The 143,069-nt window shown below is 32.4% G+C and overlaps 10 protein-coding genes, 1 long non-coding RNA gene and 1 pseudogene across 28 annotated transcripts; 3 read left to right on the forward strand and 9 right to left on the reverse strand.

The window, feature by feature from the left end:
* The first annotated feature begins 7,390 nt into the window (after positions 1-7,390).
* Positions 7,391-11,402, forward strand: LOC129893068 (protein ULTRAPETALA 1). 2 transcript variants are annotated; one of them, XM_055968561.1, is made up of 4 exons: positions 7,391-7,591; positions 7,771-8,002; positions 9,078-9,402; positions 11,113-11,402. In XM_055968561.1, the coding sequence occupies exons 2-4, from the start codon at positions 7,795-7,797 to the stop codon at positions 11,285-11,287; spliced, it is 708 nt and encodes a 235-aa protein (XP_055824536.1). In that variant the 5' UTR covers positions 7,391-7,591; positions 7,771-7,794; the 3' UTR covers positions 11,288-11,402. The 2 variants fall into 2 exon arrangements, with proteins under 2 accessions (XP_055824536.1, XP_055824535.1); XM_055968560.1 differs by having other exon boundaries at positions 7,393-7,591; positions 7,774-8,002.
* Positions 11,403-14,247: 2,845 nt separating this feature from the next.
* LOC129892216 (H/ACA ribonucleoprotein complex non-core subunit NAF1) lies at positions 14,248-18,677 on the reverse strand. Of its 2 annotated transcripts, XM_055967775.1 has the most exons (4): positions 18,590-18,677; positions 17,587-18,370; positions 15,826-15,903; positions 14,248-15,707 (listed from the first exon to the last, which is right to left on the reverse strand). In XM_055967775.1, exons 2-4 carry the CDS (start codon positions 18,346-18,348, stop codon positions 14,418-14,420), a joined length of 2,130 nt encoding a protein of 709 aa, XP_055823750.1. In that variant the 5' UTR covers positions 18,349-18,370; positions 18,590-18,677; the 3' UTR covers positions 14,248-14,417. The 2 variants fall into 2 exon arrangements, with proteins under 2 accessions (XP_055823750.1, XP_055823749.1); XM_055967774.1 differs by having other exon boundaries at positions 17,587-18,649.
* Positions 18,678-29,586: 10,909 nt separating this feature from the next.
* LOC129892320 (uncharacterized) lies at positions 29,587-30,255 on the reverse strand. Its single transcript, XM_055967888.1, has one exon. The coding sequence runs from the start codon at positions 30,241-30,243 to the stop codon at positions 29,866-29,868; it is 378 nt and encodes a 125-aa protein (XP_055823863.1). The 5' UTR covers positions 30,244-30,255; the 3' UTR covers positions 29,587-29,865.
* Positions 30,256-33,320: 3,065 nt separating this feature from the next.
* LOC129891751 (pentatricopeptide repeat-containing protein At1g73710) lies at positions 33,321-39,266 on the reverse strand. 14 transcript variants are annotated; one of them, XM_055967225.1, is made up of 7 exons: positions 35,974-39,266; positions 35,720-35,844; positions 35,058-35,142; positions 34,908-34,964; positions 34,745-34,795; positions 34,089-34,483; positions 33,321-33,857 (listed from the first exon to the last, which is right to left on the reverse strand). In XM_055967225.1, exon 1 carries the CDS (start codon positions 39,074-39,076, stop codon positions 36,032-36,034), a length of 3,045 nt encoding a protein of 1,014 aa, XP_055823200.1. In that variant the 5' UTR covers positions 39,077-39,266; the 3' UTR covers positions 33,321-33,857; positions 34,089-34,483; positions 34,745-34,795; positions 34,908-34,964; positions 35,058-35,142; positions 35,720-35,844; positions 35,974-36,031. The 14 variants fall into 14 exon arrangements, with proteins under 14 accessions (XP_055823200.1, XP_055823201.1, XP_055823196.1 ...); XM_055967226.1 differs by having other exon boundaries at positions 34,089-34,226; positions 34,380-34,483; positions 35,720-39,266; XM_055967221.1 differs by having other exon boundaries at positions 34,089-34,293; positions 34,380-34,483; positions 35,720-39,266.
* A 931-nt stretch (positions 39,267-40,197) lies between these two features.
* LOC129891712 (secretory carrier-associated membrane protein 1-like) lies at positions 40,198-45,519 on the reverse strand. Its single transcript, XM_055967166.1, has 12 exons — positions 45,232-45,519; positions 42,953-43,063; positions 42,770-42,832; positions 42,487-42,520; positions 42,240-42,362; positions 41,601-41,663; positions 41,425-41,518; positions 41,234-41,279; positions 41,082-41,149; positions 40,817-40,865; positions 40,522-40,587; positions 40,198-40,443 (listed from the first exon to the last, which is right to left on the reverse strand). Exons 1-12 carry the CDS (start codon positions 45,289-45,291, stop codon positions 40,357-40,359), a joined length of 864 nt encoding a protein of 287 aa, XP_055823141.1. The 5' UTR covers positions 45,292-45,519; the 3' UTR covers positions 40,198-40,356.
* Positions 45,520-46,110: 591 nt separating this feature from the next.
* Positions 46,111-60,289, reverse strand: LOC129891711 (protein STRUBBELIG-RECEPTOR FAMILY 3-like). Of its 2 annotated transcripts, XM_055967163.1 has the most exons (18): positions 60,205-60,289; positions 59,991-60,063; positions 59,598-59,784; positions 58,399-58,525; positions 58,246-58,317; positions 58,028-58,093; positions 57,845-57,916; positions 57,690-57,761; positions 57,533-57,604; positions 57,390-57,455; positions 57,227-57,292; positions 53,750-54,192; positions 52,967-53,373; positions 51,918-52,189; positions 51,278-51,416; positions 50,094-50,230; positions 49,858-50,014; positions 46,111-46,731 (listed from the first exon to the last, which is right to left on the reverse strand). In XM_055967163.1, exons 3-18 carry the CDS (start codon positions 59,701-59,703, stop codon positions 46,636-46,638), a joined length of 2,370 nt encoding a protein of 789 aa, XP_055823138.1. In that variant the 5' UTR covers positions 59,704-59,784; positions 59,991-60,063; positions 60,205-60,289; the 3' UTR covers positions 46,111-46,635. The 2 variants fall into 2 exon arrangements, with proteins under 2 accessions (XP_055823138.1, XP_055823140.1); XM_055967165.1 differs by lacking the exons at positions 59,991-60,063; positions 60,205-60,289 and having other exon boundaries at positions 58,246-58,291.
* Positions 60,290-66,034: 5,745 nt separating this feature from the next.
* Positions 66,035-67,974, reverse strand: LOC129892414 (uncharacterized). The gene is made up of 3 exons (XR_008767318.1): positions 67,769-67,974; positions 67,308-67,351; positions 66,035-66,297 (listed from the first exon to the last, which is right to left on the reverse strand). It is a non-coding gene; the product is annotated as an uncharacterized LOC129892414 (long non-coding RNA).
* A 1,863-nt stretch (positions 67,975-69,837) lies between these two features.
* Positions 69,838-72,208, reverse strand: LOC129891893 (zinc-finger homeodomain protein 9-like; annotated as a pseudogene).
* An 18,596-nt stretch (positions 72,209-90,804) lies between these two features.
* LOC129891958 (lipoyl synthase 1, mitochondrial) lies at positions 90,805-96,525 on the forward strand. Of its 2 annotated transcripts, XM_055967464.1 has the most exons (5): positions 90,805-91,394; positions 92,162-92,373; positions 93,564-93,943; positions 95,869-95,928; positions 96,129-96,525. In XM_055967464.1, the coding sequence occupies exons 1-5, from the start codon at positions 90,952-90,954 to the stop codon at positions 96,234-96,236; spliced, it is 1,203 nt and encodes a 400-aa protein (XP_055823439.1). In that variant the 5' UTR covers positions 90,805-90,951; the 3' UTR covers positions 96,237-96,525. The 2 variants fall into 2 exon arrangements, with proteins under 2 accessions (XP_055823439.1, XP_055823440.1); XM_055967465.1 differs by lacking the exon at positions 95,869-95,928 and having other exon boundaries at positions 90,812-91,394.
* Positions 96,526-101,413: 4,888 nt separating this feature from the next.
* LOC129892139 (uncharacterized) lies at positions 101,414-102,556 on the forward strand. The gene has a single exon (XM_055967690.1). It carries the CDS (start codon positions 101,508-101,510, stop codon positions 102,354-102,356), a length of 849 nt encoding a protein of 282 aa, XP_055823665.1. The 5' UTR covers positions 101,414-101,507; the 3' UTR covers positions 102,357-102,556.
* Positions 102,557-110,257: 7,701 nt separating this feature from the next.
* LOC129892660 (uncharacterized) lies at positions 110,258-112,468 on the reverse strand. The gene is made up of 2 exons (XM_055968247.1): positions 111,898-112,468; positions 110,258-110,793 (listed from the first exon to the last, which is right to left on the reverse strand). Exons 1-2 carry the CDS (start codon positions 112,466-112,468, stop codon positions 110,258-110,260), a joined length of 1,107 nt encoding a protein of 368 aa, XP_055824222.1.
* Positions 112,469-123,744: 11,276 nt separating this feature from the next.
* On the reverse strand, positions 123,745-128,255 carry LOC129893057 (indole-3-acetic acid-amido synthetase GH3.10-like). The gene is made up of 5 exons (XM_055968552.1): positions 127,901-128,255; positions 126,970-127,071; positions 126,047-126,438; positions 124,718-125,167; positions 123,745-124,377 (listed from the first exon to the last, which is right to left on the reverse strand). The coding sequence occupies exons 1-5, from the start codon at positions 128,218-128,220 to the stop codon at positions 123,836-123,838; spliced, it is 1,806 nt and encodes a 601-aa protein (XP_055824527.1). The 5' UTR covers positions 128,221-128,255; the 3' UTR covers positions 123,745-123,835.
* Between the last annotated feature and the right edge of the window lie 14,814 nt (positions 128,256-143,069).

Consider the following 143,069-nt stretch of genomic DNA (forward strand, 5'->3'; position numbering starts at 1 on the left):
CATTGGTCTATACATAATAATAAAAAATGGAATTATAAATTAAACATTACAAGCTGGCATCAACAAAATCAATAACATATATACTATATAGACTATAGAGTATATATTCTTCGAATCTACAATTGACATATCAGTGGAACAAAGCTTAAACCTATTGGATTCTAATTAAAGGGAAAAATGAAGGTACTGATAGTTATGCTATAATATATTATAAGTTAGGGGGGCACATTATACATATACGAAGTAAAAGAATGGTGTACATTAATTTAAAAAGATTAAAAAGAGTTAGCATTATTAACAGACTAGTAGCCTATTTGATAAGTTTTCGAGAGAAAATGAGTGTTTATGTGGAGTAGTAGAATCAATTTTTCAGAAGTTAAAATTTTTGCCCAAAATTACTTATGAGAAAAATATTTTTATAAGCACTTTTGAAAGTCCGAACAAACTCTATTGTTGCTCATACATACTTTTGATCAAACATAAATTATTTCTTATCAAAAATATTTTTAAAAAAATTAAGATAATTTTAAAAGTTTGGCCAATATCCTCCCCAGACCCCACGTTGTGGAATTTCACTGGGTTGTTGTTGTTGTTAAAAGTTTGGCCAAATAAATTACAGAGCGTGGGAGTCCAAAAATGTAGGCCAACTATATCCAAGCTAGATTTTTTTGGGTAAAGTGGATATATACCTTCATTTCGAAAATTCAAAAGGATGAATTAAAATTCACATGATCATACAAGTCAATTAGTAATAGATACTTTCTCCGTTCTTTTTTTCGTTGTCATGTTGAGTTTTTTAAAAATTAACTTAACTAATTTTTAAAGCTAAATTAAGTTATATTAATTTAATATTTTATAATAAAAAGGCATACATAAATATGATCTTTAATTTGATTTTAGCTGACAACTAAATCTCTAACTTTACTAATGCACAAGTAGACAATTTAACTATCCAAAACTTAAACAAATAAACACATCCGTCCTACATGACATCCTACATGATAATTTTGTGTCCTACATGACGTTTTACGTGTATTATGTCACGTAGGACACGTCACACGTGTGTCTCCTTATTCAATTTTATACAAATTTAAGTGTCTGTTTGTGCACACTCAAAGTTGGAGAGCATAGATGTCAGCTGAACACAAGTTAAAGGGCATATATTATGTATTATGTCTAATAAAAATTTAGACATTCAAAAACTATACGAAAAATACTATAAATTGCAATTTTTTCATATTAATATAATAAAAAAATATATCTTAAAATATTAATCAAAGTTCACATCGTGTGACTTTAAAAAAAATATCATGACAACTAAAAAAAAAAAAAAAGTAGTAATTAGTTTCAATCCCAAATTAGCGTCGTCATATTTAATACAATCTTAAGTATGGATACAAATATTTTATTAATTTCATTAAGCAAAATATTGCATTCCATTAGGTTGTCATATTTATTAATAATTGTGTGTAAGTAGCTAGCTTGCATGTGCAAGACGTCGATGCCTTAGGTCAACCCTTGGATTAGGTTATTGACTTTTAGGAAATTACTACTAATATTGTTAATTAAGTTGCAGAAATGTTGTTATTAGTTAGGTGGCTTTTATTGTTAGACAAATTTTAAAATTTGAATTCATTTCAATTTCATCTAGCTAGCTAGCTAGGTTGCGTTTGAGTTTCGTAGCATGTTTCATAAATATGTCAAAAAATCACTAAATAAACATAAATAACCGTTTCGAACCCATTAAAACAAATCATTTAGTGGTAGAATTTCAAACTCGTAGCCTCTGAGGCTTAGCTTAGTTGATAGATGAACTTGTGTTTTATATATGTTACAAGTTCCAGTGTTGTGTGAAGTAAAAAATATATTGGAGCGGACTCATCATCTCCGAGTTTTGAAGGTTGCGGTTGGCTCGATACAAATTTCTCTACTTCTAGAGTACGGAAATTAAAGCTTGTTAAAGGAACTTGGGTGGTGGTGGTATGCACTTGAGTCAATTTTCCTCCACAAAATGATAATAAGATCCGCCTACATTTTATTCTTCACGGACGAATTTCACTCAATATATTATTGTCATTGAGAGGGGGGAAGGGGGGTAGAGGTGATGAATCTTGAAAATATATCAAGTATCAATGTACTCCAAGCTGCAGCAAAGCTGTGTGAGAGAGCCTGAAACTGGCTTGGAAAAGACAGGCCAGACAATCAGAGATTAAAACAAGAGTATCTTTTGAGAGTAGTACTATACTCTCTATATCCTAATTTACGTGGAATAATTTAGATTTCGAGAGATAAATAGTTTAGTTTTAATCATATATTTGAGTATAGAATATTTAATTTTATAAAATAATTTATATATTTAAAAATTACATAAAAAATAGTATTTCTCCTATCTCTTTTTACTTGCTAAATTTTAACTTGACACATCTATTAAAAAGTCAATGATTGATATATTGTGTTTATCATTTTATCCCTATTAATTGATAAAGTTCTAAACATGTTTGCTCATTATATTTTTTAAAGACATTAACTCAATGTTAATAAATTGAGGGTATAATAAGAAGAAAAATTTGTCCCTTCTTAATTTGTCAAAATTGACAAGTAAAAAGGAAAATCATATTAAAAAATATTTGATAAGTAAATGGAAATGAGAATATTATAAGTTATAATAATTGATAATTTAAAATATATAAAATATGATAAAAAAGTGTTTGAATTTTGAAATTTTGAAATAAATTGAGACGGAGAAAGTAATAAAGTGGGTAATGACTAATTGCTTGGGTTTTAGAACTCTGTTTGCATTAATAATAGTAACGGAGACTTCTTTTTCCAACATCACCATTTAAAGTTGATGTGTTATATACCTGTTAGCTACATGCACATTAATTTTGGGGTCGTTTCGTGGTTGATTAGAGTTATGCATGTATTAATAATATATGAATTAGATATAAGAAAATTTAAATATTATTTTATAAATAGCTTAATTTTTTTATGTATTAGTTATTCAACTTCTGTTTTATATAAAATTATATAGATTTTTTAAATTTATAAATGTATTAGTTATGTGGATTTATAAATTACAAATTAAATGCCGTATTAATTTTATATGTGAATAAGTTACCTCTTAAGCTACCAAACATGATATTATTTGTATAAAATTTTATACCTATATTATTTACGTTCAAACCCACTACCAAACGATCCCTTATAACTTGGGTCTTAAACATGAAACATGAAGTCATGATTTTAAAATAACGTTAATTTTTACATGCGATTTGGGACCCTAATTTGAAAAAAATCCCAAATTCTCCACATATAAAAAGATATTATTTGAAATTTCAAATAGTTGATTTCATTTTTTAAACTTGATCCATAAGTTGTTTTTTTTTTTAAAAAAAAGACTCATCTCATGCTTTGTGAAGACCGGAGAAATTGTATATACCATGTGAAAGAATAATTACTATATTAAAAAATAACTAGTTACCATTATTATTGATCAGTGAATCTTTATAAAATTATGTGTATATGAAACTTTATAATCACAAATATTTATGGAATAAAATGAACATGGAGATATGCAATTTTTCAATGTGGCAATTTAGTATTTTCCGATATCTTGCTTATGAATTATGATTTGATCATTAATTTTGATAATTTTCACAATTTATGAAATTTTCATATTTACGACGAAAAAAATATAACTTAAGAAATTTAAATTACATGTCTAAATAAAATTTTAACTTTAAATCAATATAACTATAAACACAACTGTATCTTCTAATTATAAGCACAATTGTATCTTTATTCAACTCAAAATTCTAAATAAAATCAAATCATATAAAAATATTTAAAATCTATAGTCAAACACCTATTAATTAAGCATTTCATAGTAAAAATAAAGTGATGATGGAATATATTTGTAGGGAAGAAAATAGCGGTCCCCTGCCCCCGCATTTTTGTCTTTAAAGCAAGGACGAGGCTTTGATTAAATTCAATAATTTTAATTTTAATTTGATATTTTTATTAAAAAATTATCAAAAATATAAAAAAAATATTAATATAAAACTTAATAACATAAAAATACATTTAAAATTTTTAAATATTAAATTTTGATTTCGCTTCTGCTACAACGTGTTCTAAAAGTTATGATAGATTTTAAATACTATCTGTGCAAGTTGGCTGATGGAGTAGGGCGTTATAGCTACTAAGTGTTAATGTTGGTAGTTCAAAACAAAAAGGATGCCCTTATTATGAAGAGTAGTAAGTTTCTGGTGAAAAAGAACATTAAATAAAGGAGAAATTAATCATTGTGCAGGTCATTAACAAGTGCCTTGACAATGTAAGCGGATTCAGAATTTGAAAATGCATTATCTAATCAGTTTGAAAAATTGAGGGATAATATACTATTTTATCCTTACTGTTAAGTACAATAATTATCTTCAATTCATTTTCCAACGTATAATAATTAAAGTTGATATAATGGAATCATCAAATTTTATTATTGCTTTTAAATGATGTGCTGTCAAGTTAGACAGGATTAAGTAAATATAAATGAAAGAAATATTTTTTATATATCATGATATTAGAATCAGACTAATCTAATTCTTTATTTTACCTTTATTACCTCTTTTATGCTTTAGTTGCCATGCTAATTAGATGTGTGAGAGTGCTCACTAGCGGAGCCAGATAAACATGAGGATATATATATATATATATTACATATTGACACTTCTTAACTTCTGTATAATTTTACTTTTTTATATTTTGACACTCCTTGATCGAGATTCTGACTTCGCCACTAAAAGTGTTACATTGTCCCGTATTGATTGATGTGTGGGAACTGAGATGTCAATTTATTTTCTTATATGATCTTATGTATTCCTCACTTTTTTGAGCTTTCCATTTAATTCAAAATTGCCATACGTCTCATGCTGCTTATATCTTTCATCTATCGAAGTTTGGCTCTCACTCTGGCTCATTATCTATATGCGGGTTGAGACCCTTGCGCAACATTTTAGCTAATGATTCCATGCAAGACAAGATCAAGGTCGATGAATTGTTTTTGGGGTTAAATTAGTAAGTGTAATGGTACTTTTTTCTTATCATTTGCAATTGCGTAAAAATAGGGACGTTCTATCTTTGGGTGATCATAAAAAAAAGGAGGAAAATATATGGTTTCTTTAATAATGAGAAAAAGTGAAGAGATCACATAAAAACAAGAATACGAAAAAATTCTTCAATAATAAGAGAAGTTTATAGCACCATACTAGAAAAGGGCATCAATACGCAAAAGCCCTTTAAGGGCCAATGGCTTATATACACACTCCACCTACTTGCCTACTTTTGCTATTTTTTTTGTCTGTCTCAAAATAGATGTTACTTTAGTTCATTTCATGTCCATTTTTAAAATAATAAATATAATATATAATTTATTAAACTGCTTCTAATTAATAAAGTAGATTGATTGTTTTTTTTTTAATATTGTGCACTTTTTTATAATGTAACTACTGTATTTTATGATAAACTTTTATTAAGATAACACTTATTTTAGGACGAATAAAGTACTATATTTTTTCGGCTTTATATTACTTATTTTTTTTATATGTTTCTTAAGAAATCATAAATAAGAAATGTATTTTTTCACTAATTTATCCATTATCTTTTTTAATACACTTTATTAATGTGCTTTATTTATTAATACCAAAATTAACAACGGATAAACTCTTTCTTGTAAGTTCTTTAAAAAAGAATTAATTTCTAAAAGAAAAATGAGAATTGTTTTGATTATTTTGATTATTTTGATTTTGATTTTGTAAATTAATAAATAATTTATGACAAATAATATGACACGAAGCAGTAATATGTAGGTGAGTGATCATGATTCATGGCCGGTAAATAAATGAATATGCAATTAGGCTAAGCACTTTACCTAAGCAAATAAATGAATAATATTTTGCTTCAATTCCGTTGGAAAAAGGGAAAAACAGAGTCACATGGGTCATTGAGGACCTTTTCCTATGTAATAATGAAAACTTTTTTCATGTCTCATTTTTATCCAATGGCAAACTATTATGTATACACCCTCATTTGTGGTTGCACAAAATCCTTTTTATGAGAACTTTATTACGTAAAGTAAATTAACAATCCAAGTAAAGTAGTAGTAGTATTACTTGAATTAGGATATATGTAGAAGATACACTTTGCGTTTGAGTAAAACTAACAATTCTACATTGTATTTGTGCCTCTATACATAAGTTAGTAAGTGGATCAAAATTTCGACAAATGAATTAAATCGCACGTAACACTTACTTTTATTTTCAAAGTTAATGCAAAAGAAGAGGGGAAGACAAATGTAAATTTTCGATGCATAAAATTTGGGACAAAAAGGTAAGATGAAGACGTGCAACTCAAAATATATCTTTCCTCATTTTCATCGTTCACACCTTAAAATTCCAACAATTATAAAAGTCTATTTGGATTGACTTATAAGTTGCTCAAAACAACTAAAATAATTTTTTTGAGTGTTTGACAAGCCAAATTAAAGTTATTTTGTATTTAAAATAAGCCTAAAAAAATAATTGAACCTGTTTGATTTAATTTATCTAAAAAAAACTTTTTTTTTGAACTTATAAGCTACTTTGCTCAAGTCTCTAATTGTTTTTTAGGTGATCTAAAAGTCTAAAACAAGTTGTTTAACAGTATATAGCTTAAAATTCACTGTCAAGTAATAAAAGCAATGACTTTAAACTTAAAAAGAGTCGTGAAGGAATCTCTTTTCCTTTGAAAAGAAAAAACTAAAACCAAAAAAGGAGTTTGGTTTATATATAAACTCTTCAATTTTCGTCTCGAATGATAGTTCCAAATAAACAGACCCTTAAGTCACTCCCACTAATAAGTATGCACCAAAATTCACACTGCAATAATTAAACCTTTCAAGTCGCTGTAGCAGCCATCCATGCTATTCCCCATCATCATACTCATACTCATAATAAAAACAAATTCAGAATATAAACTCATTAAAATTCAAATTAATAGAACTCAGACTTGGACAGTTGGGGTAAAAACGTCCTTGCGTTCACTGTTAAATCAGTAAATAAAGCTTACTCTAATAGCCTCCATGAGAACAGTGCCTAAACTAGTAAAAATATTGGCAAAAGTACAGTTCTCCAAAAAACCTCGTCCTTCCCTCTTCCCATGTGAAGGATTTTCGTTTTTCAAACCTTCTTCCTCGGTCTCCTTACAAACACCATTATGAATTATATAGAAATAGGAAGCAGATATTTTCGTTATAAAAATGACTTACATATCTTTTATAGTTATCTGTAGCTCAAATAATCGCTATTCTTTAAATGCCCATTTCTCTCCAAATTTTGCCAACCCCCCCCCCCCCCCGAAACTCATCCACCCGCCACATACTCTCTCTACCCACCCTCTATTGTACCCCCACCCACCTCGTAAAGAGACTACTCTCTCTATAAAAAGCCCTAAAGCTCCTCCTTTTCAACGCTTTTTCCAGCAGATCTCTTGGACTGACGCCTTGGAGATGCGTGCTTGCTGAGGAGGCTATTTCTACCATCTATCTACTCTTTTCTGGGTCCTTCCTTCTCTCTCTATATCTGCAAATGCATTTGCAGTTATAATCTGTATCATATATATATATATATTGTATCGACACACACAAAAGCACACACGGATATATATGGCAAGTGGGTAGTATTCGATTCTTTTTGTTTTTGATTTCGATTTTGATTTTTTTTTTTGGTTTTGCGATAGCAGAGAGAGAGAAGGGATTCATCAATGGAGAATGGTAGTAACGGCGTCGTTACGTTATTGTTCACGGAAGATGAGTTGCGTGAGATAAGTGGGGTCAAGAGATGCGATGATTACGTGGAGGTGATGTGTGGGTGTACAAGCCACCGTTATGGTGATGCTGTTGCTAGACTTAGGGTTTTCTCGTCTGGTGAACTTGAAATCACCTGTGAATGTACTCCTGGATGCACAGAAGGTTCTTATTTTTACCTTTAGATCAAATGGGCTTAGTTTGCGTCAAATGCATGTTGTTCGTCGCTTCTAATTTCTTATCGTCGACTCTGTGTTCTCAGTCGTTTTGATTTCTGTATAACATTTTATGTGTATGTAAATTTGCCTGAGAGATCATGATTTCTGCCAGTTCTAGTGTGTATTTTGATGTTTCTTTGAAATTTTTGTGTGACTGGTAAGCATGTCAACCTCCCAAAGGTAAGGTTAAGGTATTGCGTACATTCTATCGTATCTAGACTCTACTTGTGTGATTACACTCGCTATGTTGTTGTTGTTGTTGATAAAGCATGTCAACAAAGCTAGATATACATTGTGTGTTTAATATGTGAAGATGGTTCTTTGGATGCAGGTTAAGCTGTTAAAGGGTTTGACCTTTGATGCAGAGTTCTGTTTGTTTTGTCTTCAAAGCTTTGTTCTTTCTGGTTGATGACAGTTTTCATTTTTGATGGCATCAACTCATGATGCAATATTGGCTAAACAACTCATTGGATCTATCTACCATTTCTACACAGTACACATTGTCCCAGTGACAATGGCAACTTTCTGAAAACTATCAACTCTTTAATTTAATGTTTATCGTGGGCCTTGTGCACTTGAATATTTAGCTGTGATATCAAAAGAAATCTTATACTATCACTAAGCAGATTCTCTCGACAGCATTTGTTGTCAGAGGATATCTTTCTTTTTAATCATTCACTATGTATCTTCTTGGTTTCCTCCTTTCTTTATTACAATCATACGCCACAAAGAATCGGTTATGTACTTGATAAATATAACACTCCACAGGAGGAAATATCTGATAAAGTACATTAAGTCCTACCACTTGTACTTGTGCTACTTAACAAGAGCCTCTTTTTCTCTTTCTGGAATTTAGATATTCAGCTTCTTAGTTGTTAATACTTCTTGTATGTGCTGTAAAAATGAGTGGAGAGTTAATTGAATGTGTTAGAATTTTATGCATATGCCGTCCTCTCTTTTACATTATTTCATAGTCTTGTTGTGCACTGTGCTTCTATTAAGAGTTGATGTTTTGTGAACAGACAAGCTTACTCCAGCTGCATTTGAGAAGCATTCTGGGAGAGAAACTGCTAGGAAATGGAAAAATAATGTATGGATCATTGTCAATGGTGAAAAAGTTCCTGTGGTAAAGACCCCATTGCTAAAATATTATAACAAGTCCTCAAAGCATGCTAATGGATCAAATAGATCTCAAAATGGAAAAGCTTGTCATCGTGATGAGTTCCTAAGATGCACTGAGTGCAAGAAAGACCGCAGGTTCCGTCTCCGTTCAAAGGAAGAGTGCAGAACTTACCATGATGCTTTGGCGAATGTGCATTGGAACTGCTCTTGTATTCCTTATGACAAGTATGTTCCTCTTATTCAAGTTTGTTAATATTTTTTGGATTGACCACCCTCTTATACACACATGCTGCGGTTGATTTTTCCCTATGAGAATTTATTTAATTGATCAAAGTAATAAAATCTATATCTTGTCCATGGAATGGGTACTGTCAATAGTTGCAGTAGTCATGGAATGGGAAAATAGTTGCATCTTGTTAGTTTGTCTTGGAAGTCTTTAGTTAATTCATGAGTGCTCTTACCTTTGTAAAATCTGTATATGATGCCTTCCAACTTCAATAATTTGAAGTCTTTCAGTCCAGCATGAAAGACCAGGCAATATGAATTTTATTGGTGGATTATATCCATTCTAGTTCTTCTCCTCCTCCTACCCCCGTCCCAAATAAAATAATAGAAAACTTTTATATGATAATGGTGAAATCCCGGCAAAAAGAGGAAAGTCATGAAAGATGAAATAGAAGTACAGGCAGGCAACTTTTGCATGCTGCCCAACTTGCATGTTTGGGAGAAGGATTCAAAGAAATATTTGACCTTCATCCTAGTGAACCGACATTAGCACAGTACTTTATGATCTGACTGAATTTGAACTAAGACCAAGCATTCATGTATGACCGGTAGCATATAAGTACCGAGAAGGTAAATGGTGAAAGAACCTTATTTTAAAAAGTACAGTTCAGAATCTGAGAGGAAAGCTCTTTGATCAGTTTATTTACCTATATATGATGCTCTATATTCTCAATGCATGCTCTAGAGATGGAAAGATATTTTAGGATATTTGTTTTGTAGCAGATATTCAAGTAATATCTTACACTCATACCCCCAAGCAGAAACAGAAAAAGGGAAAAAAAGTGCTTTTTCTGGGGTGGGAAGGGAACTCATATGCCCTTTGCTCCCACATCCAAGTTAAATGGCACTTTGGATTTCATGATGTATGAAGAGTTAAAAGATAAAGGGTGACTGGAAGTAAAGCTTTAATTACAGCTATTGCTGCATTGAAATAGTTATCAACTTCATTTCCAGAAGTAGTGTCTCTCAAAGAATTCTGTTTTCCAGTCGTACGCCCATGGGATCTCTGCTTATGGTCAGAATTTGCTTCTCTAGTTGAGAGCACGTTTTTTCTTTGTTAGATTTTGGAAGTCAACCACTTGTTCTTGAGAGAAATAAGTGTTAATTGTGAGAATTGGAGTTTATAATGCCATCCTATAATTGAGTTGGAATATTAGGCATTAAGAAATCTGTTCTTGATGTCATTTGTATTTGCATCTACTCTTCTGCACATGCCATCTAACTTTCTTGGCTTGTATTAGTGAAGCTCCTTTCACTCTGTTGGATCTGAAATGTTGTTGTTCCAAGTGATGTAAGACAGCTTGTTGATGCATGTCCCACCGTATTAGTTGGTAGAATGGCAAGTGATATAAAGGAGTTTGCTGATGCATATCCATCTTATTAGGTGGTAAAAAGCTTTCTTTGCTACTTGATATGCCGTGTGATGATCTATCCTTTTACAGTTGTTGAACAAACAAAAACGTTTGTTTCCAATGTCACCCCAAATTTGCTAATTTGTTTGTTAGTGTCGGCTTTCTTTTTTCTCTTGGACCCTGTCAAATGTGAAGTGATGATCTTGTCTAAAACTGACCTCCAAGATATCTTAATCCTTGGAAATGTCTTTTTTTTTTTTTTGCGTGTTTTTAATTTATGGACTTACTCGAATATCAGATTTTCATGTGATGATGAAGAAGAACGAGCAAGCCGTAGGGTGTACAGGGGATGTTCTCGTTCTTCGACATGTAAAGGTTGCACCACCTGTGTTTGTTTTGGTTGCCAAATATGCCGATTTTCAGACTGCAGTTGCCAGACGTGCAGTGACTTCACAAAGAATGCAAAGGCTTGAGTTATTCAATAATTTATTTCCAATTCGAATGGGGTATGTTTTCCCCATCATTAATTCATGTGAACCCCTGCTGCTCATGTTTTTACTGACATATTTAAGACCCATTAAACCCAAATTTATCGTTTTACATTCACAATCGAAGGTTTCTTCTATCTATTATAATATATATTGATGCATCTGCATTATGCATACATGCTCAGGTGCTCGACTGTTTCCCTTTTCATTTATTTGGATGCGGAATATAAATTTATTAGTAAAAATTGCATAAAACGCTGTCTGAACCCACAATTTTAAAAATACAATGGGTTTAATGCTATGAATTCATAAAAGTTCAAAATTTTTGGTCCACCAATACATGTAGATGTTACATTTGTGATCTCTACAGCTTATTTGACAAAGAATAAACCTCTTATCTCTGCTAAAAGTGTCATCAAAGTATTTCATATTACCAAAAAGTTGCCTCCCTCTTTTTTGATTTCCTTTTTTGTTAATGCGTTACAAAAGGCACCCAAATAATTAATTATGCAACATCAAATGTAGGATTTATATTTGTGTATGTAACATCAAAATGTAGACTATTTACTGATGGGAAGAAAGAAACAGACCATTTGTTGTAAACGTCTTTATTAATGGAGGATGAATTTGCAAGACTCAATCAATCTTTTCCATGAAATGAAAGCACAAAGACTGAAAAAGCAAAAGCTTAAAAGTTTGGCAAATGAAATGTTACTTTAGTGAATAAGAAGAAGCTAAAAGCTACGACAGAGTTTAAAGGATGTAAATAAACTGATCAAAAAGCTTTCCTCTTTAGACAAAAAAATATTGCATAAGGGTTATCGTCCAGTGGGAAAGTGAAGTTTACTTTCTTTTTTTTTTTTTTTTTTTGTAAATTCTTGTTTTATACGTAACATATTTTTATCCCTTCACCATATATTTTCTTTAGTTTGACTTAAAGCTCAATTTATTTAATTTGGTGCAACCACCAGACACGAAAACGAATATTTTCTAACAAGCATCCAATTATGTGGCCTAGTGATTAGTCACGTGGGTTGAGCACCAAAGTGATTTCTTTTCAGCCTTAGTGGACAGAGTTGCCTGATATTTGTTGTTGATGATAAATGGCATGTGCATTGTGTGGAATTAATAGAGATGCGCATAAGATGGTCTGAAAGGAAAAAAAAATATCTTCTAACAAAATTTGCCTATTATAGCTCCATTTGAGATGGTCTTTTTTGTTTTTTTGTTTTTTTAAAGCTGTTTCTTCCTTCTCTTTATGGGGAGGAGGGGTATTCTCCTGCAAATAAAGTCGAACAAAATTTTAAACAATTCGTGTTTAATTAACATTTTTATTTTTTATGAGAGATTTGTCAACGTAACTCAAAGAAAAGTTAAGCAATACTGAATTATTAAATTACTCAAAGAAAAGCTATTTTGAACATTAACTAAAGTATTGAAATTATTAAATAAAAAGTACAAATCAAACTAGGAAGTAAATGCAAAGAATTGAATTACTAGCAAACACTTGTATTATGAATCAAGAGTGCAAAAGATTTTATATTAAAATTACACACAATATATAGTCGATTTGGTTCGTTATTTCGATTCTTTTTGAACTACTCCCTTCATCTTAAATTAATTATCATGTTTCGTTTTTCTAGAGTTAATTTGACTATTTTAAAGTTAAATTTTGATTAAATCACCTCAATATTTTATAATTAAAATTTAGCTATTAAAAAACTATACGGAAAGTAGTTATAAACTTTTTTTCATATCTTCGATGCTACTTCCACTATTATACATCAACTTTTTCGGTTTTTAAGAAGAGACTTAACGAGCCAAAAGGAGCTACTTTGCCGTGTTCTTTTGTTATCTCTTCCCTTTATTGTCGATGTTGTTCTTATTAGGCATAATACATAAATATCATCATTAACTTGACTTTAGCTTATAATTATGATCTCTAACTTTATAAATGCACAAGTAGGCACTTTAACTATTCAAAACTTGAATAAATAGACATATTCGTTCTACATGACAATTTATTGTCCTACGTGGCGTCCTACGTGTATTGTGTCACGTAGGATATGTGTGTCTATTTGTTCAATTTTATATAAGTTTAAGTGTCTACTTGTGCACACCCAAAGTTGGAGGACATAAATGTGAAATGAGGCCAAGTAAAGAACATATTTATGTATTATGTCTTCTTATTATATTGCAACTATGCTTCAACCCCGAACAAGTTATGATTGGTTGCATATGAACCTTCCTTCACAATTGATTTAAGTTCATATTAGTCAAATATTATACGAAATATAAACAGACATTACGTCATCAAAAGAATAGTCGATTTATTAAGTCTCATCACTTTAAATTCCTCCTTCATTCAACTTTAATCTTTTGTTTTTGTTTTTAATGAGGTGATTTATAACCACATAAATATTAATGACTTGTCATCTAAATAATGAGGTCAACTATATTTGGATATGGAGAAAACCTATAGAGAAGGAACAAAATGAAGATAGAATCCAGGAAAACAAGAAGTTTGTCTCACAAGGAATCAGTAAAAGTCTGTTATCACCAAAGGTTGTGATAGAGTGGGTAAATACTCCTCAGTTCTTCTCTCAAGGACTCCGGTTCAAGTCCTAAAAATGTGGCCACATCTGGTAGAAAGTGTAACACATAACTAAAGCTCAAGAAGTCAATATACATCATTGAACCTAGTCCTAATAGAAGGCGCTTTACTCTCCAAAGTGGAACCTCCCAGTGCAAATCTAGATTAACCGAGCCCCAAAGCAAGTACCAAGTGCTTGGTGGAAAACCAAAGAAAAAAAGAACCCAAGTCTGGTTCTTTGCATCTGAGTACCTAATCCCATCACACTACAGGATCATTCAAGGCAAAAACTGAGAACAAATGTCTACGGCCAATGCTTATGTGCATCGTGTGCATTTTCGAACAACGAGAGCACCAGTGGAAAACAAACATTCAGAATTTGGACAAAATTCATTACATTTGATGAAGCCATAAGGTGGATAGTCCTGCACACACTTGATCCCTAAAGGAGAAGGGAAAGTAAAACCATAAAACTACTATACTACTTTTTCAATGGAAGTTACAAAGTAAAGGTTTCCAACTTCAGTTACGTTGTGACCTGCCTCTCCTACCACCAAAACGGCCACCACCCCTGTGATTCCCTCTCCGACCACCACCAGAATGAGCGCCTCGATTGAAGTTTGGAGAGCCATTAATATTGTTCTGTCCTGATTTTGGTCCATTCTCTGGTACCCGACCTCCCAAATTCATGAGTGTGGGAGTAAATTGGCCTGGTAAGCCCATTGGCAAGGATGATTGACCTTGATTGAAGTTTGGAGAGCCATTAATATAGCCAGGAACCACAGCATTTGGTTGTGTATTACTGTTCTGTCCTGATTGTGGTCCATTTGCTGGTACCTGACCTCCCAAATTCACTGGTGCCTGAGTAAATTGGCCTGGTAAGCCCATCGCCATAGGTGATTGACCAAAAACATTTTGTCCAAAGGCAGGCCAAGGTCCAAATGATGGCCCTGCACCAAAATTTGGTAGTCCACCTGGGAACATAAAGCTAGACGGAAGAGTTGGATTTATTTGCTGCTCAAAAGGTAATGCATTTGGCAAAGGAATTTGCAACATTTGCTGTGGATGTCCTTGTTGGGGCCATGACATACCAATATTCGGCAGTGTGTTAGGAAAGCCCATATTCTGGGGCTGCTGATATGGGATTCCATTAGGCCAAACTCCTGTTGACGGTGCTGCTAAGCCAGGGGAATTTTGCATATGCGGGAATGTAGGGACTGATGGAGGCCTGATACTCTGTCCATGTCCTTGACGAGAGGCGCTTTGATGAATGCCTTGATCCGGAGGAGTAGCACCAGCTGGGATAACACGTCGACTTTGGTCAACTGATGGCTTACACTTTTCATATTGCACGTCTGTTGCCGCACCTTGATCATGTTTCCAGTTCTGGGATCGATTTTTGAGATTCCTTTTGTCCTTGTTTCCTGGTTTCTGGTCATTCGTGATGCCCCTCTTTTTCATTTTTAGCATTCTCCTGTATTCAGCCTCCTTCTCATCATCTGAAAATTCATCCTCAGACGCTTCTTCATCATTTTCACCAGATGCATCATACCCTTTCTTGTAAAGACTTTTGTCATTTAAGATATGACTTGAAAATTCAGGGACGAAAGAGATCAAGGTTCCCGGGTGGATTCCAGAGGGAACTTCGTGGTCAGAATTGTATCTTACAATGTAGTACGGGTTCTTGACAGGCCCAAAAATCTCATCTACTATACCGAGTGGAGATTTGCCTTCTGTCATCCAGAGAATAGAACCATCACAAAGAGGACTATGCTTCTCCACCCCTTCTACTACAACTTGGGCCCCAATAATCTGTCACACCATACATAGATGAAGAAATAAGTACGTTAGATAACAAAGTTGAATTAAATATAACCAAGCACCATTTACATAATCTTTATCTTTGTTGTTTTCAGCTTTTTAGTCTTACCGATGACACAACTCCTACAGGTTGCATCTGGTGATGTGGTTGTAAGGTTGCAGTCACTTCCGGAACTGGGGGTAGAACCTGCAATTAACAAGATGATTGAATGTTTGCGTGTTGACATAAAACGTGAAAAGCAAATCCAAAACATCACTTTCACGTGCTAATCATCCATGCAGGGTGTACAAAACAAATACATGTTCCCAAAATCTTACTGTTACTTCAGGTCAGCACCATAAAATTTCTGGAAAAAGAAGTAAATCTGCTGGTTCCTACTCTTAAGACAAATAACTATGAAGGCCGAGCAAGTCACTTTTTTCATGTCAAGAATATATTTAGTGCAGAAGTGCTTAGAATACAATAGAAGCAAATGATTCTTATGGCAATACCGACTGTTGGAATTGAACTAGTTAACCATATAAGGAAAAGTGTGAAATCCAGATTATCTAATCCACCAAAAGATGCAATTTTTCAGCAATGGACTAAACTGAACCGGAATATAATGGATGGATATCAAGGATTTACATTAGCTGGTTGTCCCGTTCCAACTGATTTTGGAGTGACACAAAATTTCTTGATGGATTGATAGATGGTTCTTTGGCTAAAGTGCTTCTTAGAGATAACACTCTACTCTTACGCATTAGTCTTAATATCATCACTATAATAAATTTAATAAATTTATTAGCAATTACATATGAAAGCAACCCTCTCCCCCATAGATTAATATCAACTGACACTGATTGATCAAGATGGCCTTCGAAAGATAAGCAGACAGATATAAAATAGAGACAACACAATCTTTTTCTTTTTCAAAACTATGTTCTTCCATTCTCTATTTAGTATGCATTTGCAAAGTCTTCCAAAAGCAACATGATGCCCGTGATTCGTGAAGATAGAAGGTGGAGGTTAAAACAGAAAAATCTAACATCACTCAACTTTACCTTTAGGTATGGCCAATAACTGGGATTTTGGATGCATAATCAGGGAAATAGATGAACTCCACTTCGCACAAAGTTCCGTATTACATCCTTTAGACTACTCACACTAAATATACAGAGAATATCAAGCTATCAATCAAATGCTAACAGATTTGCAACATTTAGACATATACATACATAGTGACTGTGGTTCAATTCTACTACAATGATCAACGATTTGTGTTCCAGAGTTGACTATACATAGGCAAGCATTCTTTACTCGAAAATAATCTCCATGATTTGCAGGCATCTATTAGAGTATTATTTCTTGTAGAAGCCTAAAAAGGGTGTCTTAATCTATTTATTATTGATTACAAAGTCATCTATTCATGAAATGCGAAGTAGTACTTGTGTCCTGTAATTAGAGATCAATCTCCTAGGTGTGTATAGGACATCAGTCCTTTCTTGCACTTTAATTTGACTCCGGGTTCCCTTGGAAGACGCCTATTAAACTAGGTACAAATAAATTTTGGTACTTATACTGATGGTTGATTTTGAGCACCCTTCCTGTTCACTACATTCCTCAACCAGTTTCCATGATTGAAACAAATGCAGATTAATAACTCTGAAGCAGCACTGCCACATAAAAGTCGTCTGTAATGGATCAAAAATTGATCAAGCAATAACAGGGGGATTATTAAAATTTAAAAATCAGCTAAGTTAACTTAGCTTAAGTGGTACAAAGACGCGTGGACATCTGATATTTCACTTTTATCAAAAGCTCAAACATAGCAATAATAAGTAATTCAAATGCACTAGCATTTACATATAAAGTGATAGTAATTATTACCTGAACCTCATTCTTAGACCTGATAGGTCCCTTAACACCAGTGTCCTCATCGTCTTCATCCCAACCAACCATCTCATCGGGATCAGATGCTATAATCTCGCCTTCTTCCATAGCCACCTCCCCTTCTGCCTCATCATTTGAACTACTCTCATCTTCATCGCTGTCACTACTAGAGGCCGCTGAGGAAGAGGATTCACTTTCACTCTCAGAGTCCGTATCACTATTATTCACTGTACTTCCACTTCCATTAACACCTGTATCATTCACAATTCTTTCCTCAGCCTTACTACTGATGACAACTTTGTTATCACTCTCCTCATTCTTGCTAATCACCGCCGCCATCACACTGCCACTGACATTGCCAAGATCAACTTGATCAACCACTCTTTCATTCTCAATCCCACTTATACTAACTCTCCCCATCTTCTCCTCAACTATACAATCCAAGTCCTCAACTCTCAACCTATTCTCAGAAACCCCAATTTGACTCTGTTCTTGATTCAAACAACTCAAAGGATCCTTAGTTTGAGTTTCACATTTCTCAGAAACCCTAATTTGACTCTGTTCTTGATTCAAACAACTCAAAGGGTCCTCAGTTTGAGTTTCACATTTCTCAGAAACCCCAATTTGACTCCCTTCTTGATTCAAACAACTCAAAGGGTCCTCAGTTTGCATTTCACATTTCTCAGAAACTCCATCATTACTCCTGAACTTGACTTCTACAGAGCCAAGCTCAGAGGGTTCTTGATTTCTATCAGCCATGGGACTATCCAAGATCAAATCACTGAGGGAATCAAAATCAAGAAGAGAATCAGCAAAAGACAAAGAAAATTCGTCAAAATCAGGGACAGATAGTAGACTTAAAGGGTCTGGAAAAGGTTGATTTTTTTTATCATCTTCAACCTCTTCACCGGTTGAATTGTACAGAAAATCCACCATTTTCAAGTGACAAAATTTGGGTTTTCAAGAACTTTTTCATAGTAACTTCAAAATAGGAGAATACCTGGCTTTATAAACGTATGGAAAGAAGTTTTGGTAAGCGAACTTTTTGGGGCGCTTTCATTGAACAATCAAGCTTCTTAAACCCTACTAGGGTTTAACAGAATAATTCAGAAGACCAAAAATGCCCATGAACTTTGGAAATAGAACAAAATGGTCCTTATTTTGGTTTTCGTTCTTAAAATGCTCTTGAATTATTCAAAATAGGAAGAAAAAAAATGTCTACGTTTTGCTAAAAGAAATATAATTTTGTACTTTGATAATTGTGTAGTGGCAAGTTATGTTGTTTTGCTACTATAAGTTTTTATTTGTAATCTCACTTGATTAAAATGTGTAGTGGTAAGTGGTTGTTAATCTGTTTGCTGACTAATTTATTTTTGTATTTTTTAACTTTATTTTTTGATTTTATTTTTGTGTATGATTAATAATCGAACAATCGAATCGAATCGAATTAAAATCAGTAACAATTAAATCGATAAATGTACATTATATTTGATTTGATTTGCTTTTAATAATTTAATAACCGATTAAATTGACTTGATTTTGACACTTATAATCGATTCAAACCGATCCATGAATGTCCTAAATGGAAAGATGCAAATACTCAAAAAATAATTGAGTTGGACGAAATAAAGAGCATGTGTGTCCCAATTTTAATCATCTTTTTTGAATATTACACTGTATATCACTGTTTTAATTACCTTTTTTATGATAATATTTTTTGATTGAATCGTTTTAATAGATAAATTTCTCTGAATAATAACACACGTTTAAGTTAGAGAAGTTTAACAGGATCTCTAGCTGTTCCTGTCCATTTGTTATGAACAATATGAGACAAATGTTTATAAACTGTATATCAAGTATAGATTCTTTTATTCAACTTTCATTATCAGATGAATATGTCTTTAGTATAAAATTTAACCTCAAGCAAAGCCTAACTTCATATTAGATGATTTGTTCTTCTATGTTTAATATAACATAATTTTATCAAAATTTTGATTAATTTTAAAAATTGACTAAATTTTAAATAATATATACAATCCTACCAATGTTTTAAACGGTTCCCCAGAAATGGACTATTTGTGCACTTCCTTGGCCCATTGCAATTTTTGAAGCAGGTCATTTGACAGGGAGATACAAGAAAAGGAAAAACTACATAATTAGATATACTTTACTATTATATATACTATTATTATCTATATTTTAAAAATATTATGTATCTTATTAGGCCCGTCACAACAAGTTTGAGGCCTAAAGCCAAATTTCATAGAGAGACCTACACAATAATAGATTTTGCATAATATAAAAGGTTTGACTGTTTGAAAGACTTTAGAATATTCAATAATGAGAGAATAAAAATAGTGAAAGGGGAATAAAAAGTAAAATTTACGAATAATAATGCTGGTTCATGATAATCGTCATAATATAAATGAGACAACAAAATAAAAGAATATAATTAACTAAACACTATTTCATTTCCCAATTATTACAACAATCCCTATATTAAATGAGCTAAATATTGTTCTATTTTCTATTCATTTTTTTTCTTCAAATTTATCAATACATGGGTTTTTTAAAAAATAAATAAAAAATAATAATATATATATATATACACACACAAAAAGTTTTCTACAATATATTGAGGAAGATACACTTAGATACATGTATTTTTGCTACCAAATACACTAAAATAGGGAGAGATGCAAGCGAGATTCGTTATGCATCCCAGATACATGTGAATCACACTAGATACACACTAGATACATATATCTGTATGTATTTGGTATGATTCACATATATCTGTATGTATTTGGTGTGATTCACATATATTTGTATGTATTTGGTGTGATTCACATATATCTGTGATACCAGATACATAGGAGAGTGTCGAGCGAGATGGGAGAGAGTCGAGTGAGATTTGTTATGTATCTTAGATAAATGTGAATCTGTTTGGATACAATGTATCTAGAACAAATTACACCTAATTTTGACCTCATATATCCTGAGATACATGTATCTAGACGTATCTTAATCTATCTGAACGCACAAAAATTTGGTAAGATACGTAATAATGCAAACTAGAGTGTATCTATAAGTAATTAACTCCTAAACTAGTCGGATTTATGTATGCCCAACTACCCCAATAATCTGTATCCATGATTTTAGAGAATTTTGCCCTAGGGTTTGGTACAAGGGATAAAGAATAGCTAATCTCGAAATTAATTTTAGAATGAGATTGTCTTATGTTTGCTTGGAATAAGTTATTACATAATTGTAGCATTAATTTTATCCCACAATACAAGGGTGGATAACTAATCCCTGAATAACTAATTCCAAATAACTTGTCCCTCTACCAAACGAGCTCGTCACTTATAAGTTATAACTATGAACAGAAAGAAAAAGAAACAAAGATCACAAGAGTCTTAACTATGGTACCAATCCAATAAATACACAACACTTTATCTTACCTTAATTTGTGACTTAATCATGGTACATATGTAATATGAACATGCGGCGCAAACAGTGAGTACGGGCAAAATTTTACTGATCTAATTAACCAATCTCTAAGGTTATTTAAGTATAGTTAAAATGAAATTTTTGTAGATAGGAACCATTTTAACAAAATTAGGGGTGTTCATTATGGAGGATAATGTTTTACATGAAAAATAGGTGTTTTTTTACTTATTGATTTGTGTTCATTATGCAAATAAAATGATTGTCTTAAAAATATTTGTTAATAATTTAGACAAATAATATAAGAGGTGGTGGGAGGAGGGGAGTAGGGGTAGGGGTGGTGGGGATGGGGTTTTTAAAGGTGTGATGAAGATGAAGTGTATTAGAGGATGGCTAGGGACACAATTCAGATGGAAGGCCACTCGTGGAACTTATTTTTTCTCTACTTCCACTAGGACAATCTTTTTGAATGAATTTATTTTTAAAAGAACTTGACCAACCAAATACGAAAAAATTAAAAATCATCTTTTGAGAAATATCTTAATACAAATGATTGGAGTACAGATTTAGAATGTTTAAGTACATTGATTTTAATTATTTTTCAATTTTCATCTTTTCTTAAAGCCTTTGGAACATACAATTTATGGCATATACAATATTATAAAGGAAAAAGGCTCAAATATGACATCAAACTTTGAGAAAAGGCTTATTTATGCTATTCGTTAAAAGTTTGACTCATCTATGTCATTGCCGTTTGAGAAAAGGCTCATCTATACCTTTATTTTTTAACTTCGATTTTGCAAAACCACCAAACAACTTTTAACATTTTTTATTGGACTTTTGAATCAAATATACTCTTTTTGCTTCTTCTTCTTCAAGAACAAACGAAGAACACTAAGAACTCCAAATTTTCAACTTCTTCAATTTTTCATGAAATCATCTCAAATTTCAATATTAGCATCCCTCCGAGCTAGACATCAAAATCCAATATATTTTGAGCTCGAATCCAACCTAACCAACGAGACACACTTAAAATTTCTTCACAGTTTCAAAACTTTAACCTCCTTTAATGGTGGAATTTTTCCCACAGTTTCAAATTACTTGAAATTTTGAACATAGACTCAAAAAACATTATGTTAAAGTTCACTATGTCTATGTTCAAATTTTCAAGTGATTTGGAGTCATGGAGAAAATTCTACCATTAAAAGAGGTTAAAGATTGTATTAATTAATTTGAAAAGGACTTGTGTGATCAATTATAAACCACTATAGAATGATAGTTATGTTAATTCGTTGAGGAAATAATCCCCACTTTAATTGTTTTTATTTTCGAAGGAAGATAAGTATTTAGACCCCTCATGAGATAGTGATCATTGAAGTCCTTAAAAATAGAATATCATCAATTAGTTATTTTATAAATGTATATTTGATTTTGCACACCATTAATATAACTATGAAGAAAATGTTCACTCTTCGTCAAACACCTGACTCGATCCGCAACTGATTAATACTAGATTTAGCAAGAATAGTTGCTTGTTTGATACCTGACTCGATTCGCAACTAATCAATACTAGATTTAGCAACAGTAGTTGCTTGTTTGAATTGTCAAATACCTGACTCGATTCGCACCTAATCAATACTAGATTTTGCAAGAGTACTTGCTTGTTTGAATTGTCAAGTACATTGTTTTGTAGATTACGTAATATTGGTCTGTAAAGTCAATTAATTAGGGCTCAAATCATATGTCAACATCTTCTGTTAGTTGGGGGTTAGGATGATCACTAGTGAATTTGGAAATGAAGTTTTTTTTAAAAAAAAGTTGATAAAGTTTTTTCTTCTTTTTTTTTTCCAAAGAAGTTTTTGGACGGAAAAGTTCCTTGAAGTTTAGGCAATTAATTTTGAATCATATGATTTATCACAATAGTTATCTAAATATTGATCCTACCTCCCCTTTCAATTTAAATATTTTAGTTTGAAGAGAAGAAATGATCTCTTATGGTTACTTACAAGTTTAATAGAAAAAAATAATATTGTCAGATTTTTTTATATATAAAAACTAATTTATTATAAATTAAAAAATAAAATTAAAAATAAATTTATAAAAACTTATGATACGTATGATTGAGGTTAAAGGAAGAATTTTACAACTAGATGAAAGCTAGCTGAAGGTGCATACAATATCTTGTTAGGAAGAAGCCAATTCGTGACATAAAAAATATTTTCAAACCAACACCACGTCTTTGGAATTAAATATTTGTTCAGATTTTGTTGCTCGCCATGACGTATTAATCGTTTTTTAATATTATTACTATTACTATTATTATTACTATTATTATTATTATTATTATTATTATTATTATTATTATTATTATTATTATTATTATTGTAGTTGAAGATTAATTTGAGAGCGAATTTGTTGACTAAAAGCCTGTTCTTTTTTAATCTCTTTTGGTCCAATAATTATGATGAAACCTTTAAAGAGCCACCGTTTCATTCATGTATTTATTACTCTACTATTCTTTGTCGACATTATACAATATCCATCATATTATATAGTTGACGTAACAATATATATATATATAGTGACAAAGTCAAAAAAACTTTACGTAAATTGCATGTAATAATTGAACAAAAAATATGGCAACCCATCACTCCATAAGCACTCCAATTTGTCGTGGACAATTATTATTTCTTTTGAAATACTAATTAATCAATTATTTTTTTGATATTTCAAGAAGAAGACTTCCAAAATAATTAAATGAAGGACCTAGTCTGATGGGAAAAGTTTATTCGACCTATTTCCTAGTCTCCCGAACCGTTTAAGTATTGTGACTTTACATGAGAACTTCCTTCTCTTCCGTCCAGTCTCCATTCACACTTTTTCAGAGCAAATGAGAAAATGTAGGCAATATTAATAGATACTATGAGCCCTCTATCATCAACATCTATCTAGAAGATTGATATTCCAATATTTGCAAATGAGGTCATGTTCAAGTTCTTCCACAGTGTAAATTAGACAAGCAATTGACCCATTTCTGCAATATATATATATATAATGATCATTTTCTATATGATAAACTTCTATAAATGGAGTTGATAAATTGTCATCCACATATTCGTGTTGTAGAAATAAGGATTTCATTAAGTTGAGAAGGACTTATACAGTTATACTAGTAGTGAGTAATTATAATGATATGATCAACATAGAAAAAAGGACTTAGCTTGCTTCTCATTTATGAAATATTATTTGAATAGTGTACACCACCCACTATATTACTCTTTTCGTCTCATATTAGTTATCTATTTTTTCGTTTACATGTTCTTAAAAAATCATAAATAAGAGAAATAATTTTTCTAATTTACTCCTTAAAAAACTTTTTTTGAAATATTATAAACTTGTTTATACTTTTTTAATAAAAAAATTAATTGCAAAGGTCACATAAGAAAAAATCAATTAATCATATTTTGATTTTATAAATTAATACGTAATTTAAGACAATTAATTATAATAATGGCAACAATTAATATGATGACAAGAGAGAGAGAGAGAAAGAGCCCGTTTGGATTGACTTTAAGATAGTCAAAACCAACTTAAAGTCCCTTTTCAGCTTTTGGACGTGTTTGCCTAATGCTAACTTTAAGCCAGAAAGTTCTTAAAGTCAGTCAAAAATGAAAAGTTAGGATTCCTAACTTTTTTTTTCTAAGTGCTTAAAGTCATTTTCTTTGACCATGGAAATTACTTTTATATCCCTTATATTTTAACTAAATTCTCAAACTACCCTTTTTATTCTTTTAATCCTAAAATTCACATAATTTTCCTCATTTAAGCACTTTTATCCAAATACTCAACTACTTATTTATAAAAATAACTTTCAGCACTTTAAAGTTCTAAAAGCACTTCATACATAAAAGTTACTTTTTTTAAGCCTATTCAAACGGGCTCAAAGTAATTAATTGGTACTGCCCACTTTCCTTTTCTGAAGTGTAATTTATCCCCCACGTGAAAGTGATCTGAAGTACTCCCCCACTCTATCTTATTTTAATTGTCATGATAAAATTTTGTATAAATTTTTTTTAAAAAATTAATTAGAAGCGTTATTTGATTAATATACCCTTTATTAATTTTTAATTTATATTTATCTACGTACTTTTTAATTCTAGAATAATTAATGTTAAGGGCAAAGCTGAAAAATATAATTAATTTTCTTTTGATTATTTAAATTGACAATTATTTTGAGACAAATATTTATAATAAACATTATAACTAATATAAAACGGAGGATGTAATGAACTTCTTGATATAGAAAGTTTTCAACATTAATAATATTGTGTTAAGTTTAGCAATAGACTATATATAGATACATATATTTATATATATACCTTGATGTAAATTATATTAATGTCGTCAAGTGTTGTTTATCTTACACTAGTATACAATGACCCAAAAAGTAAAGACAATTAAACAATGGTTTGGTCTTAGACACAATTATATGTATTAATTGTCATCATCAAACTAAAATCTACCTAGAGTGTTATAGGGGAGTGATAATTATTTATTTATTACTTATTAGTAGTTTCGAATTCAAATTTTACTAAATATAAAATTATTTTAATAGAATGTACTTTACTCTCAATAAGAAATTTTTCAATAAAAATTTGATTTCAATCAAACTTCAATACAAATACAAAATAACAGGTAGAAAAACAAATAAATGAACAAAAATCTTCTCATGTCGGGGAAGTGGGGTTTGGGATCATTAATCAAAATTTACAATACTAAGTATGTAGTAATGCAAAGAACTCGAGTGAGGGGATATGGGCTAACTAAGAAAGGTATTCTATCTTTCTCCTCCAATACGAAAATAATTATGCATCATTTGCATACCGATCTTCTGAAAAAGGGAGGGGAGGATGATCGAAGACGAAGATTTTCTGACGTAGTGTGGGCACTGACCGCGTGCCTGTTGAAGAATGAGCCGGCGTATGATACCGAATCCGTTTCACTTCATTCTTTCAGACTTTCTGCAAAATCAATGTCCGCCTTACCGCCACTTTGACTACAGGATGAAATGAAATTATAACATCTATTCAGAAAAATAAGTGTGATTTTAGTAAATAGATTTTGTCCCAAAATAAATACCTTCTGATTTCATATTAAGTGAATTGTTAGATGACATATTCCTTAAAAAAACATTTAAGGACATAAATTAGAGGCTATTTTCCTATGAACCTTCTAATCCTAGAAAATAAAGTAGTTAAGAACCTTATTAAATGAAGGATAAATATGAAGAAAAGAAAAAGTCTCAATGATTTTTTTGAACTTTAAGTAATTCACTTATTTTGAGTTATGAAAAAAAGTCTCAACTTACTTAATATGAACTAGAGGGAAATTAGTATATTTTTTCAACTTTATTCTTATATTTCACCTTTTTAACAATGTTTAATTTTCAAAAGACATTTATTAAATAGGAGTAATTTAATAAACTATATATTATATTTATTAATTTTTTAATAGACGTAATTTTTACTAAAAGTGATACTTATAAAAGGACGTAGCATTTTAGCGGTGACCGTAATTTGAACCAATCCAAGATTTAATTTAATTTAGTCCCGTAGTACAAAGACTGAGGGAATACTTATAAATGCTCCTATTTTCTATATATTTTTTTCTTATATATTTACTTTTGTTTGGTCCAATTATGATGAAGTCATTAAAGAGAAACCGTGTATCTTCTTTTTTCATAGTATAACTTTATTCATTGTTTTACATTTGAAATCCCATTCTAAAATAGGAAATATTAGATAAAATCCTACTAATCTAAATCAATACTACCCACACCCACTTAACTCATTTTATATTTATATATTTTCTAAAGAGTGAGATATATCAGGTTCAGTCTCTAAATGTATTATTCGATCTATTAATTTATTAAGTGATTTTTTTTTCAATTGTTGCACTAGTCTCTATCTCTTAAAGCCATATCATACTTCCCCTTACACGAAGTTTTTAATAACTAGTAAGTGGGGAAGAGGATCTCTATAGTTTTTACTTAAATATTATTGCCTTAAAAAAAATTAATACACAGCACTAATACTATTTGCAAATATTAGTATTTAATCTGAAAGGACCACTAACAAGAATATTAATGAAAAATGTTTGGCTGGCAGTAATCTCTATCGCATGATGTTGGTATATACTAAGATTATTTATTGTCAAATCTATTGTCTATCGACCCATGGATTGGAGTAAAGTGCAATTATAAACCAAATTGGATTTTATGGGTATTATTTACCAACATGGGGAAGTTCAAATGTAAATATATTTGGTAATTCATTTTTCATTTGTTCAAATTATGGTGAACAAAATTATCTGATCTCTATTCTAATTCATAATAGAAGATAACAAATATCAAATGAAATTAATTGAAATGCATAAAAAGTCGTCCGTAATTTTTGAATATCATGATTATAAAATTAAAGAAAAAAAATATGAATGTTCAAATGTAAGAATACTAGGTTATTTCTTTTCACCTTTTCAAGCCTCATAAAGTTCAAATGTAAGAATAAAGTTCATTTCTTCCTCGCTAGTAAACAAGAGGAGAACTTTTGTGTTTAATTTATATTCCGTCCGTTTCAATTTGTTTATCTTATTTTCTTTTTTAGTCCGTTTAAAAAGAATATTTTTTTGACAATGTTTAATTTTCAATTTTCTACATAACATGTTTAAGATAACAAGATCTGCATATCTTTAATTTAAAATCATAAAATTCAAACGTTTTCTTTATTTTGTTAAACTTTCTCTCAAGTAAACACTAACCAAACAAATAAAAATGAAGGGAGTCTATAGAAACACTTCTTCTATATGTTAAAAAGTTGAGAAGAGGTCCGAAAGGTACATGAATGGAGAAACTATGATGAAAATCTTAATAAACATATATTGACAATAAAAATAATAAGATAACCAAAATAAAAAAATAATAAAATAACAGTTGTAATAAAATTGACTAATGATAATAATGAGAAGAAAGAGCAGGTAAGGTGCTCCACATTAAAACCAATTAAGCTCTTTTGTGGAAAAAAAAAACTCAGACTATCTACTAACATTTTATCATTATCATAATCATCAATCTTTATGCTTTCTATTTAGGGTTATTTTCTTGATGAGATGAGATATATCATAACAAATAATTTGAAGTTTGAAAATATTTTTAGTGTTTTTATTTGGAAGTAAAAATTAATAACATTAGCCAATGAAAATATGAAAACACTCCATCTCGAAAACTTATCAAAATATCCTTCAAATAAAAGTATATACAACTTCATTTAAGAAAACACAAAGATTGAAAGTCTCTCATCAAGATTTGCCAATAGGTCATCGATTTTATTGAGCTGACGAGCTGATTTTGATTTTATATAATTTCACAAATAGACTATAAAAAAATAAAATGTATATAAATATTTGACTTTAGATCATTGATTTTATTGCGCTAACAAGCTGATTTTAATTCTATATAATTTTATAAGTGAAGTATAAAAAGGTTCGGAGATGTTACTCTTACCTTTTGAACAGAAAAGTTGTGTTCAAAGGTAAAAAAAAAAAAGAAAGGGAGGATTGTATATACTAAAGTGCATTTATTATGAGTGCCAACAAAATACAGCTATATTTGTTTAAGTTGCAAGGCACTTGGCATGTGATCTACCTGACTAATTAAGCTAACATCTACCATACATATTCTTTCTACTATTCTGACCCTATCCCTTTCTTCTTTATTACTACTACTACTATTTTTAGTTACACAGTACCAATTTATTATTATTATTATTATTTTGGGGGTTACTTTTTCCTTTGTTTAAGATTAAAAAAAAGAAAGAAAAAAAACTGGGTTATGTTGGTTGTTGGATATTGAATTGTTGGTTTAATTCATATACTTATTTTGGATGTTAGTACTCTGTAGTTTGTACCTTTTTAGTTTAGAGCAGTAAATTACCTTGCTGGAACTAGCTAGCCCAAATATGCAAATTCCCAGCTCATACTTGGCAGTTGAAAGTATTAAACCTTATTCAACAACAATAAAAATAGTCTTGTTTTTCCAAGGGTACTACAGGTAAATATTTATTCCCACCTGAATATTTATACTAAATCAATTCAACTTATCATGAAAGTTTATATATAATCATATGTTATATATTTGTTTGTTCGGTGTAAATACCTAGTAAGAGTAAGTTTTTAAAGAAAAGATTGAAACTTGAAAATTAAAAATTATATCTGAATATGCATTTTACGTGGAAAGAATTTAGAAGTTTTTGAGTGGAAGTTGCAAAAATTCAAGCCAGTTTTTCAGAACTTAAATGTTATTTGAAGATTAGATCAAAGTTTATAGCTAAACATGTATTCGAAGATAAAATTTTAAAATTTAATCAAAATATATAGTTAAACGTTAGCATAGATTGAAAAATGCTTATTCCTTCATCTATTTTCTTTTCTTATGAGAGACAAATCCAAGAATGACACTAAATAAAAAAGGGGAAAAATATACAAAAAGAACAATTTTGTAAGGTAAACAGAGATCCAATATTAATTCCCAAATATATTTACAGTAGCGCCTGTTAGTACATTAATAATAAAAAAAATACTAAAATTAAATCATCATCTAAAATTTATCAATCCCTCAAAGAAAAAAGAATAAGAAGAAAAAAGGAAAGAAAATAATAAAATCCGGTTAAACGAGAGAACACTAACTCAACCCCAAAAATTATTTAGCTAAGAATCTTATTAGAAGATTACGTCTCATTCCTTCAACCAATATGGGACACTAACATGACTTATTCATCGGTAAGAGCGAAGAATTGCACCACAAAACGTACATACAATAGCTCTCCAATTTTTCCAGTAAAAAGGGACATAACAAAACCTTGTAGCAGTCTTCATGTCTGCTACACTAGCACCGCCGCCGCAACGTGAACATGTTCCGGCGGCGGGTTTGCTCTTGCACACCTGTTTTGTTTGATCAACGAGGAAACAAAAACAGACCATTTTTTTTTTGTTGTTGTTGTATTTTTTGCTTATAATGTTTGGAACAAAGAGAGAAAATTGATGTTTTAAGTGGTGAGGTTTGATTGATGAGAGGAAGGATGGAAAGGTATTTATAGGCATGAAATTGGGAAAAGCAAACAGTAAAAGTTGAAGCAGAGACAGTTGGGACATTACTGTGGCATGGCACACTGATGACTTCCAATTTGAATTTAAGGATAAACATTTTTTAAAACTTTGGTCAACATCTACATGATTATATTTATTTTTTGTTTTACTTTTCATGTTATAAAATAATAGAATGAATACAAGCAAATGATATATGGTGCAGTGAATGAGATTGTTTCTCCATTAATTAGAGGTTTCAAAATTGAGCAGTTATGAAAAATTCTTACTAGGTAGCGCTTCCCTCCGAATGGAGCCCTAGAGCGGCGCAAATTTGGAATAGTCGAGTTTCAATGTGGATACCAGACACCAAATGAAAAAAAAAAAAATCAAAAAAAATGAGAGAATTGATTTGTAGGCCAATATCATTTTTTCCTTTTAATTTTATGATAATCATTTTTAAAAAAATCTAAAAAGACTGTTTTCTTCTGTTCATATTATAAGTGGCCAAAAGATCTTAATTCCTCTTAGAAAGAAGGACTGACAATGATCCTAATGAATGAAATTTAGTTTATGATTGTTATCTGTCAAACTCCCGTTTAGTCATAGATTTTGAAAGTAAATTTTTTAAAATAAATAAAAAATATTATTTTTTACATCAATGTTTGAGTGAAATTTTACTTTCACTAAAAAAACTTCAACAAAAAATTCAAATGAAAGGACATGTCCAAGCAAAAACTTCAAATTTCATAAACTATTTTTCAACCCAACTTAAAAAACTTTTTGTTTTCAAGTTTTAACTAAAACCACAGTTAAATCGGCAGCTTTTATTGGCTCCTTTAAGCCGACATAGTTTTCTTTTGACTTAAGATTTCCCCTAAAATTAATGATGTAGGCTTTAGGTAGCCAATATGTTGACGGAAAATATTCATAAAACAAATTCGACAATTTAGAAGAGTTTTGGCTTCCAAGTTAAAATCGAATTTATTTTGTAGTAACTCAGTTGTTTGGATACCTAAATTTTCACTTTGAGGGATTCGATTTTTCATCTTGTAATATTCATAACCATAAAAACAAATTCGATATTTTTGGGCATGCATGTTTTGTTCTTTTCCGTAGAATGAAAAACTTCATTTTTCTCTTGTTTTTCTTATTACTCGATTAATACAAATTTTCATCATAATCGCAGTTCAATGCAATAACTTTTATCATAGAGACAAAACTAATAACATTTAGGTATATTTACAACCCCCCCTATCTCACCCTCCCCAAATCCAACCCAACATCTTTCATTGGGTCACTTTCCAGATATACAGAAAAGTAATTAGGCAATTAAATATCATTTATAAAGTAGGTATGCTAATTTTTAATTCAGATAAGTATTTTCAAGAATGCAACCTAAATTATTATAGACCACGTATAGTGTTTTTCTTTTTATAGTATAAGCACCCTTCTTTACCATTTCAAATAAGGAACAACAAAAACATATTAAATTCCAATATATTTGACCAAGAATTGGTAAGTGAAATTAATACAAGTTGAGGTTTATAGAGATCTTAACCATTGAAGAAACAGGCCAAGAAATCTGGGCCATACAGGTGGACCTTATTGCATTTATGTTGGGCCAGTGTGATCGTATATTGAACTGTTATTGGGTTGGCAACTCAGTGGACGAGGGTCCAATTATTGGGTCTGCATCAACCAATTAATATACGCATGTTGAGTTTTCATGACATTCACAAGCACTATTCAATTTGTTTGTCTCAAATAATTCCATGGCCATTCTTAACTAGGAGCAAGAAAGGAAACATTCTGTCAAGTTGGGATTTTAGTTTATTATTTGTATAACATAAACATATTTCTACTTTTTACATACATTAGGTTTAATTCAAGGGATCCTTCATCAGAAGTTTCTAGTTCGAGTGTTTCTTGACGCGATACAACATACGACTTTTGAGAGTCACTTAGCTCCTTGACCTCTTTTCTAAAAAAAGACGTGCGGACAAGTCGATCAAACTCAGAGCGGGAAGGGAATGTTTATTAACAGTTATTGTTGTACAATTTTTCATTTCCTATTAACTTTTTTAATAAGTAATCAGTTGCAAGCGTAGTTAGACTTAATATTGATTGAAGCAACTATAGAAAAGAAGGCACTAATATGAAACAAATCTTATTAGGGGCATTTCCCCCCTTAATAATCACCATCTAACATTAGGTTCACTTGTATGGCCCAAAGTACAAAATTTTACAACTTCTCTTTCTTTCTCCAATCTCTTCTAACTACTTAATTACACAAACATTCCAATCATAAATACTAATTCAATCTATAATTTGAAATAATTATGTATTGTCTCACTAAATTTTTTTATCAGATTTGAAGTCAGATACATCACTACTTCAGATTTCAAGTCAGATACGTGTATCATTGATACCGGATACATTATGAAATACAAATACAAAGAGAGAGAGCCGAAATAGAGGGTTGGTGTATCCCGAATACATGCGAATTACACTAGATACATTTAGAGTTAGTCTATGTTAGATACATGCGAATCACGTTTGGATACAATGCATTTGGAACAAATTACACCTAATTTGACTCGCATGTATCCAAGATACATGTATTTGAGTGTGTCAGATACATATTTTTGGTTGAGTAAATGTGACAGAAAGTAATTTCAAAAACTAAAGTGAAGACATGTAATTATACCTTAAACTAGTGAAATTTGTGTTGTTTGCTCATTTTCTTAATCTCGAGATTATCTTTTTAATTTATAACTGAACGAACCTATTGAATCATGGAAATATATCGAATAAATTATATTAGTATACGTGAAATATCCATCATATTTTTGTAATAATTGTTATTAATTCCATATGACAGCTAGCGGCAAAGGTGATAGAAAGGGGCAAACCATTTACCTTAGAATTTAAGCAATGTTTCGACACCACCAAATAGTTAGGTAAGTGGCTAGGGGCCATGTTCCTCTTTTTGTTGTACAAGTACCACATTCTTTGGGTTAATTCAAATACAATACAAAAATATTTTTCAAATTGATTAGCCAAACATAAACTAATTATCTAGAAAAAGTACACTTCTAACAACAAAAGTTTGACCAAACATGCTATAAGACGGAGGGGTACTTGCGTTTCAAACTTTTAGTTGTATTTCCGGTCTCACGGAGAACAAAAGGGAACAGTTGTCCGGTTCCTTAATTTCTCAATTGAATGCATAGAAATCATGGCTTGTTCCCTATTCAGTTTACATTTGGGGACTCCTGTGTAGGTAGAGACAAGTAAACAAGTTCATGCTAATCACCCTACCTCTTTTTTCACCTATAACATAGATCCAGACAACATGAATCTTAACTAGCACAGACCTAACATACCCCTTTTCAACTTGGTCATAATTTACAGCTCAACCATGCCAGCTTTCCCAAAATTGGATATGCTCACACGACCCTACAATAATGTTGTCATAGTGCTGCCATCATAGTCGATCTTGCAGCCTCTTTCTTCATCTCCACAGCCTCCCCACTTCCCCTGGAAATACATGTACACTTGCTGCACAAGGTGGAGCAAATTTGATGAGTCAATAGTACACCTTCAGGTTCTCCGCTAGTTCCACTAGTATACATGATTGTACATTATGTCGGTGAAGGCTCTGACGGATTCTCTTTACCCTGGAAAAACAAAAGTTGTAAAATATGCTTCAAAATAAACAGCCCCTGAAAGCAATAGATCACCCCTTAATCCCTTGTTCTTGCTTTGGAAAGTATCAAGTTTTTCTGCGCTCCAATCATTGGTGTTAGGCCATAGGTGCAATAGTGCTAGTGGAGCATTTCAATGGTAACACTGATCAAATAAAGAAGATATAGTAAAAGAATGAGCTAAAGAAACTTTTAGTAAATTACCATGTTGAGAAATTCACTCCAAGAGTATGGTTTAATATTCATAGAAACTGCCTTATCCTTCTCTTCCTGCTGTAGCAAAGTGAAACATATGAGCACAGCAACCACAAACAAACTCGATAACAATTGTCAATCTGGTAGCTGCAACCAATAGAAGGGCAGATTTACATTTCAGGTGTTTAGTATGTATGCACTCTGAATTAAGAAGCTGCAAAGAAAACATGGACCAGAGATCATCATATAGCTCAAATATCCAAATCAAGGAAAGGTCAATAGCAGTGAAACAGAAGAAACATTTAAGGTGCTTTAGATGATCCTCGCTTCTTTCACTTTCTTATCTTGAATAAACACGATATCAATCTCAGCATGTTCAATAATAAAATCTACAGCGCCACGTCCTACATCAGCAGAAAGGAATGGAAGTTAGAGAGAAACAAAATTCTCAGGTGGCAAACACCAAACTTAGCATGAACTGATCTACAAACAGTAGCTCAGCTGCTACTTCTCAATTAATGCCCTCCAGGACATCACAAAATTTGATATTGACCTCATAATTTAGTTGTTTTTATTTAGTGAGTTTAATGACCTTTAAATTGTGAAAACAAGACCAGCATTGCTGCTGTCATTCAAACAAATAATATAAGTGGGAGACTACGAACCATTATTTACCAAGGGTATCATAGAGAGGGACACATATCAAACTGTAGGCACTGCAAGCTTGAAAACAAATTAAATTGCCTTAATTATCAAATGATATGAATGGATAACTCTTTCGACAAAACTAAACACATTATGATTACACAGTCAAAAACATAGACTAACCTCCATTGCCACCATCCACTGAGGACAATTGGCTCTATCAATTCCAATTCGAGCACCCTGATGCACATTCAAATATTATTGTACTTGATGTACATGACATTCTTTAAGAAGCTAAAACTGATACAAATGCTAAGTGAGCCTATTGCTTACATGTTCAATACCGTGAGCCCGTAATGCAGAACCAGTCTACAAAATCTCTTCATAAGCTTCTTTGTAGGTTTTCCAGTTGTAAGGACTGAACTATTTTAAAAAGGGAAAAAAAAGAGAAGGAAGATAGTGAGTAACTACAGAGAAATATTTAATACTCCACTAACACTAAGGATGACAGAAATCCAGACAAGTAGATAACATTGTACTTCATCTTTCCACCCTTAAAACTACACCATCCCCGCATTCTATTCCCTGGATATTTTTCAACAGCTGTTCTGCTGATAAAAAAAATTTTGTTTACTTTTTTCCTTTCAATCTGCGTAACTAAATTGGAAGTAAGGATAAAGAACTATGCTTTACTAACATTGGATACAGAAATAATGGAGAGAGCAAACAAAAAAATCTAATAGGACTTGTCTTTTGTCCCTTTCTTCTTTGAAGAAGTAACTAAGTAAATAAAAGCATGTATGACTCTCTAACAGCTTGGGCTTTCGAGGTCTTTGGATTCAAGTTACGCCACCACCCATAATAAAAATGAAAAAATAAAGAAGAATTTTCATGTTCTTGTATGATGTTCACACAATTCAACAGTTTTCAGTTCAAAAGATGCTAAAAAAATATTCTTTTTCATTGTTTCTAGCTGAAGTTGAAGGGAATGTTACCTAAAGAGTTGCGAAGCAGTACACAAATCAGGATAAGCTGGAGGAAAACCAATTCTAGCTAATGGATTTCGATAAACAAGACCAATAGATGGCTGTCCATTTTTGCCTTCTTTTCCTTCTTTCACCTTCACACCAAACATGGTCATGCTCATTTTTCCAATTCTTCTGACTAAGCCCAAAAAACTCAACTCGAATTATATAACAAACAAGGCTCATATAAGGGCACAAAATCGAAGCTAGACAATTGAAATTACATAAGATATGTCAAGAATGCTACTGAGCACAAGGTCATGCTTAGCCTTGATGGGTTTATCAACCTTCCAAATCTTCTCCTTCACCAACTTCAGAAACTTCATCCACAACACTTTCAGATTCAGAGACTTTAAGCTTCTTCACATCTAAATCGAGTTCCATTTCCTGACTAACCAAATCAGAAAGGTCATATCTGCCTGCATCACTATAGGCCTCAATGATTGCATTGTATAATGACTCGTTGGGCTCAATGTGTCCATATTTTAACTGGCCATATATCCGCTTTATACCTTCAACCATGCCAGCTTTCCCATAGCAACCTACAAGATTAATAAATGTGACAATATCTGGTTTCAGTCCTTCATCTTGCATTCGCATAAATATTTTTAGTGCCTCATCAATTTGAGCTGAAGCTCCATACACATATATTGCAACATTGTAAGCAAAGGGATGGAGTCCCAATTGTGGTTGTGTGATAACGCTGCAGGATTCAATTGCAAATGTGTGCAAGCCTACTGCAGAGTAAACAGCACTTATCACCGCCTGTCTGGCGTAAGGTTTACCTTCTTGGTAAGACAACTCGAGCTGTCTAACTGCCTCCGCCGGAAAACCTCCCTTTTTCAATATTGTGAATAAAACCTTAAATGTGCCTCCATCTGGCAGAAGTTTCCGGTTAATCATTTCATGCAGCAATTCGCCACATTCAACAAGCTGCCCATTTGTGGCATAACATGCCATTACCTTATTGAATGTCATACAATCTCTTAAAAGTCCAGATTGCTTCATCTCCTCTGCTATCTCAATGGCTTCATCGAGCATACCCATATTCTTGTATGCATAAATCAAGGTTGCAAAAGTAACACCATCAGCCTGGCCTTTCTCCCTCAAATGATTAAATATCATTTTTGCTTCCGAGACCATTCCAAAGTCTGCATACAGATTTAGCATACTATTGGATGCAATGATATCAGGACCTCCATGCAAGTTTTTCATCTGCTCATACAATTTTTTCGCTCCCTCTACTGATCCAAGCTTACTATAAGCCTTAATCATTGAAGTCAAGATTATCTGATTAGCTTGAATCCCAGAGTCATTCATGACATGAAAATACTGCATAGCTTCTTCAAATTTACCAGCTTCAGCAAACCCATCAATTAAAGCACCATAAACAACCTCATTTGGTTTTACACCTGCTTTTGACATTTCATCGAAGACATTAACAGCATCAGAAAGCCTGCTCATGCGCACATAACTAGCAATTAGTGCAGAGAAGGTAGAACATGAAGGTTTAAATTTCAATCCTTGCATTTCGGCTAAGAGCTCTTTGGCTTGGTCAACTAAATCACCCCCGGAGAACATTTGGATTAGAGAGTTATAAGTGCACTCATCTGGCCATGTCCCTTGGCTTTTCATTCCCTTGAAGAGCGAGAAAGCTTTATCATATAGCTTTGCGATTCCATATGCTTTGATCATGACATTATATTCTACAATTGCTTTCTTCTGAATAAACTTGTCTCTTCTACCAAAGAACACATCCTCGGCTTCAGCCCAAAGTCCTTTATCAGCATACGCATCGATGATGGCAGCATAAGCTGGCGATGAGAACCCGCCGTTCAGTTGACACTTCTCAAAAATCGTTTTTGCACAATCGATCAACCCTGCATTGATGTACATTCTCATAATAACAGGAAGAGAGTGTTCATCTATATACATACCTAAACTTTCAATTTCACTAATCACATTTTCAACCTCCTGAAGCATATTTTGCTTGCATAGTGTCTGAATAATAGCCCTACAAGTCACAGCATCAGGGAAAAGTCCTGTCCTCCTTATCTTTCTGTACCACTGAATCGCTCTGTCAATCTTACCTGCATTAGCATAAAGAGACAGGAAGATGTTGTATGTTTTAGTGTCCGGAGATATCGATCTTTCCTCCATCTTGTTCAGCAAAGCTTCCGCCTCTTCCAAGTAGCCATGACTTCCACAAATAAAGATCATAGTGTTGAATGTTACAGCGTCCAAAGCCACACCGGATTTCAACATCTCATTAAACACATTTGCAGTGTCCTTCAATCGACCAGCCTTTCCATACAAATCAATCAGAGTATTGTAGGTGGCAGTCATTTGAGGTTTCCTACAAGTTTTCTCAATTTCTGAAACTCTAGATGGATTCCTCCCTCCGGTCCTGAAAAGCTCAGTCAACAAAAACTGCTTCAAACTGAAAGGTTCAGAGTCATCTATAGAATCCAAATCAAAATCATCCAGTTCAATCTTCCCAGTACACCAATCCTTGTAGAACCTATCTGCTCTATCATATTCCCCTGCATCCTTTAAAACCTTAACAACTGTATTCATTGTAACCTCATCAGGGAAAATTCCCCTCAACTTCATATGTTTAATCCATAAAACAGACTCCTTCACCAACCCTGCTTTCCCATACACATCAACAAGCATTCCATAAGTATTGTTCGTCGGAAAAACACCATTCTTCGCCATTTCAATCCAACAAAGTCTCAATTCATCCCATTTCTTAGCTCTACCTAGTGCTCTAAGTATAACATTATAGTGAATTACATTAGGAACATAATCTTTCTGCGATTTCATCCACTCAAAAACCCGAAGAGCTTTTTCCCAATTACTTTGCTCTTTAAGAATCACAGTTTGCTCTTTAGGACTAAGCTTCCCATAATACAAATTAAGGGTTTTCTCAACATCACTTTCTGTGCGTAAAGAACGCAAAATTGAAGGTAAAATACCTCCATATCCCTTCTTTTTACCATTAACAACCGTTCTTGAAGGTAAAGCTTCAGCCTTTGAATGACCCTGAAGCTTAAACCCTACAAAAACCCTATCTTTATCATCTCCTTGAGGTTTTTGCTCGTGGGGTTGCAGAATCTTGATATTTCTGTGTAATGGGTGGTCAGTTTTGGATGAAGGTTGAGATTTACAGATTTGTCTTTGGGTAAAACTGTGTAAGTTAAACCCTAGAAAGACCCTAAAATTGAAATGGGAATTAAGGTTTTGAGCTGAAGAAATAGCTTGAGCTTGAATTGAAGTTTCATAGGATGTTCCAATCAACATGGAAGTGTATGTTTGAAGCACCATTTTTTGCTTGTTTACAGATGAACAAGAAAATAAGTAAATTTATTAACTCATTAACAACTGTAATAGCTGAGGAAAAAGAGAAGCTGCCGGCCAGAAATAAAGAGAGGGAAAGATAATTCCAAAGGAAAAAAGGTGTTTAAATTAAGTTTGTATTTTTGAAGAGTTTTTTTTTTTTTAAGAAATAATTTGAAATAAAGAAGTTGCTGGGTTGAAGATTTTTCGAGTAAAGAGGGACTTCTTGAAGCAAAAATCTTCTTTCACTAAAATAGACTCACAACTTTATTTATTATTTTCAAGAAAAGACAAAACTACGACTTATCTTAGCGTGTTTTGCACCAACTTTTTCTTCAGAAATATTACTTCAAAAAGCCTTTACAAATCAGTGTGCTATTTACATTTAACCATATTGGTTAAAGGACTCTTGAAACTTTGCAAAGATTGGTTAGGAATTTGGATGGACAAATTAGAGAACATATTTACAAAGAGAATGAGAGATCATGGAAAAGAAAATTTTCAAGGATAATTGATTTATGAGAATTTTAAAAATAAATGAATTTGGGAATAGACAAAAAGAAAATAGGTGAGATGATTACAAAATGAAAAATCAAACTCTCACCGATAAAATAAAAATTTTGATAATCAACTAACCGAGTTATTTAAATTTCCACAATTTACGAGAATATGTATAGTGATTTAAGGGGAAGACATTTATGTGCATCTGAATTCTGAGTTGATGGATAATTGTTTTTTAACTTCCTCTTTTCTTTATTGAGGTTTGTATTTTACTTCCTATTTAATACTGGTTCTAAAACATGCGGGTCTTTGTCTTCAATTTGTGCAATGTTAATAAAATGAATTTTTGGTTTGTAATAAGAAAAATGGTTTGTTAGTTTTATATTGTTAAAGATTACACAATGAACAAATTAGAACTACATGGTGTTCCTTATGCATTCAACTCTTGCTCTGCCTTTATTATTTCACTTCTTGCAGAGGAAGTAAAAAAGAAACGTATCTATCCAAAACGTATCTTTCATCTGCTCTAGTCCTGTTTTTCAAAGCATAATGAACAGCATGAAACACACACATAGGAAACTATCAAGCATCTTAAATGAATTTGGCTGTCGAAAAGAAAGGGCAAGTGTTACTCATTGATATCATTATGTACTCCAGAATTACATTTGCATCACTCAGGTATCCAAGTTAGATAAAAGCAATCAAAGAATTTAACAAACCCGAAAAATCAAAACTGCATATGCTCGAATGACCCTACAATAATATCGTCATAGTGCTGCCATCATAGTGGATCTTGCAGCCTCTTTCTTCATCTCCGCAGCTTTTCCACTTCCCCGGAAATACATGTAGACTTGCTGCATAAGGTGGAGCAAAATTGAAAGATGCTTGGGGTGACACAAAACCAACCAAAGTAGAGGCAGATGACTCTATACCTGTATAACCCATATGCTGATCAGTGTTTCAAGACAGAAGAATGCAGCTCCAATGAAGTAGAATATCTGCAAAGGAAAACCATGTTTAAGATATGAAGCGAATTTACAAGCAAAATGTATGATTTCATGGGAAAAGAATTACTCATCAGATTCTTTTAAAAGCAATGGGTCAAGAATACAAAGAAAAGTCAAGATTTGTTGATATAGCAGATAGCACGAATATGAACTCAGATGAAATATACGACTCAGTAGTGCTTTTAAAGGTAAACTTTGAGACAAATATATGAAAGCTTACCCCAACCAAAGCATGCCAGCCTAAAAGATCAATTGCAGGCAAGATACCACTGTTAAACAAGGAAAGGAAACAAGAATGAATCATTTTGTTAGATAAGGATAGATAAAATTATCAATGAAAATGTAGATTAGCTAAAAGAACTAAATATAACTCAACAGCCCCAAACATGGTCTTCTCGAACAGGAATGTAATGCAACTGGTTCCATATCCAAGAAACATATTATACCAGCAACCATTTGCCATTCTAACATAAAAAAGAACTTACGTCAAAGATTTTCCCTTGAAGAAAATTGGAGGTGCCACAGCAGCAACGATGCAGAATCCAATGTGAAACTACAAGATAAAAAAGGCACTCAGAGTCCTCAATAAATAACTCAGCAGTTTAAAGAAAATCTGAAAAGGAAATGTAGTATTTACCACGTAACTTAAGAAAAACCACCCAAACTTCAGCGCACTGTCAGTCCTGCAAACAAAATGGATATCAGAATATAGACTCTTTTGGAAGGGACAATCATACTACAGACATAAAAAGAAAAATAATATAATCAATTCCCTCCCATAGGTGAGCACACAACTATTTCTTCACCTAAGGAAGCACAAATATGTACCTCATTGCACGATAGAGAGGTCGATACCACAATACATAGGCTCCTGGGACACCTGATATTAAGTAGATAACAGCAAGCAACCAGATAGTTGGACCTACAACAACAAAATGTAAACCCTAGATGGTTAATTTTCACAAAAGAATAAGAAGGGTTAGTAAATGAAGTTCCAGCGCAACCTTGTCCTCTGATCCAAGCTAAGGTGACAGCGACAAGGTTCCATACAAGGCAGGCTGCCAGACCTGCAATTTACCATGTCCAATGTCAGTCAACCACCATATGAGCATTAACTAAAGAAACCAGTTACAAAAAAGTAGTCTGATTCAACAATAAAAGGAAAATGACTCTCCTGAATCATTCTAACAAAAACCATCTAGAAAATTTCCTTCCTTCTCTTTTATCTCAATTTGAACTGGTAGATTTGAGATGTACAACTACAGTGATATGAACTAGTATAACTTCCAAATCTTTACCCCAAATTTCAAAGACAATTGCAGGCACTTAGAGGAAATCGTAGACCCTCTTAATCCAAGTGTCACTAAAACCATCTGCACAAAATGCTTCTCTAAAAGATGGAGTTTATGTTGATGGAGTTTATGTTTTAAAGTCCTTGGAAGAATAAATGCTACTATATGCAAATAGGTAGCTTGGAATACCATAGAGAACACGTTTAAAGTAGTGAATAATATTAATATGCATCAAAATCTTCCAGGTCAGGTTAACCTATAAGGTAGAAGATTACTTACTGGAAAGATCAAGTGAAAAGCATTAATAGCATCCATAGAGAAGATATTTATAGGGAAGACATATGGACATACCCAACAATGTAGTGAATGCAACATATTGCAGCTTCTGTAGATGAATTGGAATTTCATTTGCAATATCATGATGAATGATGGGGAAGAAGGGTGGCCAATTCTTGTCGTCAATCACTACACCAGCTGAAAAGGAAAATGAGAGATTGGAAATAAAGTCAGTTAGCACTTAGCGGAGAAAAAAGCAAAACCCCTGAGTTAGTTCAAAGACTGTAAAGACAAGCACGCATACAGAACAGTAGAAAACTACCTCTTGCCATTGCATCCTCCTTCCTTTTAAGTTCCTATACGAAACCAATAAAATTGACAATTAATAATGTATAAAATGCCTAAAAGAAAAAGACAGCCCGCAGCACCTTGAACCAAATAAGAGATAATATCATCTAGAGCTAGACAACAATAATTATCTGGTAGTAGATAATCTTACACGACTTTCATAATTAACAAGCAATAGAATAGAAAAAAGAACTTTGACGAAAGATTGTGTTTTCTATTGTGGAAGATACACAAGACAATGTAGAGTAACAACCCACCTGTTCTCTTTTTCTCAATTCAGCCTCTTTAGCTTGGAGTTCCTTCTCTTTCTTCTTCATGTCCTGATTAGTTATATGAGTAAAAGACATGATCACTCAAACCTATACTCCAAATGAACACAGGTACAATAGTCACAGGGAAGAAAAAGGTACAAACTCAATTTATTAAATCATTTTATTTACCTTTGAACCATCAAGAGGAATATCAACTGTTGCACCACGATCGTAGCCAGCGGGTTCATGAGGAAGAGGAGAAGGCCTCAAGTTTGTAGCAGCGGGAACTCTTCCATTGTTCTGCAGAATTTAGTAAGTACTAAGTGCCATAATGCACAAGTGAGGTACCATGTATCATTACTACGACTAAAAAGAACATGCAAATGGATATTCTCACTATTCAACAATGAAGATGAAGCTTTGCATAGTATGTACATAAGAAACAAATCAACAGCTTTTACGAGATTGAAAATTTCCTGCTCCAATTATTTCAGAATACAAATCAAACTAGACTGATAATCACAATGTCAATGAAGTCCTTAAGTTACATCGTGGACAGAGGACAAGGTGATAAATAAAACACAAATGCATAAACATCAGCCCTTAGTTGTACATTTCGCTAGTTTTGTGTGAAGACAAAATTAATTTTGATATAGCAAAGGAGACAAATTATTTCCTCATTTTGCTGACCACACTAGTTGCAAATGCACTTACATCTTGTTAATGCATTTACAGGTCATCAGAAGGCCTTAGAAGCTAGGATTAAGATACTTGGGTGGAGACACTAGTATCAATAATAAAATCCCAATATCTCTTTGGCGGTAAACTGTTACACTGGCTAACTAGGATGATCCAGACTCGAGCAGGTATTGCTTCCTTTTCCCGAGAGATGAAGCTTGATGTTAGAAGAATTTCACACCTTTATTACATAAGATTATTTAGAATTCAAGCAAAATGTAAGAATTGCTTTTTCCATTTCTTCAGCAACTCAGTTTTCAAATGCGAAAACTCTTGAGAACTTTGAAGAAAATCTTATCACATTCATATAAAATGGACCAGTTCTATTGACCCTTTCATAGAGGTACTCGGTCCTAAAACGAAGAAAAATACAAAGCACATAAAAAACTATTTTAAAAAAATGGAAGTATGATTCAAGTAATAATTTGTGGGAAAGAGCAAAATACAAATGAAAACATCTAAGGTTTTTTTCTGTCAAAGTTAAATCAGCAATGGGCAAAATATCCATATATACCAAGGTCAACAACCAACTATCCCAAAGATGTTATACAGAATACTATTATCCCAAATATTTTTTTTTCTGAGACTGCAGTCTCATTGTATTATTCTGGCACTTGCGACGCACAAAGACAACAAAATTGCCATCCTCCTCCTCCTCTGCTTGAAAAACTGATACTTTTTCTTCTAGGGTGTGTTCAGTAATGGGGGAAAATGATTTTCTCATGTTAGGTTGGTCTAAATTTTTGGAATTTTTTTTTTCTAGGAAAACAAGTTCCTTAAGAATGCCTAATGGAAGTTGGGAAAACAAGTAGCATTCCACATTGAGTGTCCTCTCCACCCTCCAACACACCTCATCTTCACCCCAAACCACGTAGACCCCATCCACCTCTCATATTATTTGTCTAGATTATACACAAATGTTTTTCGAATAATACTCCCCTCATATTATTTGTCTAGATTATACACAAATGTTTTTCGAATAATACTCCTCTCATATTATTTGTCTAGATTATACACAAATGTTTTTCGAATAATACTTTTTGTTGGTGTACCGGACACAAGAAAATAAGTATAAATCCACTTATTTTCCTAGAAAATATTTTCCTTCATACCGAACACACCCTTAATCTGCTATCACTCTACACAGAAAAATTTCAATTCTATTGCAGAAACTACTTTATTCACCTTATCTAACAATCCCACCCATAAATTGTCATCTTGCATAGTTCTCATTTTAAAAATCAAGTCACAGCTCAACTCTCCAATAGCTCAACTACTACAAGCTCATTCAGTGAAATTCAAATAGCTCTCAAATCCAAAAGAAGCAGAACTATTCTAACAATCCCACCCATAAATTGTCATCTTGCATAGTTCTCATTTTAAAAATCAAGTCACAGCTCAATTCTCCAATAGCTCAACTACTACAAGCTCATTCAGTGAAATTCAAATAGCTCTCAAATCCAAAAGAAGCAGAACTATTCTAGCTCATACAGAACATTTCAAAACACGATCCAAAATGCAAGTAACAGATCTAGAAATCTTTACCAACGAAACAAAACTCCACACCCAGTATTCACTTTCTGCAAAAAAATTGTCTTTAACACAAGAAATTCACCCCCTCAAAACCCCATTTCGTTAAAACCCAAAAAATTCAAAAAAAATTCACAAAAGATAGTACTAGTACTTAGTAGCAGTAAAGAAGAGTAAAAAGTGAATTTATGGGTATATACCGAAAATGGGTTCACTTCATCTTCTTCAGCAAAAGGATTGTCATTGTAACGCCCAGCCATCAGCTATTCCACAGATCTGGAAATGTGCAAAAAACCTGAAAATCTGAATCTTGAACAAGTTGGGTTTAGATTTCCAATATGTATGCACTTTTTTTTTAAGAAATTTGCTTCAGCTTAAATATTCTTGTTCTTTTTGGCAGTAGAAATTGCACTGCACGTTACAAGGTAAGCTAGCTATTCATTCACTGGATGACAGCAGAGACAAAGGCTTTATACAGCTTATCACTCTATTTTTTCATTTTCATACAGAGATAAAAATGTTGGATAATATTTTATCCCGCATATGAAGATTAATTACTTTTTGGAATTATTTTACTAATTTTACGGGATGCAATCTATCACATTCAACCAACAAAATAACCCCTTACTGTTCACTTTTTAGTAAAAATCTTAACTTAGTAAATATATACTCCATATATCAGAAACAAAATGTTATTTATTACTAAAAAAAATTTCCTTCCAAATCTATCACTATTTTTATTTTGATTATTGAGTGTTCATTAAGTGAGACGTTAAGAAAAAAACTTAAATAACTCTTAATAGTAAATGCCACAAAAGAAGAAAAGATAAAGACACCATTCAACCACAAGGTGGGGAAAAGGTAAAAAGTGATGCGACTAATAATGCCCAATTTTAGCTCCCAATTTAAGGAAAAGTATTCTACCTGTAATTACGGGAGAACAGTTTTTTCATAAAGAATTCTATACTAAACACTTTTTTAATAATTCTGGCCGCTAATTGATAATCTCATGTGCTTTTGGTAGTTTTAACCAACTAGAAAAAGTAAATAAAAAAGAAACATAATGTTTGGAGGAACTATAACATTACAACCTTCAAGTGATTATTCATTGAGCATATCCATCATTGCACAATTGAGTACTTGGGGCCCCATGATGATACTGAAGGCTGAAAAATGTGCTACAGAAAGTCCATGTTCAAAGAATTCTTGTACAAACAAATGAAAATGTACAGCAGAACAAATAAAGATTTACAACTTTAGATATACCAATAAACCACCATAAATAAGCTCTCAAAACAATGGGGTTAGTGCACTTTATGCATTGTGGTTTCTGTTTGGCCTAAAAATGAACATTAGAATGATTGCAAAAAATTGTACTAAGAATCAGGATAAACCGAGCTGGTGTTGGTTTGAAATCATGCAGTTCTAGCCTGCCCTTTGTCTCGGAGATATGAAGCTTTGCTGGCAGGGCACTGCATCTACAGCCTCGAAATCTTGGTTCCAAGTATTTCTGCTCGAGTTAAGTTCTTCTCAAAAGTAAAAAGAGCTTGAAGTCTTAGTTACTCCATGGCTGAATCTGCTATAGAATGCATGGCTGGTTTAAGTCATTCTTCATCGGATCTACTGGGAGATTCTCTTCTTATCATCTGTATGAGGTCTTGAACCACTTCTGACATTTGTGGCCTGTATTCTCGCTCAGGCTGCAAGGAAATATTAAAGATAGTTACAGCAAAATGTGAAGGCAAATCCTATACAACAGCTAAATCTAAGTCATGCTTGGAAGAGATATGAGACGGCTTCATAAAATATCCACACGAAAACTAATTCACTCTTTCCTTGATTAACAGTAATATATTACTCTGTACTAGTTGCTCTGCACAAATTGTGAGTGCGATCAATCTATAAGATAGCCGGAATAGGATATGGAAGGTGGAGCCAAATGGAAATAATCCTTAATAAATCATATGATGCTTTTAATCTCCTCTGTCATTGCTAGAAGGGTAACTAAAAGATGATAATGGGGAGGACACTGCGAACAAGCTTCACATTTGAGTTACGCCAACCACTTGGCTCCTCTTATCTTATCGCTATAGATTTTTGCTCATCGAAACATTGAAAATTTGACCATTATATAAATTCAATGGATGTAGCAGTTGCAGTGAAATATCCACCCAATATAGTGTGCCTCATTCTTCTTCTCCCCCTCACATACACAAGCATTTGGTTGAACAAAAATTAGCATATTACCTTAAGAGAAATCCCCCACCCACCCAAATAAACAAAAAGAAAGGAAAAACAATAAGCAGAAGAAGGAAAGTAAATGTAATATATTTGTTGCTTCTACAAGCTTTGTGTCTCGGATTCTGGCAGATCCAAATTGTGACCCAACCCAGAAAAGCTTCAAACCACTATTATTTGTTTATATTGCAAGGCCAGGCCAGTTGGATTGGGGAAACACTTGGGGTATTTAAAAGGGCTGTAATTTGGGGATCTCTTGTACCTGTTTTCTTCTCTTTTATAGTGGAAAATTTTCTCCCCTTCTTCCTCGAGAACATAGGTTTGGCCAAACCTCGTAAAATCCTTGTGTTATTTATTATTTATTTGTTTTGTATGTGATTGTGTGCTAGTTAGTTAACCATGCGTATTCTGCCACAAGCTTTAATTTGGTGAACAGGGTATTATTGGTAATTTGTTAGTCGATCCAACCTTTCCTAGTGTTGTTTGCTTCAACTACAGTCGACAACATACACAGAGTCTTCACTGGGTCATGAAAAGTGTTAATTATGTCTTGAATTTTTTCCTCACATATTTTAGGAAACTCATAATCCCTATTGGTTTAGGAGACCCTTGTCCTAATAGATTTGTGAAAGGGATATATTGTCCTCCTAGGATTGGGAAAACTTTTTCCTTATAGGTTTGGGATTACTTGGGATCTATATATACGGTATGTAGTTGGAGATTTGTTGTACTGGATCTACAATGTAGTTCTAAGGGCTTGAGAACATTGTAAACTTCTCCTTTTTCTTTTATAGTGGAAAACTTCTTCTTCTTTTGCTTGGAGGATTAGGCCTAGCCGAACCTCGTTAAATTCTCGTGTTATTTTTCTTTTCTATTTTCTTTGTTTGTGATGTGTGCGAGTTAATCCACCATATTTCCACAACAATTGGTATCAGAGCTTGGTTAGGGTTTCTAGACATAATTAAGGGCTAAGATGTCCCCATCATTTTCAACAAAGTATGAAATAGAGAAATTCGATGGGGAGTCTAATTTCAGTCTATGGAAGATTAGAATGAGATCGTCGTTGATGTTACAGGGGTTAAAGAAGGCAGTTGAGGAGGCTATTTCAGAAGGGTTGAAAGAATTTGAAAAAATAGACTTGAAAAAGAGTTTGTACAATCTTCGAGTGTCTAGTGTTCCATATTCGAGTGTAGTTGGTAGCATTATGTATGCTATGGTTTGCACTCGTCCTGACATTACACATGCTGCTAGTGTTGTGAGTCTACATGACATGTTAAAGAACATTGTCAGGCAGTGAAGTGGATCTTGAGATACTTGAAAGATACTGCAGATGCGGGCTTGACTTTTTCCAAAGCCAAGCTAAGTGAATCCGCGGTAGATTATATGGATTCGGACTATGCATGGGACTTGGATAAGAGAAGATCTCCTACATGTTATGTTTTTACTCTTTCTGGTAGTGTCATCAGTTAGAAGGCATCTGCGCAATGTGGAGTTGCCCTGTCCACCACAAAGGCCGAGTATATAGAAATTACTGAGGCAGTAAAAAAGAAGCTATATGGCTCAAGGCTTGGAGCGGACAAAACATATGGTAGTCAGACATCATTTTATTCGAGATATTGTATCTAAAGGGGTTGTTGATGTGAAGAAAGTGTCTACACATGATAATCCAGGAGATATGATTCCGGACCAATAAGTTTAGGCATTGCCTAGGCTTGATTGGTATGAGTTGTACTCAATAAGCCCTTTGGAGGGCTGAGAGCAAGGTAGGAGACGTTATTTCAGTTGATGAACGGAATTCAAGCCAAGGGGAAGATTTGTTAATTATATCTCAATTTTTTCCCTTGCATATTTTAGGAAACTCATAATCCCAATTGGTTTAGGAGGCCCCTGTCCCCATAGATATGGGAAAAGAATATATTGTCCTTCTAGGATTGGGAAAACTTTTTCCTTGTAGGTTTGGAATTACTTGGGATCCATATATAGGGTATGTAGTTGGGGATTCTAGAGTGTTGTACATGATCTACAATGTCCTAAGGGCTTGAGAACATTGTAAACTTCTTTTTCTTTCATAGTGGAAAACTCAAGGCTTTTGCTTTGAGGATTAGGCCTAGCCGAACCTTGTTAAATTCTTGTGTTATTTTTCTTCTCTATTTTCTTTGTTTGTGATGTGTGGTAGTTAATCCATGATATTTCCGCAACAAAAAGGCATTCAGACACCTGAGCAGAAAACGATTTGGGAACATCGACATGGGATGTTTCTGCTCCTTGTAACTTTTAACTATGCCTATAAACCTGGTATATTTCATACTACAGATTCACAGATGTTCTTAACTGGTAAATAATTCAAAATCTAGAGACTACGAAAAACAAAAGACACCCTGTGAAGAGTTCCTATTTTGACAACTCATATTTTGGCATAAGTACAGTTCCTTCCTTCACTTTTTATTTTAATTTCTGTGACAAGACATAAATCATTTTCCATGTCACCTTTTTCCTCATCTGTACCTAAAGTTTGATGAAGGAATTAAAAAAATGGAGATTTGGAAAAATTAACCGCTTGTAATAAAAGAAAGGATTAAAAAACTCACCAGAACGCAACGGGAAATTATGTCAGCAAAATGTGATAATGACTTAAGTGGGTACTTTCCTTTGAGAGAAGGATCAACCATTCTTGTCAAGGCATCAATATCATGTAGCTGGGGGATTGCCCATCTAACCAAGAATTGCTCTCCTCGACTTCGAGTTCTGAATATGATATATAGGTAATGATAAAGCTGGGAGAAACACAACAAAAATTTATTCAATGAGATGCAAATGGCTTTACCGGTCATATGACATTCTGCCCGTTAAGAGTTCCAGCATCACCACACCAAAGCTGTAAACATCACTTTGAGAAGTGTAAACCCCTGACTCAAATTCTGGGGCACCATAACCATAGGTTGTAAGCAGTTGTCCTGACAACTGAAAATGAAGTACAACTTCACTTAATTTCAAATTCTTCAGCACAGTGCATAAGAAAAATAAAAAAGGTAAGGTTTCAGCAAAGATTGATGATCCACATGCTCCTAGAATAGCAGATCTATTACCATATGAAGTACAAGTAAAAAGAGCAGCCTATCCAAGATAATTTTTTGTTCAATCTTGTGTTTTACTGTTTCTTATAAATGAGAGGAGACAATGCGGACTTCCATAAAAACAAAATATAGAATTTAAGTTTCTGAAAACCCATTTAACAAAAGCACCTGTAGAGTGTCTTTATGTATGACTAGGTCAAACTCACATAGTGATACTGTTCTCCCCACATCTTCAGAAGTCAAAATTCTCCAACAGGGAAAAAAAATACAGGAGCTTGTCACCCTCATATTAAATGTGCAGAGGCAAAACTACTTCTGAAGAATGTTGAGAACAGTTTCAAGGATCACTAAATTTCAGCTCTTTGGCAAGGGGCAAAGATGAGAAGGCAAGTCCAGCATCAAAACCAGAAGCGTGGTGTGTTGGGAAGGATTCCTCTATTCTCATGCTTACAAATTGCCACTAGTGTCTACTTAGATCTCGTGAAGCATTGAAATGTTGCAAAAGGCTAAAACTTGACAAACACTTCAGGCTAGCTGGGCAACCAGGTAGTCTTAGACTAGCTAGCTTTGTTTCCTGATTTCCAGATTTACAGGGAAAAGAAGACTTAACCCTTCTGAGACTGACCGTATAACTTCTGGCACTACTACAAAATCAACTATTTCTAAACAATAAGTTATTCGTACAAGAAACTACATTTGTAGTTCTTACTGCTCTACTCCGGTATGTTACTTGGAAGCATTTTGATCATCATTACACTCCTTTCTTAACACCTACTATTTAGCTCACATTTTCACTTCCATCATATACCTGGAACTTGCGTTTCTTTCAACTGGAAATGCAAGTAGAAAATGACCACCCCAACCCACCCACCCCAAGAGGTAAATGTCAACTTGTTCCACACTTCTAATCCAGAATATTTGGATGGCGAGTTACCTGGCTCACGGCACCTGATGATATCAGTGAAGCTAAACCACAATCAGAGATATGCACAGCCAACTCTTCATCAAGGAGAAGATTGACAGATTTGAAGTTTCTGTGGATAATAGGTGGCTCGCAGACCTCATGAAGATACCTTCATTGCATAAAAGAACAAATAGTTAATACTTGAGATTTAAAATTTGCTTTAACTCGCTTGTCATGCAAATCTAAGAATTAGATCAATCCCACGAATAAACATTCACAGGTGAGGAGATTATGAGGATATTTTCTTTCAACTATCGTGTTCAACTTCCCTTGCATGAACTCATGCAGAGGAGGAACGAAAATAGTATAAACCAAAATACAGCACCAAATATAATGTTAACATATACTTATAAAGACCATCTCCCACCAGTATTTTTATCATTTTATCTCATGTAGTATGTACATGGCATGAAAGTTCAGGACTACATTAGTTTGTGATTTGAATTCTTTGCTACATTCCAGTGCTAAATTATTATTAGCACTGCTTACAGAAATTTCTTATAGATCACTGCCAAAAAACTCTTCAACATCAGATTTTTCCATAGCTCATATGTATATACTTGTATATTTGCATGTGGTTTCTATGTATGTGTCTGGCTATTTTACTTACTCCAAGCCTCTTGCAGCTCCAAGAGCCATCCGGATCCGGGTATCCCATGAAAGTTGTTTCTTGGACTCATCATCAGAGTGCAGCGCATCATGTAGTGTCCCACTACTGCAATACTCATAAACCAGAAGCCTTTGACCATGCTCTGCACAATAGCCCATCAACTCAACAACATTAGCATGACGAATTCCGTCAATATTGTTTACTAGGTCAAGAAATTCATCATCCTTCTGTTGATTGGAAACTCTTCTGTCCAGCTTCTTGACAGCAAGTAACTGCATAAGCATTCAAAGGGTCGAGTGTCAGAACTAAAACAACGCAACCACCAAATGATTCAAATAATGTTAGCAATGGGATGAGAGTTAAGATTGCATGTCAGCTAAATAAATGTACACTGAGAATAACTTGAGTAGAGAATCAACAGAAACATCATATATTATGATTATAAAATAGTTTCTCATTATAAAAAAGATGCATCAGTATTTGGTAGATCCTGCTATACAGCAAATGACAAAACTAGGGTACAAATCAGAATGATAAGCTCATGCAACTAGGATGTTGATTTTCACTTTAAACACTTTAAGCTAGAGTTCTTTGACAACAATTGATCAATTGTGTTGGCTACTTGTAAGAACATGCCACTTATAGATTATATAGGATAAGAACCAAAAAAATGTCCTAAAGAAAATTTAAGTTACAAGAAAAATCTAATGAAGCAATTGGAAGTCATTTTGCTTTTATAAATACAGTTTACCCTAATATACATGGATTTCCACCAACAAAACCATATTTACAGACGATTCGATCAGTCCGCGAATCATTCTTAAAAAATTAAGCACAGAAATGCAAGACCAAGCCATGTAATCCAACAACAGATAAGAGAGGCTTCTTTAGTCCTCGCAGAACACCAGTTAAAAGACCCTCAAAAAAGCAAATTATAAGCAAGAAGAGAAAAGCTGACAATCTAGGTTCTAGAGAACACAGCAGGTAGGAAAACACAGTAGGTAATTTCGAGTATCAAAATTACAATTTATTTCATTCATAACTTATACCTTCCCATTTGGAAGCTCTGCCCTGTACACAGTTCCCAGCATTCCTGATCCTATCTGGTTATCTTGAGAAAAACTGTTGGTGTATTGCTGAAGAGATGCGATTGTGTAATATTTCACAGAAGTTAGTGGAAGTGGCCTGTGGGGAAACTTCATTGCGGTATTGTCGGCAGGTGGAATTGGCTTCACAATTACTCTCTCTTGAGGAGGGGGTGGTGGCGGTGGCGGAGGAGGTGGGGGTGGGGGCACCATCAAATCAATATCAATTCTGCTTAGATTTATCTCACTAGTATCCTTCTTTGGCACTGCCCTCATGTTTTGCACATTAACCTCCTGCTCCTGTTGTGGCATGGGAGTGCGGGCCGGTCTCCTTGGTTGTTGCTCTTCCTTCGGCCTCACCAGAGGAGGAGCTGTTCAAAACATAAAAAGTCCACTTATCATCAAAGAGTAGAATGTGAGGTTAAGAGTCATAGCTTTTTAGTTCTGAATGTTGCAAAAACAGATATCAAATTCAGGAATGTTTTGGAGGGCGTTTATAATGGTAATAGAGAATTTGACAATACTGAGGTATTTCACTAGGATCAGAATAGACATAATTTGAAGGCACATGGATAACCACTGTATATTTAGATGCATACTTAGATGTCAAGACCGTAGATCCAAATAGAACTTAAATTAAAGAGTAGTAGTTTTCCCAGTAAGAACTGAGGAAAAAAGGTCAGACTAAGGAATACTAGCAACAATACACACGATAAAATAGTTGAGAGGTTTAATAATTTGCTGTACCTTTCTCTACATCATGTCCAGTTTGGACCAATAAACCATTATCTCTTCGATTCTCCCGGGAGCCCACATAAGGAGCTATTTCGTGCCGTCTGGACCAATTATTCGCTTGCCTTTCCCTAAAGCATCTTGGCAGAAAGAGAAGGATTGCTAGAACCAATATTATAAATGACAAAATTGATGCAATGGATATCCAGACTACCCTTTTTACAGACTTTTTGCTTCCTTTGGAACTAGATTCTGCAGTTGCTGATGGTCCATCAGCCTTTTGTCCAGGTTTTCTTTCTGAAGTCGGTGGTGTCTGTGCTGAAGTTGGAGGCTTAAAAAAGGGTGGTCCTGGTGGTGCTGGAGGGGGTCTCGTAAATGAAGTAGGTGGAGACAAAGGAGCGATACTACTGTTGGGTGGAGACAAAGGAGAGACACTGTTGAAAGGATTTCCAGTGTTTCTGCACGTCAAGAACAAAATTAGCAAGTACATGAAAACATTAGTCATCACTGCTCATAATTAAAGTCAATCAAGAGTCAAAACATATATAAGACACTTGAAAAAAAGGATGAAACAATTGATACATCTTCATTGCATGGATCAATATGTATCTTTACCAATATTGTTCAATAAATCAAATTTCCTGGCAAACAAATCTTAATTAACAATATGATATGAAATTCAAGCCTGTGTTCAAAACTTGGGTAAATTTTAGCCCGCGATCATGTGAACTTAAATATGACCAAAATGCAGTCCATGATCCAGCTTAGCAGTCCACGGTCCAGCTTGACAGACCCATCATATATGGGTGTCATATGGCTTTTGTGCTACAATACTCCTTTAGCCTGTATACGTCATATTTTTTCCAATTTATTGTGTAGGCTAGATGCTTTTTTATCCAATTGTTAAAAATTTAAGCAGCATAGAGTTAGGATTATTTATTTTTTAGGTGATTGTGCTAATGACGTCAAAAATTGACTACTTAATCTCATGTAATTTGAAATTATTCTAACGTTTAGGACTCAAGCTGTCGTTATGCAGTGTGCACACAAGCAATTCTAATCTAAGTCAGCACCATAAAACTTTAATCATAATCTAGTTTTACAACATAAATATACTCTTCAACATATCAGATCTCCGATAATTTTTGAATTCTGTTGTGCATTTGCTAAGCGAATTTAAGTTAGAAGCCTATAACTCCTAGTATATACTGTCATAGCAAGTTAAATCCAAAAGCTAGTTATGAAAAAAAAAAGTTTCATGAACTGAGATATTGGTAATGTCATTTTCCATAAATTTGCATCCCTCAATGACAATAGTCCTCTTCATCTATCAACAAAATGAAAACCTAAAACGTTCATAATATCAGACATATAGGGACGGCAATGGGCCGGGGCGGGTTACAAAGTGCGGGTTAGAGCTTTTGCACAGGGGGATTCAATTTTCTTATAAAAAAATGTGGGGCGGGGATTTAAGAGCTTGAGACAAGATACACATAGAAGAAGCATAGCAGAGTAAATGCATGTGGATAATTTGTACCATATATAAGCTACGGCAATCAAACTAAGGAAGAAATATTTCAGGATCAATAAAAAAAAATATTGCAGGATCAAAATAGAGTTAAGTGACAGAAATATATGAGCTACCTCACTAACGCTTTCTGTAAGTTTTTTATAAACTTGTTGAGTATAATAAAAAATTGGCAAACAATAATATAGCTTCATGTAAGCCTTCAGAAATAAAAGAAGTGTAGCATTAAAAATGACAATAAATTGACAACTTTTCTGTAAGTTCTTTTTAATAATAATAATTTTTAAAAAGCAAATTATGCAGGGCGGGGCGGGTTGAAAACAACAAATTAAGCTATGCAGGACAGGTTGACGTCTTTGTGGTTTTACGCGGGTTTGCTCTGCAACCGCCCCGCCTATTTGCTATCCCTACAGACATATCCACCATAAGTACTTCAGTCTTCATCATCAACATGCTCTCAAATACCAAGTGACTAGTGAGACTTAAAGAACACGGGACTTCAAGCCGCTGACGTTCTCTCTCCTTTTTTAACTTTTTTTGGGGAGGTGATAAAGTTCAAGCCACTGACGTATTAGGAACACATTGATTGTCAACAGACTTAAAGACATTGCTATATTAGAAAATTACTGTTTGATAATGAGAGATCAATAAAAAGAAGGAGAAAGCAGATATGCAGCAAGCATCAAGGCAAGCTTAAAGAATACAGACCACTGAAGACACTTTTATCCCATGATGGAACACTCTCATTTAATGCAACTTTATGTGTCAAAACCAGAACAGTTCTGAAACGCTGATCTTCAAATTGATTAGCTTCACTTTTGATAAAGAAGACCTTGGACCTAACTCAACCCAAAAGCTAGCTCAAGAGGGGATGGTCCGAGTCCAATTTCCTCACCCCACCCAGTGTGGAACCCAACATCACCGCATGCCCAGGACTAAACATCTGGAGCATGGACAATATAAGATGGGGGCCAAACATCAGGTTAACAATGAATTGGGATGTGTGTGGCTCTGATGTCACGATAAAGAAGACATTGGGTCTAACTCAACCCCAAAAGCTAGCTCAAGTGATGAGGATTACCCAAGACCATATAAAGGAGTCCAATTTCCTCATCCCACACGATGTGGGACTCAACAATTTTTTAAACTACTATTTTTGAATAAGGTGCAGCTAACATACAGGCTAGCACGACACACCTTTCATAATATTTTTCTTGCTTATGAAGAAGAGTATTGTAGTTCAGAACAAGGTTTTTCTAGCTTATAGGCATTTAACAAGGTCTTGCATTCACAAACTTACACAAAGACAGACACACACACACACTCACACACAAATAAACAAGTTTCTACGCATATAAAATGTTTAAACGGATAAGTTCAGAAAATTGAGAAGTTTGCCAATAGAAATTGCGTTTGATATTGCCAACCAACAAACTTAGGGTATTATAAAGAAGGCACTCTGAACTCTTCCGCTTATCTAAACTTAATGAGATGATGAAGCCTATTCATTTTGCACAGGAAATGCTCTCCCCTTATGTGAAGTTTGATATTCACCAGTATGTTAATGAAAAGTTTAGTATGGTCTGAAGTGGGTAGGGAGTATGAAGCTGAGTACAGATGATACATATGCTGCAGCTTTAGGAGTGCTGAGTATAATTGTTTATGTTAACGATTGTAGCCCATCAGATCTTATCTGTGTTAATTGTCCATGAATAACAAGCTGATCAAGGTTGTCACTCAGATTTAAGAAAGGGGGTATTAAATATAAACAAAAAGTAAAGAGCAGTTTGACATGTAATAATTGAACTTCAACAAGGAATCTGTCTCCAAATTTCTGAATATGTGTCTAGCAGATTGTGTCGAACAAAGAGCACAAGAATTTAATAGGTGGCCAAGAATATATTGTAGATTACAAGCTGGAAGATAAACAACAGTATTAGTAGCAGAAAGTGAAATGTACTGACTTGAAATTGGGAATAGATAACAGCTTCTGAGGTATGGGCCCAGAAAACAGGTTATTTTCCACATTCCTGGAGGGATACAAAAAATGGGAGATATTAGTATGATATTACATCATTCTATGGACCTGGAACTAATATTTGAGTTAAATATAGTGAGGAAGAGTACAAATCTGCGAGGGGAAGATCTTGTAAAACATCAAGAGTTCCAGAAAGCTGGTTATTCTGCAAATGTCTGGAGATCAAGAAATAAGCTGCTTTTCTATGGGTCATAAATTACAAACCAATTCAACAATATGTAGAATCACTCACAGCGTGGTCAGGGAGGACAAGTTTCCTACTGATGACGGCAAAGCTCCACTGAAACTGTTACTTGACAAATCACTGCAGGAATATAAATAATCCATCAGTTATGCACAATTGAAAACCTCTATGGAAATAGAGAAATGCTTTTGTTTTGGTGTCATACAGATTAACCAATGCTGTAAGGCCTTGAAAGGAATCGGGAAGTTCTCCAGTCAGTTGGTTTCCATTGAGAGACCTGAAACAAAAGAGAAGTATAGCTGACTGGAACCATGATTACGGTAACGGGAAATCTCCAATCTAAAATAAGCTGAAACTCACATTGCTGACAGTTGACTTAGGGAAGATAAAGAACTGGGGATACTTCCGGTTAAATCATTATCTGAAAGAAAACTGCCAAAAGGTAAAGACTATCAAATGGTTTGCTCAAACGGTAAAGCTGTAATAGACTAATAGTTCAAGCTTCATTCTCTGTTTCTCCTTCCAGGAAATGATAATACATACATATTCTGCAATGTAACTGGTAGACTGGATGGGATGGTTCCGCCGATGTGATTATTACTCAGATCTCTGCCACAAGAAGTTTCCATAATTATTGTTCACATGTCACACAATAAAAGACACCTCTAGAAAAGGAAACATTCACATAATATATGCAGCACATGCACAGAAAACACAACCAAATATATGTCAAAGGAGACATATCTGTGGGGTACACGTACATTGTTTTGAGAGAAGAAAATGACGCTAAGTTATCCCCTAGTTCACCTGCCAAGTTAGCGGCATTTAATTGACTGCAAAGAAGATGATTAGAATGATCAACATTACGACTTCCAAATATCCATGAAATGCGGCAACAAATAAGAGGTAGTTACATGGATAATATATTTGTCTCATTGCATACGACCCCTTGCCATTGTCCATCACATGGATCTGCACTGACACCCCAACCAGGAAGGGAAGGTGATCCCAGGGAAGCATGTAAGGCATTAATTGCAGCAACTAGACAAGCAGAAAGGAAAATGCCGGTAGTTAGAAGTTTCAAACCACATAAGAATATTGCTGATATTGATTCATGAATGAATTAGAAATTTCGATTCCAAACATTTAAAGCATGCTAACTTCAAACCAAGCAAAGTTTATACGATCAACATGGCAATTTAGTAGATATTTAGGAAAATAATAACATGTGTTGAATTCACATATCACTTGAGGTGGCCATAGCCCCCTACATTTGACTAGCAACCTAGGAGTCAGTACTTCATTTCCTCTTCTTCCCCCTTCAATTTCCTGAGACTGTCTCTTTCTTTCTCCTTTTTTTCTGAAATAATGATAGCTTGTCCATTGTAGTAGAATAGGTAACTGCGGCGTGCAAGCTTTTGAGAATCGAAGTGAAACAATTAGGTTATTTTTAAGTTTTTTCTTTGTGCATGATGGAGTTGTTCCTAAATTAATTCAAACAACAACAAGATACCTAGTGTAATACAAGTACAAGTGGGGTCTAGGGGAGGGTAGAGTGTACGCAAATCTTACCCCTACCTTGGGAGGTAGAGATTTTTTCCAATAGACCCTTGGTTCAAGGAAAAGCATATCAAAGAAGATCGAAAAAGAAATAACGAGAGTGAAAAAATCATGGCAAAATACTATAGAAAGCATGACATAGTGTTTCTGGAAAGGAAAGAAAAAAGGAACAATAAATTCAACAAAATAGTGCGATAATAGTATCAAAAATAGAAGGACAAGAAACTACAAGGGAAATACTAGGACTACCGGCATGAAAGGATATCTTCTACTCTAATTTGTTTCCTCTACAACCTCCTATCTAAAGTCATGTCCCGGATTAATTCCTAAAATGGATTAAAGAGTACTCATTTAACTGACCGATTTCAATAACTCTAGCTCCTCCCCTGATTTAAGAACGTTTACCCAAAATAAACTTCAAGTTAACAACTAGCTTAGCTCAGCTCATAATTCAGTCCTCCATAACCAGCATTGCCCAAAACACGAAAAAATTAGCATTCCTCTCCTTCTACACAAAACAACTCGAAATATAATAATTTTAGTCGTTCCTTACCATCTCCGGGGTCAGTTTCATCTGAAAGTTGAACAGCAAAAATTAACAGAACACCCACCAAGATCTCCAAATTCAAGCAGCGTAAGACAGATCTCCTCCCACCCATTGACCCAAACTATGACCCTTTTCTTCAATCTATTCTTTCTTTGGAAAAACACTCTGCATAACCAATACATCAACTTCCAATCTGAAATACCAAAAAAAAAACTCAGTGCTTTAATCAAACCCAAAAATTATCATGACACACCAAAAAGAAGCAAATCAATGACATCCAACTGATACCAAAATGGGTACTTCAAAAGAGAGGACAAATCTCCAAAAGAAGCAAACTCTGGACCTTTGACGAAGGAAAAGTAAATAAAAATAGTACAATAAGAAGAAGGAAAAACCCACCAAATATGAAGTGAATTATCAAGAAATAATGATGATGAAGCTGGGAAAAACATCATGATTTCATATAATTGAGCTGAAAAACAAAAGAGCAAAAGATAAAAATGCAAGCAAGCATCGTTTAACAGAACCCAATAAACAAGAGAGTAATAATGGCTGTAAATCTGGAGAGAGAGAGAGAGAGAGAGAGAGAGAGAGAGAGAAGTAAAGTCTTTACCTTTCGGAAATAGCTGGAAAAAAAGAAAAAAACTAAATGTGGAAAGTTGCAGAAATTAACAGACTATGAAGAAGACTTCTTCGTCTTCTTCTTTTTTCTCTCTATCTACTTTCTCTCTCTAAAATAAATATAAAAATGAGACTAAGTAGACACCCATATTTTATGTGCTAATTCATTTGAAATATTACGTAAATTATGTGTACGCCTGACTAACTTTATATAAGTTAAAGAGTTGTACATATTTAAAATTGTTGAAATACAAATATGATTAAGTTGACGTACATATTTTACATAATGTTTACATGACAAATTGTATAAAATATGTATTTTATCTGACAATTTATATGAAATATTATATAAAATATGTGTATTTACTTCTTCAATTATATAAGTTAAGTGATGTATACATCCAAAACTATTGACATATTTATGTGTTGTTGTTAAATACTAACAATATGTGTAGCTTTTCCTCCTCTATACCGTACGAATTTAACATAATCGAATTTTAACGTAAATATCGAATTCAAAATGATTTGAAGAAAAAAAAAACAATGTGTGTGACATGGAGGAGTGGAATTGTCATACATGCATATCTGCTTTGAGTCCACTTCGAGGAAGTGAATGTCTAATCTCACTCGTGCATGCTACGCGTGATTTTCTTCGTTTCTTAACATTGACAGGTGGAGTGAAATCATTGGCTATTATGAGATTAACGATCGATTAAACCGGTCGGTGATTTTCCCTACGTGAATGGCGCGTGTGATAATATGGGCTTTTTTATTATTATTATTTTTTATTTAGTGTTAGTTAAAACTAAAAATGGAAATTTTTACGGTGAATTATGAGTAGTAAATTATAGCCGCCATATTTGGAAAGTGGACACTGAAAACAAAAGGGAAATTGCAATAGGACAGCCCCATCCTATTATTTTCTGTGTTTCCAGCCTACGTTATTTTTATTGGGTAAAATATTAGTAATTGTTTTTTTTTCCTGTTTTATTAGACCTAAATATAGGACCCAAACTTTCACGGTTTTATTAGTAAACAATAGATACGAGTATATTTAATTTATCTTAATTTTTTTCACTTATAGTAAAAATGAGTGGAGGGAGTAATAAATATAAAATGATTCTCTAATAAGTTTGGATATATAAAAAGAAAAAATATGATTAATGTGGATGTCTCAATGAAAATATATAATAGATGGTAGGTTTAAGAAGAGTTATAGATAAATCGAATAAGAATTAAAAAAATAATTAAACAACTAATAATAATTTACTTTCATCTTAACATCATCGAGAATTAAAGTAGAATGATAGGAAGCACTAATTAGAGAGTTTTCTTTATTCTTTGAGTGGAGAGCATAGTACCTTGGTTGCTCTCTCTTTTCTTTCTAATGAGTAGTATTATTGTTGTTCTCACTTCTTCTCTTTTTTATTGTCCATATTTTTTGTTTGATAGGTATTTAATTTTTTTTACTCTCGTATTCTTTTTAAATTTATTTTGTAACATAAATTTCTTAAGCCAATAATTTATTGAAAATAATCTTCATACTCCTCAAATACAAGAATATAATATGTATATATTTTATCCTTTTCATATTTCACTTATAACTTCACACTGATATGATATATATAATCTGTCTTCACTGATACTATACATATAATCTGCCCTCACTGATATGATATGTATATATTTTATTCTTTACAGATTTCACTTATAAAATTATATTGATATCATATCGTAAACTTTGTTTTGGTAGGTGCAAGTGGTCCTAATTAAGTTGTGCAATTTGTTTAGTGTATCATGTGTGCTGTGTTATTTAGTTTAGTTATTAAGTAGGCGAATGTTAAATGTTGAAAAGGTATGTCGGTAGAACGTTAAAAAGCTCACATGGCTGCCAGTGCCTGCCACCATAGTTTAGGCAGCTGTATTTTGACATTTTACAATTTTTGCGAAGAATGCTCCCAAAAGGGAAAAAAAGTAGAATTATTATTTATAAAATATACCATTAATAGAGTTCTTAATTATCTTATTAATTAAATAAAGGTCTTCATTTCTTCTTTTCTTCTTTTCTTCTTTCTCTAATTATTCATGGTCTAAAAAAACAGGTAAATATTTATTTGAATGAGATGTTTATAGTATCTTATTAAGTAAAAAAATAAGATAACAATTTCTCTATTTTTTATTTAATTATTATTATCCACACCTATCTTTCTTTTTCTTTTTTTGTCATAGCACTTTAGAATTGCATTTCCTAATTTTTGGCCTCCACTTCACTTTATTTTAACTTTAGACCTAAGAATAATCCTTTATTCCATCCAAAACTCAGTTCAAGTAATTAACAATTTGGTAGGCTCTCTAGTTAATGTAGAGAAATAACAGAAGAAAGGTATAATTTGGGAGATCTTCTGCTAGTCCAAGAACGCTAATTAAGATTGGAAGATTCAACTAAAGAAGAAGAAGGAAGAAGGAAGATTTTGAAAAAAAAAGAACGTGGTTATGAAAAAGACTCTTTGATTTAGGTTTATTTTTAATTGTTTTTGGTTGGGTTGATTACAAATATATAATGCCATCTCTATTTATATTTGTGTGGATGGTTTTAGATATTATAAATTCTAGACTATTCTATAACTTACTACAAATATATAACTCTCTAGAATATCTACACATTTCTTAGATATATCTACAAGAATATTCTAGTAACTTTATCTTCTACTCTAGAACATCTAGACATTTCTTTAAGATAATTATTCTAGATATTAACCCAGACTATTCTAGAAACTATACTAGAAAAATCTATGATATTCCAAAAAATCAACTTTATCTTTTTTTTCACAGTTAATTCATTTCTTGAAGGTATTAGAATTGTGAATTAAGTCAGTGTGTAAATACTTTTGCAAATTTGTAAATTAATGCTCACTTTTGTGATTTTCATCTATTATAATTAAAAATATTGTTTTGTACATAGCTCAACTATTTTATGAGTACTTATTCTTCAAACACAAATCATCTTTTTTATCTTTGTTGAGATTTTAATTTAAGTTATCGATGATTTTCCATCCCACTAAAAGGAATAACAATTGCGTCTCACATATATAATTTAATTAACTTTCTATGTAGAAAAAACACGGAAGCAAAAACTGTACAATTTTTTCACGTGATAAAATTTCAGACAAAGTACAACAATAATTCCATTCACGTGTGTCCAAACACAAACAAATATACGGTTTATTGCAGTATAATTAATGTCCTCAAACTTGTTTGTTTTTAAGTTCTTTTAAATAATTTTTTTTAGTATAATCTCAAAATGATAAGGTTTGGCATCATATCGTGAAGACTGTGTGTTACTTGTGGCACTTGAATACTTTGACTAGTAGATCTTTTTTTTTTGAAAGACTGAATAAACAAATTAAAGTTGAAAAGATAAGTCTTTTTTTTATTTTGTTAAAAACAATATTATAATGAAGCATTGTAATTTGCTGAGTAAGAGTCCGTTTAGATTGACTTATAAGTTGCTTATAAGTTATTTTAAGCTTTTTTAAGTGTTTGACTGACTAACTTAAAGTCATTTTATACTTAAAATAAGCCTCAATAAATAATTGAGTTTGTTTGGATAGACTTATTTTAATCAGCTTCTAAATTGAAAACAGCTTATAAGTCAAATAAAATAAGTTGGACTACACCAACTTATATTTTTTAGCTTATAAGCAGTTTTCAGCTTATAAACTGCCTAAAATAAGTTCAATCAAACATGCACTAAGCTGAAAACCTGTTTGGCTGAACTTATTTTAAATAGTTTATAAGTTGAAAACTGTTTATTAGCTAGTTCATCTTATAAACTGCTTAAAATAAGTTCAGTCAAACAAGCACTAAGCTGAAAACTACTTATTAGCTAAAAAAATATATAAATTGGTACAACCCAACTTATTTTATTTGGCTTATAAGTTGTTTTCAGCTTATAATCTGTTTTAGATAAGCTAAGTTAAACAGACCCAATTATTTTTTTGGACTTATTTTAAGCACAAAATAATTTTAAGTTGGCTAGCCAAACACTCAAAAAAGCAAAAACAATTTATAAGCGGCTTATAAACCAATCCAAACGGACTCTAAACTACATAACAAACAATTTTAAATAAAATTTTAAAGTAATTAAAGATGAACTCGTAACTTCGGTGTTCGTGGACAGTTAGTTGGGAATCTCTCAATAAAGAGTCATGGATTTCATATCACCTAAATACATTTTTCGATCAAAATCATCATACGGACTTATTTAATACGATTCACAATTTCGATCTAATTTGCGAGGTTTATCAGAACATACTCGAAAAATAGAGATTGTGAATTTCTTTATTTAAATTAGAAGAAAAAAAGAACTTGTTATAGTCTTTCTATATAGTTTATTTTTCCAATCTAATCAAAGCTTTTTTTTGACTAAAAGGAATACCATTTATATGATACCGTGTTAGTTTAGCATATCTATGTCTGAATAGAGTTAAATTAATTAACGCCCTTAATTCCCTCTCTTTTTTCCTTTTCCCTTTTTCCTTTTCCTTTTTATCTGTGGAAAGTAATTAGTAAAGGGATTCTTTTTCTTAGCCTTTAAGTCATTAGTCAACATAATTCATATATTCTAACGAGAAATGAAAAGGTTAAAGGAGAAGAAAAAAGGAAAGATATAAATGGTGTGTTTGGTAATATTGAAAGGAGAAAATATTTTTCTCAAAAATAAATAATTTTCTTGTTTAATTTATAACTTTCTAAGTAAAAAAGAAATATTATTTCAAATATAAGAAATTAAATAAGAAAATTATTTATTTTTAATTTGAATAAATAATATGTTAGTGGAGAGGAAAGTGTTAGTGTGTGTAGTTGAGTTTAAGGGGTTAGTGATGGAGCCATAATTTTTGATTGAAAAATGTCAAAAAAAAAATAATTAAAAATCGCATGAAAATCAATATAATTGTTATAAACATATTTGTATTATAGAGAATGTCTATTATGTGGATTCCTTGAGAGAAAAATTAGGATTCTATTTAGGATGCAAGTCAGTTTTTCCCTATGAATAAAGAGATTTTCCTTCATTTAATTAACTCTAAAATATCCCTCAAGAGGAATAAGAAGTCTCGTATCTTTTCACTATTTTATTTTTCTTATTATTTTATATAATTTCATAACACGTTATCAACATGATTGTTCTATCCTTAAAGAATTGTGGTAGAAGATATGCCAATCACGAAAAAAGTGCAAAAGAAATCTTGTACATGTTATGCAATAAGGTACTCATAAGTCATACCAGGTAAAATTAAATACGGAAAAAGGCATAAATTTCCTTCTGAACTTATTCCGAAAAGTCAGTACACATTTAAATTATCATGGCGATCTATTACACGTCTAATCTTATTCAAAGAGATATTAATGTCCCCTTCGTAAGACAATCTCAATTTTTGTGTGAAATGGTGTTATGCACGCATTTTGATATGTAAATAAATATTATCTTGATAACTTTAAGCCTTTTTTTCTTAATATTCTCTTACACTTTTGCAACACCTACTCCTTGGGTGTTCTTCCTGCTATCACCATACATATCTCTCTTTTATAAAACTCATTTTTTCGTCCTTCTTCATTATTCATAAATTGAAGGGAAAAAGAGAAATTAGAAGAGAAAAAAGAGAACAGTAAGACGATTATTGTCACGATCCAACCCCGTAGGCCGCGACTGGTGTCCGAATTGAGCACACAAACGTACCCTTATCCCAAATTAGCCTTTTAACCGAATACACATAGGTAGTGATTAGGAAAGATTGCTAAATAGATCACAAAAATAGATGTAGGCACGAGGGCCAATAGGCCGTCACGAAACACACTCAACCCAAAACATATATACAAAACCCACAACATAACTCTGTCTACAGACCTCTACAGATGATAGCATAGTCATATGACGGGACAGGGCCTCGTTGTACCCCTGACCAAAATATCTAAATATACAGAGATAAAGGCAGTACCAAAATACAAGCTCCGAACAAGGGAGCACTGTCAACGACGCAGCAAATATCCTAAACAGGTGGATCAGCAAATCGAACTTCGGTACCTGCGGGCATGTAACGCAGCCCCCGAAGAAAGGGGGTCAGTACGAAAAATATACCGAATATGTAAAGCATGAATTGTAATAAATTAAAATCATAATCTGAATAGTATGTGCAGAAAACGAAATAAATGTTCAGAATTTCAAAATATTTATCATAATTCCAAATCATATATACAAATACATATGCCGTATCCGGCCCCATTTCATGGAACTCGGTGAATAAAACGTGGTCGCCCTCCTATCATTGGCGCCACAGCACATCATAACACCAGAGTAGGAAATATCTCCGTAATAGATCATATCATATCAGATGGCCATATCAAATCATATCAAATCAAATCATATCATATTATATATGTACATGGCACAGCATAACTCCGTGGCATAGCATACACCACAACCCATGTACATGTCATACCTGCCCCCTCACGTCGGGGCATGGCAAAAAAAATGTAGAGAAGTACGCTTGATAACATATCCTGGCCCAGGCTCAGTGAAAGAATGGTTACAGTATGCACGAGTAGAGTAGTGAGAAACTAAATGCAATTTAAAATATAAAAATATTTATAGAGACTCAATAGCTTAATCCTGATGACAAGTCATATAAAAGAAACTGAGCTATAATCACAGTGTACTTCTTTCCGATGTCACAATGGTCTAGGTCAAAACAGTCTTTCAGAAATCATTTTCCATATTTCGATACATAATATGGGGATCAATTGAATAATTGAAATAACTATCATTTAAAAATCAAGATAATAGTTATTTCAAGTAACCTTCGATTGCCATTATGAATTATACTAAAGCATGAATTATATCAAAAGATGAATTATACCAAAATAGGATGGCTGGAATCAAACTTATGTATCAAAATATAATGATATAATTTCTAGGAATTTACGAACATTAGCCATCCTAGTGTCTCTAAGAATAGGAGCTTCTTTGGAATTTATACCTTCGTCCGTTTGTTTCATATAAATCATGCCAAAAGAAAGAAGGTTAGCTTTACATACCTTTAGTGTTTATCCACACACAACATGTATATGCTGCCTCATACCTATATTAATACGTTAAGCGTTATGGTTAAGATATGGAAAGGCATAAAACGTTTTTATCGTTAGTAGATTATTTCGAACAAAAACAAAAAAAACTGGACAGCACCTCCCCTTAACTTCATCACTCATTTAAATTCAAGAAAGCCATGTTAATATCACCACAAGTCCTACCATAGCCCACAAACGAATTTCAACCTCAACTTTAACCATTTAATTCCTTCATTCTCATCCCAAAATCCATAACAATAACAATCAAATACTAAGCAAAATCAATTCATTATTTTCCACACCAAAACAGCCCCAAACGTCTCCTACCATGCCTCAACATCAACACCCATAATTTCATACATTTATCAACTCACACAAGCTTCAATTACCTTCAAGATGAGGGAAAAACGAAAAAGGAGATAAAATCTTACCTTAGGCTTTTATGACACAATTTGCTTGAAAATTTTAGGGCTTGGTCAAAAACGTTTTTGCTTCTTTAATGGACCCATCCTTGCTGCCATAAACTTGAATAATCACCAACCTTGACCCTTTAATCTCTCCCTCAATTTCTTTCTCGTTACTTCCTCTATCTTCATTTGTTGAAAATAAGAGTTCTTCCTTCTTGGAGAACTCTCTAGAGTTGGAAAAAGAAGTGGATGCAGATTTTTGTCAATAAGGGGGACCAAGTGGCTGCCCAAGAGGCCTAATTGTCCCTTACAAAAATGTGGGCCAATAGGAATTGGCCATGTGGCAGTGGGGACCACTTTTCATCCACTATTAACTTAATTCATCTCAATTAATCTCAAATTCCCACTTAATAATTCAACAATGGTTAATTAATCCCTAATCTCGATTAATATTTCTATATCAGTAGAAATTTGAAAATCGGTCGAGCCATTTTTAAAATTCGCAGCCAGCACCTTTGTTCAGTAAAACAGTCATATCTCTTGATACCGATATCGAATAAATTACCACAACCTATGGTTGGAAAGATAATCCAATTATCTACAACTTTTATTTTATAAGGTTTCCCAAATTCCTGAGACATGATGGCGTTATGGTCTCCCCAAGTCAGATTGCCCAAAAACATAACTTAAAAACATCTTTTTGGAGGGCTCACACTTGGATTTGGCTCAAGGGTCCTCCCTGAGTTGTGTTTAACTTCACATACATTATCCATATAATTTATCATATGTCCTTTTTATAAAAATCTATTAAGTGGGCTCCACCTCAGTTCACGGTTAAGCCACTATAGCCATAGTAAGACAAAACATTTCTGGGGTGTAACAATTATGAAGTATAGAGATGTTGGCTGCGGCAATAGGCGGTGGGCAACATCATTGTTGCAGGTGAAACAAATAAAAACTTTCAGATCTGCAAAATTCTTTAAACATATTGATAATTATGGATGAAAATCAAGCATTTCATTTATATTCTTTGTGTGTAATGAATAATCAAATATGCTAAATTGATGGTAGCTTGAAACAAAAATGACATAGTGATGGTTGTAGGTGGTGCTCCGACAATTTTCTTCGATAATTTTTTGATAAATTTAGGCAATATAATCATGAATTTTATACATAAATGTCATAGAATTTTCAAGAGAAGCCATTCTCTTTCTCATATTTTTTTTTTGGTTTTTTTTGGTGATCTTCTCCAGTGGATCCTCCGATGAATTTGAGCAAAAAGGTCATGAACTCTGAGTTGAAAAATTATTAACTTTTCGATGAAAGTCATCATCTTTCCCACTCCTTTTTTTTAGAGTTCCTCTTTAAGGGTAGAGTGTTGGATATACTTCTATCGGGATAAAGTGAAGAAATAATCAATGGTGACAAATAACAATGAATTGTTGTTGAAGAAAAGAAGAATTTCAAAAAAAGAAAAATATAAAAGCTTTAAAGAATGGGGGCCACCAGTAAAAAAAAAAAAAAAATTGACATAATTAATATATTAGAAATTATAATACTTACTTATACAATGACCAATAAAATAGTGCCACGTGTTTAAATTTATTATTTTAACAGTTTTTTCTTTCTTCTTACGCATCTTAAGGAAGGTGGAGACACTTTCTTTGCCATGTCACCTTCTAAATTAATTATTAATATCATTTTAGACAAGATTAGGTGTGTAATAGATCGTCATGATAGTTTGAGCGTGTAACTGATTTTTTGGGATAAGTTCAGAAAGAAATTTATGCCTTTTCCTAATTAAATACCAGGTACAAAATAATATATAGAGAAAAGACATAAAGTGGTGACCATTGATGTTATTCCATTTTTTCAAAAAGACACCTTAATTTTATGGTCATCCTATGACCTACCTAACCAATTTAAAAGTAATATTATTACCTCATTTTTCAATCAATCCCACTTTTTAAAAAAGTGTAATCTTCAAGCACCAATGACTAATTGCCACATGTTAAAATATCATAAACCAATTTAAAAAATGAGAAAAAGATTTTTTTTATAAATAAAAGAAAAAACTTTATAAAATAACTAAATCATGATGAAGAAGAAGACCCATTAGAGAAAATATGAAGATGAAGACCACAATTATTAGTAGTACTATTATCATTGTTGTTGCAATGATGATTATCTTCATTGCTGCTTCTTGTGCCATTGATATTGAACTCATTGTGGATAACAACAACAACAACACCCTAGTGAAATTCCATAACGTGGGGTCTGGGGAGGGTAAAGTATATGCAGACCTTACTCCTACCAAGGTCTACCAAGGTAGGACGGCTGTTTTCGAGAGACCCTCGGCTCAAAAAAGCATAAAAAGAGGTCAGATACGGCTAAGAAGTTCAAAGTGATATGGGCAAGCAAATAACGAATAACGCAAATAATGAAAGCGATACAGATAAAATAGAGTAATTAAAGTACAGAAAGTAATAGAGAGATAATAACAGAAGTCAAAGCACAAGAAATTATAGTGCACTAATGAGCCTACTAATATGGAAGAATAACGAGACTATGTACTAGAATTCTACCCTAATATGGGTCCTCCACACCCTTCTATCTAAGGTCATGTCCTCGTTAAGCTGTAACTGTGCCATGTCCTGTCTAATCACCTCTCCCCAATATTTCTTCGGGCTACCCCTACCTCTTTTGAAACCATCCATGACCAACCTCTCACACCTCCGCACTGGGCATCTGTATCTCTCCTCTTCACATGCCCAAACCATCGCAGTCGCATTTCCTACATCTTGTCTTCCACCGAGGCCATTTCTATCTTGTCTCGAATAGCCTCATTTCTAATCCTGTCGCTCCTGGTATGTCCACACATCCATCTCAACATTCTCATCTCGGCTACTTTCATATTTTGAACGTGAGAGACCTTAACTGGCCAACACTCCGCCCCATATAACATAGCCGGTCTAACCACCACTTTGTAAAACTTGCCCTTAAGTTGTGGTGGCACCTTCTTGTCACATAGCACACCGGAAGTGAGTCTTCATTTCATTCACCCTATCCCAATACGATGTGTGACATCATCGTCAATCTCCTCGCTGCCTTGTGGATATCTCTACTATTATTATTGGAAATTTGGTACTCTTTTTTCCCAATAGTGTTCTTGTTATTATGCATCCAAACTCTAAGAACCCCTTTTCCAACTCCAATTTCATGACAAAATTCATCAATAACAACTTCATCACATTTCTGCAATTTCCAACCTAACTTCTCAGAAAATGAATGTGTTTTCTCTTTCTGTTCTTGAGTAAATTTGGTCCTAAATCACTTTCTCCCATTTGGGCTCTCTGATTTTAAAGTTGTAGGGGTAACGGGTTGGGGTTCCGACAGTGATGACAGCGGGGGCAGAGATAGAGACGGAGACGGTGACAGAGATGAAGATGGAAATGGAGAGTATCGCTTGATTGGAAAAAAATCAAAAAATTTAAAATTCACTCAAAGATTGTTGATTGAAATATGTAAAGAACTTGATTTTATATCCTTTATTTAAAACTTCATTTTCTTTTTCTTCAAGAACACAGGAGAAAGAAAATAAGGAATGGAAAATAAAAACAGGAGAAAAACAAATAGAAAATTAAAAAAACAAATAGAAAATTAAAAAATAAAGTGAAATAAAATGAAAAAAAAGGTTAAAATACTTTTAATAAGTAAAAATTGTTCTTTTAAAAAAAATATTGGTCTCTCACTCTCTCCTCTAAGAGAGTGAGTTACACTCACTATATCAGGTGGCTATAAATGTTATATTAATATCAATAAAGAATTATTCAGGAGGGTCACGTCCACAAAGTTAAGGTGTCTTTTTAAAAAAATGAAATAACTTCAATGATGATTTTATGTCTTTTCTCTAGTATATATTATATGTTAATATGCCACAAAGTCTTGTAAATATGTAAGTGTAGTATTATTCCGATTTTTTTTTAATGTTTTTAACCACTAATATTGATTGAGTTATACTAATGATTTCACACCAGAAAGATTTTCTCTTTTCTGTTAGTTTGAGTATGATCAAAACTTGGTTGACCCATTTTATAAAGATATTTATGATCTATGTAATTAATATGAATTGATCCAGAATGTTGATTCATCGGCAAATATTGAACATATGTGTTCTTATTGGTGATGAAGATTTAGTATGTGAATAATGATTTATCAATGATTCGGAATATTTGTTTTACATTTATGATTCATTACCAGTTATTTATTATAAATTTGTGATTTATTATATTGTTTATTGAAGTAAGACGATTTATTCAAGTCCAATCGCACCAAAAAAGTAAGACATTAGGTTTAAATCCTGATGCACCATGATGAAAGATATGTTCAATTGCACCAAAAGGACAAGAAATCAGGTTTAAGCCCTGGTGCACCTTGATGAAAGATGTTGGATTCAATTCCCATCGATTTATGGCTTAAGACGCTTTTATATGGATAAGACATTGGGTTTGAGTCTCAATGCACCATAGTGATGATATAATGATGACTAAAGCAAAATTATGTGTTTTTGTGAAAAGTCATGAAACCTATTCCACTGAATTTGCTCAATTCCTTGATGTGAATGTGGTAGCAGTGCATAATATATCTGAAAGAAGATTAGTGGTTGAACAATGCACATGAACGTGGAATGAGGTACGAAGTTATCATTATTTGATATACTTAGATGATTGTGTTTCATTCATGAAGAATGAGAACTTTTGATAATGATGAGAAGAATTATAGAAAATTCAAATGGACATCCATTAAAGAATGTAAAGATTCTTTTAAATAGTGAATTTTCTTGTATTGCTTATTATCAAGGCAAGTTAATCATGACTAGATCATCACCAACGAAAGTTGAGATTGAGTCCCTTGTGTTCTTGGAATGTATACATGGGTATATTTGTGGACCTTTTCACCCACATAGCGGGTTGTTTAGATACTTTATGGTCATAACAGATGTTTCTTCTAGATGGTCTCATGTATGCGTAAAGTTATCTCCCAACTTAGCGTTTGCAAAATTGTTGACACAAATAATATGATTACGGACACAGTTTTCTGATAATCAGATTAAGTCCATTTATCTTGATAATGCTATAGAGTTTTCATTTCAATCATTTTATAACTATTGTCTATCGATTGGAATTGAATAAACTCAATATTGAAGTGAATGTGATAGTGCAAAAATGAAGCTTACTAATATGGATGTGTATTTTATCGTGATGAGATCACGACTCACTTTCAGAAGAGGTAGAGTAATTGAGAAGAAATACATCTGAAATTTACTTATGAAGTAGTAAATAAAAAATTTACTCAAGAAAATAGCACATGTCATTCTAAACTTGGAGTTTACTAGTACAGATAATTTATCAGTTGGCATGAACGATTTGCTATCCCAAAGATGTGCATATTAGAACTAGAAGATTCTTCAAGAATTCTTTATGTTGCTTGTTCTTGTGATAAGTTGATTGAATCAACTAATGTTGGGATTAGAGTGTTTAATCTTGGGATAATTTTTAAGTGCCCTTAAATTTGTTGTTTGGTTGCAAAGGATGTGATAGCTTATTCGAGGATTAACAATTAGTACTAGGATAAGTTACCCCTCACGGAAGGTGGATTAGTAATTCTAGGATAACATATCCTAGGATAAAGTAGATAAAATAACAAAAATACTCCCCTAAACTCTCTTTTATACACAACTTTTTATATTCATGTATATGAACATAATTTTTAACAATATTTATAATAACATTCACAATTTTAATTAATCATTATTTTTATGATAATATATTTTTCTATTAAAAATTATATTTTATAAATACAATTTCTATTTATTAATATATTATAAGTTGAATTTATTTATCTAATTATTATGTTTATTTATATTTTTATTTCTCTTAAAATGTTCAGTTCAAAACTAAATTACATATTTTTAATTAAATAGTTTATTATTCACTTAAAAATTATATTTTATATATCAATTAAAATATAAATAACTTTAAAATGTAGATAATTTTAATGATAAAATTTATTTTACTTTAATAAACTTAAAATGAAAGTTTTATTTTTAAGCTAAATAAGATGAAAGTTTTATTTTTAAGTTAAATAAGATGAAAGTTTTATTTTTAAGTTAAATAAAATGAAAGTTTTATTTTAAAGTTAAATAAGATGGAGATTTTATTTAAAATGAAATAAGATGGAAGTTTTATTTTTAAGTTAAATAATATGAAAGTTTTATTTTAAAAACACACGGTACAATCATGAAAATACATACACAAAAATATTTAAGTTGAATAAGATGAAATTTTTATTTTAAAGAATGAATAATTAAAGATTGCAAAGAAAATGTAAGAAAAAATAAACTAAATAAGGTGGAGGGTATTTTTGTAAACACACAACTTATTCTTAGAAATTATGCAATGAATATAATTTTGAATATGATAAACCAAACAAGCAACAAAAACTACTCTCAGCATAACTAATCTCAGCATAACTTATCCAACATAACTAATCTCATCATAACTTGTATCCAAACCAAATGATCCCTAAATTCTGAAAGTATAAGAGGTGAATGTGTGCCCCTTCGACTGTCATGTGATATGTTAAAGAGATCCATCTATAAGATAATCACATGTGCGTTTATTGTCAACTTGCAATTTGACATTCGCAAAATTGTTTGTGCAAAATAATTGAATTTAAGATCACAACTTTCAGAAAATGTAATCAAGACAATTTATTTTGATAACATTGACAAATAACCAAGCTGATGTGACGTTAAATACCTCGGATAAATAGTCAATCATTGCTTATGAGAACAAAATTTCATAGTCTGAAATATGATAAATTGCATAGCAAAATAGTTGTGTGCATTAGACTAATAAATTATGATCAATTTTTCCTCTCAATCGATTCATGGTCAAGGACCATGTAATTTCCATCTAATAATTTTGATGTGCGGTATATGATAATGAATATACCATGATGCACAAAGATAAATTATCTACAGTAGATTGAGATATATATGTTGGTTTGTCTAAAATAAAGGGGAGATAATAAGCAATCAATAGTTGAAAATGCTCCTATTGAATGTCCCTAAAGGACAGAGTCTATGACATGTATGAAGCATGATAGACTAATCTGTTCCAACTAAAATAATTCTTGAAAAAAGGGGAGGAGTAATTATTAAAACGATTATAATGATGAGGTAATGTGCTCTTGAAGAGCCTACGGTATAGCACTTCATGAAATCTCATGAGAGGGATACGTACCTCAAAATAATGAAGCGATGAGATCTCAAAAAGTTATGTTCGCATTGCGAATCGAAACAAAATGATATATCGTTGACGATATCTTTGATACAATATAGCAATATTGTAAAAAGATTATGAGAATCTAAATTCTACGGTCTATTAAAGCATGCTAATGTAGAAATATTTATCAAATGAAAAGTGGAATGATGCATCTTGGTAAGCATGAAGCTTATAACTTGCAATCTAGACACTAAAAAATGTCATGCATTTACTATTGAATATTGTCATTTGACAAAATTGATATAAAAATATCTGAAAAATTCAATATGCATGAAAAGCATATACAAATTCTTGAAAAAGTTATTTATAATCCTTATATGGATTAAATCGATCAAGAATATTTTCATATTGTTATGCAAGTTGATAACTTGAATTGAACTCTTGAAGAGTTTTCAAAAAGCAATAGATTATCTGCTTAAAGAAGTTGAAATGAGGAACTTAGAGAATTCTTTGGTCCTGAAGGGATGATTCATAAAAGGAGCGAGAACAAAACACATTTCGCAAAGCTTTTCTACTCATATGAGCTCCTAAGAATGGTGATATCAACATGCAACAGATTTGTTCAAATAATAATATGATTGATTTATTCACCAAGTCTCTACCAACAACAACGTTCGAGAAGATGGTGCACAAGCTTGGAATGCAAAGATTTAAGTCTTTGGATTGATGTTCTCATTAGGTGGAGTTAATACGCGATGTACTCTTTTTCTCTCACAAGATTTTGTCCCATTGGATTTTCCTTGTAAGGTTTTTTAACGAGGCATCCAAAATGCTTATTATTAGGTATGTGTACTATTTTTCCTTCACTAGAATTTTTTTTCACTGATTTTATCTAGTAAGGTTTTAACGAGGCATATAATCTATCAAATAGACATTCAAGGAGGAGTGTTATAAATATATTCGTATTATAGTGAATATTTATTATGTGAAATCCTTAAGAGAAAAGTTAGGAATCCTACTTAGGGTCCAAGTCATTTCCCCCCTATAAATAAAGGGATTTTTCTTCATTGTAATTAGAATATTTTACTTAAATCCAATAGTGAAAAAGTCCAATTACAATTTATCCTGACTTTTTAGGTAATTATCCGAATTTTTTCTTTTTTCTAGATTTCTGATACATACGAATGACACTGATATATCGCGATTTGATACATAAGTCTTTTTCATAATACATCGCTAATTGATACAAATCAAACATTGTAATATCTGTAAAACTTATGAATCAGCTTATAACACCTAATATACCATGAATACAATAAAAATAGCAGTAAAACTTATATTTTACTGATACATTTTGTGTTTGGTTTGTATTAACTAGCGATGTATCATGAAAGAGACTTATTTATCAAATCGCGATGTATCAGCATCATTCCTATGTATCAGAAGAGGAATTTTTGAAATTTTTACAAATGGCGGGGAATAATTGAAAATATAGGAATATAAGATATGTAATTTGATAATTTTTCCTTGTAATTAACTCTAAAATATCCCTCAAAAGAAATAAAAAGTCTTTTCTCTGCTCCCTATTTTATTCTTCTTATTGTTTTATATAATTTCATAACAATAATATATACATAAAAGAAAGTATTACTTAACTACACTGTAGTTTTTCTACGAATATGTCTCAGCGTATATATGGGGGTTTTGGGGTGGGGGGAATATTGGACTTTAGGAGGTTGAGGAGTGGGGAAATGTAGGCGGGGTTTAGGGTTGTTCGATCATGATGGTTAAAAAAATAAATCAAATCGCAATTTAAATTAAATCGATTAAAAAATTGATATTTTGTTTGATTTGATTAGGTTTGATTTTAAATTTTAAAAATTGATACTATTTAATTTGATTTTGATTTACATAAAAACAACAAAAATAACCAAACCGAACTGAGAAATTATATATATAAATTTTATAATTATTTATACATTATTCATAAATAAAATATAAATATTTTGTTAAATTTTAATTAACATAAGTCTTTATGTTTATCATTTTCTCAAGTCCCATACTTAAATTTTTGTATATATAATTTTTTTTGTACCCACTCCCCTAGGTAGTTCCTCAATTATTGAGTTTGAGATTATTATTTTTGATATAAATATTTGATCTTTTGATATTTTGTGTATAAGGAATTTAGTATTGCTTAACTAAATCACTTTGTTTGTGTAATAATAATTCTAGTATTGCTTAATTGCTTAATTGAATCCACAATACCTTTTTTTGTGTATTGTTCATGTATTAGGTGTATGTGTCTATCGAGATACATTTATCCTCGACAAACTTATTATTTTCAAACAAAGAAAAACAAAAAACAAAACACTAAATCGAAGTTGACAATAACCAAACCGGTGGTTATTTTTAATTTTTATTTGATTTGATTTTAGAATTTTAAAAACTGACTAAATTAATTTGATTTTAGTTTTAATTAATAATCGATCCAAATCGAACCATGAAACCTCTAACGGGGATGACGGGATTGAACTTTTTTTCTATTTATATCAGAAAAGTCATTTTTCTCATTGTTTTTTTAAAAAGCATTTCGGGACATATTCTACAATTTCTAATTGAAATTGAACCTGTTTTACATTAAAAAACGACTTCTTAAAAAGTAATTGTACTTTTATTTTTGCTCCACTTTTTAACGCAGATAATTAAAGAATTGTTTTTATGTGAATTGACAAAACATAACGTATTGCGCCTTTAATCTTCCTTTTTTGGGGAATCTACTTCCTACACTCTTTTTTTTGGTTGTTGTTGTCAAAGCATACTAGAATATAATCCTTTGGCAGAATATATTGATATTTTAAAATTTATCAGTAAATTTTATTAAGACATGTTAATAGCACTATATTTCAGTTGAATTATCTGAACACGTGTAATTTGTTTCCATTAGACATTCCCTACTCAAAATTTTGGATAAGTTTTTGTGCATCCTCTCAAACGCCTATTAGACATATGAATGCATATTTTATTAAATACAGTACATAAAATATGCTACCTTTGTTAATTATATATACCAACCTTTATTGGAATATGTCTGAGGATTTATGACTTATTTAGACTATAATACATAAAATAACATAATTTAAGTGATTAATTTATCTACGTAGTTGTCACGACCCAAATTCGGGTGTGATGACACTCATCTCAACCCACCGAGACAAGTCAGCCTAAAACTCAACGAAAAGTAAATGCGGAAGTACTTGAGATAAAATAAGGTTTAAATTAGTCAAAAACAAATAAATAATCTCCAAAATCCCCCAAGACTGGTTGTCACGTATACAAGCCACTAATAAATTACCGAAGTACGAAAGAAAATACAGTCACAATGTCTTTGTCACTAGAGTAGGACTAAAACATAATAAAAGAGTAAGAGGTGTCCGCTAGATGGATGTAACAGCTACCTCAACACTCGAAATGATAGCCTCAGATGTGGTGGAAACACTAGGAGATCAAACAAGTCCGGCCTCACAACCTACACAAGTGTGGAAGCAAGGGGTGAGTACCAAACAACACGGTACTCAGCAAGTGGATAACTAAAACTAAGCAAAGCTTAATAGATACAAGTACTCCTGTCCTCCCAACCGAACCTCCTTAACTACAACCTGCATAAAATCAGTCCAACTCTACACTTGTGCGATAACAACAGTAATACAGTCCACAAATTCTCATCAATGAATCATACCAAGTCAAGTTCAACATACACAGAGCAATATAGGGGTAAACACAAATTCACAAATGTCAGAAAGGTGCAATGCAATGCAATGAAATGATGCATGTCTGTCCTATCGGTACACATCCGCTGAATCACAGTCCGGAATCCATGGGGGACATTTCTGTCCATGTAACCTGCCACGGAACGTGTGGCCCGTCCCCTCAACATATATATCATGCCACGGAGCGTGTGGCCCGACCCCTTTATTTCATAATACTTGCCACGGAGCGTGTGGCCCGACCCCTTTGTTTCATATACCTGCCACGGAGCGTGTGGCCCGACCCCTTTTATTTCATATCATTTTCAATCTCAACACAATATGTCAGAACCAATGCAATCAATTCATGTTCATATAATTCACGATAATAATATGACAACAACCATAATTTTTCCTATCTCACATCAACATAGTCACTTCACATGCCCAAAATAAATCCATAATCACAACATATCAATTCCACCAATACATGTCATTAGATCACAATTTTCTACCCCTCATCTCCATTTTTAAGGTCAATCATATAGTCAATAACCCAGTCTAATTCTCATTACTCCCTAGTACACATAACACGGAAATACAAGCATCTACAAGCTTAAACTGAGGTTTAGAAATTCACTTGCCTTAATTAATCAAGCAATTACACCGGTACTTGAGCCTTCCCTTTTCGTTGGGTCTCCAAATCAATGTAATCTAGTCAAATAAATAACCACAATAAGATTTCGAATCTAACAACACCCATATTATTATATGTCTAGCCTAGATCCAAAACCTACCCAAATCTATAATCAAGTTCTTAATGTTGACGTCAAATAACATGTCAACTCTCATATTTCCAAATTTTAAGCCTAGGGTTAGGTTCTAATTTCCCCAATATCATAAATTTAATAGAATTCATAAAATATAATATACCTAATATTTAACTATCTATCTCAACATATCAAAATTCGGAAACTAACTTATTCTATGTCATTGAAGTCAAATCTGAAATTTTCTTTTCGATTATATTCACTCATGATAAAATAAACTCACATGTCAAATTTCAGCTGAAACGGATCGTTATTCGACCCCCAAATCAAGATTTTATGTGAAGAACCCTAGGGTCATATTTTCTTATTTCAACATTGTTTCTCCACCAATATACCCTAAAAATATATTCATAATCACATGAAAATTTAATGGAAAGGATGAGAATAATTACCTTGATGCTTTGGAATGAAAATTCCTATTTTTCTCTTCTCCTTTATTTTTCTTTTCCCCTTTCTTTTCTTTCTTCCTCCGTATTGTTTTTTTTTGTTTCTGCGCGTTTTTGTTTTTCTTGTTTGCCGCCGCACATCTGATGGCTTAATGCCATCAGATTGTGTATATATATATAATTTATTATTATTATTATTATTATTATTATTATTATTATTATTATTTATTTCCTTCTTTTTTTTTCTAAATTAATTATGTACTAAAATGACAAACCCTGCTAACCTAATTTATTAAATATAAGAAAAGTGGTATAAGTATTAAATAAATTAACACTTTAGCCCATCAATTAAATTAATTATTTAAAATCACCCATCAATTAATTAAATGAAGTTATCGAATAGTCTAAAATTTACAATTTAAATGTACGGAATGAGTCTTTTATGAAGGAAAGAAGACTCGTTCTCAAAATGACCTAACGGGTTATTACAGTAGTAGTGTGCACTTTAGAATACCCTCAAAACTTGTAAACTGTATAAATCAGCTTTAATACCTAAAAGTATTTTTAAACACCTGATTCTTAATTATTAATTACTTCTAAACAGCTAGCGTAAACGAGCTCTGATTCAAAAGAAAAGGGTGTATTTAAAGTCACAATCAATCCAAATGAAGCATGGTTGGTTTAAGTGGTTGTTGGGTTTTTCTTTGCTAACCAATAAGGAAATCTTAAAATACATTTATAGTCTTTGCGTTAAATTGTATATTTTTTTTTAATTTTCATTCAGTTTCACTTACTCGTATTGAGATTAGACTAAATCTAAAGTTAAGTTAGAATATCTCACATTAAGAAGTAAAACGCTCTATAATAAAAGTGATATCTTATTCAGTATGGCTCAAACTCGATAGCTTTTATTAAAGATGATTGAATATATAAATATTCTCAGAATAATATTTTGCATTTAGTAAAACACTCTCTAATAAAAATGATATTTTATTCAGTATGGCTCAAACTCAATAGCTCTTATTAAAGATAATGAAGTATATAAATTTTATCAGAATAATATATATTTTGTATTTACTTATTAAATGTAAAAAGATGACTTATTTTTCAGGAAAAATAAAAAACTTAACCTAGCAAAATATTTTGGCAAACTCACCCCAGGTCTTTTTCATTGTTGGCAAACTCACCCCAGGTCTTAATCTATAAAAGTTTTTGTTTTTTTCTTTTGCCATTTGAAAAAAGACTTGTCAAATAGTTTTCTTTTTTCCCTAATTGGTTTTGTCATTAAAAAAAATTCATCATTTCATGTAAATTGGTTCAAACTTTTAGTCCTATCGTAGTCATTTTGAGTACGAAATCCACTAATCTCTACTACTACAAACAAAGCTAAATCCAATTAATGTGCCAAAATATTTATATAGTACACATTATTCTCATTTATTATTTTTTTAAATACGGAGGTGGTTGTTACATATCATTTCATAATAGATTATATCATATTATATGATGTTGCCTTGATGAATATAATGTTTGCATAGATTGTGGTATTTTTCGTCGTTACATTTTGTGACATATGAGCAATTTAAAGGACAAATCTATAAAAAAAAAGCAGGATACAAGGTAGAGCTATTATAAAAAGTAGAGTAAGATTATTAAATAATAAGTAAAGATAAAATGTGAGAAAATAAAATAATTAAGATAATGACGTGATCAAACTAAATCAATCGTCATTATATAAAATAAAAAGTTTTGTCATTACGCAACAAACACCATATTTAAACTAACAATATAATATAAATGAAGAGGTCAAATGAAAATTGAATCTTATCATCCTACAATTTAAATATTTTTATTTAGATATTTTTATCTATATCTACCCATCCATAATAACTAAGAGACTCTTAAAACATGACATTTACATATGTAGTAGTGAGTTTTGGTATGGAGGAAACTCAGGAAAGTATACATTAAGTTGTTTTAAGAAGAGAAATTATTAATTGGATTGTTTTCTCCTGTTTGAGTATACATTAATTAGTGGTATTTGATGAAATTCATATCAGGCGAACATATTTGTCGATTAGTCGATTCTCAAAGACAGAAATTGAACACCAAAGGAAAGTATAAAAATAAAAATAATAGAGTATACTTGCGAGTTATTAAAATAGTGTTTTTCTATTTCAGTGCTACTTTTATATAGATATTAACATCCATATATTATTTCTAACTGTTAATTGAAATAAATTAATTTGATCATCTCCACGGAAAAAATAATTTTTTATTCTCATTTAACTAAACACATAAGTTGTCAGAGGAAAGATACTTTTTGAATAAATTTATTGACTTAGGTATATTAGATTTGTGTCGGATAAGCTCAATAATAGGGATAAATATTGTCATAAATCATGATCTGACTTGAAGTAAAAGATACATCTCATCTTACCAAAAGATGCATAATAATAAGAGTTATAATTATATAAAGTACAACTAATTTAGATATTACAAATAGTGCAACTAATCTCTTTATGATATTCTCTCCAAGCTTATTTAAACATTTGTCTTTCTGTTTTTGCTCTAAGCGGACCGGGTCAGCACTTCGGCCCACATGATGAGTGTGATAAAAGGCAAATTATTTGGGCTTCTTGCTTCAGCCTCCCTCCATTTGTCCTAATATCTCTTTGTATTGTGGATATTATATAGGGCAAATTATGCAAAATAGTCATTCGGCATTTTTGTTATCAAAAATTTAGTCAAAATTTTAAGATTACTAAGATTGGCAAAAATCTTCTTCTTCCTTTCCATTTCGACATTAATAGATTCTAACCTCCTTCTTCTTCCTTCCTATTTCGCCATATTAATGGCTTCTTTTCCTCCTTCCTCCTCCTCGTCCTTCTTCTTCTTCTTTTTCTGCGTCTTCATCTTCTTTTTTGTTATTTTTTAAAAAAAATTGACGTACCGCAAATATGAATCATTTCAAGAAAATTATATATCAAAAGACTCAAAACATTAAAAGAATTTCATATTTAAAATTTGGGACTGCTTAGAGGTGATTTTGAGTTGACCGGGATTGAATAGTTAATGTATATTTCATGTATAGTCAGTGTGTAGTTCATATATAGTTAAAGTATATTTAGCTTTTTGAATGTATCATAATGTATAGTTAGTGTATACCTAATTGGTAAGCTATATTATATAATCTGTGTACACTTTCTATGACTTTTGACCTTTTTTTATGTAAATAAAATTTGAGTATATTTATTGTAAACTAATTACTTTATTGTATATATTTAAAATTAGGTGACCAAACTGTTCTTTGTTATAAAATAAACTAACTTAGCAAAATAAGAAGAAAAGAGTACGAGGAAGAAAAAGGAGCAGAAGAGTAATGTTTCGTATCTGTGTTTTTTTATCTCTCACATTGCACAAGAAAGAAGCTATATTTATAGCCATAAAATGAGTAAAATACAACTGGGCAACTTACCCACTTTTAAGTGGGGCCCACTTGAAAAATAACATCCATAATATAAAACTCCTTCTTGGATGTCTATATAAAAGAAAAATTTTAGTGAAAGAATAAATATATATATATATATATATATATATATATATATAGTTATTTTCAATATACATAGATGTTGTACCTCGTTAAAACCTTACTAGGAAAAACCCTAGTGAAGAAAAAAAAAGTACACATATCTGATAATACACCTTGAGTGTTGCCTCATTAAAAACCTTACCAAGAAAACCCAGTGGGACAAAACCTTGGTTAAGGAAAAAAAGGAATGCAGCGCGTATTTTACTCTCTCTGATGAAAACTTCATTTGATATTTTGGAGACGATGCATTCCCATCTTATATCTTTAGTTTCTCAAAAGTTTATATTGGTAATGTCTTTGTGAATAAATCTACAAGATTATCACTTAAACGAACTTGTTGTACATCAATATCATCATTCTTCTGAAGATCATGTGTGAAGAATAATTTTGATGAAATATGTTTCGTTCTGTCTCCTTTTATAAAACCACCTTTCAATTGAGCTATAAACGTAGCATTGTCTTCGAATATAACCGTGGTACTTTGACATCATTTTCCAGGCCTCAACTTTCTTTGAAGAATTGTATCATCGATTTCAATCACACGCATTCTCTACTTGCTTCATGACTTAGCATGATTTGAAAAAGTAGCAACAATAGACTACTTTGTAGATCGCCAAGATACAACAGTTCCTCCGTGTGTAAGTAGATAACCTGTTTGAGATCGAAATTTATGTGGGTCTGATAAATAACCTGCATTTGCATAACCAATAAGGTCTCACAACCTTTGTTAGTATAAAACAAACTCATATCAATAGTACCTTTTAGGTATTGTAAAATATGTTTGATACCGTTCCAATGCCTTCGCATTAGAGATGAACTATACCTTGCCAGCAAATTAACAAAAAATATTATATCAGGCCTGGTTGCATTAGCAAGCTACATAAGTGCACCAATAGCACTGAGATATGGTACTTCAGGTTCCATCCTCTTCTGGAGGTCGAAATAGATCTTTTTCCACTTTAAGTGATCGAACAACCATTAAAGTACTTAATGGATGTGCTTTGTCCATATAAAATTGTTTTAAAATTTTCTTAGTGTAGACAAATTGGTCGATAAAGACCTCGTCTACTAAATGTTTAATTTGCAAACCTAGATAAATTTTTGTCTTTCCAAAATCTTTCATCTCAAATTTTTTCTTTAGATATTCAATCAACTTTTGGACCTCTTCAGAGATTCCAATAAGATTTATGTCATCAACATAAATGGTGAGTATAACAAACTCTGATTCCATTTTCTTAATAAAAATACATAGACAAATGACATCATTTATATAACCTTCATTTATCAAATACTCACAAAGGTGATTATACCACATACGCCCTGATTGTTTCAGACCATATAATGATCTTTGCAATTTCATTGAGTACATCTCCCGATGTTTAGTACATGATTTAGGCAATTTTAATCCTTATAGGTTTTTCATGTAAATTTCATTATCAAATAAACCATAAGGGTAAGTTGTAACTATATCCATTAAATATATTTTAAGATTTTTATTTACAGCTATAATGATGAAATATCGAAATGTTATTCCATCCATAATAGGTGAATATATTTCTTCATAGTTGACCCCGGGTCTTTGAGAGAATCTTTGTGCAACAAGGCGTGCCTTGTATCTTACAATTTCATTTCTCTCATTTCGTGTTCACATCAAAATCCAATTATAGCCAACTGGTTTTATACCTTTAGGGGTTTGAACTACAGGTCCAAAAACCTCACGTTTAGCAAGTGAGTCTTATTCTGATTGAATTGTCTTTTGCCATTCTGGCCAATCACATCTACGTCGACATTCTTTGACGGATTTAGGCTTAAAAATTTCACTATCTTGCATGAGGATAAGTGCAATATTATATGCAAAAATATTATCCACCGTAATTTTTGATTGATCTAAATTTATCTCATCACCGTTAGAACTTATTGAAAGTTCTTCATTCACTTGAGTCTCGGGTTTACTGATTTCTTTAGGAATATCAGGATTACTCAAATATTGACCTTCTTCGGGGGGTTCTTTTGTAGTATCATTTTTGTTATTTCTTACGCTTCTCTTTCAAGGATTTTTATTCTTTGAACCCAATGGTCTACCACGCTTCAGAAGCTATGATACTAGTAGATGGTCCTTTTGGGACATCAATCTGGATAGGCACATTCACTACAGGGATATGTAACTTAGTTATCCGTTTCAAATCAGTAAATGCATATGGCATTTGATTTGTTATGTTCTGTAAGTGGATAATCTTCTGCACCTCCTACTCACATATGCGGGTACATGGATCAAAATAAAATAGTGATGAAATCTTCCATGCAATTTCTCTTGCGGGGTTCTTTTTCTCTCCCCTTAATGGCGAAAAAATTATTTCATCAAACTGACAATCTACAAATCGAGCAATAAATAAGTCTCCTGTCAACGATTCAAGGTAGCGAATTATAGAGGGTTAGTCAAACCCAACATATATGCCCAACCTTCATTGAGGGCTTTTTGTACGTTGTGGTGGTGTTACAAGCACGTATATCGCACAATCAAAAATTTATAGATGAGCTATATTTGGCTCATGACTAAATACTAATTGTGATAAAGAGTATTTATTATAATGTGTCGGTCTGAGACGTATAAGTGCTGCTGCATTAAGATTGCATGACCCCAAATAGTAATTGACAATTTTATTTTAATTAGTAGAGGTCTGTCTATCGATTGTAGGCGCTTAATAAATGACTTTGCAAGTTTATTTTGAGTATGAACATAAGCAATAGGATGTTCAGTTTTTATCCCAATTGATAAGCAATAATCATCAAAAGCTTGGGATATACATTCTCCAGCATTATCAAGGCGAATGACCTTAATTGGATAATCTGGGAATGGCGAGATGATAAAAGGCACCAATGAGACCATCTAGATGATCCATCTATTAGTACCATAAAATATCTAAACAATTGTTATGTCGAAAAATGGACAAAATGTAAAAATAATTTCATCTTTATAAAAAAAAATCAATTTTAGTAAAAGAGGAGTCGCCACTTAATTTTTTAAAGAAATTAAGAAAACTTAATTTAAAAGACTCTAACAGATTTAAGTCTTAAAAATTTAGAGAAAGAGGGTACGAGGTTCATATTACTATTTTAAGAAGGTTTTAGCACTTAAAATAGCCGCTAACATGCGGTTATCCAACGATTTGAAATTTATTTGATTAACTTTGGGAAATATTAATTTTAAAAAAAAACGAAGACTTTGAAATTAATTTTTAGAAAAAAAATTGATAAAACTTAAACATTTGATTATAATATACATGTATATATATATAAAAAAAAGTAAAAGTTTATCAGTGACTAAGTAAATGTAGAAAATTATTTTAAGAATAAATTAACATGAATTGGTTTATCTTTAGGAAAATCTAATTAGGTTAAAACAGATTAAAATTAATATCTAAGAAAGCATAACTGACATAAGTAACTAAATTATTACAACCCGAATCAAAACAACAATAATAAGAACAACAATAAATAATAAGAACAACAATAATAATAAGAAGAACAACAGTAATAATAATAAGAACAACAATAATAATAATAACAACAACAATAATAAAAACAACAACAATAATAAGAATAACAATAATACTAACAAGAACAACAACAATAATAAGAACAACGATAATAACAACAACAACAACAACAATAATAATAAGAACAATAATAATAATAATAATAATAATAATAATAATAATAATAATAATAATAACAACAACAAAAATAAGAAGAAGAAGAAGAAGAAGAAGAAGAAGAAGAAGAAGAACAACAACAACAACAACAATAATAATAATAATAATAATAATAATAATAATAATAATAATAATAGTAGTAATAATAGTAATCAACAACAACAATAATAAGAACAACAACAACAACAACAACAACAATAATAATAATAATAATATTAATAATATTAATAATAGTAATCAACAACAACAACAACAACAACAATAATAATAATAATAATAATAATAATAATAATAATAATAATAATAATAATAATATTAATAATATTAATATTAATAATAGTAATCAACAACAACAACAATAAGAACAATAATAATAATAATAATAATAATAATAATCAACAACAACAATAACAACAACAACAACAACAACAACAACAACAACAACAATAATAATAATAATAATAATAATAATAATAAAAGTGTCAAACTATTTGGAAAAATAATGAATAAAACTAAGTGCTTTCATGAAATAATCCTAACATATTCTAGCTAATTAATCCTAACACATGCTAACTATAACAAATTTATATCATTAATCTAATTATTCTTATATACATACTAACTAAAAAAAACAAGACTACGAATCAACTAAATATAAAACATGAAATAATTAAATAGAATAAAGCCGAGAAATATTTTACCTCTTTTCGGGCAACAAGACTGAAGATGATGAGCGGAAGACAACTTCACCACCCCCCAAGAGCTTGATGAAACTCCAATCTACAAAAAAAAAAGATTAAAAATTTAGACTCGAACCTTCGTGGGTTCGACGTTATAAGAACACTGTTCTTAGCCTAAATTTTGACTTCAATCTCCTATTTTCCTTGAAGAAAAATATAGATTGAAAGCTAGAAATTTTCATAACTTTTAGGCCGGGGACAAGAGTACAAAATCCTAGCCAAGTTAAGAAAATTTCTAACTTTGGGGTGGCTAAAAAAAATCTCCCCCTTCTTTCTCTTCCTAATGAGAATATGTGTCTTTATATAGGCTCCAAAACCCCCATATTTTCCATGTATTTTCGATGTGGGAGAAGTGCATTTTTAGTTTTTTTTTTTTAGAAAAAACTAAAAATCTCAAAAATACAAACCGTAATTAAACTAACCTAACTAAAATTGTATTTAGTAAAAAATAAAATCTTTTGAGATAATTTTCGAATAATCACATAAATAGTAATCAAAGATATAATTATATAGAAATATGTATATTATACTAAAATTTATATAAAGATAAAAATAGTTAAGAATAATATGAATATATATATATATATATATATATATATATATATATTTATTTATAAAAGCTAATTATTTCAAAATGTTCAGTATTCATTTCATTTAGTGTCTCAACATGATATCAATTTCTGCGGATATCTTTAAAACTTAACAAGTTTCTTGGGAATTTAGAAGAAAATAATGCATTTTTTATAATAATTTTTGTCCCCTTAGGCAGAAATATAGTAGCTCTTCCGGAGCCTTCAATCATTTTTGAATTACCTGAAATTGTAGTAACATTTGTTTTTCTTGTAAGTAAGTTGGAAAAATATTTCTCTTCTTTAAAAATAGCATGAGTTGTTCCACTATCAATTACACAAATATCTTCGTGATTGATCATTGATTCAAATAAAATTTAAGGCATATCCATATTTTTCTCCAAAAAAAATAAAGTAAATATTATAATTAATATATGACTCACAAATTTTATTTTTTTACATGGACTAGAAATATCATTTAGTTAGTACCATAAATAAAAAAGAAATTATTTAAATATTATTAGGCTTATCAATATTCATATTGCTTTCTGAAAAATTAAAGAAATCAGCTATATTTAGATGCATAAGTTCAATATTATCTTCATAGATAAAGTTTATCTCTGGATTATTTTCTGCCATTTTCAAGGATGCCTGATATAGTTGAACCAGACGTTTTGATGACCGGCAAGTCCGCGAGCAGTTGTCCATACCTCCACATCTATGACATATACTTTCTGAATTTTTCTTTGGTATAACTTCTTGCTTTTCACTCTTCTTTTTGTACTGCTGATCATTTCTCGGTGTCAGCCGAACATCATGATTATAATTTCTTTTTTTGACAATGACCACGACTACGACTGGGGCCATGACCACTTTCTCATTGATTATAATTTGTCCGATTCACTCCAGGGAGTGGCAAAAAACCAACGGACCGACTATCATGATTTTTCATTAATAGTTCATTGTGATGTTCAACAATCAGAAGGTGAGAAAGTAATTCAGAATATTTCCTAAAATTCTTTTCGCGATATTGCTGCTATAGGAGCATATTCGTGGGTGGGAATGTGGAGTATGTTTTTTCAAGTTTATCTTGCTCAGTGATTTCTTCTCCGCATAAATTTAAATGAGCTATAATTCTAAACAAGACAGAATTATATTTTTAAAATCCATTAATCTCAAATTTAGCCAATCATGACTTACCTATGGAAGGATGACCAACTTTAGGTGGTAATATTTTTATTTAAGATTCTTCCACAGTTTAAGGGGATCCTTTAATGTAAGGTACTATATTTTTAATCTCTCATCAAGATGGTGACGAAAAAATATCATGGCTTTGGCACAGTCTTAACTATATGCCGTATTGTCATCTTTGATGGTGTCTGCCAGATCTATCGATTCTAGATATATTTTGGCATCTATTGCCCTGATGGGTAGCCTTTTCCAGATATGTCAAGAGCAATAAATTCAAGTTTAGAAATATTAGATATTTTAAAAAAATAAAATTCTTACCCCCTTTTGTTACCTTCTTAAAAATATAGTTCAAAGCGATGGAGGCTCGTGCTGATAACATGTTATAAAATAAACTTAGTAAAATAAGAATGAAAGAGTAGGAGGAAGAAAGAGGAGTAGAAGAGTAATGTTTAGTATCTACATTTTTTTTCCTCTCACATTGCACAAGGGAGAGGCTATATTTATAGCCATAAAATGAGTATAAACTAAGTGGACAACTTGCCCACTTTTAAGTGGGGCTCACTTGAAAAATAACATCCATAATATAAATTTTTTGAAATGATGTTCTTTGAGTTTTAATTTTACTATTCAAAATCTAGCTATTGTGTTTTTAAATTTGAACTCTATAATTTAAATTCAGGATATTGTGTTCTTAAATAGTTCAAACTTTAGGATTGTGTGTCCTTAAGCTTTAACTGGAAATATTAAATATCTGGACACAATATCCTAAGGGCTCGTTTGATCGAAAAATAAGTTATTTTGAAATTAATTATTTCACAATTAGAATTATCTCAGAAAAGATATTTCATCCTCAATACGATATAAGAATAATACTACAATCTTGAAATAATCAAACTCATAATAAGTTATTTTATGATATTACTCCAACCATATATACGAGAAACTTATCCTAAAATTAATCTCGAGATTAGTTCTCCATAGTCACCCATCCTGGGCCCTACTCCTTTTTCAACCACCCAATGTCAACCAGCCAAACTGGAAACTGAGTAAAGAGGGGAAAAATTGAGAAATTCCAAATCCTTTCCTACGGAAAATTAAAAAATTCTATTTTTCCTCCTCCTCGTCAATTGAACATCCAAATCCGCCGGAAAATGAATTCCCGTTTCACATCCCTCGTTTCTCGATCACTCAAATCCAATCGCCACCACTATCTCTTACCTCAATTATTCTCATCTTCCACCGCCACACCAGCATCTGCACCTCAATTCCCCCAAACCCTCGAGGGTCTACGACACCGTTTAGCGGCGGAGTCACCTACGCTATCCGACTTCAGTAGGCTCCAATCAGATAAGGAGTACTCGGTTGAGGTAGGGACGAAGAAGAAGCCGCTTCCCAAACCGAAATGGATGAAGGAAGCCATACCTGGAGGAGAGAAGTACACACAGATCAAGAAGAAATTGAGGGAATTGAAGCTTCACACTGTATGTGAAGAGGCGAAATGCCCTAATTTGGGAGAGTGCTGGTCCGGTGGTGAAACGGGTACCGCTACGGCTACCATCATGATTCTAGGTGATACTTGTACCAGAGGCTGCAGGTCATGCACATTTCTTGAATTCTGTCTATACATTTTGATTTATCGCTGATTCTAATTAGTTTGGGATTGAGTTCTAGTTGGTTGATTGATTGATATTAATTTTGATTTTTTTGTTCATGATCGCATTGCTGTGTTAAGGTAAAAGATTATTTTTTTCCTTATTTTACAATAGAAAGTTCATTTAAAAAGTTTCTTGGTTGGGGGAGATGAGGTGAGGGGAAGGAAATGTTAAATGAAGACATAAGCATGAATGGATTTATCTCTTTGCTTCTTCGTTTATGTTTCTGTTTGTCGAGAAAGGAACTGAACTGGATATATTTGTTAATATGTTCAACATAGTAGATAACATGGGAACACTTACCCTGGCGTCCTGGACACTTCCGTCTATAAGACAAATGCATAATGAGCTGAATGATGGAAATAAATTGACATGACAAAATAATATGGTAGTAGATTGTCGTTAGAAACTGAAGGTATAACAATAATAACAGTGAAAACTAATTTGGACTTCCATGGCCATATTGCTAGAATTGTTGTGGATTCTGCAAAAAGGGGATGAGAATCAAGAAGTTCTTTTTCTCTTGGCTTATCTCTCTTTTACTCTCTGGGCCCACCCGTTTTTGGTGTTATGTCCATTGTGGTTATTAAAAAGGTTAGAGGAGATCTTTTTAAGTAGATTCGGGTTAAATTTTTTTTAGGCATGGATAAACAAGACTTATGATCCCTCTGAATAATCATTTTACTAAATCTACCCTTTGAAATTTCAGATTCTGCAATGTGAAGACATCACGCACTCCACCTCCTCCCGACCCAAATGAACCTGCCAATGTGGCTGAGGCCATAGCCTCATGGGGATTAGATTACATTGTGATCACTAGTGTTGACCGTGATGATTTACCTGATCAAGGAAGTGGTCATTTCACTGAGACAGTGCAGAAGTTGAAGGCATTGAAGCCACATATACTCATAGAAGCACTGAGTAAGCACACCTTTTTTAAATACCTTGTTAACTTTCTACCTAGACCAGAATCCCAAAAAACTGTGAACATTTATATGGCTCTAGACTTTGTTTACTCTTTTACCTTTGTGCTTGATCTGATATGTAAGACAGTCTACAAAAGTTCAATAAAGTTGCTGCAATTAGGTTGATAAATAGCAACAATCTGCCTTGTGAAAATAAGTGGTGTTCCTTATTTTATAGTTACATCGACTGAACAATCATTGCACAATCTAGCGTCATAATAAGAAGTCCAACTTCTTGTCATCCATACACGTGCTTCTGTTCTTGTACTTCATCCTCTTTGGCTCTTTCTCCTTCCCCCCCCCTCCTTGTGCCATCAGTTTGATGTGCTTTAATTTGATTTGATTATCTTCGAGGTGGTTAGTGGACCTATTGGCTGTATGAGTGGCTGAATCTCATCTGGTAGCATTTTATCCTTTCTCATAGCCATGACAAATTAATACCAACAGAGCTCAACAGGTTGACAAAATGACTTTATGGAGTACGAAATTCACATATTTATTTTGGTCTGATTCTTTTGAGAATCTAGATATTCTGTTTTTTAAAACATGATTAAAGGTATTATTTCCTAGTTTTGACCTTTAAATACTGTTACAAAAGCATTATATACCTTGTTGTATCTTTCCCGAAATTCTAGAAAGGGGGGGGGGGGTATCACCTGTTTTATTTGAGTGGATTTTTCTTTTTTTTGAAATGAGAGGAACTTGTGGTCACAAGATCTTTTTGAAGTTCTATAGACAAAGGATCTGGTCTATAGATACCATTTGTGCTTTCCTGCCATTATCTAACTAACTAAATACATACAAATTATAGAAGTTTAACTTTTGTCTCTTTATTTTCCCTTTTCTCCATCAGTTAAGAATATGTAAATAGGTGGTTTGGAGCCTTCATTAAGTTGGCATTCTAGTTTGCTCAAACAGGGATTTTGGCAAGTGTGATGGTTACCTTTGTCCAAGTGCTATTCTCAGTGATATTTACCTTCTTTCTGAAAGTTTTAATCAAAGTGAATAACATATTGACATTTGGATCTTCCTCAAAAAATAATATTGACATTTGAATTTGTATCACATCAGCCTATTTGTGCATCTGTTTGTCCGATCACCTAGTCAAACAAAAAGGTTGTGATATTATCTGATTTTGTTCTGCAGCTCCAGATTTTCGAGGAGATCCTGGGTGTGTAGAAAAAGTTGCAAAATCTGGATTAGATGTTTTTGCTCATAACATTGAAACCGTTGAAGAGCTTCAGAGTGTAGTACGAGATCGTCGTGCTAACTTCAAGCAGTCCATGGACGTTCTGAAGATGGCGAAGGACTATGCCCCTGCTGGGACATTGACAAAGACTTCAATAATGTTGGGCTGTGGGGAAACCCCTGAACAAGTTGTTAAAACAATGGAAAAAGTACGTGCGACGGGTGTTGATGTGATGACATTTGGCCAGTACATGAGACCATCAAAGCGTCACATGCCTGTTTCTGAATACATAACCCCCGAAGCCTTTGAGAATTATCAGGTTCTCGGCACACAAATGGTTTGTTTACTGCTCCCTTTTTATTATTTAATATCTTCCTGCACATTATGTTCCTGAGTGGGTAATATAGTATATTGCTGATGATGGAGATACTATATCACGTCTAAAGAATATATATCTCAATGTTTAATCTGTTTTAAGGTTTGGAGATTGTAAGTTTGCTACTATGGGGAAGGTTCAACTTTGATTAAAAAGTGGAACAAATAAATTAGGTGAAGGCCAAAGGAGCATCATCGTAATTGATTTGTCAGCCATTGGTTACAATAATGAGTAGTGGCAAATCATCGAAGTCCTTAATTTTTTCCCTTACATCTGTTATTTTTCAATGTTTGACAACTTATTTGAGATTGTGCAAAGGGATGAATCTGGAGTTGTTGTGGTTTTCTTTATGAGGAAGGGGCAGGTTTTTTTAGTTATTCATAGAAAGTAAAGAAAAGAAGAGGGGAGCTATAAGCAACTAGGTTAATTTTAAGAACTTCTTTCAATTTAGAGCCCTCATACTGGTCAAAGCAACAATGAAACCTTTTCTTCAAACATCACCGCATGAGATATCTCGGTAATTCTCTAATGTCAATTTTACCTTTAGATGTTCAGCTCCAACTTTGTTTAGTTGTCATCTTCCAAGTTAGGGAAGAGGGATATTCTGATTTTCTTGATTATTAAATTATCAGAAGGGATGGGGTGTATTTGAAAGTTCTCTTTAGGTTAAAAGTTTTGGTGGATTAGTTGGTCTTCTACAAGTTTGCATGTAAGGCAAAACCACATGTGACCTGCTGGTAGACATCATAGTTTCTGTGGAGCTGGGATGCAAAGGAAGGAAGAAAGAACATTTTATGCCTTTTAAGACCAGACAATTGGGATTGGGTGGACTCATATGGGTTGTGAAAAATCTGGGGATCATACTGTGACTTCCCCCTCCTCTTAAGAGGCACATTGTGGTCACTCAGTACTTGCACCAGTGAGGGGTCAACGGCTTTGCTTGTCAGTGGAATTCTCTATTCATTGATTGAGGAATTAAGTTGCCTCCAAAATTGGAAGATTTTTATGAGTCAAAAGGTCTGATCTTGCCAGATTATTGCCCATTTTTTGATGTGTGAAGTCCTAATTATTTTAGCTAGTAGTATGAGACATCAAACCAATGTGATTATAATAACTCGAGTAGAGCCCACGGACCAGTGCCCAGCTGTGGGATTACACTGGGTAAGTTGTTGTTGAGTAGAGCCCATGGTAAACTATATGGTTATGTTGGGTTCCTCTCTTGTTTTTAGTTTTCTTTTTCTGATAAACATCGTTATCTTGGTGTTTCTATGGGAACATTATCCCACTAAAACGCTGTGGCAATCAGGGTTGAAGGAGAATTTCTCGGGATTTGTTTAGAAGATATATTTTAATTTTGTGTAAATCCTGTGTTATTTTGCGCTTTACGGTGTCTGTTTGGAGTAGTTCTGCTTTCTGGAAAGATTCTTCATTTTTCAAGTATTTGGAGGATAGTTACTTATTTGTATGGACTTGGTGAAATGTATGTTGGTAAGTATTTGTTTCTCACAAGGAAGAATGGTGGATGTAGCAGTGTTTGTGAGGAACCTTGATTTTCGGGACGAGGTAGGAGTGGCCTCCGTAATGGACAAGATTAGGGAAGCGAGGTTGAGATGGTTCGGTCATGTGAAGAGGAGATGCACAGATGCCCTAGTGATCTACAATCTGGGACAACACAAAATTATGTGGACTTTTACATTCTGTTGCAATTCATCTTTATTTATGTGCAAGTATGAATTTTAATATCTCATTTAGATTATTTAAAATATTATCATAGGTATTATTTCGAAGAAAAATTAGAAAGAATTTTGAGTGTTCCACTTTCTGATTTATAACAACTCATTAATCGAGTCAATTCCAAGTTTCAAGTATTTAAACTAGTCTTACAGGTAACAAATAATCCGAGAATTACGTCTCTGGCCTTCTTGCTCAAAATATATCATGGATTGGTTAGTTTTTCTTGTTTCTGCATTTTACTTTACCCAACTTCACTCAGGATCATCTAGCAAGGTGTAGTTGGAAATACTTTATTGTTGCACGACATGGTTGAACTCGAAGCTCGAAATGTTGCTTCGTTACTATATTTTAATATCAAATACAACACCTAGTTATTTGAGTACTGTTAATTAACTACTTGTTTTTTCTGCAGGGCTTTCGATATGTGGCTTCTGGCCCCATGGTTAGGTCGTCATACAAGGCAGGGGAATTCTATATTAAATCCATGATAGAATCTGATCGTGCAGCATCCTCTTTGTAGATTCTGGTTATATTGCATTTTGCATCACAAACTTGATGTTCACACAACATTTTTTGAGATTGAAAAGCCATCCGACTCTTGTTTCCTGTTGGCCATGTTCCTCTAAGAGAAAAGAGAGCTTGAAAAAAAAAGATGTAGGTATTCAAAGTCTGATGGGCTATAATATTTGCCTCGTGTAAGCTGCTGTTATATCTAATAATCTCACGCAGTTGTATATTAACTTGATGTAATTATATTCTTTAAATGCTGATTTTAGTTTATTAAACATAAGCATCAGAAAGCTTGATTACAGTTCTACTTTGTTGAGATTTGTCGGTGCTCAACTTTTTCATGCAAGGAGGAGTTCTTAGGCCTTGGATGGCATATGGATGCCATTTCGTAGCTTGTGTCCAACAACCAACGGGATATTTTTTATATTTAGAGGCTTGAACTCGAAAATCTCTGCATCTGAGTTTTTGTGTGGGAAATAGTTGATGTGAATGTTTGTAATTGCTAGTAACATATACGTATTTTTTGCATTCCACACTCTTCTTTCTTTTTTTTTCATTTTGCCAATTCAATCTTTATTGGCGCTTCTATGAAACGGTTTTACATTTTCATTTCAATTTGTAAATGGAAACCCATTTGAATTGAGCAGTTGTCAAATGGAATGTTGGAGTTGCCATTCAAAAAAGCAAAACTGTTTTTGTGTAGTGGGGGATTGTGGACCCTTGTAATAGTAGTAAATATATCCCAAAAGAGGGACAGAAAATCCTCCTGGAATAATGCTTGGAAAACAACTCTTGTACTTCTCTTCTTCAATTTATATGACTTATTTTTCTTAGTTAATTTTTAAAAAAGATATATTTTAATATTAACTAACAATTTAATTTTAAAATTTTAATGTTATCAATGATATATAATCACACAAATATTTAGCACTTATTTTAAATCATAAATTTTAAAGATCAAACTACGTTACATAAAATGGGAAAGGAGAAAATATTACTTTTGAAGTCATCAAATTGTATGTTACCGTGTAAGCAAACCACCGCTATATTAGGCTCTAAATTATCACCCACAATCATATACTTGAAACAATTATTAAGGGACCCCTCACAATCTAGCATTCAATGCAATTAGTCCAAAAGTTTAATTATTTAATTTCTTAGTAATAAACAATGTTCATATATTTGCCATAATGGAGCTTTGTTTCTCATATTTCCCTACAATGATTGCCTACTTTTCCACCTTTTAAATTAAACCTTGGAGTACTTTTTAAATTAAGCCTTAATGGACTTTTTAATCTTTGTTGCTTTAACTAGCAATCAATGAATGAAAGCTGGAAAACATGTGGTAGGTGGTCGGTAATAGCTTCACGAATACCATAAGAGATCTTTAACTAGCCAAGAATCCAACGGTGAAAGAAACACTAAAGTCTATTCAAATCAAAAAATCGAATTAAATTAATTAAGAAAATTAATTTTTTAATTTAGTTTTAAATTTTTACAAATCGATAATATTTATTTGATTTTGTTCAAAAAAATCCAATCAACAAATTATATACACATAATATAATACTTTTTATGAATATTTTTTATGAGAAAAATATAGCACTCGAGTAAAAAAAAAAGTAAGATATGGTGGTTCTTTTATTTGTACATCAATTTTGATAGTTTATGTATTATTTAAGGTTTAATAATGCTACAGTGAACATCAATCAACTATCTAGCTCAAAATTAGCCTCATGAACTACTAACACTATTATTTGCATATCCCTTTTTTGTTTTGTGCTATTTCATCATAGGTTGTGAAATTCATTTATTGCTCTAAGGGGTGAATTATTTTAATTTTGGTGCATTTCATGTGACATGCTTGTTATTTGTTATTGAATAGTGTGGATTTACATAGGCATAAATGAGTAGTTCACGCTTTAGAAGCTATAGTTTCAGTGACTCTAATATTCACAGGCTTTCAAGGAATGAAATATTATCAAGCACCCTTCACTATTTTAGATAGTATCTATGGTTCTACATTTTTCTTAGAAACGGACATTCGTGATTTTTATGTGATTATGGGTACTATTTTCTCGACCATATATGGTATTACCAATATCTTGGTTATCTAACCAAAGAGCATCACGTTGGCTATGAAGCAAGCTGGTAGCGTAGGTTGTATCTTAGCCTAAATTCGTTCTTCTCATGTTGAATGATCGAGTAGCTCTTCACCTTTAATTGAGATTTAGAAAGAGGTATGCGTACCCCATATAGAATAGAAAATAGAAATGAATGCTTTTCATTTTTTCTTCCAGACTTTCTATTGGTTAACAATACCGTACCTGAAGAATGTCAAATCAACACCCTAAGCGACCATTTCTATAAAAGTAGAAACGACGAGTAGACAGATAGAGTGTGTTGGATTAGCTAACAATATAATAAGTAGGAAGTTAAACATAATTAGAATTCTGGTATAAGAATTATAAAATCCAAAATGACACGAAGACAATTCATTTTTTTATTGAATTGTCGTCTTTTTGATCTCTCTCTCTCTTGAATGCATCATTTTTTTAAATTTTCGTGCATGATTAATAACCAAACAATCAATCAAACTTGATAATAATCAAAACGACTCCACGTGTCCGATGAACAGTTACGAAGTAGCAAAATGAGTGAATGAAAGCGTTGTACCACGATAAATGTATATTATACTATATTTGATTTGATTTTAATAATTTAAAAACCAACTAAATTAATTTAATTTTAATTTTTATCAATAACCGACCTAAATCGACCCCTTAACACTCCTTCAACGGGTGATAACTCTTTTAACTTTAAGCTTAGACACACTCGAACATATACACTCATCGTGTTGTAGACTTTCATTGTATCAATCACTAAAATGTAAGTCTTAATAAATAAAATTTAGTGTGTTCAAACACTTTTGAGACTGTATTTACTAAAAACATATAAATCCTAACAAAATGTTAAACCAAGAAGCATTTCAATTATTCAAAGTCATGCCACAAAATCTCTTGTCCCCATTTACAATAACGACGGAGTCAGTATTTTTCTTACAGGGACTTAAAATATAAAAACGTAAACTTAAAAAGAAGCTGAAAAAGTTTAACATCTATTTTATGTGTACATAAAAAATAATATAAACCATGTATATATATAATATTTTTCGTCAAAGGAATTCAAATGAACCCTCGATCTTACCTTGACTCCGCCATAATTTGAAACACAACAAACTTCTCCTGCACATTCAAAAGTCTTCATTCAAACCGAGCCCCACATACATACCATCAAAATAAAGCACAAAGCATGAGCCAAAAGTATTTCCAGGCCCCTGCCTGCCTCGATCGACAAAATTCAAGGGATCAAAAGTAAATAATTTTATTTATAATTCAAATATTTTTGTTCATAATTACATTTATAACTTATATAAGAACAGTGAAGTGTTATTCATAATTATATTATAAGACCAAATGGCCGATTAGAGTTATAGTGAAGTAATAAATACTCCTTCATTTTAAATTAGAACAGGTTTTAGCCTTTTGGATAAAGAATTGCCTTTACTAGGGGCATTTTACCCCTAATATGACACTTTCTAATGCGAATCTAAATTCACTCAAATATAAATATCAAACATCGAATAGAAAATCAAGAAGGTATTAACGGGATGAGAATTTCTCTAAGTATCTTAATCATAACATTCTGAAACATATAAAATCATACTTAGTATTATTTGTAATAGTTTAACAACTGATTAACTTTAATTATCATGTTCTTTCAATTTAAGTGTCTTACTTTTTGTTTTTTCATTTATTTCAAAAGAATTCCCCCCCCCCCCCATATTTATTAAGTTTTTAAAATTCTAATATTCTATATGGCAAATTTAGACTACAAATAAAGAAATATATACAAACATTTTTTTCAGATCACAAAATTTAAACATTTTTTTTATTTTTAAAATTTCGTTCCCATTTAAATTAAGAAACTTAAGTTAGGAGGGAGGGATCATTAACCTTCTAACGTGAATGATAACATGAATGAAGTCACTCAAAATAATGACTTCATTAAAATTTAACGTGCTTATAAGCTAAAATCAGTCAAAAATTATAAGTTGATCATTTCTAATTTATGACTTTTCGATTTATAAATTTTTATATGATAATGTTTTTTTACTATTTTATTCTTAATAATTTTTAAAATTTTGAAATATTTTTCCCAAAATAAAACATTTAACTCCGTATCTATTCTATTTCCACCCTCTCTTTTCCTTACAATATACTATTAAAATTGTTTTTTTCGTAAAATTTTTAAAGGTATTTTAGTTAGTTAACATAAAAAGTAGCTTATCCAAACTGATTGTTTATTTATTGAATCTGTTTCAACACTTAGAACCCGTTTGGATTGGCTTTAAGTTGGTCAAAACCAACTTAAAGCCCCTTTTTAGCTTTTGGACGTGTTTGTCTAATGCTGACTTTAAGCCATAAAGTTCTTAAAGTCAGTCAAAAATAAAAAGTTAGGAAAAGTTAGAATTCCTAACTTTTTTTTCCAAAGTGCTTAAAGTCATTTTCTTTGACCATGGAAATTACTTTTATATCCCTTATATTATAACTAAATTCCCAAACTAACTTTTTTTATTCTTTTAACCCTAAAATTCACATCATAAGCACTTTTATCCAAACACTCAACTGCTTATTTATAAAAATAACTTTCAGCACTTCAAAGTTCTAAAAGCACTTCATACATAAAAGTTACTTTTTTTAAGCCCATCCAAACGGGCTCTTAAAAACATTTTTCAAGCACTCAATCCTTATACCTATTTATTACTCTCTCCTTTTCTTTTTAGTTGTCATATTATGTTTTAAAAAAATTAATTTAACTAATTTTTAAAATTAAATTATATTATATTAATTCGATATTTTAAAATAAAAATTTATATATATGTTTCTCTCAAAAGAGAAATTGTGACAAACAAAAAAAGGAGTCGAGTACAGTATAAACTGATCTAAACCGGCTCTTAGTCAACTTCTTTGTTTCCTAATCTATGGAGTAGAACAATTTTCATTTAATTTAATAATGATAATATTATACACACAACTTTTGCTAATTTCAAGAAATTGCAAGAAAAACTCAAAAGAAAATTTAAAAAGTATGAAAAGTAAAAAACTGAAAAAAGTAAAATAATAGGACCATTTTTTGGCCTCTATATTTGGCCTTTCCTGTCCAATGTCTACAATGCCTTTATTCAATTTCTTTCACTGAAGTCTCTTTTCTGCCCAAAATGGGTTGCTGTTTAAGCTCCTCCAAGAAACGCCACCGCAGGTCGCCGCCGTGTTCCGCCACAAACGGCCGAGATCCACCGCCATTAGAGGAAGAAACGGTCAAAGAAGTTCTTTCTGAAACACCCATTCCCAAACCCCACCACCCACCACCACCACCTAAAGTCATAATCGACGACAAAGAAGCTGACTTTCCTCAAGTCAAAATTGAATCAACAGCTGTCGTTAAACCCAGAGATGAAATCAAGTTTGAATCAACGGTTGTTGTTAAACCCAGAGATGAAATGAAGTTTGAATCGGCGGTTGTGGTGAAACCTGAAGTGTCTGAAGAGCCTTCGGAGATGTGTAGCTTCACTGAGAGCTATTCCACGACGGCGACGGCGACGGAGAAGAGAGAGGAAGATGGGGAAGTAACACAGAGGTCACCCATTAGAGTATATAGGAAGAGGCAAAACACCGGAGATCTCAACGGAGTTAGAGAGAGAAGCTTTCGTTCTCAGTCGGGAAGATCGGCGCCTTCGCCTGAGAAAAGAAGATCGCCGGCTTCGTCAAGGGGAGTTCAGAGGAGGGGAATGCCGCAACAGAGACGCAATGTAGGACCCCCAAATGGGACCCGCAGAGGTCCCACTGACAATGGGGTTCGGCGGTCAAATTCTCCGGCGACTCGGAATGTGAGAAACAGAAGTCCGGCGGCACGTGAAGCAGAAAAACCTGGTAGTCAATCGCCGGCGAGAAACGTCAAGAATGAGGGAAGTAGTCAACCGGAAAAATCCAAAGAAGAAGTTTCACCGGAGACCGGCGAGTCTCTTGAAAATCCTCTTGTTTCTATGGAATGCTTCATTTTCCTGTAGATTAAAGGAAGAAGAAGAAGACAAGTAAAACGCCGTCGTATAGGCTGTTACATGTTGAAGGAGTATTTTGCTAAACTATGGGGGTGGAAAATTCAAATTTCGTAAATATAAGGTAGTATAATGTAGTAGTACTAACTTTATCTCACTCTCAAGTGTGACATATTTGATTTTGTTCAACTTCAACTCATTATTTGTCATGATTTTTACTTGTATCATTAAGTCTTTATATCATGATATCACTAGTAACTTGAAGACAAAATAAGGACAAAAATTTATGTTAATTTGGGATGTTATAATAGGTTGTTAAATTGAACTTATCATTATACTTTTCAAATAATGAATATAACATTAATATTTATAAAAGCTTTACTTAATTTTTTTCATCATATATTTATGTTAAGAGTATAAAAATATTGAGTTTGATTGAATTCATATATACACACTCCATGATTGTAATACCAAGTACTATAATCTCAGGGTCATTTGATACATGAAATTAAGTGAGATATTCAAGGATTAAATTTGAGATTAAATTTATGTTGTATTTGGTTGGCGGTCACTATAAATTTAATTCTGTTTTATCTTATCCCATCAAACTTGAGATTATTTTATTTCAATTTCTAGACAGAACAAATAATCCAAGAATTATAATCTTGGAATAATTTAGTTTGTGTATCATTGATCCCTTAGAGTAGCAACAGAGTTAAACTAACATGTATTAAGAAACTTACTGAATATATATAAATATTAAATTTAAAATTCAATTACTAAATGTGATATCGTTATGTTATTTGAATTTGAACCACAACTAATAGGCTAAGGGTATGCATGACCTTTTCCGTAGAATCTATGAAGTTTAAATTGTAGCTCCGTCCTTAAAGAAGGCTAAGGGCATGCATGTGATGTTAAAAAGAAAAAGTGAATTTTGGTGTTAGTGAAAGGTTATTGAGATTGTCATCCAAATGGAGATTTGTGAATGTGTAGCTTCTGTTCCCTCCTTGGGAAGAACTTTTTTCTTTTTTTCTATTCAAGCTTGTTTGGTAGAAGTTTAGAAGAACATGCGTGTTGTAATTTTATTGTACTAATTAATTTGTTTTTTTACAATAATTTGTAAATTAATTTGCATTTATAATTTTTGGAGTAATAAAATATGTTTTGAAGATTGCATTTTTGCATGCCCATGCATAAATCTTGTGAGATGTGGACATGGGAAGAAAACTTTAACTTGTGTTGCAAGAAGGACAAGAAAATGATAGGCCAACAATAGATTGCCCTCATTTGATGCAAGGGTATCTGTTTTAGAATCCCAACTAATTCAAATACAAATCGTGTAAGTTCATTAAAGAAGAAAACACTCTTTATCTGAATTCTTTATATCCAAAACTTCAAACTCGATTTTTTTTTATTAAGACCGAATGAGTTCTATTCCCTCCTCTTAAATTCTTCTAGGATTCTTAGTGGTTAACAATTCAGAAGAAAAATGAAATTGTAAAAGGAAAAAGAATATTATGAAAAGAAAAAAGGAAGATGTTTTCTGAGAAGAAAAACATCGTATCTTGCTTTACGAAACAAAATTTATAAATTTAAAAGCTCCTGTCTTTATAAATTAAAATTCTACCAAAAGATTCATAAATTTCATCATATGAAAAGTATCGGAGACTTCTCTTACCGAAATAGAAGAGATGAAACTATAGCTGAAAGAATCAAAGGAAACAATTATTTCCACTACTAGAAATACTGTCTACACACGCTTCACAAAACCCAATGGAATAGTACTCCTGAGTGAAATTTGAAATGGACTAGACGGGAAAATTTGAAATGAAACGGTGTCTGGAGCCTCGCATTGAAAAATAGATTAAATAGTTAAGAATAAAACAGTTTCACTGCTCAGAACTTATTTTAATATCTTAGTTAATGTATAGTATTTAATGAACTTGAGAAATAATTTAGAATAAATAGTTAATGTTAAAAGTAAAAAAATAAATAAATTAACTTTCTCTTGATAGGCTAATAACGAGGTCCAAAAAATGGCATACTATAGCCATAATTAAATTAAAACTAATAAATAGTTGATGACGTATTCAATTAAAACTAATTTGTCAAAAATATTTACTGGTCAAACACTAGCTTCATAGCTGAGTATTACCCATGTAAGCATATACAAATATTACTTTAGGAAAAATTAAATTGACTAATTCAGTTCTATATATCAAAATATACTATGTAAATGGATGTTCCTTTAGTGAAGTTTTTTTCTACGTAGGCCCCATCTTAAGTGGGCAAGTTGCCCACTAGTTATCTTTTTTTCTTTTTAGCTTGTTCTCCTGTCTATAAATGCCAATTTTTGGCTTTGAGAATGGATATACGGAGATACTACATTTTTCTCTCCTGTTTTCCCTTCTTCCTTGTTTTCTAATTCTTAAATTTGTTGTGTTAGTTATATTTCATAACACGTTATCAGCACGAAACTCTGTTATTTATTCAACGTAACAAAAGTGGTAAAAGTTTTATTTAATTTTATTTTTATAAAATGACAAATATTTCAAAACTTGAATTTACTACTCTTGATATCTCTGGAAAATGCTACTCATCATGGGCACTTGATGTCGAAATTCATCTAGAATCGATGGGTTTGGCAGACACCATCAAAGATGATAACACTGCATCAAGTCAAGACCGTGAAAAGCTATGATTTTTTTCCACCACCATCTAGAGAGGGGCTAAAATTATAATATCTTACATTAAAGTATCCCCTCAAAATTATGAAAAAATTTAAAAGAAAGATATGACCACTTGAAGTTGGTCATGCTTCCACAAGCACGTCATGACTGGTTAAATCTGAGACTAATGAACTTTAAAAATATAACTGAATATAATTCTGCCTTATTTAGAATTATAGCTCAGTTAAATTTATGCGGAGACAAAATCACTGAGCAAGATAAACTGGAAAAAACATACTCCACATTTCCACCCGCGAATATGCTCCTGCAGCAGCAATATCGCGAAAAAAGTTTATAAAATATTCTGAATTATTATCGCACCTTCTTATTGCTGAAAGACATAATGAATTATTAATGAAAAATCATGATAGTCGGCCCGTTGTTTTTTTGCCACTCCGTGAAGTGAATCAGACAAATTATAACTAACGAGAAAGAGGACATGGCCCCAGTCGTGGTCGTGGTCAAAAAAGAAATTTTAATCATGATACTCAGCTGACACCGAGAAATGACCAGCAATATAAAAGGCATGATAAAAAGCCAAAAGTTTTACCGAAGAATAATTCAGAAAGTGTATGTCATAGATGTGGAGGTGTGGGGCACTGGTCGCGGACTTGCCGGTCGTCAAAACGTCTGGTTCAGCTATATCTGGCATCATTAAAGAGGGCAGAAAATAATCCAGAGACAAATTTTATCTCTGAAAATAATATTGAGCCATGCATTTGGATGTAGCTGATTTCTTTAATTTTCCAAACGAAAATATGAATATAAATAGGACTAATAATATGTAAATATTTTTCTTTTTATCTGTATTAAATATTATGTTTGTATTTTCCTAATCCATGTAAATAAATAAAAATTGTGTAATGTACCATGTGTTAATACTTATTTTATTTCTTATTGAAGAAAATATGAAAATGCCTCAAAACTTATTTGGATCAATGATAAATCAAGAGGATATTTGTGTAATTGATAGTGGAACAACTCATGCTATATTTAAAGACGAGAAATATTTTTCTAACTTGCTAAAAAAAAAAGCAAATGTTACTATAATTTCTGGTAATTAAAAAATGATAAAAGGCTCCGAAAGAGCTATTATAATTCTGCCTAAGGGGACAAAAATTATTATAGAAGATGCACTATTCTCTTTTAAATCTCCAAGGAACTTGTTAAGTTTTAAAGATATCCGCAGAAATGAATATCATGTTGAGATACTAAATGAAATGAATATTGAATATCTTGGTATAACCAAGAGTGTCTCAGGCCAGAAATATATTTTGAAAAAATTACCAACTTTGTCGTCTAGCCTATATTATGCAAAAATTAGTGCAATTGAAATACATATGATCGTAAACCAGGAGTTTACTGATCCAAATACATTTGTGCTATGACATGATCAAATAGGCCATCCTGAATCAATAATGATGAGATAAATTCTTGAAAATTTAACTGGACATCCGCTAAAGAACCAGAAGATTCTTACAAATGATGAATTTTCATGTGCTACTTGTTATCAAGACAAATTAATTGACAGACCATCGACCGTGAAGGTTGGTATTGAATCTCCTAGCTTTTTAGAGCATATACATGAAAATATATGTGGACCTATTCATCCACCTAGTGAATTGTTTAGATATTTTATGGTCCTAATAGATGCATCATCTAGATGGTCTCATGTGTGCTTATTATCATTTCGGAACCTGGCGTTTGCGAAGTTGTTAACACAAATAATAAGTTTGAGAGCGCAATTTCCAGATTATCTAATTAAGGCCATTCGCCTTGATAATGCTGGAGAATTTACATCCTAAACTTTTAATGATTATTGCTTATCAATTGGGATAAAAATTGAACAACCTATTACTCATGTTCATACTCAAAATGGCCTTGCAGAGTCATTTATAAAGCGCCTACAATTGATAGCAAGACCTCTACTAATGAAAATAAAATTGTCAATTACTGTTTGGGGTCATGCTATCTTACATGCAGCAACACTTGTACGTCTCAGACCGACACATTATAATAAATATTCTCCATCACAATTAGTATTTGGTCATGAGCTAAATATAGTCCATCTATGAATTTTTGATTGTGCGGTATATGTGCTTGTAGCACCACCACAACGTACAAAGATGGGCCCTCAACGAAGGTTGTGCATATATGTTGGGTTTGACTCACCCTCCATAATTCGATACCTTGAGCCGTTGACTAGAGACTTATTCACTGCTCGATTTACAGATTGTCGGTTTGATAAAACAATTTTCTCGCCATTAGGGGGAGAGAAAAAAGAACTCGAAAAAGAAAAAAAAATTGCGTGGAAAATTTCATCACTATCGCATTTTGATCCACGTACCCGCATATGTGAGCAGGAGGTCCAGAAGATCTTCCACTTACAGAAAATAGCAAATCAAATGCTAGATGCATTTACTGATTTGCCACGAGTAACTAAGTCACATATCCCTGCAGTGAATGTGCCTATCCTAATTGATGTCCCCAAAGGACCATCTGCTAGTATCATAGCTTCTGAATCACAAACACGCCTGAAGTATGGTAGACCGTTGGGTTCAAAGGATAAAAATCCTAGAAAGAGAAGCGTAAAAAACAATAAAAATAATACTACACAAGAACCTCTTGAAGAAGGTCAAGATTTGAGTACTCCTGACATTCTTGAAGAAATCAGTGATCCCGAGACTCAAGTGAATGAAGAAATTTTAATAAGTTCTGCTGGTGATGAGATAAATCTAGATCGATCGAAAATTACGGTGGATAATATTTTTGCATATAATGTTGCAATTAACCTCATGCAAAATAGTGAAAATCTTGAGCCTAAATCCGTCGAAGAATGTCGACGGAGATGTGATTGGCGAGAATGGCAAAAGGCAATTCAATCAAAATTAGACTCGCTTGCTAAACGTGAGGTTTTTGGACCTGTAGTCCAAACTCCAGAAGGTGTAAAACCAGTTGGCTATAAATGGGTTTTTGTACAAAAATAAAATGATAGAAATAAAATTGTAAGATACAAGGCTCGCCTTGTTACACAAGGATTCTCTCAAAAATCCGGAGTCAACTATGAAGAAACACATTCACCGGTTATGAATGGAATAACTTTTCGATATTTCATTAATTTAGTTGTACATAAAAATCTTGAAATACATCTAATAAATGTAGTTACAACTTACCTTTATGGTTCACTTGATAATGAAATTTCAATGAAAATCCTAGAAGAACTAAAATTGCCTGAATCATGTAAGAAATCTCGGGAGATGTACTCAATAAAACTGCAAAGATCATTATATGGTATGAAACAATCAGGACGCATGTGGTATAATCGCCTAAGTGAGTAGTGAATAAATGAAGGCTATATTAATGATGCTATTTGTCCATGTGTTTTTATTAAGAAAACAAAATCAGAGTTTGTTATACTCGCCATTTATGTTGATGACATAAATCTCGTTGAAACCCCTGAAGAGGTCCAAAAGGCAATTGAATATCTAAAGAAAGAATTTAAAATGAAAGACCTTAGGAAGACAAAACTTTGTCTAGGTCTGCAAATTGAACATTTAGCATACGGGGTTTTTGTCCATCAATCTGTCTACACTGAGAAAATCTTAAAAAGATTTTACATGGATAAAGCACATCCATTAAGTACTCCAATGGTTGTTCGATCACTTGAAGTGGAAAAAGATCAATTTCGACCTCCAGAAGAGGATGAAGAAATTCTTGGTCCTGAAGTACCATATCTCAGTGCTATTGGTGCACTTATGTATCTTGCTAATTCAACGAGACCTGATATAACATTTTCTGTTAATTTGCTAGCAAGGTATAATTCATCCACAACGCGAAGACATTGAAACGGTATCAAACATATTTTGCGATACCTGAAGGGTACTATTGATATGGATTAGTTTTATACTAAAAAGGTTGCGTAGACCTTATTGGTTATGCAGATGCAGGTTATTTATCAGACCCACATAAAGCTCGATCTTAGACAGGCTGCGATCTACAAAGCAGTACATTGTTGCTACTTCTTCAAATCATGCTGAAATAATAGCTATTGATGAAGTAAGTAGAGAATGTGTGTGGTTGAGATTGATGATACAATTCATCAAAGAAAGATGCGGTCTGGAAAAGGATGTTAAAGTATCCATAGTTATATTCGAAGACAATGCCGCGTGCATAGCTCAATAGAAAGATGACTTCATAAAAGAAGACCGAACGAAATATATTTCACCAAAATTATTCTTCACACATGATCTACAGAAGAATGATGATATTGATGTACAACAAGTTCGTTCGAGTGATAATCTTGTAGATTTATTCACAAAGGCATTACCAACATCAACTTTTAAGAAATTAAGATATAAGATTGGAATGCGTCGTTTCCAAAATATCAAATGAAGTTTTCATCATGGGGAGTAGAATACGCGTTGTACTCTTTTTCCCTTAACCATGGTTTTGTCCCACTGGGTTTTCCTGGTAAGGTTTTTAATGAGCCAGCAATCAAGGCGTATTATCAGTTGTGTGTACTCTTTTTTCTTCATTAGGCTTTTTCCCACTAGGTCTTTCCTAGTAAGGTTTTAACGAGGCACAATATCTATGAATATTGAAAATAACTATGTCTATTATTTCTTGTAAAATTTTTTTTCACGTGGACATCCAAGGGGGAGTATTATGTAAATGAATGTCCCTTTAATGGAGTTTTTTTCTACATGGGCCCCACCTTAAGTGGGCAAGTTGCCCACTAGTTATCTTTTTCTTCTTTCTAGCTTGTTCTCCTGTCTATAAATGCCAATCTTTGGCTTTGAGAATAGATATACGGAAATACTACATTTTTCTCTCCTGTTTTCCGTTCTTTCTTGTTTTTTAATTCTTAAATATTGTTGTGTTAGTTATATTTCATAACAAAATACACATTTTTCTTTCTATATTTATTTATTCAAACAATCCTGACATTTTGTCCGCTGACAAAAATTGATTTAGTGATCCACTGTACGTACTATAATTATTTAGTTTCACAAAAATGAACAATATATATCATGATTTACATCCGATTTTATCAAATCAGTATATCAGTTGATGCTCAATATATTAGACCTTAGATAAGTTCTTATTATTCTATTAGTAGTAGTACTATATATGATAATATAACTATATTTCCTCAAATTCTTCTCCAAAAAAGCATGTGAATTAATCCATTTTAAGAACACAACAATGACTACAAAGTTCTTTTTCTCCTTCTTCCTCTATTGGTTCAAAAGCTCTCCAACCATTAGCAATTGCTGACGTGTCGAACACGTGGACTTCAGTCCTCGTTATCGATATCTCACCAGCTGGCATCCTGTATCCAGCTAAGAAGTAGAGCTGAGTCCCTATAGGTGCCATGGTGCAAAATATTCTTTGCATAGGTGGCAACTTTGCCAACGTGGCATCTGACGTGGATATTGGTGAATTTGAGCCATCCACTATATTCCATATATTTAAGTTTTCATCATAGGCTTCAATATGTCCTTTCCATGCATTTAAACAATCACCTGAGCTGAATAATTTGCCATCAACATTTACTATTTGATTAGGTGGAACATCTAGGTCCCACATTCTTGCCACGTACTCCCAATTTTGTCTACGTGGATCGTACAGCTCAGCAGAGCTTCGTTCCATCATATATGGTCCTTGGCTGTCTCTATTTCCCCTTTTAGCGAATCCTCCCACCACATAAATTTTACCTATTTAAGAAAAATAGAAAGATAATTAGCCGTGTGTCTATCGGAAATAATTTTTTACCTCATATAAAGGTAAAAATAAGGTCGCATAAACTCCTCTCTTTCTAGACACTTCTTATTATTAGATCATATTGGATATGTTATTGTTGCAGTAAGAAAAAGACAAAATTAAGGAAAAGTTTTGAAGCTTAAAAATATTGCTACTGTTTTTTAAAAAATACTACGCGTATAAGAACTATTCAGGAAAATTCATACAAGTTTCTTTAGAATATAATAAAATAAAACATATATTGCACGCATATTAACTTAGTCACTTCTGAACACCAAGTTTTAAACGTATTAATAATTTCAAGAATAATGAAAAACACATTCAATAATTTAACGTGTATTTTAAGGTCCAACTCCATCTACGCCATAGTTTAAAAGCCTTTAGAAAGGTACTATGCTACCTATGTGGGCCTTTCTTCATCAATACTATAAGGATCTAAGTTATACATTGATAACGTAATTTTTTTAATAATTAATTAGTGTATGTTAATCTACTATTAACCGATTAATTGTAATTTTATTATGTTGCCAAGTGAGTAATACTTTGATGGAAATTTGAAGGAAAAATAAAGAAGTTAAGAGGGCAGTCAACGTGGGCCGATTGGAAGTGGGTCAAAATTGGTCCATTAGTCCATACGTGGGCCGGGTTCAGCAGACAGCCCAGCAAACCTCTCCGACACACATGATACCTACCCCTTTCCCTTTAAGGTCATTTGCACTTTTTCCCTATTTTGTGTTGATGCTCAAGTTACGCCACTCATAATAAATAACTTTTTTTGAGGGATATAAGTTTTTATTTTCGTATTATAATATTCCACATGTTAAGTGTGGATATGACTTCAATTTCTAAAGAATTTATGCCCTACTAAACACAAGTTCAACTACTTAATTGAAGGACATGACATGCAATTGTATGTTCCGTTCAGGCCTAGCCCCTTATGATCGAGCATAAGAGGGAAAGTCAATCATTCGACGAGTATGTGTAAATATTCTTATATAATAAGTTTACATAACTCAAAACTTAGGTAATAATGTAACAAAAGTACTAGTCAACATTACCTTGCCATGGCACGGCAACAGATTTATACCTCAAGGTGCTCATATTTGGTAACAATTCCCATTCATCTTTAGCAGGATCATAAATCTCAGCAAACGAGGTACCTTCAGCGCAATCCAACGTTGTTTGTCCACCTGCAACATAAATTTTACCATCTTTACAAGTACACGCAAAATTATACCTTGGCGTAGTTAAAGGAGCACAAGTTGACCAAGTATCCACACGCGTATCATATTTAAGCACCGAAGAGCGCACACGTCCTAGCCTCATTTCTTGAACATAATTATCGTCACCAACAATAGCCTTGTAATAATGTATCCCTCCTATTACATAAATTGTTTCGCCAATTGAAACCATGGCGAAACTTTTTATGACTTGGTTTTCGACAAGGCCTGGAATTGTAGTGAGTCGATGCCATGAATTTGTTGAAGGGTGATAACACGATAGCCAATTCGACATGTTAATGTTAGGAGTATAGTCTTTTCCACAAAAAGAGGCGTAAATACGATAATATTGATCATCATTTTCTTGAGATCGAGTAGGATTTCGTGAAGGAGATGAAATAGAACCCATGTTAATACTATTTGGTTATTTTTCTTGGAAGAGGAGGAGCCTTTTTTAGTGTGACATTGGGTGAAATATATAGGTATTAGCGGCCAACGCAAAATACCAAAGAGTTGTTGCCTTGTTGGAGTTTATCCCTATGGACTTCTTGTTGATATGCATGGTAATTAACGTACGTATATATCATGTCATATATATATATATATATGGAAACTAGTTCCCTTGTTAATTTCGTTGAACGCTGACAATATAAAGAATATTATAATTCTGTCATTTAATAAATATTAATTGGTAAATCTAAATTAAAGGAAAAATTACATAATTTGAACCCATTCGTCAAACTATTTATCAAAATTGGACCCAATTCAAACTATTTATCCTTAATGGATCCATGACCCAAATTATTTACGCGCCTACCCACATTCTCTTTTTTATTTCGCGCATGACGTCAGCATCACAATTATGAATTAATCCTCTGTGATATTTCATCGGTATATTAATGTCATATCGGTATCATATAGGACTGAGCTTAATACTCTGTGATACTCCGTCGGTATATTAATACCGTATCTTATTTATTAAGAATTATATAAGAAACAATTAAGAAAAAATTATGACAGTCACAATCTTATTTATTAAACACTGAATTAGTAGAAATATATTTTTATAATATTTTTTCTCTTTTTGCAAATTGTATCTAAATTATGTCTGTTTTAAATATTTTTAAATTAAAATATTGAAGAATTGAAACATATAACAATGATACCATGACAATATGTAGATATACCGTAATGGTATTATGGATGATTGAGTAATTTCATTGAAGAATTGAAGCAAATCTCAATGAAAACACTGTTCAATTACTCTTTGATACCACCAGAGTATATTATAATTTGATGGTATATATCAAGGAGGGAAGAAATAGTCTTTCAATGAAGACACTGCTCAGTTACTCTTTGATACCAGCAAAGTATATTCATATACTGTAATATACTGTGATGGTATCACAGAGGAAAAAAAGGTGGATGCTGATGTCAGCATGACGTCAACACACTAATTTAAAATAAAAATGAGGTATGAAAGTAATGGAACATTTAAGGGCAAACATTTTACTTTTTTGGGACATAAATGTTCTTTTCCCTAAATTAAATGCTTAGCAATGGAAATACTTTCTCCGTTCAACAATACTTGTATAATATATTGAATTCAAAATGTATTACAATTATTGTTTATATTTATTTCCTTTATTGTGTCAAAAATACATTATATATGTATTTACATTAAAAATGTATTACAATTAATGTTTATATTTATTTCCTTTATTGTGTCAGAAATACATTATATATGTATTTACATTAAAAAATCATCTTATTTAAAAAAGCAGTAAAATCATCATTTTTATAATTAGTGATGTGGCACCTCTCAAAAGCTAGGATTCTTATATATCTTTTTTTTCAATTTTTTGAGCTTTTTCTTATTTTTAATTTATGTAATAAGGTTAAAAAAATAATAATATAACAATGGGTTACAATAAAATTTAATGTTTATCTATAACTGTAAATTAGTTGCAATGAAAACAATAAAGAGTAGTAAATACAATAAAGAATAATGGTAAATGGAGATAGTGAAGAGTCATAGAGGCCGTTTGGATTGACTTTTCAGCTTTTTTTGAGTGTTTCACTGGTTAACTTAAAGTTATTTTTTGCTTAAAATAAGCCCTAATAAATAGTTGAGTTTATTTGGATAAGCTTATTTTAAGGAGTTTCTAAATTGAAAACAGGTTATAAGTCAAAAAAAAAGGTTGACCTGCACTTACTTTTTTAAAAAAACTTATAAGCAGTTTTCAACTTATAAACTGTCTAAAAATAAGTCAATCCAAACAGGCTAATAGGCTCATTGCATAAGTAGACCTTTCTAAAACTTTTGAGTCACCGGATAGTCAATTGCTTCAAAAGAGTCCTTTCTTCAAAGGATTTGTTTTCCCTGGGTAAGAAGTCTATCCATGACTATTGAGTTTCCTTTTTTCCTTTTCCATGATTATTGAATTTGCAACTCCTCATTTTATGGTGTAAAATATTGTTAGAGGTATGCAGGAAAATAATATTATTTAATCACTCTAAAAAGAGATTGATACAGTTTAGATCTTTCGTAATTTATCGAGCTGCTTTGACAACTTAGTATCACGACCTCGACCCGTCGTAACTGGCACCTACTCTAACTTTTCGGTGGAAGAACCATCCTAAACAACCCAACAACAATAATCGCAAAATATACACAATTTTAAAGATACGGAAGCAGGTTTAAATCACGAATAAATATTGAGTTCTCATAAACTCAGAAAACGCCTAGTTATCAACCTAAAATATGCGAAAGTAAATATATCCTAGGAACTGAAAGTCGTCCATACTAAAATTCTAACAAATATCAATGTAAGAAAAGGGGAACACTTCCAAAAGAAGTAAAAATACTACACAAAGTCTGAACATCTGAGTTCCGAAAGAAGGATTGAGACTAATGAGGAAGTCCATGGCAGCATGACAAAATAACTCACTCTTGAACTTCGAACAAGATTTTACTCTTCTAACCGAGGTCTCTCTGCAGCCGACTGAATATGTCTTGTACTAAATAAAATGGCAAAGCAAGAGTAGTATTAGTATACTAAAATAACGGTGTATTGGTAGAATCATGCGGTTAGTCAGTAAGAGGATCATAGATAAGTAAATTCAACACAATAGGCATATACATATACAAAATAAGTCAACTAATCTCAAGTTCAACCATATTCAGTAACATCACAACTCAATACCTTTCACATGCTATAACTTCACACAAGGATCCTCTCAAGGAACGTACAAATAATTAACTTTGTGTCGGAATATGACACTCGATCCAAACATATCACAATTACAATTACATTTAGTATTTACAATACTTATATCACCAAGAACAGGTTCATCACAAATACAGGCCATCAAGTGATTATTTCATACATAATCTAGCATGTTTCCCTATTATATACATACATGTATATCGTGAAGCAATTTAGCAAGTATATAAAATATATACGGAGAACTAGACCATCACCTACCTCATATTCAAGCTTCAACAACTTTACAATGCATGAGTCTTCCCTTTTCAGGTTCGTTCTTCTCGTTCTTGATTTAATTGAATGCGATTCAGCAAAGTCATAAATATTCCGTATCATCCTGGCTATCAGCCTATCCAATTAAATGAGAGATTCGCTCTTCCACCATTCAAATGGTCACCCTAGACTTCACCTGACTTAGAATTCGTCCAAGTCTGGCATAGGCTAAATCTTTTCGAAGTTACTATCCGAAGTTTTCTGCCCCAATATTCTTCCCCATTAGCCTATTCTTAACGATGAGTTTAGGTCATTACAATAGATCTTGTGATAATTGGGTTAGATGCCTCTGCCTCGATCTTGCATGGAAATGCATAAAATTAGGCTCGATCATTTAAAGGGGCAACCTCTCTGCCCGACTAGACAACTCCTCGACCCCCACGGCCTCTCATATTTCCTTTTTGTCTACCCTGTGGATGTCCTCTACATTATTTTGTCCAGCTATTGGGACCATTATTCTGTCCTACTTGGGTGCTGAAACTGTCTCGCATGGGTGAGGACACTCCCTCCATATATGGTCTGACTCTCAATAGTTAAAACAACCATGATCAAAAGATGGACGACTACCTGGGAATTATGCTTCCTGCCCTCATGGGCCTGATGCTGCTATGGAGTACCTGAAAAACTGCCAGTAAAAGCGAGCAGTGCCGATTGAATTGGTCGGGCAGCAATCACCGGCCTGCCTGACCTTTTAGAATAGGATCCTTGGAAGTTTCCTGCACTCTTGCGCTTCTTAGCCAAAGCTTTGGCTTCTCCATCTTTTCTCACACCTTCAACTTTCTTAATAAAGTCTGTGCCTTCATTGAAACTTTTTTCAGATAAAGTCATATGGACAGAAAGTACCTGCAACTCGGGGTTCAACCCCTTCATGAACAACCAGATCCTCTTTTCCTCTATAATGACCACCTGAATAGCGTACCTAGATAATTTATGAAACTTGGCTTCATAAGCAACCTATGATAATCCTTCTTGCTCAAAGGCCATAAATTCATCCTTCTTTCTTTTCCTCATAGCACGAGGCACATACTTTTCTAGGAATAAAGCATGAAACTAAACCCAAGTGAGTAGGGACAACACAGGCAAACGACACTCCATAGAAGCCCTCCACCATTGCTTGGCCTCACCCTACAGCTGAAAAGTCACAAACTCCACTTCATGCTAATGCACTATACCCAGCCTGCGCAACATCTCATAGCAATCAAGAATAAATTCATTGGCATCTTCATTTTCTGTACCTTGGAAGACTGGGGGTTTGAGTTTGAGGAACTTGGTGAGCATATCATGCTCAGTACTAGTCATCATAGGACCCATTAATGGCCTAAAAAATGCATCTGTGCCTACCACCTTATCTGATAGCTGAGTTGCAGCAGCAAACATACGAGTAATAGGATCAGGTATTGCAAGCATGGTGGGGATGGAGCTAGTGTCAGCCAGCCCACTTAAAAAGACCATGATCTGCTGACCTTATATTGGATCCAGTGGGGGAATACCAGTAGCCCCATTTTGGGTTTCCTCCTCCTATTCAGCCTGTTCTTACTCTTCTCCAAGTTCTACTTCTCCGTCGAACTCATTTTGGAGAGCAGAAGGGGCCTCATCTACCAACACCTCCTTAATGGGGACCTCCACTATGACAGGTGATGTTCTCCCTTTGCCCCTACCTCACTTCCCTTTTCTGTCGCTTCCTCTGCCACGCTCTGAATGACTGGCTTTTCTTCTGGTTCCACTGGAGCTACGGGCCTGACATCATTATAGAGAGTGTTGACCATTTGCGGACAAGAAAGTGAAAGATGTTAGATACCAATTTGGATCGCAAATACCAATTGAAATCAAGTCATAGCACTAACCAAAGAAGACAATAAAACTTTTCTTAAAATCGTGTAGCCTCTTGAAGAAAAGTACAGACGTCTCCATACTGTTCCGCAAGAATCAACTAGACTCATTTTGATACGATGAGATCAACGAACCTAGGCTCTGATATCAAATTTTTCATGACCCCAGCCCGCCCTGACTATTACCCACTCTAACTCTCCGATGGGAGAACCATCCTAAACAACCCAACAATAATAATCACAAAGTATACACAATCATAAAGATGCAGAATTAGATTTAAATCAAGAATAAATGCTGAGTTTTCATAAACTCAGAAAACGCCTAGTTATCAATCCAAAATATGCGAAAGTAAATATATCCTAGAAACTGAAAGTCGTCCGTACCAAAACTCTAACAAATGTCAATGTAAGAAAAGAGGAACACTTCCAAAAGAAGTCAGAATACTAAACAAAGTCTGAACATCTGAGTTCCGAAAGAAGGATTGAGACTTACGAGAAAGTCCACGGCAGCATGACAAAATAGCTCACCCTTGAACTTTGAACAAGCTTTTACTCTTCTAATCGAGGTCTCTTCGCAGCCGACTGAATATGCTCTGTACTCAACAAAATGGCAGAGCAAGAGTAATATCAGTACACAAAAATAATGGTGTACTGATAGGATCACATGGTTAGCCAATAAACGGATCATAGACAAGTAAATTCAACACAATAGACATATACATATACAAAATAAGTCAACTAATCTCAAGTTCAACCATATTCAGCAACATCACAACTCAATATCTTTCACATGCTATAAGTTCACACAAGGGTCCTCTCAGGGGACCTACAAATAATTAACTTTGTATCGGAACATGACATCCAATCTAATTATGTGTCAGAACGTGACACCCGATCCAATTATGTGTCAGAACGTGACACCCGATCCAAACATACAACAATCACAATTATATTCAGTATTTACAACACTTATATCATCAATAATAGGTTCATTACAAATATAGGCCAACAAGTGATCATTTCACACATTATCTAGCATGTTTCCCTATTATATACACACATGTATATCGTGAAGTAATTTAACAAGTATATAAAACACATACGGAGAACTAGACTATCACCTACCTCAAATTCAAGTTTCAACAACTTTATAATGCAAGAATTTTCCCTTTTCGGGTTCGTTCTTCTCGTTCTTGATCTAGAAAATAGTAAATACATGTAAAGGATCAACACAATGGCCTAACTATCATGAAATATAACACAATTTACACCCTAGGCCAAACCCTTGATCCAAACCCCACCCTAGGGCTATTTTCCCACCTTTAGTTTTCAGTTCAAACCCTCACCTAATGATTAACAACGATAATTTCTAAGAATCAAATGATGAATTTAGGAAGTAAAATCCTTACCTTAAGCGTGAAAATCCATGGAAAATTGATAGAATTCGCCCTAGGTCGCCTCCTGAAGCTTTACGAACAATTTTTTTTGTAGAAAAAGACTGTTCTAGATTTTCCCCGACTTAAGTCACTCCTGCCCTACTCTAGTGGGACCCATACCGCTCTGACGGTTTTCATGGAAACAGAGAGCTTGGAGTTTGAGTTCCAAGCCCCCATTTCACAACACCCCCTTTCCCAAGTCATATTAAAATATACCTTCGCGCCAAATCTAATTTTGAGATTTTTACTCATCCGAAAGCGAATCCCCAAAGCCGTAAATGCTCCGTATCGTCCTACCTATCAGCCTATCCAATTAAATTAGAGATTCTCTCTCCCACCATTCACATGGTCACCCTAGACTTCACCTGACTCAGAATTCGTTCAAGTCTGGCCGAGGCTAAATCTTTTCGAAGTTACTACCCGAAGTTTTCTGGTCCAAAATCCTTCCCCATTGGCCTATTCCTAACGACGGGGCTAGATCGTTACACTTAGGCATCTTTCTAACAGACAGATGAATTTTATTTTAATGTAGTGTTTATGCTACTTCTATTTTTCCTTAATCGCTAAAATTGTGTATATTTTGATCTTCTAATGTTGAAAATTTCTTTTTAAGATTTAGTGTGAAAAGGCGATATGTATTTTTTTTAAAGATTAGTAAAACTTATTGTGTTAACGAAAAAAAAACTAATTAAAAGGGCAAAAGAGACGAAGGCCAAAGCATTGACTGAAGAGGGGGGCAAAGAGATATTCGCCTTTGACTTTTCTTTCTTTTTGTGAGAAATGGTTAACGTCAATATCTAATTTGAAGATGTTATTGCAAGCTATTTCAGAGGATGCGGTTCCTACAAAGTGATGAAAAATTCGTTGATAAATACGGAGACAGGTTTAGGATTTAAAGTTTGTGGATTTATACTCATATCAAATATATCTCTCTCTATATATATAAATCACATTTCAAATTTATACAAATGTAGAGAAATCATACTAAAAAATATAATTAAGAAAAAAGATCTTAGAGGAAAAAGGAAAATACGATCACATCTCAAGTTTGCATTCATATTTATTTTTCCAACAATTTTATTTTAAATATTTAACTTTTGCAATTTTACATATTTTGATTTCTTATATAAGTTTCATATTTAACCTAAATATTTTTAATAGCTTCACTTTTATGAAATTTGTGAGATTAATAAAAAACAGTTCCTTTTTATTAAAGTAATTTATGATATTAGTAGAACTTTATTTTAGTTTTTTTTATAACCGCGAAAAGCTCGGCCAAGTACACTAGTTAAGTTTAAATTAGGATAATTAATTATTATTATTAAAAGAGGGAGAAAGAGAAAGATAAAAAGAGAGAGAGAAAACGGACAAAAAAAAGAAGGAGAGATGGGGGGAGGAGAAAGAGAAAGGGAAAAACGGACAAAAGAAGAAAAAAGGAGAGAGAGGAGGGAAGAAAAAAAAAAAGGGCAGCCCGGTGCATTAAAGCTCCCGCTAAGCGCAGGGTCCGGGGAAGGGCCTGACCACAAGGGTCTATTGTACGCAGCCTTGCCTTGCATTTCTGCCAGAGGCTGTTTCCAAGGCTTGAACCCGTGACCTCCTGGTCACATGGCAGCAACTAAAAGCTAAAACATGTACTAAAAGCTCATAGTTAATGTTATATGCTATATTATTTAAGTAACCCTAATATAAATGGCGTGTTAGAAATTTTTATATTTACACATTCCGTGTAAATCAATCGATTATGCAAATTGGGCCTGAAATATCACATTCTGTTGGACACAGGCCTATTTTAGCCTTCTCACATAAAAATACCCAAATCAAACATATATAACCTGAACTTTATCTGTCCTATAGTTGTGACAACTTTTTTATGGAATGAAATTTTTCTCTACATATCAATATTTTTTGGTGTTGTTTTGATACCATGTAAAATTAAGTAATGGCTAAATATACACCCTAAAAGCTAGCTAAAAAATAGAAGGATTGGTCAAGTCTTATAATGAGACTATCCATCTCATTAATTAGATATGTGAAACTTTTCTATTCCTCAACCCCCACCTCAATTGCCATTTTTCAAATGCGCACATGATAAATTCTGTTTCAGTGTAATAACTTTCAAATCACATTGAAGAGATAAATCGTACTAGACAAGCTATGTGCGAGGAATTCTACCGAAAAAACATTCAGGAGTTTTTGAACCTACGTACTCCCATTTGAAAAATCACCTTCTCAATTCAACTCTGATACCCTTATGTGTCCATTCAATGTTTTTCAAAAATAAATTATCTCCAATTTTGGGTCGATTTCGCTAGAATCTTATATAATTTCAATTTTTACCTTAGTAAATATATTGCACCTAAACAGTAAACCTACTATATAACCCAACACCTACTTACCTTTATTTGCTGATTACAACAATAATATATTCAGTATAATTTTATAAAATGAATTCGAAGAGAATAAAGTATAGACACATTATATATTTTTCTACCTCAAAGGTAAAAGAAATTGTTTTCAATAAAAGTTGTTTCCACAAACTAGAGAATCGTTTGCTGGTCTCTAGTTTTAATAGATCATGTTTTTTGAAATCCATCTCAGCTAATATTTGTAACAATTTTGAAAATTTTAGACTTAAGATCAGATCCTGGTATGATATTGTAAGAACTTCTATTTTGCTATATTATATAATATTTCACCTTTATTGTTAAAAATAAAATGAAATAATATTGCATCTTTTATACAACAACATATTCGTTATAATTTTATAATACTACACCCAAAAAGAATTTTAGCGGCAATTAATTAACGGCAATAACTTAATTGCCACTAAAAATATCTTTTTAGATCTTTGTAAATGTCGCTAAAGCTTATAGAGACATTGGATCTAATGACAATTAATTTATGCCGTTAAAAGTTTTAGCATTCTTTATTAATGTGCATAGTGTAAGTAAAATTAAAAAATAAATAATATATACACAAATTTTATTTTTATCTTCTGAAAATAGAGAAACTGTTTCTAATAAATCTTGAAAGAAGGTGATATATTTTAAAAGCCAATTATGAATGTCATCAAGTACCCTCAACGTGCCCGTTAGAGTTTATGAGTTTGTAAATTTCAAGTCGATATGTTATTAAATGGGGTGCAAGCTTTTCCTCCCCGACCAATCATAGGTCACAATTACAATTACTTTCATCTTTATTAAAATTCTTAAGTTTAAAAATTTCAACAAACTTTATTTGCGTGGACGCACTAGGTAAAGTGGGTTCATTTTACTTTTCAAATAATCCAGCAAAAGAAAGAAAATGCAAATGATACAAATAGTCAACTGACAATATAATATTGGGAATAACTTCATTATAGTGGCCCTTAGTCGTTTTCGCAATTTGTTATCACATACATAGAACTTTATTCGACAATGATAATTATTTGTCCGATCCTTTCAATTTACAAGATATTATTTGATTCAACACATATTAATTTAAGAAAAATTCTTTTTTTTCTTTGTAAAATTTAATCTAAAAAAAATCTTAGATATTTATATCATTTAATTCGTCAGAATAGATTGAATATAACATATAGATAAATTGAGATACGAGAAATAAATTTTAACAACCAAAAGTTAAGTTGTTAGTCTGGTAAACAGTAACCAGTGTAGAGAAGTATTCATACTCCCTCGTTGCTATTTTATATTAAAGTATTTGATTGGACATCAAATCTAAATAAATACAAACAATTTCTTTTGAAATTATATATGGTCTAAAGCATATTGTAGTTAAATATTTTGTGACTGTAAAATTATTTTATTAAGTGTAAAATATGAAGTTTAATAATGTAACCTTTGACAAGTTAAGCTGATTTACAGGAAAGGCATTATAAGGTACCTTAATTATTTTGGACCTGTAATTCAGTCTTAATCTTTCTCCATCGTCCATAAAGAGAGTTGTTTAATTCATTTATAAATAATTGACATGTTGCACTATAGTGTTACACATTTGAAACAAATAGTTATAGCATAACGTCCGAGACAAATATTATATCACTATGACAAAACATGAAATTAGCAACAAATAAAATTTTATAGTTAAATAACAAAAATCTCTCACGCTAATTTTTTTAGCTATGAATTGGCAATGGTTACACAAAAATCCAATGAGTTAGAAGCTATTTAACAATAAATTAACTAAGAATTATTAAGAAATTTAACAGCTAATTTCATTTATTTTTTTTAAGTGGCGTAACTTTTTTGTCAGATTGGAAAATCCAAGTGGAGAGGAAACTAGTGGGGGAGAAAAAATCCCAAAAATTACACACAAACGACAAGTATATATTAGGTCTATGGGTACTTTGTGGCCATACAATTTCATTTTCTTGGGGACCATTATATATCACTCTAACATGATTTGGAAGTCAAGTATTATTATATATTTATAAATATGGGGCACTTGTCATGTCGAAAGTATTTTGTCTTCATTTACGTTATTTTTCTCTCTTTTATTTTGAAGAGTTTTTTTTCTTGAGTCGATGGTCTATTGAAAACAGTTTCTCTATCTGTAAGATAGTGATAAGATCTGCTTATATTTTTTCCTCTTCAAATCTTACTTTGTGAGATTATACTCAATTTTTTATTATTTTTATTACATTATTTTCTCTCAAGATCTTATTTGTGAGATTATACTCAATTTTTTATTATTTTTATTATATCTATGGCGCACTTGCCCTAGTAAAAAGAAGAATTAAAAAGGAAAAAAAAAAGATGTACCTGTATTTATGTACTTTAAGCGGTTGGTGGCAACTATTTATAAGGTTAATTCTTCAATGTTCTATAAAGTTAAAGTTATTTTTTGACTATACACTTATAATCTTATTATTTTCCAAAATAAAGCAAAAGTAAAAATATGTTACATAAATTAAGATATCATGAATCGCGAATATAGTCAATATAATTAATCACCACATTATTCTAATTTATCACCCATAAGCTGTGCTATAAAACCTCTTAATGGTGCAAACATTAAGGATTTTTAGTAACACTTGGTTGCTAGTGCATCTAGGAGTCTTGAATTGACTCAAAGCAGCCCCATTTCCTATGTAATATTCCAATATCTTCTTAAAAGTGCCTTTCTCCACAATGCAAAGCTCTAATGGTCCAATGGATTTTGTTCTTCTTGACACGACATAACCATGATCCATAAACGAAGCATCCATATCTCTGCAACATTCATCGAGTATCTTTTCTTCGATTTCCCCTTTGATTTCCCAATAAATCACATAGTGACCCGGTTGCTTTGTCATGTTCGCGTGGCTCGTGAAATCTACTAGCTCAGCTCGTCTTGTGCCCTTGCTTAGTATTTTTGAGCCTCTTTCTACTACGAATTGGAGGTCTTTTTCAGTATTTTTATCGATGTTCACTGTTAATATCAGATTTCTCCTGCATATGAAGTTGAGTTTGGGGGTTTTCTTGTAAAAACCGACTACTTCTACTACATCCCCTAATCTAAATCTATATAGACCTGCAAATAGCGGTTCAGATGGTTAAAATTTCAATAAATATTTATTTCAAACCATAATTTTATAAGTATACAAGAATCTGAAATGTTGAACCCATAAGTTTAAATTCTGAATCTGATATGTATGGAGCTATTTACATGCATACAACAACAACAACAACCATCCAGTGAAATCCCACAACGTGGGGTCTGGGGAGGGTAAAGTGTACGCAGATCTGACTCTTACCAAGGTAGGACGACTGTTTCCGAAGATATTTACATGCATATAATATCAAATTAAAGGGGTGAGATGGAGCACTACATAACCAAAATTTTGACAAAATGAATATATACATTTACATACCTGTGAAAGTTGTTAGGACGATTTCATATTGTTGTCCAATCTTAACTTGACACAAGGGCACCGGATTACCTTCTATGTAATCATCATTTGTTGAATTAATATTGCCATTTTTGTAATTATGATTTGACTTGTGTCTAAAAAGGGGTATAAACTCAAAGTAAGAAAAAGTAGGTATAACTGCAAAAGTAACTTTTTCTGGTGGTTTAGATGGATCCACATTAACTCCAATCCAACTCTCAGTGGATCCATAATCAGCACTCACTAGAGGCAAATCCCCTGCATAATGTCTTAATTTTGTTAAATATGGCTGCATTGACCCTGTCATTATTGAGTAAACATACTTAGCATTTGGCCATAATTTTGGGATTGTGCTAAACCAGTCTTCCCTTTCTAGATCCTCACAAACTGATTCAATACGTGAAGCTAACTCTGGATTAGGCTGAGTGATACCTGTTGAAGACATAATGAAATAATTAAAAATGTATTTTTTTTAAGCTTATTGATGAAATATGTAATAACATATATACTTCAACATTATATGAGAATAGGCTATTGATCATATGTTTAAATCTCACCGTGACTCATTATTTTTTTTCCCTTCATTTTCTAGGCAAAAGAAGAAAAAAGTAGGGCACGTGAGCGGGCGTCTTGAATAGATAATTAAGTAATTAAATTGTACTCTTTCAAATAGTTGAAACTTTTAGCCAGATGAAATGGTAACATACTTCAACATTGATATTAGAGCAGGCTAAGGATCTTATGTTCATCAAGTTTCACTATCGCTCATTAGTTTTAAAAAAGTCACATTTTAGGCCAATGAAGAAAGAATAGGGCACAAAAGGGGGCGTGTTGAAAATATAATCAATTAATTAAAAAAGTACTCTTTCAAACAGTTTAAGATTTTAGATGAAATTGCAACATATATACTCAACAATATTGATATGAGAGCAGATTAAAGATCTTCCGTTCAAATTTCACTATCACACATTATTAAAAAGAAAATGTGCTAAGCCAAAGAAGAAAGAGTGTGACACGTGAAGAGGAGTGTTGAAGACATAATAAAGTAATTAAAATATATATTTTATCTAACAATTCAATCTTTTTAGATAAGATGTCAATAACATACTTCAACATTGCAGACTAATGATCTTTTGTTTCAAATCTTACTGTTACTCATTATTAAAAATAAATAAATTACGTGCTAGGACAAATTAGAAGAAAGAGTGGAGCACGTGAGGGTCGGGGTGTGTGTTAAAGACATAATGAGTAATTAAAAATGTATTTTCTTTAGCTGTTTAAACTTTTAGATGAGATGGTAATTAGCAATACCTGACACGGATTTTTGGACTTTAGATATGTTGATTCTTGAGCTAATACTACCATCCCTAATGTCATGGCACAATTCCTTCCACATTTCTTCAAATGACCTGAATGCTTCAACTATGCTATATGCAAAAGTTGAGGTAACAAATTCAACTTCATGTGAAAAATATAAGCCAAGAAGGAGGTGACAATATGTGGATTGTTTATAATCTCCACATGAAATAACTTCTTCAGGGCTACAAGTGAAGGACTTTGTTTGTTGCTGTTTAATCTTGAATTCATCACTTGCATAATAGTGTGTTGTGGCTGTTCCTACTATTACTCCTCCTTTTGTTTTACATTGTTTGCTGCTGTATATGAATTCAAGAATTCTTCCTCCTCTTCTTATTGGATAAATTCTTTACATCCCACCATGCAAATTAAGACAAAAATCAGTAAGATTTAAGAATAATTAACTCAATTCGAACTAATAATGTATACAATACTTGAATTAGCTTCATAATTAATTGAAATATTTTATTTGGTCAAAATTTCAAAATATGATTTTTTTGAGTAGAGCTTTTCAGACAAAAGTAATTTTGGGGGATAGTATTTTGTATTTAGCCAATTATTTAAAAAAAAATACTTTTGCAATATGGTCAACAATAATTTGTGTTTGACCATGATTTCAACAGTTCTTCCGGAGAAAAACTATTTTTTTAATGTTCTAAAGAACAAACTTTTGCTATTTTTCTCTAAAAATTTAACCAAACACCTTAATTTTCTAAAATAAGCACTTTTGCCAGTATTAAAACAACAATTTAAACTTCGTCAATATTTTTTTCTGCTTCCAAGAAATAGTTTCTGTTTTGACAACACTTAATTTTTTTATTTCCATAAAAACTTGATCAAACACCTCAAATCTCCAAAATTTTGTACATGCATCATACCTTGATCTATATGCTGCTGCCAACTTGAAAATCTGAAGAGTAGTTTGGGAGCTATGGTGTGTAAAGGGTACAAATTTTTGTCTTCCTTCAGTGGTTCCAGAACTAAACATAGTTTCCACAAGCAATATTAAATATCATTAATATACGTCTACAAAATCTTTTATTGGAAAAAATAATAATTTCATTACATTATTACTTACTAGTGAAAGAAACAAAATAACACATACTTTTTGTCGGACAACGGAATTTTATGATAATCCGTTACTAAATAGGTACAAACTATGGTAATTTGATTGCCAAATATGTATAAACAAAGGAGAATAATTCCATTTTAATTGCTCATGATCCTTTATTTGTGTAGACATACTTTGTGTGATAAGGGAGGAATTAAGTACTTTGTTTCGAATATTTCACAATTCACCAAAAATTGACCAAAAAATAGAAACAAAATAAAATAATAATCAATGTATACCCGTATCAATAACTCTACGCAATCAGAATTGAGGGCTAGCTCCTACCTTCCACAGTTAAAATAGAGAACTCAAAACTCCATCAGTAGCATCTCTTCCCACCCCCTAGTGTAATAAAACATAATCTAAATTGTAGCAAATATGTCCCGTAGATGAGTTTGAGCAACATAAATTAGAGCTAGCTGGGTGTAAAAGAAAAAAAATTAGCTACAAATTTTGTCACTAAGATATTCCATCTGTGAATAGGATTATTGATGAATTTTATTTTTTGTCTTAACTACAAATTATGTCCATCACTAAACTCCTATTTTCCTTTTTCTTTTGAAGGGGGAGAAGGATATAGTGGGATTGGAAGCCCAACCAGTAGAATAAATTAAAGGTGTAGACAATTCTCCAACTAAGCTACACGCCCCCACGCTCCGATTTCAAAGGAAAGGTGGAAAAAAATCAAAAACCCTCACCTCAAGGATAGATTTGTAATTGGTTGTTGAGTGAGGAGAGGAGTTGTATCTCCATCAGCAACTCTCTTTGTAAAAGGCTCTATATCTACATGAGAAGCAAGAGGGACTAAAGAAGCATAAATTGATTCCAATTCATTTTCATCCATTTCTTCATGAATTCTAATATCTCCAATCCATTTCTTGAGATACTCCACACCATGGTTCAGTTCGAGAATTCGCCGAAGTGTTCGCCGCTGCACAGCAGCGGAATTTTCGGCAACTTCGTCGAACCAACCTATCATGTCTGTTTCTATTTTATCCTTATAATTAATATTGGACATATTTTTTGCTAATGTAGCCGGCAGGAAGGAATTATATAGAATCTTGTTGAAAAAATAATAAATAAGATAATGTTGTTGGGACACGATTTGCATTATTCGATTTCTTTTTAAAAAATTGACTAGACATGATTTGAAAACTGTTTATATTGGAATTATTTAAAAGTTAGCTAGCTGTCAACATCAAAACTTTTTAAGCCTCACTTACATTGGAACTAATTACTTCATCTATAATAATGATATCTCCTCGGGTTTCACTTTGTTTTGGTTATAGTTTGATTGGACCCTAAATTCAATAAAGAATTGAAGATTTGTATATGACCACTATAAAAACTTCTTATTAATAAAATATAATAATATGTTTGTTATAAAACAAATTTTAATTTAGTAAATTAATAAGAAGAAAAAAACAGAAAAAGAAATCATAAGAGAAATTGAGAAAATTAAGTGATTTTAGTGTGTCTATATTATACACCGGAGAAGACTATTTATAGCCTGAAAAAGAAAGAAGATAAGGGAGTGGGTACATTTTTTTCTTTAAAGTGGGTTCCACAAAGAAAATGGAACATCCACAACATTTCATAACACTCCCCGTTAAATGTCTACGTGTAAAAGAAAAATTCTAGTGAAAGAACAAATATATATATATTTATCCTAAACATCTATAAATGTTGTGCCTCGTTAAAATCTTACAAAGAAAAACCCAGTGAAAAAAAGCCTTGTGAAGAAAAAAGAGTATACACATCTGGTAATACGCCTTGAGTGCTGCCTCATTAAAAACCTTACCAGAATAACCAGTGGGACAAAATCTTGATTAAGAAAAAAAGAGTACAACGCGTATTTTACTCTCCTTGATGAAAACTTCATTTGATATTTTGGAGACAACGCATTCCAATCTTATATCTTAGCTTCTCAAAAGTTGATGTTGGTAATGCATTTGTGAATAAATCCGTAAGATTATCACTCGAATGAACTTCTTGTACATCAATATCATGATTCTTCTGGATATCATATGTGAAGAATAATTTTGGTGAAATATGTTTCGTTTTGTCTACTTTTATGAAGCCACATTTCAATTAAATTATGCACGCGACATTGTCTTCAAATATAATTATGGGTACTTTGACATAAATTTTCTAGGCCGCATCTTTCTTTGATGAATTGTATCATCGATCTCAACTACACACATTCTCTATTTGCTTCATGAATTGCTATTATTTCAGCATGATTTGAAGAAGTAGCAACAATAGACTGCTTTGTAAATCACCATGATATAGCAGTTCCTTTGTATGTAAATAGATAGCTTGTTTGAGATCGAGCTAGTATAAGGTCTGCAAAGCCTTTGTTAGTATAAAACAAACCCATATCAGGTACCCTTTAGGTATCGCAAAATATTCTTGACACCGTTTCAATGCCTTCGCGTTGGGGATGAACTACACCTTGTCAGCAATTTAACAAAAAATATTATATCAGGTCTGGTTGCGTTAGCAAGATACATAAGTGCACCAATAGCACTAAGATATGGTACTTCAGGACCAAGAAGTTCTTCATTCTCTTCTAGAGGTCGAAATGGATCTTTGTCCACTTCAAGTGATCGAACAACCATTAGAGTACTTAATAGATATGCTTTATCCATGTAAAATCATTATAATATTTTCTCAGTGTAGGCAGATTGGTCGACAAAGACCCTATCTGCTAAATGTTCAATTTGCAGACCTAGACATAGTTTTATCTTTCCAAGGTCTTTCATCTCAAATTCTTTGTTTAGATATTCAATAGTCTTGTAGACATCTTCAGGGGTTCCAATGAGATTTATGTCATCAACATAAACGGTGAGTATACCAAACTGTAATTCTGTTTTCTTAATAAAAACACATGGACAAATGACATCATTTATCAAGTACTCACAAGGCGATTATATCACATACGCATTGATTGTTTTAGACCATATAATGATCTTTGTAATTTGATTGAGAACATTTTTTGAGACTTAGTACATGCTTCCGACAATTTTAATCCTTCCGGATTTTAATGTAAATTTCATTATCAAGTGAACCATAAAGGTAAGCTGTAACTGCATCCATTAGACGTATTTCAAGATTTTTATGTACAGCTATACTAATGAGCTATCAAAAAGTTATTCCATTCATAACAGGTAAATATGTTTCTTCTTGGTTGGCCTCGGTCTTTGAGAGAATCCTTGTACAACAAGGCGTACCTTGTATCTTACAATTTCATTTCTCTTATTTTGTTTTTGCACAAAAACCCATTTATAGCCAACTGGTTTACTCCTTCAGGGGTTTGGACTACAGGTCCAAAAACCTCATGTTTACAATTTCATTTCTCTAATTCTGATTGAATTGTCTTTTGTCATTCTGGTCAATCACAACTATGTCGATATTTTTCGATGGATTTAGGCTCAAGATTTTAACTAGCTTGCATGAGGTTAAGTACAACATTATATACAAAAATATTATCAATCGTAATTTTCAATCGATCTAAATTTGTCTCCTCACTGGTAGAACTTATTGAAAGTTCTTCATTTACTTGAGTCTCAGGTTCACTGATTTCTTCAGGAATATCAGGATTGCTCAAATCTTGATCTTCTTTAAGAGGTTCTTTTGTAGCATCATCTTTATTATTCCTCATGCTTCTCTTTCTAGGATTTTTATCTTTTGAACCCAATGGTCTATTACGTTTCAGGCGTATTTGGGATTCAGAAACTATGATACTAGTAGATGGTTCTTTTGGGACATCAATCCGTATAGGCACATTCACTGCAGAAATATGTGACTTAGTTATCCGTTTCAAATCAGTAAATGCATCTGGCATTTGATTTGCTATTATCTGTAAGTGGATGATCTTCTGGACCTCTTACTCATATGTGCGGGTACATGGATCAAAATGAGATAGTGATAAAATTTTCCATGCAATTTCTCTTTTGGGTTCCTTTTTCTCTCTTCCAATGGTTGGAAAATTATTTCATCAAACCGACAATCTGCAAATCGAACAGTAAATAAGTCTCCGATAAACGGTTCAAGGTAGCGAATTAAGGAGGGTGAGTCAAACTCAACATATATGCCCAACCTTCGTTAAGGGCCATCTTTGTACATTGTGGTGGTGCTACAAGCATGTATACCGCACAATCAAATATTTGTAGATGGACTATATTTGGCTCATGACCAAATACTAATTGTAACGGATAATATTTATTATAATTTATCGGTTTAAGATGTATGAGTGTTGTTGCATGTAAGATAGCATGACCCTAAACAATAATCGACGATTATATTTTCATAAGTAGATGTCTAGCCATCAGTTATATGCTCTTAATAAATGACTCTGCAAGGTCATTTTGAGTATGAACATGAGCAACAGAATGTTCAATTTTTATCAAAATTGATAAGCAATAATCATCAATATTTTGAGATGTAAATTCTCCAGTATTATCAAGGCGGATAGCTTTAATTGGATAATCTGAGAATTGCGCCCTTAATCTTATAATTTGTGCTAATAACTTCACAAACGCCAAGTTACGAAATGATAACTGGAACACATGAGACCATCTAGATGATTCATCTATTAGGACCATAAAATATCTAAACAATCCACTAGGTGGATGAATTGCTCCACATATATCTCCATGTATATGTCTTAAAAAGCCAGGAGATTCGATGCCAACCTTTAGGGTCTATGGTCTGACAATTAATTTGCCTTGATAACAAGCAGCACATGAAAATTCATGATTTGTAGGAATCTTCTAGTTCTTTAACGGATGTCCAGTTGAATTTTCAAGGATTCGTCTCATTATTATTAATCCAAGATGACCTATTCGATCATGCAATAGCACAAATATATTTAGATCAGTAAACTTCTGGTTTACGATCATATGTGCTTCAATTGCACTAATTTTTATATAATATAGGCCAGACGACAAAGGTGGTAATTTTTTTAAAATATATTTTTGGCCTGAGACACTCTTGGTTATACCAAGATATCAGTATTCATTTTATTTAGTGTTTCAACATGATATCCATTTCTGCGGATATCTTTAAAACTTATCAAGTTTCTTAGGAATTTAGAAGAGAACAATGCATTTTCTATAACAATCTTTGTCTCCTTAAGCAGAAATATAGTAGCTCTTTTGGAGCCTTCAATAATTTTTGAATTACCAGAAATTGTACTAACATTTACTTTTTTTCTAAGCAAGTAGAAAAAATGTTTCTCATCTTTATAAATAGCATTAGTTGTAAATTTAAAAAATATAAACATATTATTCAATACAGACAAATAAAAAAACTATTTAATTATTATCAGGGTTATCAATATTCATATTTTCTTCTGAAAAATTGATGAAATCAGCTACATCCAGATGCGTAGGCTCAATATTATCTTCAGAGATAATGTTTGTCTCTAGATTATCTTCTCCCTCTTCAAGGATGCCTGATAAAGGTGAACCAGATATTTTGATGACCGACAGGTCCGTGACCAGTGTCCCATTCCTCCACATCTATGACATATACTTTCTGAATTTTTCTTTGGTATAACATCTTACTTTTCATTTTTCTTTTTATATTGCTGATTATTTTGTCAGTGCAAGTCGAGGATCATAATTATAATTTCTTCTTCGACCACGATCACGACCACGACTGGGTCATGACCTTTTTCTTGTTGGTTATAGTTTGTCTGATTCACTTTAGGGAGTGGCAAAGAATCAACAGGCCGACTATGATGATTTTTAATTAACAATTCATTATGACGTTCACCAATAAGAAGGTGAGAAAATAATTTAAAATATTTTTTAAAACTCTTTTCGCGATAATGCTGCTATAGTAGCATATTCGTGGGTGGAAATGTGGAATATATTTTTTCAAGTTTGTCTTGTTCAGTGATTTCTTCTCCGCATAAATTTAACTGTGCTATAATTCTAAATAAGTCAGACTTATATTCAGTTATATTTTTGAAATACATTAATATCAAATTTAGTCAATCATGACGTGCATGTGGAAGGATGATCAACTTCTGGTGGTCATATTTTTATTTTAGATTCTTCCACAGTTTAAGGGGAATTTTAATGTGAAGTACTATATTTTTAACTCTTCGTCAAGATGGTGGCAAAAAAATATTATGATTTTGGCACGGTCTTGACTATATGCCTTATTGTCATCTTTGATGGTGTCTTTCAGATCCATCGATTCTAAGTGTATTTTGGGATCTAGTGCCATGATGAGTAGTCTTTTTTAAATATATTAAGAGCAACAAATTCAAGTTTTGAGATATTCTTACCCTTTTGTTACCTTTTTAAAATAGCTCAAAGTGATGAACGCTCGTATTGATAATGTGTTATAAAACAAACTTAACTTAGCAAATTAATAAGAAGGAAAGACCGAAAAAACTCGTAAGAGAAAAAGAGAATTGAGTGATTTTAGTGTGTATGTATTACACACTGAAGAAGGCTATTTATAGCTTGAAAGAGCAAGAAGATAAGGAGAGGGTACATTTTTTTCTTTAAAGTGGGTTCCACAGAGAAAATGGAATATCCACTACATTTCATAAAAATGTTATTATTTTCTAAATGAACTAATAATTAGATAAGTTGGGGGTTGGGTTGGGGGAGGGAAGGAAATGGTTTTTGTTTTTGTATTCCTAACGAAGTTAGGGCATGGGTAAAATTAGTAGGGTTGTTCAAAATTGAATCGTAATTAATAAGTCAATTGTAAAATTGATTTATTGACTTATTAGTATTGGGTTATCAGTAACGATTGGTGAATGGATTAAAATTTTATAGTTAATAATTTATTGGTGTGGAGATTACTCAATTTTCTTATTGGGTAAATCGTTAACCTGTTAAGAACTATTGTAGTTACATTTTACTGTACGTAAGTATATTTGTTAAATAAATATTTATGTGAATAAGCCCTCAAAATTTAGACTTTCATATATTTCTCACTATATTTTATATTTATAGAATTACCAATTTAAGTAGAGCAAAAAAAATATTTTATTTGATTGGAGATTAATATATTCGTAAGTGAAATCGAAAAAAGAGAGCATAAAATGATTGAGCCAATACACCATCTGATAATCGCCTGTTAATTACTAATCTGATACTGAACCAATCAATAACTTATTGGTTGACCAGTGGATTAGTATATTTAAAAGTCGATCCCCAGTAAGCCAAGTATAATTATTTGTTCGATCCGTCCAATAAGCAACCCTAAAAGCTAGACCTCGAAAGGGAGTTTGGATGAACTCTCTTTATTGAAATTATATTGTATATAAAAAATTGCAGTAATATTTTTTTATCTATATATATAGTAGATATTGAATTTTCACTCTATTTTTGTAAGCGTGATCTTTGAAGCAATGCACAGATCAGGGTCATGCGTAAACCCCTCTATCAATGATGATTTGAAAAAAAAATATTCCTTGACTTCAGCTTATGTTTGCTTTTTTATTTTCTGAGTCACCTTAGTTGAAATATTGGTTCCGCCAATGATTAAGGGCATAAGTGCTATAGTTTTACCTACAAGTTAGTCAGAACTCGATAACTTTGACTTCAATCTTATTTCTGCATATGTTAATAAATAGGGTAAATTACTCTTTTACACATATTAAGATGCTATATTTACTTTTATTCCCTATTACACCAAAAAAATTCCAAAATCCCTCTTTTTCCTTCAACTCTTTCTCCCTCACTGATACATCACGCCTCCTCCTACATCCTCGCCCTAATTTGCTCTACTTAATTCGCTCCTCTTCAACCGTTAATCAATTTCAAGGTTCCAACAACTAAGGTATATTTTAATCTTTCCTTATATGAAATTTTACTTTATCCTCATTCAATCTGATTTCTCCTAAAATTTGTATCATTTGATTTCTTCTGTAAGTCTTTGAAAAATCTTCTAAAATTATTATCATTTGCTTTCTTCTATAAATCTTTCTGTTTTTGTATCTCATACCTTCAATGATACATATGGAATCCGTTCATGGTCTCAAACAGTCCAATAAAAACTAAAAAATTCTTGTTTCACCTGGTTCTGATTCGTCTTGGCAAGGTTATGATGAGGTTAGATCCAAACATCATAACGATCCAACAGTTATGGATAAGCTACGTGAGAAATTAAAGTCGAAAGCTACAGTTAAACATGTACCCAAAGAAATAGACAACAAGATTGAAGGGGTTACAACACGCCCTAATCTCCCAAAGGTGTGGGTTCAATTAAGGTTTTTTTTTGATAAAAATTTTGTGAAGGTTTTTGTAACATCCCATAAAAACGTTGTATACGATATTTCAATTTTGCCTAAACATGATATAGCCTCTGTATTTTGGTCATATGTTTTATAGGAATATCCAAATTGAGTGATTCAAATTTCTGAGTAACCACAAGATTATTACCTACAACTTTTATGAAGACCATATTTTAATATTCGGAGGTTAAGTAGGTCAAATAAATTAATTTTTGTAAGGTAGGATGCTGTGATGGAAATGAGTGTTTATAGAAGAAAAATCATATCTCACTGTAGGTTTATCCAAATTGGTTGATTCTTGAACGATATGAAACTAGACTTCCATATCTACAATTCTTATGAAGACACCAAATCCTAATAAGGAATTTATCTTATTCAAACGCAGCTCCAAAAAGAGTATTCTGTCAAAGATAACTCATTTCACCTACCATAGAAAGATCTAGATACATTTGACATCACTCATGACATAAATTGTCCTCCATTTAACATCATCCATGACATTAATATATTCCACTAAATTTTCAGATTTTTATTTATAATTATTTTATTTATTGTTAGGTCCCTCTTTCCCACCTATAAATACCCACCTTATTTCCTCATTTTATTCATCAAGCTTTCTCAAGCAAATCTTCTCTCTATACACTTCTTTACAGATTCTTAAATATAGTTTTAGTTCTTAGTAGTGAAGAAATACTATTCCGGTGATTCATATACTCCGGGTAGTACACAAAACATTCCGGCGAGGAGAGAAGCTAGGACTCAAGAGTGTTCATTAAGTCTTTCGGTACCAACTAAAACTTCGGTTTCCAGGTATGCAAGGTTTCAATGAGAGTATTCCTTCCACTCTCATGTCTAAATTATTTTGATTATATGATAAATTATGTTTATTTTCTTTAAACTTTACTCTAAGTTATGTGGTGTTTATCCATGGGTTCTTCCACCCATGTAGTCCAAAAACTCTTTCAATTAAATATCTTAATTTCAAGTAATATTTTCTTATATTAATTCTTAATTTTACTTAATAGTATGAATCATGGTTAAACTAATAATTATTGACCTATTTTGATGCAACATAATTTTATATGTATGAATTGATGGTTTACAAGTAATTCCTCTATTTATCTATTTAAAAGTTCTTGAAATTCATTGTGGGTTGTTTAAAGCTTGATTTTTAATTAATGGATTTCAAAATATTTATGTATATTTATTTACATACATATTTGCAAGTTGAAGTGATTTGAACCCACCTAGTTTTACTATATTTTTAATAAAGTTTGACTTGAAAGCTTTGACTCCAAATAAATGTTTATGAAAGCAATATTTATGATAAAAAAAGGGAGTCTTATGAAATGAAAGAATGATGAAATGATATGAATGATGGATTCTTTATGCAATAAGGACAATTCTTGCATATTTGAATTATCAAATGTTTTAATGAGCTATTCTACCGAATATGATGTTTGAATTCTCAAGTTATATGCTATGAATATTTTGAAGTATTAAACTATTCCGTGGAATTGACTTAGCATCGAATGAGGAATTGAGGTGAGATTCGGTAAAGGAATCCTAGTAGCAACCCCTTGTCTCATTAACTATGTGCCAACATAGGAGCCCTTGTAGGCTTAGGCTAATGGATCCATAAATAGTCCTTAAAGTTAAAGTTAAAGAAATGAATGAAGTTGACGGAGTTCTACCCGACAAGTAGTCTCCCCGGCCAATGTAGGGGGTTATATTGGATTCCATGTAATAGCTCGCATGGTCTTAAATGTCGGTTATGATTAATTTCCCACAAAATGAATGTTTTAAAGAATATCTATATGATTTATTATGCATACATTAAATTAAGTTCCATATTACATAAATATTTTAATGTTTCCTCAATGTTCATGCATCCTTACATACTTAGTACATTCAAAGTACTAACGCATACTCTTTTGCCTACATGATATCACCATGTAGGGATCGGTGCTCCTCCTCGTTCTCCTCCACGTGGCTAGTTGATATTTCATTGGAGACTACTTTTGGTGAGTTCCCATGTTTCGGGAACAATACTCCTTTATCTTTCTAGTTTATGATATGTTAAGATATTTTACTATGACATTTCTTCTATTATGATTGAGGGTGAGCTAGGGACTTGTCTTAGCCCCGTTAAATCTAATAGTTAGAGGTATTGTTGGACATATGTAAGTTGCAGATTTATTATGATTTCCGCTTGTTTATTTATCATCATTACCTATGAAAGGCTAAAAGAATGCTAAGAGGCTTGTTTGAGGTACTTTCAGGTTCCTCATTCGCCATGTCATGTCTAGGCCCTAGGCTTGGGTCATGACAGTTTTTTTGATTCTGATACATATCATTTATGTATTAGCTTATCATGTATCAAGCGCTATCTCTTCTGATACATAGTGTCTTTTTCAAATGCAATTTTTTTGGAGATTTACTATTTCTGATACATCGTGTTTAAGTGTCAGTTTCTATTGTTTTAAGTTTTAATAATTCTGATACATCTATATTTATGTATCAGATTATAATTTATATACTACTTCTGATACATCTTCTGTATATATCAGAATCTCATCTCATATATCAGATATTTTAATGCATATGATACATCGTATTTATGTATAAAGTTCAAGTTGTATTTAACCATTTTCATGTCAATGCAGAGAATAAAATATGTCATCAAGAAGATCCCGTCCCACCCATTGAGATTCAGCACGGCATATAAGGCTAATTTTTTTGATGATTTTGAATCATCAATAGGTGAAGAAGGTATAAAGTTATTTAGACAATTCATATTTGGTCACTACTTAGATATGCCAAACTGCAATTTTCAAGGGCAAATCATCAAATGCCTTTTACTTCTTGAGGTAGAGCAAAAAACAAAAAAGAATTGCACATTCATCACGTGCAGAGTAATATACTACGATTTACAATAAATGATTTTGCTATCATTACTGGTTTGTGAAGTACCAATAATATCAATGACTTTCGGTACTCTGATGACCAAACAAGTAGATTATTGTCTTTATATTTTCCTGGTGCCAAAAATGAGGTCAACAAAGCTCGTTTCATTGAGCGTTTTCTGGTTGAAGGATGGAAAACAAACGAAGACGCTGTTCAGATGGTCATTCTCTACTTCATCCACACTTTTGTTTTTTCTCAATTAGGTGATGCACCTATATCTGTTGATGAATTTAAGATGGTAGAAGATGGTAGGTATGAGCAATACCCATGGGGGAAAATAACATTTTCCAAATTGATAAAAGGAATGCGGTAGAAGTTTTTAAATGCCAAACAAATGTATCATCTAGGCGGCATGCCATACGCTCTGAATGCATGGATATATGAATGTGTATCTCGAGTGCCCTCTGAAATTGCTGTAAGAGTGGGTAATAAAATTTCCAAATTCTTAACTGGCGTGTTATTGCCGTGAAGCCAAAATTTGAGACCTTCATGTCTACCATCTTCAGTGAGGTACATGCATTGAAGATTATTCATTTATGCACTGATTCATTATACATAACATCTAAGATACATTATATATTTATGACCTTGATACAGTATAATTTGATTTATAAAGTAGATGTATCAGCTCATATATTTATATATCAGGATATAAATGTATCAAGATATAATATATCTGATACATCTACTTTATGTATCAAATGAAAATGTATCAAGCTATAACCTTTCTTATACATATAATTGTATCTAGCAGAAACTCATTTATCAGTATTTCTAGCTCATGAAAACTCTATCTTATGTATCAAATTATAATGTATCAAGAATTACATTTCATGATACATTTGCATTTATGTATCAGATTCTACTACTTCAGATAATGTTGTTTTTCTATCAGTTTCTCATGTATGAAGGATTAATGTTTCTGATACATCATGTTTATGTATCAGAATTAACATGTATCAATTATTCACTTGTTTTCTGACAAGCAATCAATCTTTTTTGCAGTATCGATGCTCCAACATTGTCCAATCTCAACATGAAATGGAATCTATTGTCATTCATGGCAGTCAACAGAAACCCGAAGCTTCAACATCAACTGTCAAGGTCAATTTCAGAAAACCTCATGAAGTCCACAGATTTGAGGAATTTTCAATAACACCACCCACAGAATTATTAAAAAGATCCAGTCATGTCGCTGATACATCTTTTCCACCTCCTTCCAAAAGAATGAAGACTTCCCCTACTAAAGAGCCAATTCAAGTAGAAACAGCCAATATGCACAAGGATTTCATACCACCAAATGAATCAGAAAAGCCTATTTCTCCTGACAATGTACCAACGGCAAAGTCAGCGATAGGAGGTGAATCTTCCGATCATTTGGATCGAATTGTTCATATGTAATTCAAAGTATTGAAGAAGTCCATAAAGAAGTCGCTAAAGAGATACGTAAGTTATTACTTTAAGATGTATCACATACAATATACTTTTAATTAGGTGATACATTCTGATTTTTCATATACCTATATCAAGGTTGATCGGAAGTTCAAGCGTTTGGAAAATAAAATTGATTCAAATCATATTGATCTTTTGCAAGCCATCGACAGTATGGCGAACCGAATGACTGGCACATCATCTCAACTTAAAACAGATGATATTGATCAAACATTTCATGTGGTTGAACAACAACAAGCACCTACTGGATTTGAGGTGCACAATTTTGCAAATAAATCTGACCCACCCCAACAAAATGACCAATCTAATGTCCAGGAAGATATTAAGGTACATACATCATGTAATATTTGATATTTATGCTTTTAAACTTCTGGATACTTTTCATTGTCATGTATCATATGTAAATGTTATTATATTTTCAGGGAATTGAACCATCTACCATGATAAAACAGGTGGACAATATATCAGAACAAAATATTTTATCAGATGTTCCAAAATTATTTGATCAACAGGTTTCTTCTGATACATTAAAGGTAATGTATCAGAAATAAATTGATGACCAATTTGATGCTATATATATATTGTATAAGCTCAACCTCTTTAAATATGTAGATATCTAGAGATTTAGTACATATATATCATAAGTAAATGTTATTATGTTTCTACGAAGATGAACCATCCGTCAAGATACAAAAGGTGGATGATGTATCAGAACATAACATTGTAGCAGATGATGTATGATATCAGCAGTTTTTTTATTAAGTAATTGTTTTTTAAGATAATGTATGATATCAGCAGTTTTTTATTAAGTAATTATTTTTTTAACATTTGTAGGAACCAAAAATATTAATTTTTACACCACAATTGAAGGATGTATCAGCACACCAAATGGAACCACAAAGAGCAGATAATGATCAGCTTATTCCTGATTCTGATACATTACAAGTAATGTATCAGATACATTATTGAGATAAAGTCAATATTAATAAGTTTTGTAATTACGTTATACATTACATGTAGAACACTGGAAAGAAAGATGGAAGAGTAGCCGTTGATAAAAGTTAACAAAGTAGAAGAGCAAGTTGAGGAGATTTAAAGAGAAAAAATCAAACCAACACATCGGAATCCAATACTTCAGCACCATTTTCGACCGAAACTCTAGATGTGATAGATGCTCTAATATACGGACTTCCATTATCAGCCATGCCATTGACCGCTGTTAGTCATGAGCAAGTAGTTCAGGATGAATGTTTATTACGCAATAGCCAGCTACCAACCACTCTTCCATCAAAACCCAATGTATTGTCTAACGATGCGAAGACACAATTTCAAAGAAGCAGGATTCCTTCGAAGATCTTACAATCGCCGTATCTTTCTAACTTTGGGCCTAGTGAAAAGGGTAAGGAAAAATTATCATCTATTATGCATCAGGCACACCCTTTTGAAGGTTTTGGTATATGCTATTATCCCCTATCCAAGCTTTTCATAGACTACTCTCAATGGATAGATAAAGGACTACTAAAATCGCATGGCAACAAGTAAGTATGATATATACAACTTATATCCATACAAGTTGTGTATTATATTTCTTATGTTATTAAACTACAAGCTTCCATTCTGGAAACCGAAGGAAAATCATTACAGATATAAGTGCTCTTCATTCGGCTTTGAAAAAATGGACTTTGTAGTGACATTTCCTAAAGATAAGAACTGGTTCTACCTAATATCACAGCCGAACAGATGCTGGAACGATGAGGTAAAAATTTCATCATAAAGAATATGATACAACTCATACTTACTATCTGATATATACAGATTAATGTATCTGATACATACATAATCTGATACATGATGTCTGTTGTTATATAACTAATACTTTCTTAAAATGTGCAGCACATCGATGTAATATTTTACTACCTTCGGAAGAAATCGAAGATGCAGATGAGCAATCAGTATCGATACACAATGACAAACTGCATTTTCAAAATTTACATCGAATATGCATACACACGCTACTATCACATTCCACCTGATATTTCTACCCAAGAATATATGGCAAGGGCCACTGTTACAGCTCATCACGAGAGATCCGTGAAGAACATAATAAGAAGTTTCTCAATACCAGTCGGATTGCCCTGGCATATGGTAGATAAGGTATACATTCCAGTAAACTACGACAAGGATTTTCATTGGGTGTTTGCGGTAGTTGTGTTGAAAAAGAGGTTGATACGTGTGTATGATTCATCGCCTAGACGAAGAAGTAGCAACCCTTCCCTAGAGATCCAAAAGATAGCAACAATGCTACCAACATACCTGCAAGACAGTGGTTTCTTTGATAACAACGAACGTACTGATTGGTCGTCGCTTGATTCATACAAGGACAAATCAACCGGTAACATACTTGAACCACATCACCCATTTGCAGTTGAATATGTTGAAAGAATCGCGCAACAGGAAAGTGATAGCTTGTGAGTATTAACAATTATGTATACCTAAATCATTAATATGTCAATTTTACTTTTTTAAAACTTGTGTATTCCTTTCTTTGTAGGGATTGTGGAGTTTTCCTGGCTATTTTTGTTGAATATTTTAGTGATGGAATTTCTATTTCAAATACTGGACTAAACGCCGAATTCTTCTATTCAAGATATGTCGCACTCTTATGGAGATATGGTTGTCAGAAGTCCATGGATGGTTATGTTAGCGATAACGACGATCCAAAAAAACCTAAAAGAGATATCTCTCCAAGCCAAGGAGAACTGATTGATGTCCAATAGTTTTTTTTGTGATAGTAAATATTTTAAATGTATCTGCTACTTTTAATGTATCTGATACATTAACTGTAATGTATCAGAATTAGTAAGCAATTGAAATGTTATAATCTTTCCATATATCAATTGAAAAGATTTGTATGTTTTTATCTGGTGTCAAACTCGAATATAAAATTAAAGTTTATGTATCATATTCTACTGTATCAAACTTGTATCAATTATCATATTTATAAGTGTCATATTTTGTGAATTCTGATACATATTATCTGTGTATGAGATTTTCATGCATCAAGATTTATTGATTCTGATACATCATGCACATGTATCAGATTATCATTTCTCAACATTTAGTGATTCTGATATATTTATTTTTTGCATAAGAATTCCATGTCTCAAGATTTAATGCTTATG

The sequence above is a fragment of the Solanum dulcamara genome, chromosome 6 (genome assembly GCF_947179165.1).
Source record: "Solanum dulcamara chromosome 6, daSolDulc1.2, whole genome shotgun sequence".
Classification (NCBI taxonomy): domain Eukaryota; kingdom Viridiplantae; phylum Streptophyta; class Magnoliopsida; order Solanales; family Solanaceae; genus Solanum; species Solanum dulcamara.

Bases quoted from the DNA above. Each gene is read 5' to 3' on its own strand.
- LOC129893057 (XM_055968552.1), bottom strand. From the start codon at position 128,220: ATGTCCAATATTAATTATAAGGATAAAATAGAAACAGACATGATAGGT. The intron at 126,439-126,969 runs GTATGATGCATG...TGGGATGTAAAG, and splicing joins GCAGCAGCATATAGATCAAG to AATTTATCCAATAAGAAGAG. The intron at 124,378-124,717 runs GTATGTAAATGT...CGCTATTTGCAG, and splicing joins CGTCCTAACAACTTTCACAG to GTCTATATAGATTTAGATTA.
- LOC129891712 (XM_055967166.1), bottom strand. From the start codon at position 45,291: ATGGCTGGGCGTTACAATGACAATCCTTTTGCTGAAGAAGATGAAGTG. The intron at 41,150-41,233 runs GTAAATACTACA...TTTATCTTGTAG, and splicing joins GGTTTTTCTTAAGTTACGTG to TTTCACATTGGATTCTGCAT. The intron at 40,588-40,816 runs GTAAGCTTTCAT...TTTCCTTTGCAG, and splicing joins GCTGGCATGCTTTGGTTGGG to ATATTCTACTTCATTGGAGC.
- LOC129892660 (XM_055968247.1), bottom strand. From the start codon at position 112,468: ATGGGTTCTATTTCATCTCCTTCACGAAATCCTACTCGATCTCAAGAA. The intron at 110,794-111,897 runs GTAATGTTGACT...TTTCTTAAATAG, and splicing joins TGTTGCCGTGCCATGGCAAG to GTAAAATTTATGTGGTGGGA.
- LOC129891711 (XM_055967163.1), bottom strand. From the start codon at position 59,703: ATGGGTGGGAGGAGATCTGTCTTACGCTGCTTGAATTTGGAGATCTTG. The intron at 58,526-59,597 runs GTAAGGAACGAC...CTGCTTGTCTAG, and splicing joins TGAAACTGACCCCGGAGATG to TTGCTGCAATTAATGCCTTA. The intron at 50,015-50,093 runs GTAAAGCCATTT...TATCATATTCAG, and splicing joins GGCAGAATGTCATATGACCG to AACTCGAAGTCGAGGAGAGC.
- LOC129892139 (XM_055967690.1), top strand. From the start codon at position 101,508: ATGGGTTGCTGTTTAAGCTCCTCCAAGAAACGCCACCGCAGGTCGCCG.
- LOC129893068 (XM_055968561.1), top strand. From the start codon at position 7,795: ATGGAGAATGGTAGTAACGGCGTCGTTACGTTATTGTTCACGGAAGAT. The intron at 8,003-9,077 runs GTTCTTATTTTT...TTTTGTGAACAG, and splicing joins TACTCCTGGATGCACAGAAG to ACAAGCTTACTCCAGCTGCA. The intron at 9,403-11,112 runs GTATGTTCCTCT...CTCGAATATCAG, and splicing joins TCTTGTATTCCTTATGACAA to ATTTTCATGTGATGATGAAG.
- LOC129892216 (XM_055967774.1), bottom strand. From the start codon at position 18,525: ATGGTGGATTTTCTGTACAATTCAACCGGTGAAGAGGTTGAAGATGAT. The intron at 15,904-17,586 runs GTAATAATTACT...TGTTAATTGCAG, and splicing joins GGTCTAAGAATGAGGTTCAG to GTTCTACCCCCAGTTCCGGA. The intron at 15,708-15,825 runs GTAAGACTAAAA...ATGGTGTGACAG, and splicing joins CTGTAGGAGTTGTGTCATCG to ATTATTGGGGCCCAAGTTGT.
- LOC129892320 (XM_055967888.1), bottom strand. From the start codon at position 30,243: ATGTCCCAACTGTCTCTGCTTCAACTTTTACTGTTTGCTTTTCCCAAT.
- LOC129891958 (XM_055967464.1), top strand. From the start codon at position 90,952: ATGAATTCCCGTTTCACATCCCTCGTTTCTCGATCACTCAAATCCAAT. The intron at 92,374-93,563 runs GTAAGCACACCT...TTTGTTCTGCAG, and splicing joins TATACTCATAGAAGCACTGA to CTCCAGATTTTCGAGGAGAT. The intron at 93,944-95,868 runs GTTTGTTTACTG...CTAGTCTTACAG, and splicing joins AGGTTCTCGGCACACAAATG to GTAACAAATAATCCGAGAAT.
- LOC129891751 (XM_055967225.1), bottom strand. From the start codon at position 39,076: ATGGTGCTTCAAACATACACTTCCATGTTGATTGGAACATCCTATGAA.